Consider the following 144,179-nt stretch of genomic DNA (forward strand, 5'->3'; position numbering starts at 1 on the left):
CACCCCCCTCGCTATGTAAGGGTGGCCTAACAGCAGCCATATTGTAAGTGTATGTTGTCCTTAGGGAGAGTTAACAGTTCTGTACAGTAGGAAATAATAGGTTATGCTGTGGTTGTAATTTTGCCATTACTACATGTTCCTCATGGCAGCGCCTTGTTTTCAATGCCTTTTGTTTGATATAAGCTTACTTATAAGACTAATGAACAGAACTGAAAAAAGAAAATTACCCCCATAGAATTGGGGACTACTTCAGTTTTTGAAATTCAAACAAGTTTCACAAAACTATTCCCAAACCTGGGCAAGTTCGCTCATCAACATTCACACTACAGCAATAAAAATCAAACAAGTTCTAACCCTTCCCCAATTTATTTTAAAGTAAACCTGTCAAAAACCTTAATAATTTAGACAAAATATGTGATGACAAAAATGCATAAACAGTGGGTACTTTCAGTGAAAATCACTTTTTAAAGCTACAGTGCCAAGTACTTCTTTATCATACATCACAGGACACAGAGCAGCTCTATTTATCTTCACAGGGTTATTCGCCACATACAGATGCAGATGATTGGGCACTGAAAAAAAGACAGCAAGACCTCTCCTATGTAACTTCTCTGATACAGGTAGTACCTCTGTTTTTATCACCAGTATCTGAAGGAAATGGTCACTACCAAAGCTCTCTGCACAAATCTGCTACTAGTTTTTCAAAGGTTCAAGCAGGGATCAGGAAGTGTTATCTGGATCCATTCCTACAGCTGAATCACTCAGAGGAATAATACGTGGACCCTGCATTGGTTAAAGAGTTGAAAGGTATCAGAGCTGGCAGGTCTTTCTTGCAGGGAGCTGTTTGTGGTACTTTACCATAATAAGGTAGTTCTTCGGCCTCAACCATTGTTCTTGCCCTTCAATCTCAACCAGGACATTGTTTTGCCTTCAATTTTTTTTAGGCCTCAGTCACCGGAGGACAAGGCCCTCCACACTTTGGATGTGGTTTGGGCTGTCATGAATGGCCACATCAGAGTACAGATCTCAGTCTAATATAGAACTTGTGGGTGAAATTAAAGGTTGTTCACGCATGATTTGCTGTTAACCTGGCAAGGCTTGAGCAATTTTTTTTAAAAAAATTGCGAAAGCTTGCAATATCCAGATGTGCAAAGCTGAAACCTTTTCATACAGACCTAAAGTATAACTAAAAGCCCCATCAGATTTTTCTATTTTTTTTTTGCTGTCTGTTAGGGAAATCCACTTTCTCTAAATGTCCTGATCATCAATCTCATCAGGAATTAAAGTAAGGGAAAATCCAACATTTTGATTTGCCACAAGAACAGGCATTAAAAGGAAATCTTCCAATGGAACACCTGTCTTTGTGACAACTGTATAAGAGGGGATTACCCTTACAATGGAAAGGCATCCTCTCACTTCCTTTTGAGTCTACAGGACTGAAAGTGATGGGGAATTTCCCTAATGAGACGCAGATGGCCAAATCAATGTGGGCTGATTGTAATGGATATTTGTTTGAAATTAAAAGCCATTGAAATGTAAATTTACAATTGAAAACTGTTGGAATAATTTTACTGTTATCTGGTAAACCAGGAGTGGATGGATGATCTGTGACTGGTCATCAATATGTATGTGCATGGTGTTGATATTTGTAACCCTATTTAAATCTACTGTTATGCAGTATTCAATGACAAATAAGCATGAACCTTTCCCAAGGATAAATACTTTTTATAAGCACTGTTTTAGTAGATATAAAAGTAAACAGCTGAATATAAATCTTTACTTTTCGCCTAATATGTTAAGCTATGACCTGTTCCCTCTCCCTCTGGTCCTTTATGATGGTCCGACTCAGTGGATGGGGTGGGGTATATCCTTCCATTCTTTCCTTTCTGCACAGAATTGAAAAGACATGCCACAGGAAAGTTAACACAAATGCATGGTGGTAAGCACCACCCAGTGACATATATTTCCACTCCACTTGATGCAGTCATTAGGAGTACTCCCACTTGTTTTAGAGAACAGCTTGGGCTCTACTTTTAGACAAAGTGCCACACATCATGTTGCCCCATCCAATAACTATATTGGTCCCACATTAAGTACATCAGATTTTAGTGGAATGTGGAAAATTAAGATAAAACATTCTCGTATGGCTAGGTTGACATAATAAAAAGCTTAATTACTTACACCCACCACATTTAACTATAAAAAAGTGCAATGTGCTAAACCCAGCAGTCTTCAGGAGACTGATGAAAGAAATTGATTGGTACCCTTAATAAATGTCACAGTTATGGTTTTTGTGACAATTTTTATAGGGCAGATCCCTATCATGGTCATGATAGCCATGAATTGGAGAAGAATCAGAAATCACAACTCCAGTGAAAGAGGCCCCTGTAGAGGGACTAGATGTGTTAGATCTCTTTGTGGAGAGGTCTAGGGACCACACTGAGGATGAAGTGTGCCACTTCTTCTATGCAGTAAGTACAGAGACTGACATAATAGTGAAGGAAACCTTACCTGCAAGTGTGTCAGATAAAGAAGCTGAGCTTTATGCTCTAGAGCGGGGATATGCAATTAGCGGACCTCCAGCTGTTGCAGAACTACGATTCCCATGAGGCATAGCAAGACTCTGACAGCCACAAGCATGACACCCAGCATGATGGGACTTGTAGTTTTGCAACAGCTGGAGGCACGCTAATTGCATATCCCTGCTCTAGAGGCTGCCTGCAAGCATCTTACGAGTGTAAGAGATAATGTCTAGCAGGTATGTCTTCGGTATAGCGCATGATTTTGTGCCGATTTGATAAACTAGAAATCTCCCGACTAGCTCTGACAAAATGAATAAACACATTACGCTGATTATTTGAGGCCAACCATAAAGAGTAACGAGGAAAGATATAAGGGACCTTTTTTCAGGTTTTGCTGAATACTAAGTCTGCTGTCAAACTAAGGAAAGGCCTCTTGGATCCACACCAGCCATTACAAGAAGCTTCACTGAGATGATGTTGAGAGGCGTCCACTTGAGAGAAACTGAGCCCAATGGAAGGTTTTACTTACTATAATCTTTGCAGTAGCTATAGTTATGCACATCACTGTCGCCTGTGTGTATGAGAGTTGTGATTGCTTGTGGAAGTGTAAAAGGAACAGTAACCATTCTCCTAATCATAGAAGAGGAAAGCGATCTCTCACTCTTATGAAAGTCTCGACAGATGATGAGTTAGAAATAAACACAAAAAGATAGCAGAAAAAGCTAATGCAACCGATTGCTGGGTGTGCTCTAACCCTCCTCTGAGTCTGAAAGATCCAGCATTTTAACATGCTTTAGTCTAAGGCCTCGTACATACGACTGAGTTTCTCGGCAAAAAACAGCAAGAAACTTGCTGGGAGATATTTTTTTGCCAAGGAAACCGGTCGTGTGTACATTTTCGTCGAGGAAACTGCCGAGGAACTCGAAGAGCCAAAAATAAAGCATGTTCTCTATTTCCTTGACGGGAATGGAGAAAATTGGCTTGTCGAGTTCCTCGACGGCTTCAATAGGGACTCGACGAGCAAAACGATGTGTTTCGCCCGTCGAGTTTCTCGGTCGTGTGTACGAGGCCTAACTCTTGTTTTCTCCTTTTTCTCTTCTTATTTTGATATGTGGTTTTGCTTAAGCTACATAATGTGGATAAGGGTGACCCAAAGATATTTTTTTATATGATTTTGAGTCTTAGCACACTTGTTATGGAATGATGATTTCTCAATCTAATTGCATATTTAATGAGTTGTTAATACCCTAACAACTACTGCCTAAATGGATTATTAATGATCATAGAAATAAACATTGCTTCTCAGAAATAAAGACTCATGTGGGTTTACCAGCTATATGCCATATTTGGGTGCACATTAAACCTTCTGCTCTAGGATAAGTGCGGTATTGAATTCAAACCTATCTTCAACACGTTCATGTATTCATTTTAGCGTATTTACAGAACAAATAATTGCTTTATTCATTAAAATACAAAACATTAAATACATTTCTATGCTTAAACCATATGTCTTAAGAGACCACAGGGCTTGTTTAATAAAACATCAGTGCAAAAAGATCTGAGGTACAGTAATTCCATGTAACCAATATCAGCTTTGAGGAACTTATTATGGTTAAACTAACAAAGGCTGATTGGATACATCACCGTGTTGTACTACATATGATTTCATTACAAATATTGTGTAAACCATTACCAAATTTGCAATATACATTGCTATGTAAACCCTGTTTTGATCCCTTGCAATAAATATTGTTGCTTGTGAAAAGCAATGATTACCAAGTCTAGAGTCTGCCTGTGACAGACTCCTTTATGATTCCTCCCTTATGATTCTTAGACTTTCAGGCTCCAAAGAACATCTTCAAGGTACATGTATAAATGATGAAATCTTTGGTCAGATGATTTCCCTAAAAGATAGATTAAAATGATAAATACGTCAAGAAAATTTAGATTGGGACAAGTCTTTAAAGCACCTTGTGCCTGTATAATAAAATGGTTAATCAACCAAGTCTGAGTTTACGTTTTTTTACAATAAGGAGGAAAGTGGGAGTCTGCTTAGTGCCATTAGTTATCACATTCGTTATGGCAACTGGAGGTGGACATTTTTTGCATGGTAATTACATAATAAAGGAAATATTCAATTAAAATGCATGGGTATGCACACACATAGGCATTTAAAGGCAGTGGCGTTTAGAGGCAGAAAAAAAACACAACCAGCGCGTCCAGGAACCGCAGCGTTTTGGTGGAAAAAATGCTTAACACGTGTAAATACCTGGAAAAGCATTAACACTAGGGACATTTGGCACATCAGCGTTAATTCATTTTAATGGCCTAAATGTTTCTAAATGCGTTACACACATTTTCAAGCGTCAATTGTTTTTTTTCTGCCCAAATGCTGCTGCCAGGTGTGTTGGAGAGATGGCCAAAAGTTAAGTGTGCATGAGATCAGATATTTTGGAAAAAATTGAAACTTTTGGACTTCACTTAAGAAAACATAATGTTACATCTTAAATAACCTAAGAGTGAAGAACCTGCTGTAAGTCATTTCCATATGTTTCTGACCAACGCAGAATAATTTCAAAGCTGCTACATGGCCACTGGATGACACACTCTACAGGTCATAATGAGATGGGGAATATCAGAACATTTGGTTAGGAAAGAAGTTCTGTAAAGTAAACCTGTCACGATAAACATTTAAATGCTGCCATAGCCAACTTGTTTTAAATGGGGCCTCACTACATACTGAGCCATTGCCATAAAACAAATCCCAACCTAAACTGGTGATTAAAATGTAAACTTCCCATTAATGCATAGGGTTTTTATCTGCATATAACATTACTATTTTGGGTGAAAAAAATATATCTTTGTTGTCATTAGACAAGCGCATGACGAAAAAATGTGTTATGTTTCGTTTTGATTTGTTAATCTAGTTATTTAGTTTAGTTAAATTCGGTTGATTCGTTCAATTTGTTTTCGGAATTTGTATTCAGAATTTAAAATTTTTCTTCAAAGTTACCTATTTTTCTCGATTCGAAACAATCAAATAGATACATTTTTGAATAGGTCGAAATGAAAATGTTACATTGTTTTTCATTTGAATGCAGAAAAGTGAACAAACACAAGAAAAATCTTAATCAAATGATTACAATGACTCTTTAAATCACCTTTGGCTTAACAAAAACAGCATTATTTCGAAATGGTACTCTAATAACACACACATTCTTTGATTTCAGCATATGTGTAGTGAGAATTTGGCTGTTCAATGTAAAATTCGATGAGAATTTCAGTCCGAATTTCGTGATGTTATTCGAAGCATTCGGTAAAAATTGTTTATATTGTAATTCGAGTATTTGGATATATCCGAATCTCTGAATAACTAAAAATTTGTCTGAATATTAATTCGGAACTAAACGAACTGCACATGTCTAGTTGTCATGGATGAAAAAGACTGCTCTCAAGCTGCTCACATAACTAAACAAAAAATGCTGGGGAATTCATAAAAGGAATCTGGTGTCAAAAGTAACAGTGCTTACACCAGATTCATGTACCTGTCACAGATGATTACGTGAATCTGTCACGCCCACTCGCTGTCTGCCAGTCAGTCCGGCACTTACCCCCATCTAGGTGGTAGGTGGCGGGCGGCAGGCATTGGGCAGGGGCTCCTGTGTCCTCTCCTCCATCACGGCGGCTTCAACCGTGTGTCTCCTCCCCTCCTTCTAGGCGTCCAATAGGATCACCTGTCCTTTCATCCAATCGGGTGACGGGTCTCAAGACCCTCTTCCCGATTGGCCAGGAGGAGTCTCAAGACCCTCTTCCTGATTGGCCAGGAGGAGGATCAGTGGTACAATATGCAGCGTTAATAGTGAGACAATGTGTTCAAAGGTAAAGAACAGTATATGTCAAACAACTCAATTATGAATAAATGAGTGGTGTAAATCAATGCATCACAACAAGTTAAACTGAAAAACATATATCTCAATCACAAGTGAGATTACATCTGGGAAGTCTGATGACTTCAAAACGTGAAACACACTCCCCTTAATCAAAGAGGAGTGATTCAATTGGGTGCAAATATATATAAAGTGACAGTTATCACACACAGATAAATATATAAGTCCCATATATGATTGGAAATGTCTCTATAACACTGAAAGGTGATTTCCAAAGTGCAATAGTGCAAACGAAGAAGAAAGGACATCCATCATGGTATCACATCGGTGAAAACGTCAGATACAAGGATAGTGATCCCGCCACCATTGGATAAGGGTCAGTACTCTTACCGTAATATGTGGACTCACACACTGGTAGGTGGTGAGTATAAAATCGCAAAACGGCAAGAGTGTCAGGGTCTTCACTTCCTCAGATGCCAGGCAGATAACCGGTATTATTCCTGATGACCGCTGAATCGAGCACGCACCCTGCGTGAAAGGTTGGAAGATATCCTGCTTCCAGCAGCAATTCCCTCCGTGGGGAAAAGGAGGTTGTGAGTGGATACCTCAGATGGACAAAAAGAAAAAGAAAAAAAGAAGCCTCCACATGGCGTAGATCAGAGATGACCAAAGAATTTAATGGTAAAAAGTAAAAAAAAATGATAAAATACAAACATCTGGCAAATGAATGTAGCATGAGTGATCACAAAAAATGGTTATAGGCGCAGTAAACAGCAACAGATGTAAAGCACCCTATGCATTTCGTCCCATAGGACTTCTACAGTCGTCCACCTGTAGAAGTCCTATGGGACGAAATGCATAGGGTGCTACATTCATTTGCCAGATGTTTGTATTTTATCCATTTTTTTTTACCATTAAATTCTTTGGTCATCTCTGATCTACGCCATGTGGAGGCTTCTTTTTTCTTTTGGTTTTATTTTTTGTCCATCTGAGGTATCCACTCACAACCTCCTTTTCCCCACAGAGGACAATGCTACTGGAAGCGGGATATCTTCCAACCTTTCACGCAGGGTGTGTGCTCGATTCAGCAGTCATCAGGAATAATACCGGTTATCTGCCTGGATCAGCATCTGAGGAAGTGAAGACCCTGACACTCTTGCCGTTTTGCGATTTTGACTCACCACCTACCAGTGTGTGAGTCCACATATTACGGTAAGCGTACTGACCCTTATTCGATGGTGGCAGGATCACTATCCTTGTATCTGACGTTTTCACCTATGTGATATCACCTTTCAGGGTTTTAGAGACATTTCCATTCATATATGGGACTTATATATTTATTTGTGTGTGATAACTGTCACTTTATATATATTTGCACCCCATTTAATCACTCCTCTTTGATTAAGGGGAGTGTGTTTCACGTTTTGAAGTCATCAGACTTCTCTTATGTAATCTCACTTGTGATTGAGATATATGTTTTTAAGTTTAACTTGTTGTGATGCATTGATGTACACCACTCATTTATTGTGTAAAAAGGTACTACAGCGCTATTACTAAAACCATATAAAATACTAAAGATAAGCTGCAGACACGTGAGGTGCACAAAACCAAAGTGAATAAATAAGAAAATATTGTGTTGCGCTGATAATCAAGTAAAAAATTGCATACATATATATATATATATATATATATATATATATATATATATACCATATACATAAATAAGAACCCCCTACACCTCAAATCAGGGAGGTATATGTGCAAAAGATAAACAAAAACCACTAAAAAACTATAATGTGAAAAAGTTCTAATAGAACCAGCAAAAATAGTTCATGGAAAAAACACAGTTCAGTACATAGGCTAATAGGAGACAGGTGTGAGATCCACAGTCCTCTGGTGTGCAGCTGTCATTATAGCAAAAAAAAAAAAAATATATAAAACCTTTCCCTTCTGGACTCCTCGATTAAACACAGGATATCAGCCGCTCATAAGGAGAAAAGAAAGATATATGGTGCAAATAACGTAATAAAATGGGAAATTAACCCTGCAATACAATGATTGCACTCACGGAACCTCGATGGTAAAAAGGCTCAACTGCAATCAGTCATTGAACCCCGCTCAGTGCTACGATCTCCTCAGAAGGACGGATTCGACCGTCGATTGCGTCACTCGGCTTCTCCCCCACGCGTATCGTCAATAGCCACTTGACTTATTCATGGGTTGCCATGTGACCATGTCAGCAGTCTATTTATACAAGCTGACAATGGAGGCAAGAGCAGAGGGGTGGATCCTTCACATCATTGCCGGCTGACTGGTGCGCTTTAGCCACAACATTTTAATGTGATCTTTACAAGCAAATAAAATACATATATACGAGACCATTTGGAACAAATTAAATGTTAAAATACATTATAAAATTCATTTATGAAACCTTCATTATGAACAACTAATAGCCTATACACGTCACTGCCTCCAGTGGTGAGAAGAATAAATACACCTAATATTACTCAACCACTTTCAAAAATAAATAAAAGAAGGCATAGATAATCACCCCCCCCCCCTAGTGGGTGATAGTAATATTACAAGAATTACTATAGACATGACATACAATGGAAGGGGATAAAAATCCCCCATACTGGTGAATCTTCACCAAAAAAACCACATGATCAGCTGATCAATAGGTTATAATAATAAACCCAGTCCATAAGATTATTAAAAAATATTAATAACAATATATAATGATAAAAATATATTGATAAAAATATATATATTGATAACAAATATATAATATATATATATGGATAAAAAATATAATATAAAATGCCCCTAATTAGAAATCTGCGATGAAGCAATTGAGGTCAAACTCGATGTTAAGGCCAGGGTAGCCATCTCGTGAATCCACCGAGATTCACATTTACTCAGCTCCCTGACTTTGTGACTCCCCCTCCAGTGGGGTATATACTTGTCTATGGCCCAAAATTTTAAACCTCTTGGATCATTATTATGACATTGTTTGAAGTGTCGTGAGACATTATGTTCATCACAACCTTTTTCAATGTTTTGTACGTGCTCCCTAATCCTTTTCCACATGGGTCTCTTAGTGCGTCCCACATACTGCAAAGAGCACGGGCACTGGAGCACATACACCACCCCCTCAGTCCTGCACGTTATTAGCTCTTTTATTTTATAGTCTTTTTTGGTCACATTAGATGAAAAACTGGAACATTTTTGGCCATTTTGATTTGTCTTCCTACATGCAAAACAGCGTTTGCAAGGGAAAAAACCTTTTCCTTGCCAAAAAGTCAGAACCTCCTTTTTATTTGGGGGGTCTGGGACACTTTTTGCAACTAGATCCCTTAAAGTGGGAGCTCTTCGATACACAACTTTAGGTGCGACAGGCAATACATCCTGGAGCTGCCTATCAGCTTTTAAAATCGGCCAATGTTTCCTGAATATTGATTCTAGTTGCCTGTGTTGTACATTGAAATTTAGGATGATAGGTATTTCTTGTTCCACTTTTGCAAACTTTTTTTATCTGAAATCAGGTTCTCTCTTGATACATTCTTAACTTCCTCAATCTTTAGTTGAATAAAATCTTCACTGTAGCCCTTTTGTGTAAACTTAGAGCCTACAAATTTGGCCTGATCCATAAATGTATTATCATTCATACAGTTCCTTCTGATCCGCGTCAATTGCCCTTTTGGTACGTTGATCAGCCACGGGTCATAATGACAACTGTCTGTTGGGATGTAACTATTTCGGTCTACTGGCTTGAAGAACGTTTTGGTACTTATTTTCTGATTTTCCAAGGAGATTTCTAAATCCAAGAACTGGATAATCTTATCGCTTATAGTATAAGTGAGTTTTATATTTTTTCCATTCTTATTCAACTTTTCAAAAAATTGTTTCATAATTCATTATTCATAATTTCGTTGTTTGACATATACTGTTCTTTACCTTTGAACACATTGTCTCACTATTAGCGCTGAATTTTTTTTTTTACTTTTCTGTTACACAATTTCTATTTGTTTGTGCTAGCTGCTTTATACACTAGATATCGCGGTAATATCCTTCCATACACCATTCAGTGTTACAATACCCAACATTTATTCGCTATTGTAACACACCTGGGTGGGCTGGGTTCGCAGTGCTCTGCTCCCGAGGCTTCAAAATAGGGTGGGCTCGGGGAGCAGAGTACTCCAAACCTTTAATGGACTGGCTGCCCTTGGGCAAATGAGGAGTTAGGAGAGACACCAGTTTTGATTGTCCCTAATGTCTCCCCCAACCAGGCCTATGCATTGGATAATTCTTTAAACGTTTTCACACTTCCCTAAAATATTAGCCAATATTTGTAACAACCTGCCATTTTTGTTTGGGTACAGTGTAGCATGACTGAGTAATTGTCAACCAAAGTGTGAGAGCACCGAAAACTGAAAAATTGGTCTGGGCAGGAAGGGGGTAAAAGTGCCCTGTCTTTAAGTGGTTAATTAGCTTGCTTATCTGTGAACTGGTGGTAATTCTTTTAGGATCTGTTTCAGCCATAGTGACAGATTCTACTAGTGGCTGTAGTAAACTTTGCCTGAATCTGGGCATGTGTTGGTACTTGTGGCGAAACATTTACAAGGCTTTCAGAATTAGGCTTAGGCCAAATCCGCAGAGAAGTGACATTGCTGCTTTACTGAATTCCCCTGATGGTCTCTGGCTGCCAGAAGCATTGTGAGTGTTTCATTTCATATGAGTCTGCAGACTCTCCGTTTTTCAGTCACATGTGCCTGCCTGTTAGGCTTGAATTAATAAAAGAGGATCAGCAAACAATGTCAAGGAAGCAGGGCATGTATGTGTAAATGGCAAATTTGTCCACCCCAATGCACATATACAGGTGCATCTCAAAAAATTATATCATCAAAAGTTAATTTATTACAATAATTTAATTCAAAAAGTGAAGCTCATACACTATATTGTCAAAATTATTGCCTTTACACACAGATGAATTTTAATGGCATCCCAGTCTTAGTCTCTAGGGTTCAATATTGAGTTGGCCCACCCATTGCAGCTATAATAGCTTCAACTCTTCTGGGAAGGCTGTCCACAAGGTTTAGTAGTGTGTCTATGGGAATGTTTGACCATTCTTCCAGAAGCGCATTTGTGAGGTCAGGCACTGATGTGGATGAGAAGTCTGTCTCGCAGTCTCCGCTCTAATTCACCCCAAAGGTATTCTGTCTGGTTGAGGTCATGATCCTGTGCAGGCCAGTAAAATTCCTCCACCCCAAACTTGCTCATCCATGTCTTTATGGTCTTTACAAAAAAGGACATTAGACCACTGAGCAACAGTCCAGTCCATTTAATGCTTAGCCCAGGTAAGATGCTTCTGACGTTGTCTCGGGCTCAAGAGTGGCTTGACACAAGGAAGGCGACAGTTGTAGCCCATATCCTGCATACGTGTGTGGAGGCTCTTGAAGCACTGACACCAGACGTAGTCCACTCCTTGTGAATCTCCCCCAAATTCTTGAATGGCCTTTGCTTCACATTCCTCTCAAGACTGTGGTTATCCCTGTTGCTTGTGCACATTTTGCTTGTGCACATTTTTCCTTCCACTCAACTTTCCATTAGTATGCTTTGATACAGCCAGCTTCTTTAGCAATGACCTTTTGTGCTATACCCTCCACGTGGAGGGAGTCAATGACTGTCTTTTGGACAACTGTCAAGTCAGCAGTCTTCCCCATGATTGTGTAACCTACTGACCCAGACTGAGAGACCATTTAAAGGCTCAGGAAACCTTTACAAGGGGTTTGAGTTAATTAGCTGATTAGAATGTGACACCGTGGGGTTACAAAAGGGAAATAGACTGTGCAAGTGCAGTTGCTCCAGAGCTTAGTAAATGAGGTAAAGCTTTACTTTGCAAAGAATACCCAATCACGTGCAAGGAACATTTAAAAATTGCCTTTTTTGCTTGCATATGATTGGATGATGGAATTCCGCAGAGCTTTTCCTCCTTTACTAAACTCTGGAGCAACTGCTCTCGCAGAGTGCAATTGCACTTTGCAAAGTGCACAGTCTATTTTCCTTTAGTAAATCAACCCCCATGAGTCTACAATATTGAACTTTTTTACAATATTCTAATTTTCGGAGATACTGAGTTTTGGGTTTTCACTAGCTGTAAGTCCTAATCATCAAAATTAAAAGATATACATGCTTGAAATATATCACTCTGTGTGTAACGCATCTATATAATAAATGAGTTTCACTTTTTAAATTGAATAACTAAAATAAATTAACTTTTTGATGATATTCTATTTGTTTGAGATGCACCTGTATAACTACTACTAAATATAGTTAGACAGAAGGTTTTTAAAAACATGTATACCTATTGATAGAATTATTTTTATTGTACATTTTAATTAAATTTGCAGGTCTAAAACAAACTTTAAAAAAATAACTTTACTTGATCTCTTGTTGTCTGTAAAGTGTACAAGTCAGGTCAGTTTTTTTCTAAGTAGTAAGCAATGCAAAGATAAGGATGCCATCCCTTGAAAACAAGTTAGCAATGGCAGTTCTCATATTTATGTTTAAGAAGGGAATGATGTGTAGACAGACCCTTGTTAATAGTTTTAGGAATGCAAACATTACACTGGCCCTGTAAGCTATAAGCAGCTGGTGATAACTGACAGTAAATATTTCAGATGACAGTCACACTTTCCACTGACCAATCTTTAAACACTTACTGTACATTCTCACAATTGAGGTCTTCAGAATATAACAAAAATGATATTTACATTGACATGATTACAGTTCTTCATATCTAGTACAATAGAATAACCTTTATGCAGAGTAACACGTCAATCACTTAGTCAGCATACCGCTTCTTTAGGGAGAATATATAGATATGGAAGTGTTTGCTAAGCTGCTTTCCCTAAAAAGAAAAACAATAAGAATCATAACTACTGATGCACATAAATACTTTATTTGACTAGTATATTACTGTGTAATAAATAACTGTAGCCTTCTACCACAACAAACATCATGCTGTAGCTTTTTAGCATGTAGGAAGCTACAGTATATAGTATAAGGCCTCTGCATGTTATATACTGTATCAATTTTGTCCCAATCTCCACCTCAACCACAATTTTGACCTTTCTCTATATTTTCCTATGGTAACATAACATTTAATTTAATTTCTAAGCATTTAAAAAGCTCATTGTTTGTTATCTTTTAGGGCTCAAAAGCAGCATTACCATACATATATATTTATTATATATATATATTATCAATATTTATTATTATGTGAACAGAATGGGATCACTTGCATAATTCTAAATCACGTTTGGCATACATATTATAGTAATGCAGCTAAGTAAAGGTGGTCATTACAAACATTATGGCTCCTTATATTTTTGGTTAATCATACTTTCCTGGTGCCTTCCGTGGCAGCATACATATGGTTGGTTACTCCGCCCCTAACCAACCCACAGGACCAATTATAACTCTTTAAAAGAGTGACAACCCCCCCATACACCATTCTTATTCTATCCTCAAACCTGCAGGATCATGGATCACCTGGATTCAGCCCTTACTATGCCACTGTGTTGGCACAACCATTACAGGTTCATGATCTCCTGTATATGGAGTCCCATATCTTAGGCTGCTAAAGGCGCCGAAAAGTTCGGGGGGGCATTTTTCTGTGGATCTTTTCAGGGTCTGGAGTTCAGGTATTTTCCTCCATCTTTGACTGAAAAAAACTGCTCCAAGGTAAAGACAGCATATCACAAATTTTACAGTGCTATTTTTCACTGCTGAAGAATATAGCTTTTGGGATATTGAATTATTATGCCTCCCACAACTGCGTACAGGGCGAGTTTTGACTCAACTTTTTCAAATAATTTTTTTTTTGCAGGCTTCCGGTTAATTAAAGCTTCAGACTATCTCTGAGACTTACTTCTCTCTCTCTGTGTTCTGGGCAAGCGGCTGCCGCCCTAGTTTGGCAGATACTGGGGCTGTAGTACGGCCACAGTGCTCTAGGCTTTCTAGTCGGGATTGAGCTTGGCTTCGGCGGTCCGAGCGCCCGAACACTCAAGGCCGGGGGGTCCCCTTCCTGCCTCCCCTGCAGGATGGCTTCAGCGGCCCTCCGCGTTTAACTTATCCCCTCCTAGGACAGTGCTGTGTCGCGGGGATGTGACGTCATCAGGCGCATGCGCGGTAGCCTCAAGAAACCAATGGCGGCCATCTTGGTCCACTGGAAGCTGTCTGTATATAATGAAGCTAAATTACCCTCATTGTGGAGACAGCTTTCACTGCAAGAACACATCCTTCAGTTAGGGGAGACTCTTTCCTATTGTCCTTTCTTCCCTTCACACTCCATTATGAATCCAGCCCAAGGTAAATTATGCAGAGGCTCATGATTGTTCAGAAGGATAGGTTTGTGCTGTTTACGTAGGTTGAATATATTCATGAGCATATGATGGGTGTGTGGGAGTATATATACATATAGGTATATGTATATATATATATATACTTATATAAGGTATCCACGATACCATATGGATTTCAGCATTTGTTTTGTGCTTTTGCATAGGTGTGAACATATAGGTACATATCTTCCGTTAATCAGTTTAAAAAAAAAAACATATATATTAAAAATGTGGGAATATGTATGTGTATAAATGTATATATACATATATGTGTAGGTGTATATATGTATATAATAATTTTATTAAAACCCCCAAAAAAACAACAACGCACAATAGAAATTAAGAAGGTTAACCCCGTTGGTTTTCCTTTTTAACAGCCCTTCCCCGCAGTCCAGTATTACAAAAAGATCCTTAACATACCACTAGGTAAGTGGCTGCAACTGCCAGGTAAGTTCAAAATAAAAGAGCACTTGGGTACCCTATATGGAGGAAAAACAGAGTTAATGTCTTTTCCTTTCTTGCAGCCCACAGCATCAACCAAGCCGCAGAGAGGCGCAGGGTAAGAGGTCCAAAGCTCACGATGCCTCAAATAGTGGTCACTCTACTTCAGCCCACGCACCTCAGAGCCGCAGGTCTTCCCTGCATTCGGCTGGAAAATCTCCCTCTCCACATCACCCCGCCACCCCCAAAGGCAGAACTTGTTGGGTCTGCAGTGATGATACGCTTCCAAAAAAATTGGTCTGCAGTTGCTGTTTTCCGGGAGCAGCCAGAAATGAGGAAAAGGAGAAGGAAGAATACTCCCATCCACTTGCGGAGTCCCTGGAGTTAATCATCAAAATTATAATTTTTTTGAGCAGGGAAAACTAGAAGAGTTTAGTTGCTGCCACGAGATAAACGGTGCTTCAATCCAGGAAGTCTCTCTCCATTGGCACCTTTGGCAGAATTAGGAAGAAAGCTTTTATTCATGGTGTTTCAGGCCTGTAAAGTCTGGCTATCTTAAGATAGAGTTCTTGGCATTGGGAGATTCAGGCTTGAGCCTTTTTCAGATGGATCCGGAATTCATGGATAGAACGTTCCTCAAGAGCAATCCTTTTTTCAGGTCTCCAAATGGATTTGATACGTCTAAAGCGGGATCTGCCTTCGGTACTCGGTATACTCGCAGCTTTTCCTTTCACATGCACACAAGAATCTTCTCTGTGAGATGCTACACTAAAAACAATTTTTCTTTTTTTTCTTTTTCTCCATATTCCTAAACACAGTCTCCTCTGTCCAAAGGTTCTCAGAAACCCAAGCCTCAGGGGTTGAGGACTCCGATATTTTGATCTATTAAAACAAATTGGTCATCTGGCCGTCTTGCCAGTTCAGGTCCAGAGCTTCCTCTGTTAGCCATCTCAACCAGGAATTGGTAGTTCCAGATCTTTCAGTGCGTTCCAGCGACTCCTGACTGCCCGAACCAGATAAAGGAAAACTTTCTCAGGCATTTTTTGATCTGACATAAAACTACTAGGGATGCTACCGGCTTACCTTAAAGCAAAAAAAAAAAAAAAAAGGAAGGCTGTAGGCATCAAGGACAACTTCAGCAAGTTTGATGGTTCATCTTATCCAGAGAACATAGTGGGCTAGTGGTTCTCTGGTCCAAAGTCAAGAGATACGTGTGCGGGGAATAGCATCTACCTGGCCTACAGTAACGCAAAATCTCTCCAAACGCTCTGTCATTGGGAAAACTGGTCATTCTACACCGCATTTATGACCCAGTGGGGTCTACACTTACTCATAGTGGCATAGGGGGAAAGTCTTTTCAGCTGTCTACTCTTAATGGAGATTAAAATATTTTTTGCAGCAACCCTCCCTGTGAGCGAGTTATTAACCATATGTATGCTGCCCTGGAAGGCACGAGGAAAACGCAAAATTGAATACTTACCTTTCTGTAATTTTCCTTTCCTGGTGCCTGACCATGGCAGCATATGCCCTCCCTTTCTATAAATGTCTAGTTACAAGAATGGTGTATGGGGGGGTTGTCACTCTTTTATAGAGTTATAATTGGTCCTGTGGGTTGGTTAGGGGCGGAGTAACCAACCATATGTATGCTGCCATAGTCAGGCACCAGGAAAGGAAAATTACGGAAAGGTAAGTATTAATTTTTCCGTTGTTTTAGACACTACAGATGCATTATCAAGATATAATATTTATAAAACAAAATTTTGAGTACCAGCTTGTTTTTTTCCCCAAAAAAAGCTTTTCATGTTTCAGTGGAAGTTCTAGGCTTTAGAATTACCACAGTTTATTTGTCACTAAATGATGAATAATAATTAACACTAAAGTCGCTAACGTGTGTTTCTAACCAAATACATTTTTAAAAACATTTATTTTTTTATTTTTTTGGAGAAGGAATAGAATCACTATCTGTTTTTTTACTGCTGTCTGGGACTCATTCGGGGGCATTTTCCCTCACTTTTTTGTCCCAGCCAATATGGTTTAACTCATGGGTCTTCAAACTACAGCCCTCCAGTTGTTCAGGAACTACAATTCCCATCATGCCTAGTCATATCTGTGAATGTCAGTGTGTTACAATGCCTAATAGGATTTGTAGTTCTACAACAGCTGGAGGGCCGTAGTTTAAAGACCCATGGTTTAACCAGCCAGTAAGTAAGGAAAAATCGCCAATATGAACACAAGTAGAAATAACAAGCTTTCTAGCCTTCCCCGCTCTACTTAAAGTGGATCTAAGGGCTAAAGGGTTTTACCTTCAAAGCATCAGAATTTAATCTTCATTTTAAGCTTTGCTTTTTACTTATTAGAAGAGATGGAAAAATCTGGCTTCCCCATTACAGAGATACCAACTTAGCATGCCAAGTGTTGCTGTACTCTAGACAGAGCACTGACTAGCACTGAGCTCATTATTATAGTAATACCTACCAGAATGACTGTTAACACTGGGCTAGTGACATGAATAGTTTTTGGACCCAGGTAGTTGTAGCTTTTAACTAAGTTATACCTGGTGAATAACTGCCACAATGTAAATGGTATTCTTTGTCATTTTTATTTTCCACAGTTAAAAAATAATAATAATGAATGTAAAAATCAACGGCAAAAGAACACTCACCACACATACTCCATAATGTACATGTGCTACTGTAGCACCAACTGCAGCAGCAAAAAAGGTAGGTTCTTCCATTGTCCCAAGATACCCAGAGACAGTCAGTCCAACCACAAGAGCCAGCGGCCAAAGGAGCCAGTGGAAAACTTCTGATCTGGTGTTACTCATCTGACATATGATAACTCTGCACTGTCAGATAAAGATACCAATGTTAGTTCTTAGAAAGAGGTAGTAAAATACATGTATTTAAACAAAGACATTAGAAGGCAGTCAGACATACAGACCAAGACACTGTACCTCTGCCAGGTATCTAAATCCCCACATCACACGAGGATCTTTTTCCAGAAAAGGGTCCTTTTTTGTGTTAAATGCAAAAGACTTAAGGCTCGTACACACTATACGAAAATCGGATGGAAAAATGTGTGCGACGAGCTGTCTTCCGATTTTCGGATCGTTAGTACAGTGCTTTCGACAGCTGATTTTGCTTTTCCGTCAGACAAAAGCTGGATGTGCAGACTATAAAATATTTGTCGGACGTGAACTCAACGTTTCATTAGTACGGTTTTCATACCAAAAAAAATCTAAGAGCAAGACTACACATGCTCAGAAATGAAAGAATACATCCAAAACTATTCAACACATTGCGTCACTTCGACATTGTATTCTGTTGTACGAAAATGTTCGTATTGTAAGTAACCTCTTCACTTTCGACATGAGACTAGTATGCCACAAAAAAACGTACGTTTGGTCGTCCAAAAATCTAAGCGTGCGTACGAGGCTTTAGGCTTCATTAAGGCCCCTTTCAGACTGGGGCAGGAGCCGCAGTGGCGGTATAACGCTGCAAAAAATAGCGGCGCTATACCGCCGGAATTGCCGCGGGTATCAGCCGCTAGCAGTGCAGTATTAACCCCCGCTATAGAGGCGCATTGCGGGTGGTATTGCCGCGGTTTCCCATTGTTTTCAATGGGAAGGAGCGGTATACACGCCGCTCCTCTCACTGCTCCAAAGATGCTGCTGACAGGAGATTTTTTTGTCTCCCGCCAGCGCATCGCCTCAGTGTGAAAGCCCTCGGGCTTTCACATTGAGTCTGCAGTGAAGGAGTTTTTCAGGCGGGATAGCAGCGCTATTTTTAGCGCTGTACCGCCTGAAAAACTCCTCAATGTGAAAGGGGCCTTAGACTTGTGGTTGGTTGCGGGGTTGAGCCGCATTTTTGCCACCCACTGAACACCCCCCCATTAAGCATAGGCAGCGGACGGTGGTGTTTACATGTGTCCACAATCCTTTGCTTCATGCCTGCAACAAAGTTCACTTAACTTGTAGCGATCACTACACAAACAGTAAAAACTGTGGTATATATAAAATCTAACACAGTCTGCCATTAAGCATATACAGTAGAAAGCCCAGCATGCTTTGCAAAAAGAATGTCATTAATGTACTAATAACCAATACATTACAACTACTATAAAACAACTTTCAGTTTTCAGTGCTGTAACACTTTGAATGACAACTGCACGGTCATGCAACATTGTACCCAAATTAAATTTTTATAGACGTCATATGACGCCCGCCCAGGATAAGAGATCCCTCCTGCGGACGTCATTTGATGATGGCTGGGATGAGAAGTGGTTAACAACCAGTAAAGAGCGTCCTTAACAACCGGTGAGTCATCAGCTGTCAGAAGAATTCCCAGCTGACAACTGAATTATTTTTTCTTTTAAACTGTGTTTAAGCCCCCCCCATCCATGCCTTTTCTGGAATGCTGGGCTGCATGCTCGGAAAAAGGGTCTAGTATGGATTTTGGCGTGGGGTACCCGCATGCAGTTTATAATTTGTAGTTTATTTTTTTATATTCAGCTGTTAGCGGCGAATCCCACTGACAGCTGATGAATCATTGGTTGTTAAGGACATGGCAGCCACCTGCTCCCTAACAAACCCCAGGGCCGGACTGGCCTACCTGGATATTGGGAAATTTCCCGTAGGCTGCCCACCCTGGGACCGCTTTGAGCTAAGCCGTGCCTGTGGGCGGCTGCAGCGCTCCTCTCCCTTCTCCTGTCACACACACAGCAGGCACAGAGTTCAGTGTGAAATGTTTGGCTTTGCTGCTGTGTCAAAAGTCCCGTCCTCCTCCTAGACCAGCTCATGTGATAGACGCAGTGTTCTATCACACAAGCTGGTATAGGAGGAGGGCGGGACTTTTGTCCCGCCCTCCTGGAGAGCTGCTGTTTGGGCAGAAAACAAGCATCAAAACGCTCGTAAAATGCTCAAGTCTCTAGTATCTAGTTTCTATTGAAGTCTATGGGGCCAAAAACACTTGCAATCTGCCAAAAAGAAGCTTCAAGCAGAAAATTGATCAGGTGGGAATCGGGCCTAAACTGATAAACAGTAAAGGTTTTTGAAGTGTATCCTAGCAATATTTATTAATGTAATAGTTTTTGACCATTTCAAAATTTCACACAATTTTGAGGTTTGATATATTTGAGATATTTTTACTGAAAACAGTCTAATCTTTCATAGAACATTTTGAGTTTTTACCGTATTGCATGCACTAAAGTTAATCTAAATGTATTTTTCACTGAAAAAATGGATTTGAAAAGTAGTTGGGTAAACATGCACAAAAATTGCAGCTTCTATTTTATTAACATTCTTCATATTCAGAGAATATACTGTTTATTGTTTTGTTTAATTAGATTTGTAATGGAAAAAATGTGCATTTTAAGGTGTTGTAAGCCCTTGTGGTTTTCCACCTTAATGCATTCTATGCATTAAGGTGAAAAACCTTCTATAGTGCCCCCAGACCCCCCTTTTTACTCACGTCTTTCCAGCGCCAAGAACGAGCACACCAGCTCCAACCGTTGTCTCGGGTCATGATTGGATAGATTGATAGCAGCGCAGCCATTGGCTCCCGCTGCTGTCAATCAAATCCAATGACGCAGTAGCCGGGGGGTGGGGCTGAGTTCTGCTGTCTGTGTTAATAGACACAGCAGCAGGACATGGAAGTAAGGGACACTCGAGAAGAGGAGGAGCCAGGAGCGCTGCTAAGAGACCCCAGAAGAGGAGGATCAGGGCCACTCTGTGTATAACCAACTGCACAGAGGAGGTAAGTATGACATGTTCGTTATAAAAAAAAAAAAAGATTTAGTTATCCTTTAAGCATGTGTATAAAAAATCGAAAAGGTATCCTGGTAGAAAAAGGGTTGAAGCAATGTCCTGTTTCAGTTTCTTCTGAATACGTACCGTTACATTTGAGAAAAGCACGCCAACCATCCATAAAAACAGCCTTGGTTGTCTGTCCAGAATGTTACAAGGAGAAAATACAGCCCACACTGTGAGCAAAAGAAATAAAATAGAAGGGGAGAATAATGGTAATAGCCCTTCATATGCTGAGTTCTTTAGCAGAGTTTTCTGTTGATAACCCCTGAGTGTAAAAGAAAAAAATAATTGAACAGTACAATCAAATTCACTAATGTCATTCTTTCTGAATACAAATGTTATTTACAGCCAGCGGCATCGTTAAGGGGTGGCCATTGAGGCTAGAGCCCCAAATCTGGGACCCATAGCCCCGAGTACAGGGCCACCCCTACCGTGAGAGTATCACAGGCTGCCTGACACTGCGCTGTCCCGCACAGCCGGGGCATTCTCACTGAGTCCGCACTCAGAGCTTCACTGAAAGCCAGAGTCGGGAGGAACTTTTTCACACAATCTCCAGAGCGGGGGAGGCGGCAGGTGAGTGCAGACCATGGAGGAGGGGGGGGGGGACTCTGTACTACCCTAGCCTGTCCTCTGTATACGCCAGCCTGTCCTCTGTATACCCCAGCCTGTCCTCTGTATACCCCAGCCTCTCTCCTGTATTACCCAGCATGTCTTCTATATACCCCAGCATCTCTGTATACCCCAGCCTGTCCTCTGTATACTCCAGCCTCTCTTCTGCATACCACAGCCTGTCTTCTATATACCCCAGCCTCTCTTCTGTATAACCCAGCCTGTCTTCTATATATCCTAGCCTCTCTGTATACCTCAACCTCTCTTCTATATACTCTAGACTCTCCATATACCCCAGCATGTCTGTATACACTAGCCTGTGTGTATCCCCCAGCCTCTCTGTATACACTAGCCTGTCTTCTATATACCCCAGCCTGTCTGTATGTGACAATCCGCATCTAGTGGCAGGTTACATGACAAGCTGCATCTTGTGGCAGGTAACGTGACAACCTGGGGACCTCTATGAAAGGGGGGCTCTCTGGGGACCCTGATGTTATGATATATATATATATATACACACACACACATATATTTTATACATGTGTATGCCCGCCCAAGCATATGACTTTTACTTTGCTGCTATGGGCTCTAGCCCCAGATCTTTTGTAAACTTAGCAATGCCCCTGTTTACAGCCATCTAATTTCCTCGGATCTCCCATTCCTTTCCTGCAAATCAATTTATAGCTTAAAATACATTGAACATAACACATTTTATTTGCTCCTGGAGTATGAAAAAAATGCCAATATGATGTGCTACCTTTACTTAAAGCGGAGGTTCACCCTAAAAACAAGTTTCTACCATGCCATCCAGCATACTAGCGTGAGCTACAGTATGCTTTTATTTATTTATTTTTGCGCCGTACTCACAGTTTAATCCCTTAGTTAAGTTTCAGACTCCCTGCAGGGAGTAGGCGTTCCTATGCAGAGGGGAACATGATTGACAGCCGGCTATGGCGCGTCAAGATTCCCGAAAATAGCCGGAGTAGGACTCGGCTCTTCACGGCGCTATACGGCGCCTGCGCACAGACTAGGAGCTGACTGCGCAGGCGCCGTGAAGAGCCAAGTCCTATTTCGGCTATTTTCGGGAAGCGTGACGCGCCATAACTAAGTGATTAAACTAAGGGATTAAACTGTGAGTACGGCGCAAAAAAAAAAAATAAAGGCATACTGTAGCTCGCGCTAGTATGCTGGATGGCATGGTAGAAAATATTTATATTTTTTTTAGGGTGAACCCCCGCTTTAAGATACTCCCTGTTTCCAGTACTAGTTTTTTTTTTTTGTTTACAAAAGTTTTATTGTACAATTTGAGATGGATATAAACATAGACAATATATATGAAATCGTCTCAAGATGTGTAATAAAAAACAACACAAAAAACATAGTATGCAAATCTTACATGAGGCACAGTAACTTATTGAATCATTGATACAGAAAAAAAAGTTTGATCATATTGTAACTTGTGAGTGAGATAGGAATTGTTGTGGAATCGACCAGTACGACCATTTGTCGTCAAATGCATGCAAGGTATCATTAAGTGTGTGGTAGATTCTATCGGATAGTCTTAGCAGCTCCATCCTATCTAGTACCTGTGACCAATGCAAAGCATCTGTTTTCCAATTAAGGGCAATCATCCACTGTATGGAGCTGCAGAGGGAGTGAAACAGTCTGCCACATGGGGGAGGGACATCAGGAATATTAGCGTACAATAGGCAAATTTGGGGGGTGAGAGTGAATGTGTGTTTTGAGGAGCTTTCAAATCTGTGTGATGCATCTTTCCAAATTTGAGTCATATGGGGGCAGCTCCAGAAGATATGTAGTAATGTGCCCTCCAACTGGCAACCTCTGAAACAGTTTGGGGAGACTAAGGGATAATACGTGTGAATTTTGGCAGGTGTAAGGTACCATCTACAGAATAGTTTTAATGGGGTTTCTATGAAGGAGGCCGCTCTGTTGCTTTTACGGAGGTTCTCCGACATATCTTTCCAGGTGTCAGAAGTGAAGTTAAGTCCTATTTCAGCTTCCCAATGCAACATTGGCTGTGACTTGTCAGGGGTAGAGAGTTCATTAAGGTATTGATAAATTCTTGAAATCATCCCTTTATCTCTAGATGTGGAGAGACATATTCTCTCGAATAATGTGTTAGTAGGTTGGGTAGAGAGGGAGAAGTGTGTGGAAAAAAATTCTTTTATCTGAAGATATCTTTCATGCTCTGTAAGGGGAATACCATCTATCCTCTGAAGAGCCTCAAAGGGCCTGAATTCCCATTTATATTGTAAGGATCCTAGTGTGGTCTTATTGGAGTTTATCCAGCTTGAAAATGAGGATCTATCATTAAATGCTGGGGCTAATCTGGGATCCCCAAGGAATGAGGTGAGTGGCGAGATAGGGGAAGATAATATAAATATGTCCTTAATTTTAAGCCATAAATGAAGCATATGTGCCACTATCAAATTGAGTTTGCGTAGTTTTCTGTATAGGACGTTGTTGGACCATAATATACCCTGGAGATGGAAGGGGAGGATGGAGGATGTTTCAAATTTAATCCAGGGGATATCCTGAGAGGGAGAGAACCACTGTGATATTTGGGAAAGTCTGGCTGCTAAGAAGTACTTCCACAAATTAGGGAGGCCTAGCCCTCCATTGGGAAGGGTTCTATGTAGTAGAGCGTAGCTGTATCTGGGTTTTTTGTTTGCCCATATGAACTTGTTGATGAGCCTTTGGATGGATTCTAATTTGGATTTGGGAATGTTGATTGGAAGAGTACGGAAATAGTATAGGATTTTGGGGATAATGTTCATTTTGATTGCACAGATTCTGCCCAGGAAAGAAATATTGTAGGTGGACCAGGTACCAAGGAGGGAACTAACATGGTTGAAAAGGGGAATGTAATTAAGTTTGAATAAGTCATTGTAATTAGGAGTGACATTAACCCCCAAGTATTTCACTGAGCGTGAGTTCCACGAAAAAGGGAAGTTGGCTTGAAGTATATTAAGGGTGTTTTGTGGGATGTTAATGGGCAAGGCTGAGAATTTACTTAAGTTTATCTTGAGGCCCGAAATGTCGTGAAACATATTCAGTTCCCTCAGAAGGACCGGGATAGAAATATGAGGGTCTGTGATGTAAAGCAACGCATCGTCAGCGTAAAGACTAATTTTGTATTCTATATTCTCTTTGGAGTATCCTCTTATGTCAGGATTGGTTCTTATGGCTTGGGCAAGGGGTTCTATAGCCAGAGCAAAGAGGAGTGGTGATAGGGGGCAGCCCTGTCTAGTGCCTCTGCCTAGAGGGAAGAAATCCGAATTGTATCCCGGGATCCTAATACGGGTTTGGGGGGCTTGATAAAGAGCATTAAAGCCTTGGAGGAATTGGCCTGAGATTCCGAACCTGGGCAGGAGATTGTTCATGTATGTCCAGCTAACACTATCAAAAGCCTTATGTATGTCTAGGCTAAGTAGGCATGTTTGGCGGTAATGTAGGTTGGTATCCTGTATAATGTTCATCACTAGTCTGATGTTATCCGTTATCTGTCTATTAGGGATAAAGCCAGATTGGTCAATATGAATGAGTGGAGAGATCACCTTTGCGAGTCTCAGGCGAGTCTCAGGCGAGTCCTGTCAGCATCGCGCCGCCTCCAGTACTAGTTTTAAACCAGTACTGGTTTAGCCCTGCTGCTGGAAACAGGAATTATGTTTAGCAAAGATATAACATATTGGTAGAGGCTGCTAGAAACATTATAAATAAACATGTTTTTGTGAAAATGCACCCAAAGGGGAAAATTCTGCATTATGTCCTCCTCCCCTTCCATATTTAGCATTTTTTTGGGGGGGTACTTAATTTTGACAGATACCCATTCCCATTTCCAAGCGGAAGTCCTCCCCCCTCCCTTCCTGTGGTTTTCTGGGACACGTCACAGATCCCAGAAGACTGTGGGATCATTCACCAGGCACAGCATGGCTCGTGTATGCGCAGTGGGCAGCCACCTGTGAAGCCAAAAGCAGCATAGCCGGCTGCCCACAGTTAGGATGCCGATGCCGGGAACCCACAGGCTAGTGAAGAACTAGCCCTGGTGAGGACAGCGCTGGATCCCTGTCCTTTTATTAAAAGTCAGTAGCTACAGGATTTGTAGCTGTTGACTTTAATTTTTTCCTTTTTCTAGACTGAACAACTACTTTAATCACATGTTTAGAACTAACACAACTACATATAAATTACAGGCATATGCACTACTTGTATCCTAAAACATTGTAAATTCAGTTTTATCCTTAAAGTGTTTGTAAAGGCAGAATGTTTTTTATCTTAATGCATTCTATGCATTAAGATAAAAAGCCTTCTGTGTGCAGCAGCCCCCTGATACTTACCTGAGCCCATCTCTATCCAGCGATGTGCATGAGTGCCTCAGCCATCCGGAACTCTCCCTCCTGATTGGCTGAGACACAGCAGTGGCTCGATTGGCTCCCACTGCTATCAAAGATAGTTAGATAATCAGTAGAGAGAGGTGCGGGGCCAAACCGTGACTCTGTGTTTGAATGGATACGCGGAGCTGCGGTCTCGGCTCGGGTGCCCCCATAGCAAGCTGCTTGCTGTGGGGGCACTCAAAATGAGGAAGGGGCCACGAGCTCCAGCCAGGGACCCAAGAAGAGGATGATCTGGGCCGCTCTGTGCAAAACTACAGCACAAAAGCAGGTAAGTATAACATGTTTGTTATTTTCATTGAAAACAAAAACAAGACTTTATAATCACTGTAATAAATCAGGATGCTGACTGACAACATTTTCTTTGAATCATTGGAGCTATACTGCTATGGTTAGATGTGTCCTAAATCGGAACTCTAGGCAGATTTATAGGGGTTTTAAAGGTACAATTTGTTTTCCTAAATAGCTTCCTTTACCTTAGTGCAGTCTTCCTTCACTTACCTCATCCTTCCATTTTGCTTTTAAATGTCCTTATTTCTTCTGAGAAATCCTCACTTCCTGTTATTCTGTCTGTAACGCCACACAGTAATGCAAGGCTTTCTCCCTGGTGTGGAGTGTCGTGCTCGCCCCCTCCCTTGGACTACAGGAGAGTCAGGACGCTCTCTACGTTGCAGATAGAGAAAGGATTTGTGTGTTAGTGGGCGTCCTGACTCTCCTGTAGTCCAAGGGAGGGGGCAAGCATGACACTCCACACCAGGGAGAAAGCCTCGCATTACTGTGTGGAGTTACAGACAGAAGAACAGGAAGTGAGGATTTTTCAGAAGAAATAAGGACATTTAAAAGCAAAATCGAAGGATGAGGTAAGTGAAGGAGGACTGTACTACGGTAAAGGAAGCTATTTAGGAAAAATAGGCAGATTTTCTAATCTGCGGTGGATCTACTTCCCTTCCTAACTCCGTCTCTGGGCATTACAGTGCTACAAAAGCTGTTTAACTGCGCATGCGCGAGATCTTTGTTGTCATAACAACAGGGCGGGACATTCCTTCGTCGCCGCCCGTTTTTATTACAACAATACAAACTAACGGCGCTACGAGCGCAGTTGAACTACGCATGCGTGAGATAGAGAGGTGCATGCTGATTACCCAGCATGCACCTCTCTCCTGAAAACCAGGAACAGCTAGCGACTGGGCGTCACATGCCCTTAATTAAAATGGAAACAGCCACAATATCATGGGAGAAGATATTAAGTTTTTATATTATTACTAAATCGATCGGGAGCGGCTAATATATTTAATTGCTTGTATGCTATAGTAATGTGTGGATCATAAAAAAATTTTTTACCTTCCACTTAATCAGCTGCTAGCTTGAGATTCTGGAGCAGTAAGTTGTTATTTTGTTGTCAGTTCCAGTGGGCTCTTGCTGTTTTGTTTTTCAACCTGAATAGCTATGTAACTACATCTTTGAATACACAATACACAAGTTGCATTGCAAATGATAAACGTTAAATGTATAACTTACTTAACTATATTGTATAGAGCCTGAGGAAAGCTGATAAGTAAACTGCATCCTGCAAAAAAAATGCAATACAATTACAAAAATAGACACGTGGCATCAATGAGCAAATGATAAAATCAACCTTACAATTTGCAATCACTAAGAAAGGGGTAATTTTACGTTTTGTGGGTGGGGAGTTGCTTGGCACCATGTTACATGTTACACCCTAAATATGGGTGCACCGTGGTCCTAAAGGTGGACTAGAGTTAGCCTTTAAAATATTCAATCTAAAACCCTCCACCTCTTGGCAGGTAAAATATTTACTAAAGCAGTAGAGCATGTCCTTTTTCCTTGTAAAAATTTGCTTTGCAAAGAACATGTGCAAGGATATTTAAAAAAGAAGATTTTTGCTTGCACATGATTAAACAATAGAAGTCAGCAGTATTTCACCCTATTCGCTAAGGGAAAATTTCCTTGCACAGTGAGAATTTCCTTTCAAAGAAATTTGCCTTTAGTAGATCAACTCCATTGCATCTACACCATTAAATTTTGCCATGATTACAAGAAGGAGAAGTAGAAGTGACCACAACTTCACCTCATGCACTAAGCTAAGTGATTGTTCTTTTTGCAAAGGGAATGTTCACTTATCTTAGTGAATGAGGTGAAAGCGTGCTGACTTTAATCATCCAATCATGCACAAGCAAAAATCTTCTTTTGAAACGTAACTACTAAACAAAAAGTGGCTGATATTTAAAAGGCAATAATAGCCTCACCATAGGAGTTTTGTATGTTGCTTTTAAAGGGGTTGTAAAGGTTAATTTGCAATACAATTACAAAAATAGACACGTGGCATCAATGAGCAAATGATAAAATCAACCTTACAATTTGCAATCACTAAGAAAGGGGTAATTTTACAAATTTTAGAATATAATGTGAAATTTATTTACTCTGCCTCCGTAGATTATAATCTGATAACGATTAAGTCACACACATATGCATACAGCAGGGCCAATGTGATCGGAAGCCAATTCATTTATTGGTATGTTTTCGAATTTTAAAAATATGACAGAAAATGTGTACATACCTATCTGTCTTGATATTATCTTTCTTAAATTGACTCTAAAGGCAGAACATTTGTTACCTCAATGCATTCACTGCATTAGGGAACAAATCTTTCAGTGAAAGTATCGCCCTCTCACCCCCCCTCCCCTCCCATACTTACCTGCATCCTATCTTAATTCAGTGCTGTGCCTGTCTGCAAAAGCTTTGCCCAATCAGGGCGCAGTATAAGCTGGTTGGTAAGGAGCGGGGCCGGGATGCAGATGAGTCATCAGTTGTCAATGGGCTTCATTGCTGACAGCTGAGTACAAAAAAAAAAAGATTGCAGTAAAAAAAAAAAAAGCCTTCGGGGTCTGGTATGGATTTTGAAGGAAACCCCATGCCAAAATTAAACCCCCCCAAAAAAAACAGCGTGCCCCCCCCCCAAAATTCATACCAGATCCTTTTCTGGGCATGTAGCCTGGCAGGTCAGGAAAGGTGGAGACAAGCGAGCACCCCTCTCCTGAATCCATACCAGGCCACATGCCCTCAACATGGGTGGGGGTACATTGGGGCCTTTCTGCCCAAAGCACCTTGTCCCCATGTTGATGGGAACAAGGGCCTCATCCCCACAACCGTGACCGGTGATTGTCTGGGTTTGTGGGAAGGGAGCTTATTGGAATCTGGAAGCCCCCTTTGATAAGGGGGCCCCCAGATCCCGGACCTTCCTTATGTGCATGGGTATACCCATTCACCAAAAAAATTTATTGTCAATTACGCCGCACCTGAAAAAAAAGAAAAGCAAAAACACGCTCCTGCCGACATAAAGTCTAGCCGCCTACTGCAGGCTAAGCCGTTTGACATTTCTTATATAGGTAAGGGGCGGGGGGGGCCACCTGGCTATGACACCTGATGGCACTGCCCCTTCTAATGTCCCAGACAGGTGTATGCCATGGTGGTAGACAGGGCTTGTTGTTTATCCATTCGCAGATCTCTGTGAATGAATGATGCAGGTTTGTGAGCGGAGACCTACACAGTTACATCAATTTCAAAGCTGACAGCTACTGTGGAGGAAAAGAACCCCCACACTGTCAGAGGGAAACGTTTTGTGGGTGGGGAGCTGCTTGGCACCATGTTACATGTTACACCCTTAATATGGGTGCAACGTGGTCCTAAAGGTGGACTAGAGTTAGCCTTTAAAATATTGAATCTAGAATACACCCGTCATCATACTACACAGGCAGCTTGGAGATGCCTTCCTCGGAGAGCTACCGCCTACAGCAAATTCAACATTTTCTCCATTCTTTAGAGAACAATGGGTCCGACTTGACAACGCGCACCACCTTCGAGAGTAGGTGTATGCAGGACTCTGCTCTCCGGGGGGGGGGGGCATCTCTGTGCTCTATAAACAGTTGGCCGCACCTCTCACTAGGCTCCCATATCAAGTGGCATGGGAGAGGGACCTGAACATTAGCCCTGAGGCGGGGGATTGGCGTAGGTGGAGTACGAGAATCCACAAAGGCATCTTCAATGTGGCCTTGATAGAGGCGGGTTACAAGGTACAAGCCAGATGGTCCCTGATACCAGACCACCTTTCCAAAATGTCACCCGGTGCCTCGTCCTCCTGCTTCAGGGGTTGTGGACAGGTGGGTACACCACTCCATGTGTGGTGGACATGCCCCAAGGTGCGCCGTTTCTGGATTAGGGTCCACACGCTTATTCTTTCGATCAAAATGGTGAATATCATTAAAGACGCCTCAGTCGCCCTCCTACACAAACCAGTGGACAATATCCCCAGACATACCCAGACTTTGATATTTTTCCTTTTTTTAGCTGCTAAAATTGGAAAAGCCCCATTGTAGACATAACATTGTTGAAACGTAAATTAAATTGGATCATGTTAAATGAGAAAATAGTGAGCATTTTAAATGACAAACAACCCCTTTTCGAAAAAACTTGGTCTCTCCACTTACCTACAGGCCCCTGAGGCATAAAGATACCTTTTCAGATGATCGATCGAAGATTCCCGGATAGACACACCCTTCTCTCTTCTTTCTTCTCCTACTTCTTCTTTCTTCTACTTCTAGTGCCTTGCCCTCGCAAATTTTCTGAATCCCCCCCCCCCTTTTTTTTCTTGGTTAACCTGGACCTCTTCTGTAATGTTGTGGGCTATAGGCTCCCCTATCGGGGACAACTAGGTTTAATAAACGTTGAAAGTATTTTACTTGTTATGATTTCAAGCTGCCCAGATTCTCTCGCTGTGAGATTGCTCGAACCGGATTCCTACGCAATGACCTAGTTATCCTAACTATCTGTAAAATGTGTTGCCTATTGGAAAGTCTTTATTTTTGAATATTGTTGGGTTCCGAGGTACTTCAATATTTCGATATTGGTCACTGATTGGCCTCCAGCATCAGATATATTATGTAGAGGGGCCGCAATTCAGGACCTATCCCATGAGTTGGGTCCTTATTTGTTTTATATTTAGCATAGCATTCATTTGTTGCATTGCTTCCATGCTTGGATGCTTGCTCTTTTGTTAACCAGTATCATTTCACTATTTTTTTTACTTTACTATGTTTTGTCTGTTTATTTTTTTTTCTTTATTTTTTTTTCTCTTTACGACTTAATACGTGCAGAGCATGCGAGGATTGTTCGCTGCTCTCTTTGATGGCACTTATACTTTTTACTTGAAAGACTAATAAAAACAATTAAAACAGAAAATATTGAATCTAAAACCCTCCACCTCTTGGCAGGTAAAATATTTACTAAAGCAGTAAAGCATGTCCTTTTTCATTGTAAAAATTTCCTTGCACAGTGAGAATTTCCTTTCAAAGAAATTTGCCTTTAGTAGATCAACCCCATTGCATCTACACCATTAAATGTTGCCATGATTACAAGAAGGAGAAGTAGAAGTGATCACAACTTCACCTTATGCGCTAAGCTAAGTGATTGTTCTTTTTGCAAGGGAATGTTCACTTATCTTAGTGAATGAGGTGAAAGCGTGCTGACTTTAATCATCCAATCATTCGCAAGCAAAAATCTTTTGAAACGTAACTACTAAACAAAAAGTGGCTGATATTTAAAAGGCAATAATAGCCTCACCATAGGAGTTTTGTATGTTGTTTTTAAAGGGGTTGTAAAGGTTAATTTTTCATTTTCTAAATAGGTTTCTTTAAGCTAGTGCAAGTTTTTTTCTTTGTCTGAATTTCTCACTTCCTGTTCCTCCTCAGTAAGCTTGCCCCCATCATCCGAGCCGTTCTGGCTGGAGGTAAGTCAGCATGCTTGCCCCCTCTCTTTGGACTACATTCCTGCAGAGAGACATAGCGTCTCCCTGCAGGGATGTAGTCCCAAGGGAGGGGGCGAGCACGCTGAATAACCCCCAGCCAGAAAGGCTTGGATGATGGGGGAAAGCTTACTGAGGAGGAACAGGAAGTGAGAAATTCAGACAAAGAAAAAAAATATTTAGAAGGGAAATCAAAGGAAAAGGTAAGTGAACCAACAATGCACTAGCTTAACCACTTGCCGACCGCGCACCGCCGAAATACATCCACAAGGTGGCTCTCCTAGGCGAGAGCACGTAATATGTATGAACCGAGGATCAGTGTTTCCCCTAGTGAGGCCACCCCCCCCCCACAGTAAGAACACACCCAGGCATACTTAACCCCTTCCCCGCCCCCTAGTGTTAACCCCTTCACTGCCAGTGGCATTTTTATAGTAATCCAATGCATTTTTATAGCACTGATCGCTATAAAAATGCCAATGGTCCCAAAAATGTGTCAAAAATTTCCGAAGTGTCCGCCATAATGTCGCAATACCGAAAAAAAATCGCTGATCGCCGCCATTACTAGTAAAAAAAAATATTAATAAAAATGCCATAAAAATACCCCCTATTTTGTAAACGCTATAACTTTTGCGCAAACCAATCAATAAACGCTTATTGCGATTTTTTTTTTTACGAAAAATATGTAGAAGAATACGTATCGGCCTAAACTGAGGGAAAAAAAATTTTTTTTATATATTTTTGGGGGATATTTATTACAGCAAAAAGTAAAAAATATTCATTTTTTTCAAAATTGTCGTTCTATTTTTGTTTATAGCGCAAAAAATAAAAAACGCAGAGGTGATCAAATACCACCAAAAGAAAGCTCTATTTGTGGGGAAAAAAAGGACGCCAATTTTGTTTGGGAGCCACGTCGCACGACCGCGCAATTGTCTGTTAAAGCGACGCAGTCCCGAATCGCAAAAAGTACTCTGGTCTTTGGGCAGCAATTTGGTCCGGGGGGTAAGTGGTTAAAGAAACCTATTTAGAAAATAAAAAAATGAACCTTTACAACCCTTTTAATAATGGTGAGGCTACTTATGCCTTTTTAAAATCAACCACTTTTTGTTTAGTGGTAAAGTTTCAATAAATAATTGGATTTTAACTTATGTATTGACAGTTTCTTTGAGTGATAATTCACCTTAAAATCTCACAAACATTTTCACTTTTAGAGGATATGAAAGCTACTTATGAACAAAGGTTAAAACAGTACATGATCCCAAATTAAGTATGTCAGCTACTTGATATTATAACTAGAAAAAAAAAATGATACCTTTTTATCAACAGAATACATACCTACAAGGAATGTAATTAAGAGATCAGTCATGTGTAAATGTGGAATCACTGGTTTATGGAAGGCATCTACTCCAACTGCAGCAGTCAGAATATACACACCTGTCATCGACTGCAAGATAAAAAAGAAAATAGTAATTAAAAATCATTATTAAAATGTCATATATACAATTCTACTAAAAGAGGCATATATATATATATATATATATATATATATATATATATATGTAAATTATGAATCAAAATTTGGAATCTGGGTAGCAATTATGGCTATAACATTTTGGGTAGTTATTGCCGCATGGCTTGTGATTTTGCCACTCCTGTTGTCAAAATGCGGGCTTCATATGAAATTTATTATCATGGTACACAAGGTAAAAACTCACCAACTGGCTGATATCATATGACCATGGAAGAAAGAGCATCCCTGTGTTGTATTTTTCCCAGTGTGATAGCATAAAGGTGAAGAGTACAACACTGGTGACTAAATACATCCTCATGGGTGTTAATCCTGCTTCTCCTGAATTACTTCCAAATATTGAGAACAAAGATAGTGGAAAGATAGACGCTGTCCAGCTGTCAAGCCCATGGTCAAATAGCTCCCCCAATGGGTTGCTGGACTGAGTCCTTCTGGCATGCTTCCCATCAATTGAATCTGCAAACAATAAGTGACATTTTAGAAGATACAGAAAAAAGGGGTACAATTATTGAGATGTTCGTATTGTGACTTTGGGAGCGGCAAAATCTCCAGTACTCTATATAAATACTCAATGCTTTAAAATTCATTTAGTAAAAAACAACACCCGAATCTTGTTGTCAAGGTACATGCATCTAAGTTGTGTGTTATCTCCAAAGGTTTGTATGTCGCCTCAGGGCTGCTGGTACGGGGGTAGCACATTCTCTCTTGAATGCGGCCCAGGCCCCATAAGTTCAACAGGGGGGCCCAGAGCAGCAGGAGTTGCAGTTATTGGAACCAATCTCCCGGTGGCCCTCCCTGTGTTTAAAAATGCTTCAGTTTATGAACGAACAGGGATCCTCTGCATAGGGTGCTTCCTGTCAATTCACTCTGCAGAGTTGGGTTGAGGAATCTGTATCCTCAATCTCATTCTCTGTCTCAAAAGTGAGGAGTTGTATGTCTGTTAAGACCCCTGATTTTTCACCAACCCCCAAAGAGCTGTTCAAAAAATTAAAAAAAAAAAAAATGTAAAGAATAATGCAAAAAAATAATAAAGGCCTTATTCTCACAGGTAATCTGGTTGCATGAATGAGTGGTTTGTTGATGCGGCTGTAGCCACCTGTTAGGCTTGGTTAATTTTTCCTGTCAGCTAGGCTGTACAGGGCCCCATGATTTCTAACAGCAATTCTGTGTCGAGTGAACAATTCCACAGAGATGGAAGATTCTCCCACATGACTCTGCTGCTGGCAATGTGTGACATCATTTTAGAAGAAAATAGAATCGCGCTAAAACTATCTCATAATTGAATGAATACTGAATAAATGTGTAATCCACCAGTGTTCAACAAATAAGTGAATCATAAACAAATCATAAATAATGAGACACCAAAAAGTCCACAAGTGATCATAAAATGTATGAAGTCCATCAAATAACAATGTAACATCCACCAGTGCATGAATCAGTGAAGTCTGTCCAAATGTGCAATGGTTTCTCCGAACGCTATTAGAAAAAACATGCTAAATCCACCACCAAATTAGAAGAAATCACTTCTTACCAAATAACCGTGATCCCCGTTACAGAGGATCAGGGAGAGTGTGTAGTAAAAGCACAGCTTGATTCCAATATGCAGCAAGCACGCTTAAAGCTCTTCAGATCGCCTCATAGTCAATCAGACCGGTGGGTGGGTGTATGTAGTACATTTAAAACATAAATGCTCCAAATAGTGTAAAACGTTTTATTTATTTTAAATCAAACAAAATATCACACTTACAATGGTAGCATCAATAAAAGCCTGAAGTCTGATGTGTCGGCCGGCGCACAATCAAACAAACTCGTCCTTCTGGGCAAACAAACTGTAACACGAGGTGACATCAGAGCGTCGCTCCGCCCTACGTGTTTCGTAAGAGATTACGTCGTCCAGGGGCACGTAATCTCTTACGAAACGCGTAGGGTTGACTTTTTGATGTCTCATTATTTCTATGATTTTTTTATGATTCACTTATTTGTTGAACACTGGTGGATTACACATTTATTCAGTATTCATTAAATTATGACTCATAGGTTTAGCGCGATTCTATTCACTTCTAATATATTTTTACTGTGTTAATAATATACAGGAGAATTGCAGCTTCCGACATTATTTGGAGAATAATTTTTGTAACTTTATTTGTACACAATTTTTCATAGCGCAGTTTTTTCCCTTTTTTTCTATTTACGATGTGTGACATCACCCTAAGGTTGCACTGCTGTTGTTTACAGAGTAATATTTTGCAGTCTGCTAGGCAAATGCAAACATTGATTGTAAAAGAACAAGGGCCTTAGTATGGGTAAGGCATATAAGCCTTTTTTTCTAGTAGACAGTGATAGGCAACTGCATACTTGCCAACAGTCCCGATTTTCCCAGGAAATTGGCTTTGTCCTGGTGTCTGTCATATATTACCAGTCACAGCCGATAGAGATCTGGGGTTGCTACCATTTTTATGAAGAGAAGCTCTCCTTGAGGCCAAGGTGTGGAAGAAACAAGAGCCAGAGCCCAGGTTGTGGGCCAGGCCATGGGGTGGGGGGTTGACAGCAGCTCCATTTCTATTGGCAGCCGCTTTCATTTTCACCCGGGTTCCGCCTCTTGTTTGTTCCCCTTGGCCTCCACGAGAGCTGCTCTTTGCATCTCTGGTAACAAGTGAGCTGCATCTCTGGTGACAAGTCAGCTGCATCTCTGGTCACAAGTAAGCTTCATCTCTGGTCACAAGCAAGCTGCATCTCTGATGCCAAGTGAGCTACATCTCTAGTGACAAGTAAGCTGCATCTCTGGTGACAAGTGAGTGCTGCATCTCTGGTGACAAGTAAGCTGCATCTCTGGTGACAAGTGGGTGCTGGTTACAAGTAAGCTGCATCTCTGGTGACAAGTAAGCTGCATCTCTGGTCACAAGCAAGCTGCATCTCTGGTGCCAAGTGAGTTGCATCTCTGGTGCTAAGTAAGCTGCATCTCTGGTAACAAGTGAGAGCTGCATCTCTGATGATAAGTAAGATGCATCTCTGTTGACAAATAAGATGCATCTCTGGTTACAAGTGAGCTGCATCTCTGGTGACAAGTAAGCTGCATCTCTGGTGACAAGTGAGTGCTGCATCTCTGGTGACAAATAAGCTGCATCTCTGGTGGTAAGTGCGCTGCATCTCTGGTGACAAGTAAGCTGAATCTCTGGTGACAAGTGAGTGCTGCATCTCTGGTGACAAATAAGCTACATCTCTGGTGGTAAGTGAGTGCTGCATCTCTGGAGACAATTGAGCGCTGCATCTCTGGTGACAAGTGAGCGCTGCATTTCTGGTGACAAGTAAGCTGCATCTCTGGTGACAAGTGAGTGCTGCATCTCTGGTGACAAATAAGCTGCATCTCTGGTGGTAAGTGAGCTGCATCTCTGGTGACAAGTAAGCTGAATCTCTGGTGACAAGTGAGTGCTGCATCTCTGGTGACAAATAAGCTACATCTCTGGTGGTAAGTGAGTGCTGCATCTCTGGAGACAATTGAGCGCTGCATCTCTGGTGACAAGTGAGCGCTGCATTTCTGGTGACAAGTAGCAAGCTGCATCTGGTGGCAAGTGACTGCTGCATCTCTGGTGACAAGTAAGCTGCATCTGGTGACATGTGATTGCTGCATCTCTGGTGATAAGTGAGCGCTGCATCTCTGGTGAAAAGTGAGTCGTGCATCTCTGGTGAAAAGTGAGTGCTGCATCTCCAGTGGCAAGTAGCAAGCTGCATCTTTCTTTCTCACTCTCTTTCTTTTTTTCCGTCCTTATCCCTCCATTCCTCTTTCATCCCAGACTCTAACCACACCCATTTAAGCCACGCCCAATATTTACTTTAAACCACATCCACATTCTGCCGTGGCACACTTCGCCCCTGCTATGTCATGCCTACAGTGAATGCCCCGCCCCTAATTATAATAAAACTCCAGCTACAGATGAAAAAGTGTCCCTATAAATTGTTTTACAATGTTGGTAACTATGTAACTGTAAGGCTTTAGGGCTTGAAGCTTTCCAGTTTTTAATGCAAGACAATTGCTGTAATGTCTGAATAGAATTAGCAGATTCTTGATTGAATTAAAACAAATTAAATCTGAAAAAGCACTATTCATTTTGAAGCTCTGGCTCATTAGTACTGTACAGAATAAAACCCTGGTTAATAACACACTGTAATATCTTAAAAGCACATTTCCACTTTTGCAAACTGGGATAACACATACTTTATGATGTGTTACATGTCCCCATTAACATAGCATAACTTAAAAAAATATTCCAAAGTTGCTGATAATATTTTGCTCCTACACTACCCTGAGTGCCCATCAAATATATAGCTTGCCTGCATTAAATGGTAACTCCCACACCAAAATAAATCCTTGTAAGTACAGTATATGAAAGAGGTGGTACTCTAGTATATGATCATATATACCAGAGATATGCAATTAGTGGACCTCCAGCTGTTGCAAAACTACAAGTCCCATCATGCTTCTGTGTCTGGATGTCATGCTTTTGGCTGTCAGAGTTATTCCTATGCCCTCACAGCTGGAGGTCCGCTAATTGCATATCCCAGATATATACTATAAAAATGTGCATAATTATTGTATTCACTTGCTATTCGGGACAGAAAGAGCTAGGAGAAATCTTTTTTACCCCATATTTCTTTAGCTCCTCCTTATAACCCAGAATTTACTGCTGGCCCTCCTCCATGTAAAGTTCACTGGTGGTAAAATAAAGGCCTCCTACGGTATAAATAGGGGATTTTTTTTCCATGGTAATGACCTATATACTCTGAAACACTAGCAAAACAAATTACAATTACCCTCAAATGAACAGGACTCTCCTGTTCTGATTGGCTGAGACACAGCAGCGGTGCCATTGGCTCCCACTGCTGTCAAACTCAGTTCAGGAGAGAGAAGGCAGGGTCAAACCGCAGCTTTGTGTCTGAATGAATACACAGAGCTGCAGCTCAGCTCAAGTGCCACCACACCAAGCTGCTTGCTGTGGGGGCCCTCAACAGAAGGGAGGGCCCAGAAGCTCTGGCCAGGGACCCACGAAGAAGAGGATCGATCTGGGCTGCTCTGTGCAAAACTCCTGCACAGAGCAGGTAAATATAACATGTTTGCTATTTTAATTGAAATAAATACAAGACTTTACAATCACTTAAAGATCTTCTGTAAAACCAGAGTCTCAACCCTTGGTCGCATCTCTATCATATATAATCTATTAATGGATCTAAATAATAAACTCCCATATATGCAAGATTGGGAACAAGATTGTGGCATCACCTTAGAGTTATTGGACTGGTAAGAATTAGCTGTCGACTTATCCAACATATCTATTACCACTTTCCTAATACAATACAATCTGGTACCTACTAGGGTAGCGAAAAAGCATCCACAAGAGTCCTTCGATGGCTTCAGATGTTGTGGCCACACAGACACCATATTCCATATATGGTAGCAGTGTCTGAAAGTAACCAGGTTCTGAATCAGGATCTTCAATCTCATTTGGTTGGTGACGGTAATAAAGGTTCCCAGATAACTGGAAATTAATCTTTCCAGAAACTTGATAGTGATATCCCGAAAAACACCAGAAGACTGCTCTCTTACATGGTTCTGGCAGCATTGGTAGCAATTGCAAGATGCTGTACCAATCAGTGGTGGTACCCGACTTTGTAAAACAAAACTGAACTCGATTATGTTTAATGACCAACTTACATGCACCCTCCTAAATAATTAGACCAAGTTCGACTAGATGTAGGATCCTTGGATTCGATACATGTTGGTGGATTGATAAGGCATTGGGAGCATCCTCTCTACTAGTTTGAAATTTCATTTTTTTACTTTTACCATTTTCTTTCCTTCAGCCTAATACCTCTCTCTTTCATTCCTTCATTTATTTCTGTGCCTATATGTAACTCTGACAATCTATTGTAATGTTTCGGGGTTGCTTTGCTTAGTATAGAGCTTACCAGTGAGTGAAAACCACGCCAGTTGTGCCGTTTAAGGGCTTGTCGGCCCACTTTTATTGTAGAGAAAGAAAAGAAAATGTCCAACAAAACACACAATTGTCCACACAGGGGTATTCACTATCAATGCAAAAATAAAGAACAGTTCAGCCTCCTGGCTTACTTTAGCAGCACTGCTTCTCAGGTTTTGTGCCTGTGTCCTCCTGACTGTGTAACAGTGTCCTTGGTTTCAGGTACAAATGTCGTACCTCTCTTAGCACTCTCTTTTGCAGCCTCCCTGCTGCTCCAGGGATTGGGCCCTCTGTCTGCTCAGATTGCACCATGCAGCCCTCTGGCTTCTCCCTTGCACATCAGTAGGACTCTTTGCAAGAGAGGAGCCCAGAACCCAGTGTCCTGGTTATTACCAAATCCTGGTCCCAGGACTGGAGATTTCCTTCCACCCAGATCCAGGCTCCAAGTCCCAAACTGGATTTTACAAACCACAGAGGAAACTGACAAAACAGATTCCTCCACATTAAACAATCACCCTGGAGACCCTCAACCGGTCTGGTTGAAAATCCTGGGTGACATCACAGATAACTGCACTGTCACACTATGCATTTTTACTATGTTGCAAAGCTCAAACATCTAAGAAAGTGGGGATGTCATTGTAGAGTGAAATGGGCTTGAAATCACTGTAGTTGGGCACTTTGAAGTATAAAAAATGTGCATAAAAAAATAACAAATCAATATCCAGTGCACATAAATGTCTAAGGCATACAAATAAATACATATATCCAATATATATAAACATCCAGTACACAAATGAATCCTCAGTGATGCAAACAATTAATTTTCTAAAATTCTCCACCATCAGTCTTCAGTGATGCACTTCACCTAAAACCGCAAAATCTTTGTGCATTCTACACTGTGGCCACACTGCAAACAATGACCCAGGTGTGCTCTCACCTTAATGAATGGGAACTACTAATTTTCAGGTCCAAACAGCACTCTTTTCCACCAGGGGTTAGTCATAATTAACCCATTCCTTACTACAACGTCATGTCCATTGTGTAAGTGAAATAATTTAGTAAAACCACCTTGTGTATTAAATAGGTTGAGGCCAAAGCTGAGATACTGTAGCCCACAGGGAGCCTTCAATCACTTTTAGTTTGAGCACAATCTATGTATGCACTTTGATTTAGGGGTTGTCTCACTCAGCTTGTGAGCTGCTGGTGCAAGCCATACTGTCCAGATGTTTCTAAGAGCTTTCTCAAGTGTGACTGCAAAGGTGAAAATACCCTTTAAAATAGAACTGAATTCAAAAAGTGAAGATTTGCTATGTTATAGAAGAGATTTAGAACTGTTAATTGCGCATAAATAGTATACTGAAATATCAAAGTTTTGCCTTAAATTAGTCCTAGTATGTGAGGTATCATCCTAGGCTACAGTATATCTGACTGCTAGGCCTCATACACACGACCGTTTTCCTCGACAGAATCCATCAAGAAACTTGGTGGCAGAGCTTTTTTGCCGAGGAAAACGGTCGTGTGTATGTTGTTTGTCGAGAAAACTGTCGTGGAACTCGATGAGAAAAAAAGAGAACAAGTTCTCTTTTTCTTCGCCGGGAGTTTCAATTTCCTCGTCGTGTTTCCCGTCGGGCTGGTTTACGTCGAGAAACACGTTCGTGTGTATGCTTAGAAACCCGCGCATGCTCAGAATAAAATATGAGATGGGAGTGTGCCTTTGGTAAAAGTAGGGTTTGTAATGGAGATAGCACATTCGTCACGCTGTAACAGACTGAAAAGCGCGAATCGTCTCTCACCAAACTTTTACTTAACACGCAGTACCATGAGATTAGCAAAAGCAGCCCCAAGGGTGGCGCCAGTGGAATCAAACTTCCCCCTTTATAGTGCCATTGTACGTGTTGCACGTCACCGCGTTTGAGAACAACAATATTTTGTCTTGACAGTGTGTACGCAAAGAAAGCTTGTCAAGATTCTCGACAAGCCTAACAAGGAACTCGTCGAGGAAAACGATGTTTAATTCACGACGAGTTACTCGGTCGTGTGTACGAGGCCCTAGTCTCATGAAATTGAGAGCAAGAAATGGTGATTTCACTATTGTGCTCCTCACTTCTCTCCTTGCTGGAGCCTCTAACATGAGGAAGCAAAACCCTGACTCTACCAAGATGATTGCCTCCACAGACAAACAGTGCAAAACAAGGCATGCAATGGGGAGAGATCAGCTGCAGGGAGACCACAGGCAATTATGTTGACTAGTCCTTTGCCCGTTGATTGAGCACAGCTTCCAGAGTTCTGATACTCTTTAAAGGGGTTGTAAAGGTACATGTTTTTTCACCTTAATGCATTCTATGCATTAAGGTGAAAAAACATCTGAGCATTAGCGCCCCCCCCCCCCCGGGGCCCCCGTTTACTTGACTGAACCCTTTGAAATTCCTGTGCCATGAACGTGCTGGCTTCTTGGTCGGCTCATTGATTGATTGATTGAAAGCAGCGCAGCCAATAGTTTGCACTGCTGTGAATTATATCCAATGATACAGCATCCTGGGGCGGGGCTGAGTGATACAGTGAGCGGCTATAACCGACGGCTGTATCACGGGAGCGTGCCCACAAGAACTTACCACCATGTGAAAGATCTCACATGAAGGTGGAAAGTTCTTGCAGGGGGGAGCCGAGACAGCCGCCGAGGGACCCCAGAAGACCATGTTCGGGGCCACATGTTTGTTATTTAAAAAAAAAAAATCACTTTAGTGTTGCTTTAAGACACATGGCGGTGGATGCCTGTGGCTGGATCTTCTCCTCCAGGATCTACCACAGGATGATTAAAGCTGTCCTATTGTGAACACTACTTTCACTATGTTTTAAGCTTACTAATTTTTGTTTTAGATATCACAATGGTGTCTTTGTTGGTGTTGATTGACTCTATTGAAGACATATGTATTGACTTAACAATTCAATATACCTAGACTCAGCCGTGTTCCATCTGACCCACTGCCTATATACCACTTGTGATCTTGCTAAAGTTCATTCTTCATTTACTGGAAACAGCAATTTTGTTTCCACAGGATTCCTCATATGTCCCCATGCTCGCCCAGGGATGTTTTTGACCTTGATGCCTCTTTAGTTTGCCAGTTCAGCCTTTAAGTGTTTAATTCTCCTGTTCTCCCATTTTACTCTCCTGAAGAAGCGGGGAACCCACAAAACATGTTGAGAGTTTGATCTTTAATGCTCATATGGTGACTGGAGATTTTTATCATTCTCAACAGAGGTGGTGTGACCACTTAGAATGAAACTAATATGCAATACTAAATGTTTTAAAAAAAATGTAAGTTAACTGTATGTAAAATAAACTTTACTGATTTTTAACAATGTTGTTGTAATGTCTTGTGACGGTACCAGGAAAATCCTACTTGCACCCCCCCCCTTTTTTATAGACTTTAATAGTATTCAGGATGTTGGTACCTTACCTTTCTATATATAGACAAACCTGAGCAGTTATTGTTTAACACTGAACTAATTTATAGGTTCTACAGTTTAAGTGATGTCTATAGCAACTGTTAAAGTGTCATTAAACCCAGACTATGAAAAACTCTCATTACATGCTATATAAGTGTATACTCACAAAGCCACTAAAGCATTTGTTTTTGTGTAGAGCGAAATATACCTGGTTGATCCTGTCTTCAACTGTCCCTCCCATAATTGCTATGTCTCCACTTCAGGTTGAGGTTGTATAGACCAGCTGGTGTCCTCTACAGAGCATGCACACATTTCAGTTCCCTTCTAAGGTCTCTATTTTCTATTTTTTCTGTACAGTACCATAGTGGTAAATGACACTCCCCTCCCTCTCTTCACCATGTCCTCATATTGCTTAACACTATGGGGACGCAATATAGTATGCTGATTGATTATATTTACTAAGAAACTCCCAAAAGTTTTTATATAAATCAGTATGCATTAAGGTGAAAAAACTTCTCACACTGACTGGCCCCCCAGCCCTCCTGTTTTACTCACCTGTGCCCTTCAATCCCTCGGCGGAGACGCACTCTTCCTCTCTGCCCGGGGGGTTCTCGGCTCTTGATTGGATAGATTGATAGCAGTGCAGCCATTGGCTCCCGCTGCTGTCAATCAAATCCAATGACGCGGGCGCCGGGGGTGGGGCCAAGTCCAGAATTCTGGAAGATACAAATGCTGGACTTGGGAGCACACCCGCAAAGTAACCCCCCGGGAGACCGCTTCTCCCAGGGGTTTACCAATATGGGGAGGAGCCGTGAGAGCCTCCGGGGGACCACAGAAGTCAGTGATCGGGGCCACACTGTGAAAAATTTGTAGTTTTTCACAGTGTTTGTAGTATGACATGTTTGTTATTTAAAAAAACTAAAAAAACAAGGGTTTACAAACCCTTTAAATATATCAAATATAATTGCTAATGCCTGCAAATTAAAAAAAAAAACAACAACAAAAGAGACTTGGTTACAGGTATCGTTTCAATAAAGTGAAATCTAGTGTCAGCCATCTCTGGCTCTGCCTACACCATATGAATGCTAATAATAATAAAATACACATCTGATGTTCAATAAATTTATTGAGATCTGTAAAGCAGTTATTTAACAATTGTATTCTCATTTTACTTGCTCTTCTGAAACTGTTTTTTTTGTTTTGTTATGTGAATAGCACAGCCCCAATCTCGGCTGGCCGGACACAGACTCACAGTGTAGAGAGCATACATAGAAGCCCCTCCCAAAGATCTTTCCCTGCAGATGACAAAGAACAAAGCCCCTCCCAAGGATCTTTCCCTGCAGATGATAAAGAACAAAGACCCTCCCAAAGATCTTTCCCTGCAGATGACAAAGAACAAAGCCCCTCCCAAAGATCTTTCCCTGCAGATGACAAAGAACAGAGAAAGATCGTGTGATCACACAACAGAGATGCAGGAATGAGGCACATAGAGAATTAGAAAACAAAACAGTAACATGGTATATATCATTTATGTGAATGAATTATGCCAATTAACAATTCTCTGTTTAGCACCACTTTAGTTGTTATAGAGGGGATCTCCATATTTTATAAATGAGTGCCATAGTTTGGCTTACTACATTGTATGTTATGCTTTTAAACAGTCCATCACTTAAATGTAAATTTTATATTATATAAAACTCCAGAGTGGTAATAGCCGCAAGAATGTTATTTCTTAGGGTGGAGTGGAACAAGCACACTGCATCTTCCTTGCCCACTAGTCAGCATTTGCCATACCCCATTGTGGTAACTTTGTGCACTGAAAATAATGAACATTTGTCACAAAGTAACATAAAATAATTTTGTAGTCATCTATACATTCATTTGCTGCTCAATGGGACAGTCCTGGAATAGCACAAGCAACAACAGTATGTATGGCTCTACAGCTCAGATGTCAGGTTAAAAAAAAAATGGCAGTTTTAAACCATTATTTAGCACGGGTATAATAAAGGCACATCAATGTTTGTGTCTACGTGTGTGCCTTCATGGAGGATAGGTATGGATTTCCAGGATCACTAAGCACCAAAAATGTATGAAACATATGCAAAATAACGCTTTTATATATAATTAACTATCACTATCATACCTAATGCATAAGCCAAAAAGTTGCCCAAAGCTGCAGAGATCCAAATCCAGTTTGGAATATGCTGGATGCCAATACCTGGAAATCAGAAACATGAACAATCAAGCTTAAAATAATACATTTATGAAACAAAATGCATATCCTCACAAAAGTTTTGTGTTCTTCCCCTATTGTAACACTTCACATTGTGATTGTACTGCATAATCCTTTTTTACAAACTTTCACTTGCAAGCCAATCCAATTTTATTTTAGCAAGAACCAACCACTTACTGATTAGGCCTGCTGAACATTAATGAGTTCTCACCCTTTTACGTTATTGTCTTTGAACTTTCCCATGTGTTTTTCTCTTAAAGAGGAAATATATGTTGTAGGGTCAGTTTTTTTTTTCCAATTCTTTGTTCTAGAGAACATACAGTAAAGTAATAAGACACAAAAAAATACAGTTTAATACAGTACACGTTAATTAATGAGTCAGTGCACAGTTGTTAAACAGAGAAGATAAAAAAGTCAGTTTAATATTAAATCGTTTTTTGTCAGACCCGGTTCACACTTGGGCGGCACGACTTTGGGGGCGACTCGGCAAGGCGACCTGAAGACGACTTCAGAGGCGACTTGCAAAATGACTTCTGTATAGAAGTCAATGCAAGTAGCCCTGAGTTGCCCCCAAAGTCGTACAAGAACCTTTTTCTAAGTCGGAGCGACTTGCGTCGCTCCTATTAGAACGGTTCTATTGAAAAGCTGAGTCGCCTGACGAGACGCCCCAGTGTGAACCGGTTATGGTTTAGAGATTTTTAATTTGTTAAAAAATGTTAATGTTTTATGCATTTTTACAATTAGTATTATATACAATTCATACAGGGCCAACAGTTTGCGCAGTGCTTTCCAAAATAAAAAATAGCAGTGCAATTACAATTCAAGTCAAGATGAGAGGGATAGGAGGGCACTGCTCGTGGAAGCTTACAACCTAAAGGAAAAGGTAAATGATACAACAGGTTGTAACTATTTGGGGATGAGTTGTTAGCTAGGTGGGATACAATATGAAAATCGTTTCATTAGTACGAAAGATATCATTAGAGCAAGACTACACATGCTCAGAAACAAAAGACTACGCACAAAACTATTCAACACATTTAGTAATTTCTGACGTTGTATTCTGCAGTGTTGCCAACTGCCAGTATTTTTACTGGCAGTCAGTAAAAAATGGGCACTTTTCTCCTGCCAGTAAATGCCAGTAAGGCCCCGTACACACGTCCGAGGAACTCGACGTGCCAAACACATCGAGTTCCTCGTCGAGTTCAGTGTTGAAGCTGCCGAGGATCTCGGCGGGGCGACTTTCCTCATTGAACAACGAGGAAATAGAGAACATGTTCTCTATTTGGCCCGACGAGTTCCTCATCGGCTTCCTCGCTGAAAAGTGTACAAACGACCGAGTTTCTCGGTAGAATCCAGCTCCGATCGAGTTTCTGGCTGAATTCTGCCGAGAAACTCGGTCGTGTGTACGGGGCCTGAGAGGAAAATGTTGCCAGTAAAAAATATAACTGTGATGCGCGGCTCGGAACTGTGCATATGCAGCTCGGGTCTGGAGCCGGCTGAGACCATCCAAGTGCCTACTACACTGTGTTTGGGCAGTGCCGGTAGGGGTGGGTATGGTGGAGGTGGTGTTTAACCACTTAAGGACCAGCTCACGACTATATACGTCCTGTTTTTAAAGATGGATATCTTGGTAACGGCAGCAGCTGCTGCCACAACCGAGATATTCATCTTTTTTTTGAGCGGTCCTGTAAACGATAACGGTGGTCTCCGCAGTGGATTCACCACGAGATCAACGTTATCGGCGGCGGGAGAGGGCCCCCCATCCTGCCACTCTCCTGCGCCCTCCGCCGCTTACCGGAGCCGTCGGTAGCGGCAGGGGCAATCAAGTGCTGTCCCCTGCTCGGCTGGGATACGAGTGAGGGCAAGATTATTATTTGCATTTAAGTCTAAATATGAGATCTGAGGATTTTTTGACCCCAGATCTCATATTTAAGAGGACCTGTCATGCTTTTTTTCTATTACAAGGGTTGTTTACATTCCTTGTAAAAGGAATAAAAGTGTTTTTTTTTCGGTGTAAAAATAATAAAATAAATAAATAAGAATAAGAATACAATAACATTTTTTTTAAAGCACCCCGTCCTGACGAGCTCGCGTGCAGAAGCGAACGCATACGTGAGTAGCGCCCGCATATGAAAATGGTGTTCAAACCACACAAGTGAGGAATCCCCGCGATCGTTAGAGCGAGAGCAATAATTCTAGCTCTAGACCTTCTCTGTAGCTCAAAATATGCAACCTATAGCATTTTTTAAACGTCGCCTATGGAGATTTTTAAGGGTAAAAGTTTGACGCCATTCCACGAGCGGGCGCAATTTTGAAGCGTGACATGTTGGGTATCATTTTACTCGGCGTAACATTATTTTTCACAATATATAAAAAAATTGGGCTAACTTTACTGTTGTCTTATTTTTTAATTAAAAAAAAAGTGCGCTTGTAAGACCGCTGCGCAAATATGGTGTGACAAAAAATATTGCAATGACCGCCATTTTATTCTCTAGGGTGTTAGAAAAAATATATATAATGTTTGGGGGTTTTAAGTAATTTTTTAGCAAAAAAACTGTTTTAGTCTAGTAAACGCCAAATCTGAAAAACAGGTCCTTAAGTGGTTAAGCATATTGTGTGATCTCATGGTGCAAGGGAGACAAGCGGAGCAGCCGGAGTCTGGTGTGTGGGTCTGCAAGACGGGAGTAAGGCAAGCTAGGGGCGGGACTGTCAGTGTTGTTTGGACTGGAGGGGACTAAAGGGACCACCTGACATAGAGAGAGACTGTCACTGTGACTCAGGAGGGGACGTGTCGTGTTGGTGAGGTGTCTTCATCATCTGTGCTCCTGCACACTAATGTCAATGTCATTGTAAGAGTCAATTTCATGAGTGAATCGTCCATTCTAATGTATTGCCCTCCTGAGTTCTGTCCCCTAGCTAGTTACTTACTATATTGAAAATAAAATAAGAAATATGCTTTTTGCCTTAATGTCTACCTTAAATCACATTGCTAATTGCATATTGTACTTATTTGTAGCCTAAATATTGTAATTTTCACTTAAAACTGAAATTTTGTAACTTTTGGAACTGCCAGTAAAAACTTGGCGGTGCCATTAAATTTTGTTGGTTGTGTCAGTAAATTTCAATCTGGTAGGTTGGCAACACTGGTACTCTGTCGTAGGAACATTTTCACATTGTTTCGCATTTTCACTGTCAACATGAGACTAGTATGCCACAAAAAAACGGAAGTTCGGTTGTCTGAAAATATAAGGCCTCCTACAGACGAGAGGATATCCGCTGGAAACGGGCCGCCGGACCGTTTCCAGCGGATAAATCCTCTAGCGGATTTGGATCTGATGGCTGTACACACCATCAGATCGAAATCCCCGCGGAATACATCCGCGGTGACGTGGCCGCGTCGTCGCGGCGACGATGACGCGGCGACGTGCGCGACCCTGGAAGGTAAATACTTCCACGCATGCGTCGAATCATTACGACGCATGCGAGGGATGGGAGCGGACGACCGGATCAGTCCGCTGGACTGGATTCCAGCGGATATATTTCTTAGCATGCTAAGAAATTTTTATCCGCTGGGAATCCGTTGGCTGGATTTTTATCTGCCTGAAAATGTCCGCTAGGTCGCACACACGACCGGATCTATCTGCTGGAACTGATCCGCGGGATCGATCCGGTCGTGTGTACGGGGCCTAAGCATGTGTACTAGGCTTTACCTGAAGAGATGAGTTTTCAGGGATTGCCTAAAAGGCAGACAGAGTAGGAGAGGTAAAGGTTTCAGTAAAAAGTTCTAGAGGAAGGAGTGCTTTGGGGAAGTCCAGGAGGTGAGCATGGGAAAAGGTGACAAGAGATCTAGAGAGCAGGAGGTCTTAGATGGAGCAAAAAGGATAGTTTGATTAATATTTCAAGATAAGGTTTGTGATGCAACTGGGGATAGAGTTGTGGGTGGCTTTGAAGTTTTTTTTATTGAATTTAATATTTTGGGTTGTCTAGTAGTAAGTGAAGAGATTGGCAGGGAGGGGTGGCAGATCCTGAGTGGTTGGTAAGGTGGATGAGTCTGGCAGCAGCATTAGACTGAAGGGTGGATAGCCTGTGTAAACCATACAGTGCTCGTATTGCGAAACGCTCATTAACAGCGTTACTCGCAATCCGAGGTTCCACTGTACTTCCTTCATTCACATGTGTGTGTAAATGTTTTCTAAAAAGAAGGAAAATCAGAACATCCCTGGGTGATTGAGAAGATGATAAAACATTAAATATTTAAAAACAATACATTTTCAAAAATATTAATATGCAATAATTACACTTTTTATTTCTAACTTAAATACTATATAGAAAATATACTGTATACAAAATCATTATGCATTCCCTTGAAATTACATTTGTATGCTTTTTTGCATTATTCTCATATTATTTTTAGCTGAGTGCACGCTCTGTGTTTTGGCTGCAATGATGTAATAGGCACGGAAGTAGAACAACAGCAAAAAAACAAAGTTAATTCAGCTGTTTATTTCTGCAAATAGCCTGAAATAGCCAGGCTGTAAAATGACGCATAAAGTTAAAGAAAAATAATACTACTAACTACACACAGAAACAGGGAGTCACAACTGGAACATTGTTGTACTGTATATCCAGTATAAGTGTTTACAGAGCTAACCACAGACTAAATATCTACATCATAGGCTGACATTTTCTACCTCATTGTCATACCAAGAAAGAACTTATAATGGTTCCAGACAGCTGCAAACCAGAATTTGAAAGTACTTTCTATACTATATGATCAGCAGCCAAGGCCAGGCTGGAAATCAGACCGGACATATGAAGCACACAAAAACATATTTGTGTATATGACCAAACATAGCTAGCCCAGATACAGCAATTATTTTATAAGTTTGCAACGGAGCTGGGATTAGAATGTGCACCAGTACATAATGTGTACAGATTTACAGGATAACTGTACTTTTAGTATTGTATCCTGTAAATGTCCTATCTCCAAACCAGAAGCTACTCAGAGATATATACATACCTCCAGTGGCATAACTAGAGACTTCGGGGCCCCGATGCAAGAAATCATGAAGGCGCCCCCTCCAAAGTGACATGACAGTCAGGTGGACCCCTCACACTGGCAGGCGGCGGTCGGGCATCTCACACGAGCGGGTGAAGGCCCCCCCAGACTTGGCTGAATTACAGGGCCCAGTCGAAATGACGACTGCTGCGACACTGATAATTCCGCCACTGGTTAAAGGTGTGCTACGTACATAGTCCGGGGTGTGCTACGTACAGAGTCCGGGGTGTGCTACGTACAGAGTCCGGGGTGTGCTACGTACAGAGTCCGGGGTGTGCTACGTACAGAGTCCGGGGTGTGTTTAACAATCAGCAGATAAAGATACTCCAAAATTCTAGTGTTGGCACCTCAATCATCCCGGCACCATGGTTGTTATGGTGTCAGGATGATTGAAGCACATTATTTCTATTATCACATGGTAATATAGAATGAAATTATTCAACTCACCATAATGCAGAATCAGTGGGAGCCCTGATGTCACTGTCCCCAGACAGCGAGTGCTTCCTTACATCTCAGGAGTCCCCAGCCAGCGGAGTGCTTCCTTACATCTCAGGTGTCACTGTCCCCAGCCAGTGGAGTGCTTCCTAACATCTCAGGTGTCACTGTCCCCAGCCAGCGGAGTGCTTCCTTACATCTCAGGTGTCACTGTCCCCAGCCAGCGGAGTGCTTCTATACATCTCAGGTGTCCCCAGCGGAGTGCTTTCTTACATCTCAGGTGTCCCCAGCGCACAGGGGAGAGAGGCGGAGGGCACAGGGGGAGAGGCGGAGGGCGCAGGGGGAGACCGTAGAGCATGTAGGGAGGTGGAGAGCACAGGGGGAGGTAACAAGCACAAGGGGAGAGGTGGAGGGCACTGTGGGGCAGCCTAGAGCATGGGGGGAGGTGGAGAGCACATGGGGGGGGCTGGATAGCACTGGGGGAGAAGTGGAGGGCACAGGGGGCAGTGGAGAGCATGGGGGAGGTGGAGAGCACTGGGGGGGGGGTAGAGAGCACTGTGGGGGCAGCAGAGATAAGCAGATTAGGAGGAGCGGTGGGGTGGCTGCATATAGAAGAATCATTCTCTCCATCTTCTTCCCACAGTACCTGAATGCCTGCGAGAGGGAGAGGAGCAGAAGCAGGCATTCAGAGACCATGGGAGGACGATGGAGAGAATTATTCTTCTTTATGCAGCCACCCCACCGCTCCTCCTATTCAGGTTACAGGGGGCTGCAGTTTCTCTCTGATCCCATCGGCAGACCAGGTGGTGGGCACCGCAGCTCTATTACAGCAGGCAGGGCTCCCTTCTCGTTGTGGTCTTCAGGAAAATGGCGGCCGGCGGAGACATTATCTCCGCCGGCCGCGGACCTCTAGTGGCGGCACGGGGCCCCAAGTTAATACTCCCTTGTGCTCTCCTCGGTGGCCTGTGTAGTCTGCGTATAGGGCGGATCGGCCCTGCCCGGAACGAACAGCACGCCAGCGGCGGTTGGGCCCCCCCGTACTTGGCGGAATTACAGGGCCCAGTCGCAACGGCGACTGCTGCGACACTGATAATTCCGCCACTGCATACCTCTCCTTACTCCTCCAAGATCTTCTCAATACCTCTTCACAGAAAGTCTCATGGCCATTGGAATGGATGTTTTCCTTTACATTATGGACAGTGCTTGCTGTTTCAATAGCTAGAGACTAGGTATTTGGTCATGTGTATCAGCATGTATACAGTATGTCTGTGTGGAGGAGGGGGTTTCCATTGGTGTTAAAAAATAGAACATGTTTTACATTTTTCCTATGGATAAAAATCCGATAGAAAAATCTGATCATCTGTGTGGAACTCCATCGGAGAAAAATCCACGCATGCTCAGAATCAAGTCGACGCATGCTCAGAAGCATTGAACTTCTTTTTTTTCGGCTCGTCGTAGTGTTTTACGTCACCGCGTTTTGGCACGGTCGGAATTTAGTCTGATAGTGTGTATGCAAGCCTGATGAAAGTCAGCTTCATCGAACATCCGCCAAAAAAATCCATCTGATTATATTCCATCAGATATCCGATCGTGTGTACAGGGCTTTAATTTTAGTGAAAGGATCACTTTAGACTTATGTAAATATAATTTATTATACATTTTTAAATGGCCCCTTGGTATTAATTTCACTTCATCTAGTTAAAATAATGTTTTTCTGAATTTTAAATATCTCTCTAATGCTTAACCTAAAGGAATAGATATCTAAAAATATAAGCACAAAAGTAGTAAGAAGAAAAGCATTTTTGCAAAGACTATTTATAATGTGTGAGAGATAATATTACCTGACGCTGTATAATCCCAATCATAAAAAGATAATAAAATATAATTAAATAATATCATCAAAAATCCAGAAAAAGTTAATATATTTGGAGCAATCCAAAGAGGCACTATCTAAAAAAAAAGAAAGTTGAAAACAATTATATGCATATTATTATATTTCTTAGTAGTTCTATCCCTAAAGAAAATAATATTCTATAAGAAAACTTAACTTTAACCCCCTCTTACATTTTCCCCTGGAAAAACTGGCAAATACATTGCCTTGAAAAAGTATGTATACCCCTTGAAATTTTCAACATGTTGTCATGTTACAACCAAAAACATGAATATATTTTATTGGGATTTTATAGACCAAAAATTATTAATGGTTTTAATTTTTTTTTTACAAATAAATATTTGAAAAGTGTGGCGTGCATTTGTATTCCCAAATCAATACTTTGTCGAACTACCTTTCGCTGCAATTACAGCTGCAAGTCTTTTTGGGGATGTCTCTATCAGCTTTGCACATCTGGAGAGTGACATTTTTGCTGATTTGTCTTTGCAAAATAGCTCAAGCTCTGTCAGATTGGAGGGAGAGCATCTGTGAACAGCAATTTTCAAGTCTTGCCACAGATTCTCAATTGCATTTAGGTCTGGACTTTTACTGGTCCATTCTAACACATGAATATGCTTTGATCTAAACCATCTATTGTAGCTCTGGCTGTATGTTTAGAGTCGTTGTCCTGCTGGAAGGTGAACCTCCACCCCAATCTCCAGTGTTTTGCAGACTCTAACAGATTTTTTTAAGATTGCCCTGTATTTGGCTCCATCCATCTTCCCATCAACTCTGACCAGCTTCCCTGTCCCTGCTGAAGAAAAGCATCCCCACAACATGATGTCACCACCATGTTTCAGAGTGGGGATGGTGTGTTCAGGGTGATGCTCAGTGTTAGGCCCCATACACACGATAGAATCCATCCGCAGATAAATCCCAGCAAATGGGTTTCTGCGGATAGATCCTATGGTGTGTACCCGCCAGCGGATCTGTTTCCGCGGAGAAATCTCCTCTGGGATGGATTCCAGCAGATCGGATATTTGCTGACATGCACAACAAATCCATCTGCTGGAATCGTCTGTACAGACTTACCGGATCCATCCGTCCAAAGGGATTCCGCGCACGCGTCGTAATGATTTGACGCATGCGTGGAATTCCTTATATGACAGCGTCGCGCCGTCGCCGCGTCATAATCGCGGCGACGGCGCGACACGTCATCGCCAGAGGATTTCCGCGCGGATTTCAATGCGATGGTGTGTACACTCCATCGCATAGAAATCTGCGGAAATCTTTGAGAGGATTTATCCGTGGAAACGGTCCGCTGGACCGTATCCGCGGATAAATTCTCTCGTGTGTATGGGGCCTTAGTTTTCCGCAACACATAGCGTTTTGCTTTTAGGCCAAAAAGTTTAATTTTGCTCTCATCTGAACAGAGCACCTTTTACCACATGTTTGCTGAGTCCCCCACATGGCTTCTTGCAAACATGATTTCATATGGCTTTCTTTCAACAATGGTTTTCTTTTTGCCACTCTTCTATAAAGGCCAGATTTGTGGAGTGCATGACTAATAGTTGTCCTGTGGACAGATTCTCCCTCCTGAGCTGTGGATTTCTACAGTTCCTCCAGAGTTACCATGGGCCTCTTGGCTGCTTCTCTGATTAATGCTCTCCTTGCCCGGCCTGTTTGTTTAGGTGGATGGCCATGTCTTGGTTAGGGATGAGCCGAACACCCCCCCCCCCCCCATTCAGTGAGGTGGCTACTTTGAAGAACCTAGAATATGAAATATATTTTCAGTTGTTTCACACTTTTTTGTTATGTATAATTCCACATGTGTTAATTCATAGTTTTGATGCTTCAGTGTGAATCTACAATTTTCATAGTCATGAAAATAAAGAAAACTCTTTGAATGAGAAGGTGTGTCCAAACTTTTGGTCTGTACTGTATATATATATATATATATATATATATATATATATATATATATATATATATATATATATATATACTGTATAATGTGTGTGAGTGAGTGAGAAACTTATATAGCGCAAACAAATGCGAACTTAATCGCCTCAAGGCGTGTGTAAGTAAAATAAAATAAAAATCACAAAAATGTATGCAACAACAAAAACACCATGCATTTTTTGAGAATCGTGAGAGAATCGTGATCTTCATTCTAAGCAAAAGAATCGTGATTCTCATTTTTCCCAGAATCGTGCAGCTCTACTGCCTTTAGGAATTAATATGAGAAACACCAGCAAATCTATTGACGTAGCTTTAGGTGCACACTGTACAGAGGACGCAGACAGTACACCACGTGAAAATACTGCAGCTAGCACAATCACCTGCCTGCCTGTCAGTATATTAGGAAGAGCGCATCTATCTAAACTCAATACAGTGTATACATATATATACAACACCTAGGATGCATATATATCCTCTACACACTGTAACTCTAACTGACTAGCCTGCCTGCTCTGTCTAACTCCAAAAAATTACACTCTCTCTCTCTCTGTCTCTCTCTGTAAACCACCAACACTGTAAAACACCAACTGTACACAAGGCCGACTTCAAGGCAGCATTATATAGTGTGGGGCGTGTACAAAACCCCCTGAGCCATAATTGGCCAAAGCCACCCTGGCTTTGGCCAATTATGGCTCTCCGTTTTTTGCGCGCTGTGATTGGCTAAGCATGCGGGTCATAGTGCAAGCTTGGTCAATCATCAGCCAGCAATGCACTGCGATGCCGCAGTGAATTATGGGCCGTGACACGCCACTCGAATTTGGCGCGAACGGCCCAAAAGGTTCGTAATTCCACGGATGATCGAACATACGATGTTCGAGTCGAACGTGAGTTCGACTCGAATACGAAGCTCATCCCTAGTCTTGGTAGGTTGGTAGTCTTGGTAGGTTTGCAGTTGTGCCACACTCTTTCTATTTTCAGATGATGGATTTTACAGTGCTAGCCCTGCTTTAAACTTCTCCACAACTTTATCCCTGAAATATCTGGTGTGTAAATAGAGTCCACTCTATTTACTAATTAGGTGACTTCTGAAGGCAATTGGTTCCACTAGATTTTAGTTAGGGGTATCAGAGTAAAGGGTGCTGAATACAAATGCACGCCACGCTTTTCAGATATATATTTGTAAACAAAATTGAAAACCATTTATCATTTTCCTTCGACTTCATAATTATTCGCCACTTTGTGTTGGTCTATCACATAAAATCCCAATTCTCATCTACAGCTAATTGCATTGACTAATAAATGGGAGTGTTTTGAGTCTCTTTTTGTATATATGTTGGTGCTGGTTTTGTGGGTAACTATGCTGTGAACAAGGCTCTTTGCTGAAACACGTTGGCAGTTACTCTGTACTTTGTGATTATCGAATAAAGAATGTGGATGGATTCCAGAGTGCGAGTTCTTTCCATATATCCACATTCCGAGTTTGTGACGAGTGGAAGGTTATCTGAACATGGCACCTGGAGAGAATGTATCCAACACACATATTTGGAGGTTTTCACCTGCCATGCTGGAAGCATAGTATGATGGCCAGCGATGGGAAATAGGAGACCTGAAGATAGTAGTATACTTCTTTGTTACCCAACATTAATGTCCTGCACTGAAAAGTGGGATGTAAGGAGGGGAACGACAGGACCACCAGTATTCGGGGGAGATATTGTGACTTACATTCTCTGCCTATTTGACAGTGACACCTGTCATGGGTGTCAGATCCATCCGGTTAATAGGATATTTGCCTAGACTGGTGGAGGACGGCACTTTTCCTTTTTTCACTGAATTGCAATTTCACTGTGTACTGGATTGGAGAATCGTTTTGTGGCGGTTCATGGACTTTACCATCATATTTTATTATTATATTTTTTAAGTTTATTTATACTAATTTGGTATACATTCTTATGTTTATATGAGTAATTTATATCACGTGATTTGGTTTTATTGAGCGCGGTATGAAATGTATTCATTTTAATTTCACAGTTAGAGCGGTGCTATCATTTGTGTACATTTGATAGGCTGCATTAATGGGCACTGATAGGCTGCACTTATAGGCACTAATAAGGCAGCACTGATGGGCTTTGATAGGTGGCACTGATGGGCACTGATCAGGAGACACTGATGAGGTTGCACTGAAAGGGGGGACTGAAGGGCACTGATAGGCAGCACTAAAGAGCACTGATACTGTAGGTGGCACTGATAGGCGGCACTGATAGGTGGCACTGTCGTGCACTGGTAGGTGGCACTGATAGGCAGCACTGATAAGTGGCACTGATGATGGGGCACTGATGGGCACTGATAGGTGGCACTGGTGGGCACTGGTTATCAGCACTGTGTGGAACTGATGTTCCTTTTACAGAAGCCGGTAATCAGCTTGTTGTTTTCTCCTCACGCTGTTAGCATGAGGTAATAAAAAGCAGATTACCACCTTCTGTTTACATCATGTGATCAGCTGTCATGGAGGCTTCAGGACAGGGCACATGTCATTCTGGCCTAGGCAAGAATTGTGATGTGGGCGGGGGGCAGGACTAACACACCCCTGGAGTAGCACACCCTGGTAGGCATTGTGCTTCCCCAGAGACAGGGTGGGCTGATATTTCACCTCTGAGCGTAGTTCTGAGGCAATAATGTGAAATATGAATCGATGATCGCCAGTAACTTTTAGGTGAACAAAAAGGAAGTTCAATACATATGACACCAAGGGAAAGAGAACAACAGAAAGGGCGCCAGGTGAGTATAAAGTAGTTTATTCCATATTCACATAAAAGTATCCTGTGTACAGCATGCACGGCTAGTGTAGTGTGCAGATGAAACAGGCAGTGATCTCATGTGAAGTGGAGGATGGTTGCAGGGCACAAGCTCAGACTGCTGCAGGAAACGCAACGTGCATATAGAATAAAATACTTGTTGTCTTTTACTCGTACTCACCTGGCGCTCTTTCTATTGTTCTGTTTTTTTCTCTGGAAGGAATCCCATTCCCTATTGAGGAGCCCGTGTGTGTAATTTACCTGCCTACCACTGTATTTGTTCATTGGATTATCCTATCTCCATTAGACATGTGCACACTGAAAAATTTTGTTTTGGAATTTTGTTCTCGTCTGAAAAATAAATGTAGCGCTGACATTCTTGTATATTGATGTGTGTTTGCATACTTTAATACAACGTCTATGGACATTGCTATGTTCAAGTATTTGGAGCCATCTAGTGACCAAATACTGGTAATGCAGAGAGATGTTTTGTTTAGTATTTTGGTTGCCTTGGAGACGAGGAGAGACCCAAATACTGGTAATGCAGAGAGATGTTTTGGTTGAGGATTTTGGTTGCCTTGGAGACGAGGGGAGACAAGAGGGTAAACAAAAGCCTTCTGGAGGCTGATGCCGAGCTGCTGGGGAGAAAAAGGCTGAGCTCGGAGAGCTAGAGGACAGTGGCCGGATTGCAGAGACAGAGAGACACTCATCCGAGCATCAGAGAACCGGATCCATCCAGCGGAGCTGAACAGAGCTGACGGAGAAGCAAGTTGCAGTCACAGGACCCCGAACAAAAGTTACTACCCGGAGCTCCGATCCAGTGGGTGAGCGGGTCACGACCCACAGTTTGCTAAGTTTACACACAGACTCATATACAGGCCTCACTGGGATTTATAGTTCCACAGAGGAGCAGAGGAACTGAAACTGAGAAGGCTTGAGGCCTATCTAATTTGACATTTCAAGCGATTTTAAAATAGTTGTTGCAGTTACACCAGGAGCATTTTCACTTCAATTTGACTCATCAAAACTGTGGATTACAAATCACTTTAGCTAGCGAAGAAAAGAAGATAAAAGACCAAGTACTTTAAGTGAGATCTCACGCATAGCTAATAAAGTAGGGGGAGCTCCCAGGTATAAAATGTTTATGTATATTGTTTTCAAAAAGCTTATGTTTAAATCAATTGTGCTGTCGTCTTACGTTGGGATGACAGCACAATTACTGTAATCACTTATTTGCATATTTCACAGTAAAATATATCTCTGGTTAAGTATCCAGTTGTTGTGGCGTACTGTTTTTCTCACTCCAAATGCAGTCAGTGGATCCTGGGGTTATAATACAGGTATTTTGTATTGTCTTACATTGTATTGTATTGCATTGCATCACAGCTGTGCCAAGGGGATTGAGCCAAGTATGTGGAGGGGTTTATTAGTAGAGTGCAGGCCCAAATTAAACCAGCAGCTCCTTCGGGGGTCAGTGCTACACGTGGGGGCTCGTCCGGGATTCCTGTCACTCTACAAGCAAGCCCGCCCCTTCACGCTATCATGGACCCCATCAAAGTAGTCCAATGGTGCAAAGCAGAAGGGACACGCTCAGAAGCGAGCGTGGTCATTGAACTTCCAGGGAGCGACTGGGGAAAGAAACAAATTAAAGAGTTGGTACAAGCATTGTCCCCGGACATAAAGGCTTACGTGGTCGCAGTGAAACCCGATCCTGGGACCGACTGCACCTATGCACTGATAGAGTGGGAACGGGATGTCCCTGAAAACTTCCACGGTGCCAGTATAAAATTGTCCGAAAAGACAGAGTTCCACCTGACACACCCCAGCAAACATGAAGGGCGCTCTCCCAGTCAAAAGCAGTTAGAACCTTTAGACAGGAAAGCAGAGGCTGCTGTTAAATCACTGGCAGAACGACAGCTGGCTGATCTGAAGCGACAGTACTGTAACATACAGGAGAGGTTTCAGGAGACCTCCAGTATGATAGCTGAACGCATTAATGGGTTACGTGTCGTTTTGGAGGACCAGAAAGATGGCCAGATAACGCCCAACACTGGGAAGGTACTGAAGAAACGCACCCAGGGCCGCTTGCAGGAAGTAACCACCAGGAAGGATTTCCACATTGACGGCCAGATAGGAGAAAGAGGGCAGAAGGACAAACTGTCCTACACCAGCCTCCTACACCAAATAGAGTTGGGGCTACAGAAAGGATATCTGGAATCGGAAATTAGAGAGGCTGTAATCCATGCCATCAGCCCAGGTTCAAGTGTTAGGGGCATGTTGGAGAGGAAGAGTGGATTGACCTTGAACCAGCTAAAGAGGATACTGAAAAGCTATTATGAGGAGGAAGATGCCACTGAGCTGTTTCATCGACTGATAAATATGACACAGGATAATAGAGAGACTCCTCAGAACTTCCTATTTCGGGCCATTGAGCTCAAGGACCGCCTGCTGTTCACATCAAAGGAAGAAGGAAATGGAGAACATTTTGGAGCCGAGCTAGTTAAGAGGAAATTTAGGAGATCTGTGACTACGGGATTGAGGAGTGACTATATCAAGCTACAACTGAAGCAGTATTTGGAAGATCCCTCAACTCCGGATGAGGTCCTCATTGAGAAAGTGAATGAAGCGGATAAAATGGAGATTGAGAGGGACCAAAAACAGGGGAAACTTCAACCTCCTAGCTCCACAAGTGCTAAAATACAGCAGATAGGTGTCCCCTCAGACACTCAGGAACTTAATGTATTGGCAACAAGCGTTGAACAGGGATCATGGCTTTCACCTATTCACCACCTACCCGTAGGTCAGACTGAACTGGAGAAGCTGTTCCAAACCCAGAAAGAAATACTGGAGATGATGACCATGTTGATGATTCGTCTGGTGAAACCCCAGACAGAATAAGTCCTGCCACTCAAGGCTCCAGAGACTCCTACCATTAATCATCCTATGAAACAAACACAGACAGTATGCTTCAAATGTGGAGGAGTAGGACATCTCAGGCGAGTGTGCCCAAGCCCAGTAACTGAAACAAAATCCAAACAACTGGGGGAAAAACTTCAGAGGGCCCCAGTGAAGGAGTCAACTGGGCGCCCGGTTGCAATAGCGAACTCCCCACCGACACATATACCCCTGACCACTGAGGTCACCAAAAAGCCAGGAGGGAAAAGAGAGAGACCCCCAAAACCAAAGGCGAAGGTACAAGCCACCAGGCAGGTCAAAGGTACTGCAATCAGTGGATTTCCCCCCAAGCTAGTGGGACCCTCCCCAATTGTTCCCATCCAAGTAGAGGAGATTTATACGAAAGCCCTGCTGGACACTGGAGCCCAAGTAACCTTGCTCTACAGGGATTTCTATGACAGACATCTCAAGCACCTGCCGTTACAGAAATTGGAGGAACTAGAGATATGGGGATTAGGCACCCAGAACTTCCCATATGATGGTTACCTGCCGGTCAGACTCACCTTCGACCCAAGTACAGCAGGAGAGGCTGAGACTTTCGACACCTTGGCCATAGTGTGCCCTCGTCCCCCAGGGGCTGACAAAAATTCCCTCATCATTGGGACGAACACTGACTTGGTGAGGAGGCTACTTGCACCGCTTGTGCTGCAGAAGGGGACCCTCCCCACTAAAATACATCCAATGTTGGCCCAGACATACCGAGACCTTAGACAGGAGGAAGAAGCTCCTGAAGAGGGAGTGGGGAAAATCTGGCTCCTGGATAGGGAAAAGAGGTTAGTCCAGCCAGGTGAAGTAGTCTGCCTGAGAGCCTCCGTCAAGTTAAGCTGGAAAAAAACAGGTCCTTTCATTGTCCTTGAAAATACAAGCCAGGGAGAAAAAAAGGGGTTAGAACTTATCCCTGAAGTATTGCCCACCAGGGCATTGAAGAGGACTCACGGCAAAGTTCCAGTCAGTGTCCGCAACACAGCAGCTGTGCCAGTTAGGGTGCCAGCCAGACTATTGTTAGGACAGGTCAGCCCAGCAACTCCAGTCGCAGCATGTGGTTCGACGGAAGGACCAGCAGCAGAAATCCCTGTAGAAGAATTCTGCCCAAAGAATACGCCTCTTACTCCTGCATGGAGAGAAAGAGCTAAAGCCCAACTTCTGAGATGGAGGGCAGCTTTCTCAAAAAGTGAATTTGATGTGGGTTTGGCAAAGAGTGCCACCCACCGAATTCGACTGGAGGAAGACAAGCCGTTTCGTGAAAGGGTTAGGCGAATCCCATTGGGAGATCTGGAAGATTTGAGGGAACAACTGGCTGAACTCAAGAGGACTGGCATTATCCGGGAGTCCAGGAGTCCTTATGCCTCCCCAATAGTGGTGGTCAGGAAGAAGAACGGGTCCCTACGCCTATGTATCGATTACAGGACCCTGAACCGGAGGACCATTCCTGACCAGTACACCACACCTCGGATAGAGGATGCTCTGCAGAGCCTGTCGGGAGCAAAGTGGTTCAGTGTGCTGGACTTAAAGAGTGGGTATTATCAGATCCCCATGTGCCCTGAAGACAAAGAGAAGACCGCTTTTATCACCCCAGTCGGATTCTTTGAGTTCAACCGAATGCCACAAGGCCTGTCTGGGGCCCCAGCAACGTTCCAGAGGTTGATGGAAAAAACAGTGGGTGACATGAACCTACTTGAAGTACTAGTTTACCTGGATGACGTCATAGTATTTGGAAGAACGTTGGAAGAGCACGAAGAACGCCTGGAGAAGGTCCTGAAGAGACTTCATGATGAAGGTCTGAAGCTCTCTATGGAAAAATGCCAGTTCTACCAGCCCTCAGTGAATTACCTGGGACACATTGTGTCTGAAGAGGGAGTGGCAACCGATCCCAAGAAGTTAGAAGCTGTCACTTCTTGGCCAAGGCCCACCAACGTGACTGAACTCAGGTCATTCTTAGGCTTCTGTTCGTACTACAGAAGGTTCGTGGAGGGGTTCGCTAAAATAGCCCACCCACTCACTGAGCTCCTGAAGAAACAGGAAGAAGTTAGTGTAAGCCCAGATCAGTCAAGGAAGCCAAAAGAAGGGCCCAGAAGGAAGAAAGAGTCCATCCAGGACCAGTGGACTCCAGGATGTGAGGAAGCCTTCAGACAATTGAAGTGGAGCCTTACCACTGCTCCGGTTTTGGCCTATGCAGACCCTGCCAAACCATACGAGTTGCATGTGGATGCCAGCCATGACGGACTGGGAGGAGTGCTCTATCAAGAGCATGAAGGGCATCTGCAGCCGATTGCCTATGTGAGCAGAAGTTTGATTCCTGCCGAAAGAAACTATCCGACTCACAAGCTTGAATTTCTGGCTCTGAAGTGGGCAGTGGTAGACAAGTTGAAGGATTACCTTTATGGGGCTGAATTCGTGGTAAAGACGGACAACAACCCCCTCACATACCTGCTCACCACTGCAAAGCTGGACGCCACCGGTCACAGGTGGCTAGCTGCTCTCTCGGCATTTACCTTCAGCCTGAAGTACAGACCAGGGGTTGGTAATCGAGATGCGGATGCTCTATCAAGAAGGCCTCATGACCCCCGAAATCCATCAGAAGACTGGACTCAACTTACTCCAGAGGGGGTAAGAGCCCTTTGTGAAGGGACAAGTCTACATGGTAGAGGTGGCGCCAGAGCTGAAGAAGTGGGAGTATCCTCAGCGGGAGTACCCAGGTGCTATTGCAACGTCTCCCAGGTTGTACAAGAGGGTCTCCCCAAGCTATCCAGAAAGGATCTCAGGAGAGATCAGGAGGAAGATCCACTGTGTGGGCTGGTGCTGAAGGCATTGGAACATCAACAGTCTGATGTGCTGCAGAAGAGCCCAGTACTCTTATTTACTCTCCATTTTTAGTCACTGAGAGGAGGGATGACGACATTTGTCAAAAAGGAATGGATACCCCGAAAGTGCAAAGAGCAAAGAGAGACATTCGCCCACCACGCAGACTGACTTATGATACATTGGGCGAATGCTCTGAAGCATCTCAGTTTGTCAGCAAAAGAAACCTTGAACTGTCTGGTCCCTCTACTTTTGATTCAGTAAGGGACAACCCCACCTCACCCCTTGGCACATCTGTACCAGACACAGTAGTATCAGCTGTGAGTGCACAGGATAGCTCCCCATCATATGACAATTGGTGGGAAGCTCCTCTGTCTGTATTGTATAACCGTATAGAGGCTAAAATGCAGAATAGAGTTAGCAATTTGAACCTCTTTGGAGGACCAAAGAGATAAAGTAGGGGGAGTGTGTAGCGCTGACATTCTTGTATATTGATGTGTGTTTGCATACTTTAATACAACGTCTATGGACATTGCTATGTTCAAGTATTTGGAGCCATCTAGTGACCAAATACTGGTAATGCAGAGAGATGTTTTGTTTAGTATTTTGGTTGCCTTGGAGACGAGGAGAGACCCAAATACTGGTAATGCAGAGAGATGTTTTGGTTGAGGATTTTGGTTGCCTTGGAGACGAGGGGAGACAAGAGTGTAAACAAAAGCCTTCTGGAGGCTGATGCCGAGCTGCTGGGGAGAAAAAGGCTGAGCTCGGAGAGCTAGAGAAGTGGCCGGATTGCAGAGACCGAGAGACACTCATCCGAGCATCAGAGAACCGGATCCATCCAGCGGAGCTGAACAGAGCTGACGGAGAAGCAAGTTGCAGTCACAGGACCCCGAACAAAAGTTACTACCCGGAGCTCCAATCCAGTGGGTGAGCGGGTCACGACCCACAGTTTGCTAAGTTTACACACAGACTCATATACAGGCCTCACTGGGATTTATAGTTCCACAGAGGAGCAGAGGAACTGAAACTGAGAAGGCTTGAGGCCTATCTAATTTGACATTTCAAGCGATTTTAAAATAGTTGTTGCAGTTACACCAGGAGCATTTTCACTTCAATTTGACTCATCAAAACTGTGGATTACAAATCACTTTAGCTAGCGAAGAAAAGAAGATAAAAGACCAAGTACTTTAAGTGAGATCTCACGCATAGCTAATAAAGTAGGGGGAGCTCCCAGGTATAAAATGTTTATGTATATTGTTTTCAAAAAGCTTATGTTTAAATCAATTGTGCTGTCGTCTTACGTTGGGATGACAGCACAATTACTGTAATCACTTATTTGCATATTTCACAGTAAAATATATCTCTGGTTAAGTATCCAGTTGTTGTGGCGTACTGTTTTTCTCACTCCAAATGCAGTCAGTGGATCCTGGGGTTATAATACAGGTATTTTGTATTGTCTTACATTGTATTGTATTGCATTGCATCACAGCTGTGCCAAGGGGATTGAGCCAAGTATGTGGAGGGGTTTATTAGTAGAGTGCAGGCCCAAATTAAACCAGCAGCTCCTTCGGGGGTCAGTGCTACATAAATGTATTTAGTTACTCCCAAAATTAGTTTTTATTTATTTTGTTTTTCGTTGGAAATTGCATTCGTCCGAAAATCCGAACAAATTAAGGTTGAATCTGTCATTGAAGGCTTATGGTGTCTGTCGAATGTTCAAAGAAGATTCGACGGAGCAGCAAAACTGTACAGCGATGCAATCATACTTTTCCGGTCGAATGTTCCGCCTACAAGCTATAGTAGAATTCTAATGTTGTATGACTAGTAATAATTATATTTATTAATTATTATTACTCCTACATAGGAGACTTAGGAGACTTAAAATGCAATGTTATAGTTAGGACTGCAGTATACAGAGAGCCTTGACGGGGCCTGCAGCTTACACATGCATTTGCAAATACGTGCAAATAAACATCTGTTTTTAACGCACACTGTTGGACAGGTAAATTTGGTTGGTTGCTGATTGGTCGGTAATTTGAGCCTGGATATTCTATGTGTTTTGTATGTATATGCGCCCTTTCCAGATCTCCTTATTATATAGACCAGTCATAGGTAGGGGCAGTGACTTTTGTTTGTTGTATTTATGTCATTGTGGTCAGGCAGCACACTGGCACCTTTGCTTCCATGTACTGAGTGTGCATTGTGCTCCTGCCCCTTTAATGAGGGCTGGGCTACCTCCAGTCACCTGTCCCTTATCTATCCATCAGCAGTCATGTGCTCCTACTTAGTAGACTTAAAATGCAATGTTATAGTTAGGACTGCAGTATACAGAGAGCCTTGATGGGGCCTGCAGCTTACACATGCATTTTCAAATGCGTGCAACTAAACCTCTGTTTTTAACGCACACTGTTAGACAGGTGAATTTGGTTGGTTGCTGATTGGTCGGTAAGTTTGAGCCTGGATATTCTATGTTTTTTGTAGAATAATCTTGGACTAATAGAGTTAAGGTTAGGCACATTCGACCAACGAAAATGAAAATAAAGCATTTGTTTATGTCGGATCTTTCATTTTTTTTATTCCATGCGTTCGTTTTTGTTTGTTAAAACGATAACAAAAATACCTGAAATTCGGACGAAAATACATTCGGACGAAAACGAATGCACATGTCTAATCTCCATTGCTTCCCAGCCTTGTACAGACTGCATGGACATTATTATTATGTGAATCCATCTTTTGTCAGCGAGCGCTGACTCACGTACTAAGTCTTTAGTTTGTGTATTGTTTTTGGTTTGTTATTACTATGTTTTTATCTAGATTTAAATAAAACTACTACACTATTGGATGTCATTCTTGTTTGACCTAGTTGGAGTATGTCAGAAAGTGCCATTGGATGTAGGTTGCTGCATTGATTCCCAAGGGATTCTTATCTATCCATTATTTCTGGTTAGTGTTGAATTCACTAAAAAGTTGGTGGCTGATCATTTGAACACTTTGAGAGGAACACATGTGTTAATGGCAATGGGTTGTTGATTTCACCTTTCACCAATTAGGATCACTGTGGGACCAATTTGTTCCTTTGGACTTTTTTCTTCTGTTTATTATCATAAATGGATGTTTTGCACTTTATTTAACATTGGCTCTACACTGACAGATCTGACTTATATAATTATATACAATCTTGTGATTAAAATCCCTCTGTGGACTATTTGCTCAGCAACTTTCTTTCTTTAGGAGAGTCAATCAGCACCAACTGGGACTCCATTCTGCCTCCAGACAGGGTCAGCTTTCATACCTAGACACACTCAGGGCTCTTTTGCATCAGATCACCTCAAATATTTATACTCTTTCCCATGATGCACTACTAGCAAACAAACTTCTATAAATTTGCTGGAAAAGGATATGAATACTCATAACGCAAGCCCACTGTATACTCTCACACTAATGCCAGAGGTGACAGTGCCACCTATTGGCAGAAGGGAGAACTGACAGCTTGGATGAGTTTAGGAGAAGGCTGAACAATAAATCGGCATTGCATTAGATGCAGACTTAAAGGGGAGTTCCAGCTGTTATTTATGTTTATTAAAAGTCAGCAGCTACAAAAAGTGTAGCTGCTGGCTTTTAATAAACATACACTTACCTGTTCCACGGTCCAGCGAAGCGACGCCTGGAGCTTCGCTCCTCTCCCCCCCTTCTCCCCCGGCGCCTCCATTGTAACTGTGGGCACCCGGCCGTGACAGCTTTCAGCTTCACGGCCGGGCACTCACTGGGCATACAGGGAGGGTCCGCTATAGGCGATATGACGTATCACCTTAGCGGTCCCTGGGCGGAAGGAGGAAGTGGGACAGGAAGTCCCACTCCTACTGAAGCCCCCACTCCCCCCCCCCCAAAAAAAAATGGCATGCCAAATGTGGCATGTAAGGGGGCGAGGAGTGGATTAAGCGGAAGTTCCCCTTTTAGGTGGAACTCCGCTTTAATTAAAAGATACACCCCTTATGATACGGTAGATACATAAAGCAAACAAAACAAACAGGACTATAACCACACTTACTAATACCTAGTTAAAACAACAAGTGCAGTTTAGAGCATACAATGTCTTTGGAGATAACAAGGCCCCATAAAAGGGAAAAGAGAAACAATGACCACATACAGGAAATAGATTATTTAAGCCTCTCTTTACCTCAACCCATTTTTCATGACTTCCGCATGGGTTTATCTGATGACCAAAGGAAGAAGCAGAATATTTAACAATGTACCTCTATGTGTTGCAGCAGCATCCTATATTACACAATAAGATTCCCTCAATGTGTAGAATATAAGAACAAATAAACTCTCATTGGCTGCCATGGGCAGCTAAGTCTTTGTACTGGACATTTTGATGGGCAATTATGCTCTCTAATATTTAAAACTTTTTCATGAACAGTATTTTATCAAGCCATGTCATAAATCAGCCATGTATTCAATAAAATAATAATCTTACCTGTACAATTTTGTTCCACACATGTTGCATTACATATACAGATAAAGGGTTTGTGTCCACTGCACTATACTGAAAAGGAGAAAAATAATTCACATTGTTACATTATAACTTAAAAGTATGGCTGTGTGTGTGTGTACAGTACTGCGTAAACGTTTTAGACATATGTGAAGAAAAAAATGTAAAGTAAGAATGATTTAAAAATGTATATTTCAATTGTTAATTTTTTTATCAATTTACAAAATGCAAAGTGAACAAACAGAAGAAAAATCCAAGTCAAATCAATATTTGGTGGGATTACCCTTTGGCCTAAAACAGCATCAGTTCATACACTTGCACAAAGTCAGGTATTTTGTAGGGTTAGGCCGCGTACACACGGTCGGTCCAAACCGATGAAAACGACCAGTCCAGTTTCATCGGTCCAAACCGACCGTGTGTACGACCCACCGGTCTGTTGTCCTTCGGACAAAAATTAGAGAACTTGCTTTAAAATCGAACAGATGGACCGCTGCCCGATAGGTCCAAACCGATGGTTAGTACACAAAAGCATCGGTTCAAAACCCGCGCATGCTCAGAATCAAGTTGACGCATGCTTGGAAGTATTGAACTTCGTTTTTTTCAGCACGTTGTGTGTTTTACGTCACCGCGTTCTGACCCGATCAGATTTTGAACTGATGGTGTGTACGCACATCAGACCATCAGGCCACTTCTGCGGTGAACCGATGAAAATGGTCCGTCGGACCATTCTCATCGGATGGACCGACCGTGTGTGCGCGGCCTTAGAGTCAGGTTATAATTAATCAATTATACCAAGCAGGAGCTAATGATTATCAATTTCATATGTAGGTTGAAACACAGTCATTAAAGGGGTTGTAAAGGTTAGTTTTTTATTTTCTAAATAGGTTATTTTAAGCTAGTGCATTGTTGGTTCACTTACCTTTTCCTTCAATTTCCCTTCTAAATGTTTTTTTTCTTTGTTTTCTTTGTCTGAATTTCTCACTTCCTGTTCCTCCTCAGTAAAGGTGTTCAGTAAGCTGTTCTAAATTACTTTCCACCGCTCGGATGATGGTAGAAAGCTTACTGAGGAGAAACAGGAAGTGAGAAATTCAAACAAAGAAACAAAACATTTAGAAGGGAAATCGAAGGAAAGGGTAAGTGAACCAACAATGCACTAGCTTAAAGGAACCAATTTAGAAAATAAAAGACGAACCTTTACAACCCCTTTAACTGAATCAGAAACAGCAGCATAGGGAGCTTACAGTATAACTCGGTGAGGAACAGTCAAACTCTGCTACTAAGGTGAGGTTGTGGAAAACAGTTTCATGTCACAAGTCATGAACATTGGCAAGCCTAGATCGGCTCTTCTCTTCGCTTGGCGCAGCGTATCTAAGATACACTACGCCGCTGTAACTTATTTTTTTTTTCAAATCCACAAAGAATGCGCGCCGTAAGTTACGGCGGCGTAGTGTATCTTTGGCGGCGTAATGGCACGGCATTCAAATATCTGTGATGGGGGCGTGTTTTATGTAAATACGTCGTGACCCGACGTAAACAACGTTTTTTTTTAACTGCGCATGCGCCATCCGTGGGGGGATCCCAGTGCGCATGCTCGAAATGAAACCGGAACAAGCCAATGTTTAAGACGGTGACGTCATTCTACGCAAATCCCTATTCGCGAACGACTTACTCAAACTACGTAAAAAATTCAAAATGCGAGGCGGGAACGACGGCCATACTGAACATTGAGTACGCCTCATAATAGCAGGTTTAACTTTACGCCGGAAAAAGCCAAACGCAAATGACGTAAAAAAATGCGCCAGCGGACGTACGTTCGTGGATCGCCGTAACTAGCTAATTTGCATACTCAACGCGGAATTCGACGGAAACGCCACCTAGCGGCCGCCAAAATATTGCACCTAAGATCCGACGGCGTACTAAGACGTACGCCTGTCGGATCCATCCGAGATGCCGTTGTATCTTGTTTTGTGGATACAAAACAAAGATACGACGCGCAAAATTTGAAATTACGCTGCGTATCAATAGATACGCCGGCGTAATTGTTCTGTGGATCTGGCCCACAGGGTAGTTATACTGTATTGGCAAGAGTTTTTCCCAGGCAAAGATTTCAAAGCAGATGAGATTACAAGATGTGTAGTTCAAGCTCTTTTGAAGAAGCACAAAGACACTGACAATGTTGAGAACCATAGATGCAGTGCTCCGCCAAGGAAACTTAATGCAGCATATGAAAGACACATCATGCTTAATTCCCTTCAACATCAGAAGATGTCCAGCAGTACCATCTGCACAAAATTAGCAAAAACCAATGGGACCCAGGTATACCCATCTACTACAAAAAGCCATACCTCTGATGTGGAAACAAGGCTAAGCGACTTAACTATGCATTAAAATATAGGAACTTGAGTGCAGAAAAATGTGAGCAGGTGTTCTGAACTAATGAGTCAAAATTTGTATATGAGGAGGAGGGCCGCTCACTTCCCTCCCCCCTTTCCTGGCCTGCCAGGCTGCATGCTCGGATAAAGGCCCGGGATTCCTTGCTGACAGCAGAATGTAAAAAAAACAAATGCCGGTTTAAAAAAGAAAAAAACAGTGTGGCCCCTCCCCAATCCATACAAGGCCCTTGGGGTCTGGTATGGATTTTAAGGAGAACCCCATGCCAAAATGTAAAAAAAATTGCGTGGGTCCCCTCCAAAACACATATCAGGCCTTTAACCGAGCATGCAGCCTGGCAGGCCAGGAAAGGGGGGAGGGAAGTGAGCAGCCCTCCTCCTGAACTATGCCAGACCCCATGCCCTCAACATGAGGGATTGCTTTGGGGCAGGCAGGGCTCTACCACCCAAAGCACCTTGTCCCCATGTTGAAGGGGACACGGGCCTCTTCCTCACAACCCTGGCCTGGTGGGGGGGGTGACTTACTGGAATCTGGAAGCCCCCTTTAACAAGATCCCATCTCCCCCATGAGAGTGAGTAGGGGTACAACTGTTTTTGACAAGTCCTTTATTTAAATAAATAAATGTCCCCGAAGTAGATACAACATCAACCACGATGCCCACCGCTACCGCCGGGGAGAAAAAGTTCTGCTCCTGGTGTCTGACAGCTCCGCCATCTGACAGTTCCTAAATAATGAGCAGAGCCACCCGATGATGTCATTAGGCTACCACTCCCCCTTATGATGTCATTGATCCAGCATGCCCAGTCAATGGTGTCACAAGGGGGCCCTTGGTTACCGTATTTATCGCGGTATAACGCGCTCCCGCGTATACCGCGCACCCCCAAAGTTGACCCAAATCCTGTGGAAAAAAATGTTTTTTTGTACTTACAGTTTTGGTGTCTTGCGCGGCGTCCATCGGCAGCCTCGTCGGGTCCGGCTTTCGTCTGCGGCTTCGGGTGTCCTCTTCGGCGGGTCCGGCGTCCTTCTGCGGCTTCGGGTGTTCTTCTGCGGCTTCGGGTGTCCTTCTGCGGCGGGTCCGGTGTCCTCTTCGGCGGGTCCGGTGTCCTCTTCGGCGGGTCCGGCGTTCTTCTGCGGCGTCCTCCCCTATTGTCGGCAATGCTCGGCTACCCGCGCTGACGTCCTGTACGTCCAGGACGTGAGCGCGGAAGGAGCTGAGACTGCTCGACTATACCCGAGTGTACTGCGCTCGGTATATGTCGGCGCAGTATTCAAAACTCGGCGCGGGTATCGGCGTATACCGCGCACCCACGTTTCCCCATAGACTCCCATGTTAAACGGTCCATCTTTGGAAGGTATGAAGGTAAAAAAAATTCTGTGAGACGGTGGAGCTGTCAGACTGCGGGAGCCTTCATCAGGATGCAGAGGTTTTTTGTTTGTTTATTCAGGTCAGCGGTAGCAGCAGGCATCGTGATTGACCCTGTAACTTTGTGGGCCTTTATTTTTTGTTTTTTAATAAAGAAATTGTCAAAAACTGTTGTGTTTTATTACTCATTCACATAACGACAGGATCTGGACCCCCCCAGTTAAAAGGGGTTTTCAGATTCCGATTAGTCAACCCCTGCACCCCCATAAACTCTGGGTCAGGGTTGTGGGGAATAGGCACTTATCCCCATCAACACGGGGGGGGGGACAAGGTGCTTGCGGGGGCAGAGCCTGCCCCAAAGCACCCCTCCCTGTTAAGGGCATGTGGCCTGGTGTGGTTCAGGAGGGGGAGCCCTTGCTCTTCCTCCTCCCCTTTTTTGGCCTGCATGCTCGGATAAGTGTCTGGTATGGATTTTGGGTTTGTATACACTTTTAAAGCTGTAAAAAAATATGGTAAGAGGTACCATCTGCTCTCCATACCAGAGATATGAAACAATAGTGTTATCTGCAACAATATTGAATGTTTGTCTTGTGATTCTGGGACTGTGAGGTTTACTATTAACTGACAGACGTACCAGGAGGTGCTGCAAGACTCAATGCGATAAAAGGCAATAAAGTATACTAGCAGAACAAGTGTCCTTGTCATTAGCCAGATGAAAAGTGTCCACCCACTGCATTCCCAAAGAGTTCTGTCTATTGATTCAAGTAGGTTATAGTGTTATGAGATAAGAAATAGGTATATAAGGTCAATATATGTGACTGGCTATGTCTTGTTTTCTGCATGAGGACCAATATGCTTTTTAAAACTTTATTCATTAATTTAGCAAAAAATGCAGTTTCAATCAAAACTGTGGTCAAACAACCTAAAAAAGTGAATATAATCTTTCACTTGCAGTCTACATTAAACAAGCTGTTTAGCAGCTTTTCTAGCAGACACAATCATATTTGAGGCCCTGTGTATAACAGAATATTACTTTTTGCGCATGACATCATACTGTGATACTTTAATGTGTAATTTAAAGTGTAATTAAGATCATTAAGCTGTAAATAAGATCACATTACAGTAAAGAAGTGCAATGTTTTGGAGCCGTGCAGGACCCGTTTATCAAGATCATCACCCTCCAGTAAATTATTGCGCCCGGGGGCTCCTGCCTCTTTCGCCTAACCCTTGTCCCGGCTCTAGTGATTGTAAACCCTATTTTATACTTACCTGTTATTCAAAATCATTGGCACCTTCCTTCACCAAGTGCCCACCATAGCAAACCACTTTGTGTAGGCTCACTCCCGCTGTGTCCATTGACACACAGAACGCACCTCTGATCCTCCTCATTGACTGTAATTGACAGCAACAGGAGCCAAATGCTGTTTTTGAGCCTATGAGGAAAGAGAGGGGATAGCGACCACTGCCGTGCACATTGCTGGATCGAGATTGGGCTTACTCAGAAGGTCTTTTTTACCTTAATGCAGAGAATGCATTAAAGTGGAACTCCATGCAAAAACTAAAATCCCTGCATCTATAGCCACCAACATTCTAACACTATCTAGCTCATAAAAGAAAAAATCTGTATATATACCTATTCTACAGGTGATTCGACCCGATCTCAAGTGGCAGAAGCTCCATTGAGTACACGTCTGACAACAGCTGTGAAATGAATGGGAAGTGAGGTCACCCATAGAGTTACTATGGGGCTTCAGTTGATGGACATGTCCTCTGCACCCACCCACACAGCGAAGCCACGGCTGACAGCTCAGCATGCGATCAGAGATCCGGTCGGATCGCCTTTAGAAAAGGTATGTATACTGATCTTTTCTTTAAAGGGCTAGAAAGGTTAGTGTTAGAATGTTGGTGGCTATAGATGCAGGGATTTTAGTTTTTTTCATGAACTTCCCCTTTAAGGTTAAAAAAAAAACCTTCAGCCTTTAGAGCCACTATAATAAGTGTAGCTGATTTATATTTATCAAAATGCAATGCAGGGAAATGTTCTGTAATCACATGCATTCCAGTGTGCACCGGCCCTTAGGGGCATACAATGATACAATCAAGGAGTTGGTCCTGTGCATCACCAAACTTCTGCGCGACACTTTTACGGCATGAGGTAGGGACAACATTATAAAAGGCATGCAAACAACATTGCCAGTGTAATGTGATAACAACAGTTGTGGTCATGTGCATAGCTCCCAACTGTCCCTAAGTTTAATATACTGTCCCTGATTTGGAACAATGTCCCTCTGTCCCTCTTTCCTCCTCATTTGTCCTTTATTTTGGTTTGATCTATATAGTTGTATATACTATGCACTATCTATCTTTCAAAAAGTGTTACCCAGTGCTAAATCTTTCATGCCTTTGCAAAATGTCTGCATTTCAAAATTCCAAAAGCCAATATAAAGGAATAGTAGTGGTAAAAAAGCACTTGTGGGTTTAACCAATAGTTTATTTTGTACAATTCCAATTTAAGGGGGTGTGGCAGGGGTGTGTGTCCTATGTCCACATACGTTTGCTAATAGGTGTCCCTCATTCCCGTCCCACAAAGTTAGGAGGTATGCATGTACACTGCACACTACAAATCCCATAGTCCCTTGTTCATCATGGGAGAGAGCAAGAGAGCGTGCTCTGTTCCTACAAACAGTGGAATCGTGGAAAAAAAAAGCCCACCTTTTAAATGAAAGTCAGACCGCAGCAGCAAAGAAAAGGAATTTGAAGATTTGGAGAAGGTTGAGAGCATTAGAATGTACTTTTTGAGTTAAGAAAACATACTTGAATAGATTTTTCTCTTTTTAAACCAGAGGTTGGTGTCACTGTAAGTAATTTTCAGGGGTCCCTTTAAAATAAGCCAAAAACATGCATGTGTTTTGTACTAAGAGGAAAGTGCGACTGTTTTGGCCATGTATGTGTGCTGAACTGCCACTAAAAAAGAATAGCATTGTTGTACTGCCCATGTGGACTGTGTTACAACTCTAAGGCCCCATACACACGAGAGAATATATCCGCGGATACGGTCCAGCGGACCGTTTCCACGGATAAATCCTCTCAAAGATTTCCGCAGATTTCTATGCGATGGAGTGTACACACCATCGCATTGAAATCCGCGCGGAAATCCTCTGGCGATGACGTGTTTATCTGCGGATGGATTCTATCGTGTGTATGGGGCCTAAGGCCCCGTACACACCATAGAATCCATCCGCTGAAAAATCTCAGCGGATCGGTTTCAGCGGATAGATTCTATGGTGTGTACAATCCAGCGGATCTGTTTCCGCGGATTTTAATCCCCTGGGATAGATTTCAAGCGGATATAAATTTGAAGACATGCCTTCAAATCTATCCGCTTGAATCCATCCCAACGGATTGATCCGCTGGTCTGTACAGACTCACCGGATCAATCCGTCCGAAGGGATCCCCCGCATGCGTCGTAATGATTCGACGCATGCGTGGAATTCCTTATATGACAGCGTCGCGCTCGTCGCCACGTCATCATTGCGGCGACGGCGCGACACGTCATCGCGAGGGGATTTCGGCGCGGATTTCGATCCTATGGTGAGTACACTCCATCGGATCCAAATCCGCTGAAATCCTCGAGAGGATTTATCCGCGTGAAACGGTCCGCTGGACCGTATCCGCGGATAAATCCTCTCGTGTGTACTAGGCCTAAGAAAATAAGTTACCAGCTTATCTCCATACTGTATGACAGTCATTGTGACATTACAGCCAGGAGCCATTAGACAGATTTCTCAGCTCAACATTACCTGTAAAGATTGCTGGGTTTTTTAATTTTTTGCATTCAACACCCAGCAATCTCTGCAGGTACTATCCGCTGCCACTCTGCACAGTGACTCCCCTAGTGTGCTGTCAGAAAGCCCTGCATGCAGAGTTGGTTCACAACAGCTAGCAAGCTGTAACCAGCCCACAGCCTGTAGGTTGAGGACCACTGTTCTAACTGAACATTATCTATGTTATATATTTCGATACTCTATTTTCATATCTTATTATGTTGATTTTTTTTTTTCTAGGTAGGCATTAATGTGAATGTAGTTACTTATTAGAAGAGGAGAAAAAGGGGAGGGTGAGTGGGGTAACTTTTCTCAGCAGCTGTTAACCTTTACAGCACCAGAACACAACTTCTCAGGATAATAGTGGCTCTAGAGCAGCTCTAGGAGCAGCTGCATTCAGTTATCCGGATACACACAATTTTCTGTATCTTGCAACTTTAATGGCAGAAGAGAAGCAATTGTAGCTGTTTTTTCCAGCTAGGGATGGTTGACTATTGAATGCATAAACTCCTAAAGGGGACAGTAACCGAGCACTCCAATGCAAGGTCCTGGGCCCCAACTAGCTGGCCAGCAGGAGATGGAGAGCAAGTGTTTTACTCATTACTTACCATTGCTGTGTAGATCTCCTACAGGTCCTTTCATTAGTTAGGGTTACCCAAAGAAGGTGATAGAAAGAGATACATTGGACATTAATTGTTCACTATCTGATTAGTAAACTGTTCAGCTGTTGCATTATCACTATTTAATTCTGTTTGTGCAGTTTATTCTTCTAACACTGTGGGGTACCTTCCAACTGCTACCCAATTAAGTACAATATTTTTCTGATTGATTTACCATTGCCCAGGTTTTTTTTTCATATTCTCTTGTGGCAATACACTTTACTACTATTTAAACAGTTTGGTGTAATTCTTCTGGCGCATTTGTATTACTGTGTCTTGGAGATATTCATATACTGTATATACATTATCTCACAAAAGTGAGTACACCCCTCACATTTTTGTAAATATTTTATTATATCTTTTCATGTGACAACACTGAAGAAATGACTAAAGCTACGTTTCAGGGTCTTAGAAATCTTCTTAAAGCATAGGCCATCTTTATGTTGGGCAACAATTATTTTTTTCAGATCCTCAGAGAGGACTGTTATACAAGCTGTACACTCACTACTTTCCATTTTAGCAACGTGTCATTTCTTCAGTGTTGTTACAGGAAAAGGTATAATAAAATATTTACAAAAATGTGAGGGAAGTACTCACTTTAGTGAGATACTGTACATACACAGGTATCTGCAACCAACTCCTCATCCCAGCCAAGTGCATCAAAGAGTACTGAGCTGTTCATATAGTCATGGGGCACAAAATCAGAGGGCCCAAACTATTAAGCAACTATTTTGGGGTAAGCACTACATATACACAATGTATGAGTTTGGTGCTGTATTCCCCCAAAAAATATACCTTAAGTTAAACTTCAGCTTTAAAGTGGAAGCAAACCTCCATTTCCAACTTGTACATATAGGCAAGCCTATAATAAGGCTTACCTATAGGTACTTTAAATATCTCCTAAACGTGCACCGTTTAGGAGATATCTACTATATACATAACCGATGGCATCATCGGTGCATGTGCTCTGAAGGAACGGCCACCTGATCCATTCCTTCAGAGTCCTGTGCCATAAATGGCGGCTCTCCCAGGCAATACACGGAAGTGATGTCATTTCGGCTGTGGCCAGTCACAGAGCCACAGCACGCAGATTCAGAGGACAGGTGAAGATGTGACATCGAATCGCTACAATGCTTCGTTTTAGGTAAGTTTCACATAATGTCCTAGTATCCAATGCATTTTAGCACATTATGCTTTTACCTTGCAGGTAAGGAAAAAAACATAAATCACCCAGCAGTTTACAACTGCTTTAAAGGTGACCTATACACAAATATGTAAATCTTATAAACGTTGAAAATGTTAATCAGGCCTAAATAGCACCCTTAAAAAATTTCAATTTTTTTTAAATTCTGCTAAAAAAACTGTGTGCACTTCTTATGCTCTGAGGGTCTTAGATGTACTATGGGGCTGATTTACCAAGCCTTTACTCCATGACTCATGGAGTAAAAGCAGGAGTAGCAGCCGTTTTGCCATTTACTAAAGAAATACGCTGCTAGTGCAGTGTATTTCCCTAGTTACTAATGTGCTCCGTGCGCCCAGGAGAGGGTGCATTGTGCACCAGTACAGACCTGGCACACGGCACATTGAACTGTAAATTGCGGGGGTTTGGGCGGGAGTTTATTAGGGGGGGAGGTGGGGGGATGCAGGGGAAGTGAAGTGACATGTGTTTTGAAGTGTTTGGCGGGCCGAATTGAAAGGGAAAGTGTTTTTTTGAAAACAGATCCCCGTACGCTTGCACAGTGCGCCTGAACCTCGGGAGGTTCATTTGCATACTGGGCATGCGCAGAGAGAAAAGTCAGGGATTCCCGTGCGCCTTGTCAGTACGCCGTGAAAATCTTGGTAAATACCAAGCGGCGTACCCGTGAATGCGCTGCGTGACGCGGCGCACGGGAATCTCCGAGCTGTTTTCAGCCCTGAAGGGGAACTCCGCGCCAAATTTCAAACTTGAAATCGGCGCGGGTCCCCCTCCAGGGCTACATTAGGCTCTTAGGCTTGGTCCGGAACGTGAGGGGTTAAACCCGCGCCGATTCGGCGCGGGGGGTCCCCCCCAGATCCAAACCAAGCCCTCATCCCAAGCATGCAGTCTGGCCCGGACAGGAATGGGGGCGGGGACGAGCGAGCGCCCCCCCCCCCTCCTGAGCCGTACCAGACCGCATGCCCTCAACATGGGGGAGTGTGTGCTGTGGGGGAGGGGGGAACTGCCCCCCCACCCCACAGCACTCTTGCCCCCATGTCGATAGGGACAAGAGCCTCTTCCCGACAACCCTTGCCATTGGTTGTCGGGGTATGCGGGCGGGGCTAATCGGAATCTGCGAGCTCCCTTTAACCACTTCCCGACCACCGCATGTACATATACGTCCACAATATGGCACGTACAGGCACATGGGCGTATAGGTACGTCCTCGCCTATTAGCGGGTGGGGGGTCCGATCGGGACCCCCCCCGCTACATGCGGCGGTCGGGTCCGCTCGGGGAGCGATCCGGGACCACGGCGCGGCTATTTGTTTATAGCCGCTCCGTCGCGATCGCTCCCCGGAGCTGAAGAACGAGGAGAGCCGTGTGTAAACACGGCTTCCCCGTCCTTCACTATGGCGGCGCATCGATCGCGTCATTCCCTTTATAGGGAAGACACGATCGATGACGTCATTCCTACAGCCACACCCCCAAACAGTTGTAAACACATACTAGGTGCACCCTAACTCCTACAGCGCCACCTGTGGTTAACTCCCAAACTGCAACTGTCATTTTCACAATAAAGAATGCAATTTAAATGCATTTTTTGCTGTGAAAATGACAATGGTCCCAAAAATGTGTCAAAATTGTCCGAAGTGTCCGCCATAATGTCGCAGTCACGAAAAAAATTGCTGATCGCCGCCATTAGTAGTAAAAAAAAAATAAAAAATAAAAATGCAATAAAACTATCCCCTATTTTGTAAACACTATAAATTTTGCGCAAACCAATCGATAAACGCTTATTGCGATTTTTTTTACTAAAAATAGGTAGAAGAATACGTATCGGCCTAAACTGAGGAAAAAAAATGTTTTTATATATGTTTTTGGGGGATATTTATTACAGCAAAAAGTAAAAAATATTGCTTTTTTTTCAAAATTGTCGCTCTATTTTTGTTTATAGCGCAAAAACTAAAAACCGCAGATGTGATCAAATACCACCAAAAGAAAGCTCTATTTGTGGGGAAAAAAGGACGCCAATTTTGTTTGGGAGCCACGTCGCACGACCGCGCAATTGTCTGTTAAAGCGACGCAGTCCCGAACTGTAAAAACACCTTGGGTCTTTAGGCTGCATATTGGTCCGGGGCTTAAGTGGTTAATAAGGGGGCCCCCAGATGCCGGCCCCCCACCCTATGTGAATGAGTATGGGGTACATCGTACCTCTACCCATTCACATGGGGGAAATGTAAAGTAAAATAAAACACCACACAGAATAAAATATTTTATTGATCTGCTCCGGAGCCCCCCCTTTCTTCTTTAGCTCTCTTAGAAGGGGGGGTTTCTTCTCTCCCGATCTTCCGCCGGGACCCTGGGCTTCGGTGATTTCTGCCGGGGGAGGGCGCCATCCCTCGGTCCTCTCCGGAGCCTTCCGCCGGATGCCCCCACCCCATTTAAGCTTTTTTTCATTAGGGAGGGGCATCCGGACTTCGGGGTCTTCTGCCGGGGGATGGCGCCTATCCCCCGGTCTTTCCGGTGCCTTCCGCCAGGGTTCCGGTCTTCCTGGTCTTCTGCCGGGGGTGCGCCAACTCCCCGGTCTTTTCTCTGCTCCATCTTCTGCCTGGCTCCCCCGCGGAGCCAGGGCTTTCTTCCGTCTTCTTTCTTCTCTCTTCCTTCTTCTGCCTGTCTCCTCCGGGAGCCCAGGGCTTGTCTCCGCTGTCTTCTTCCTTCTCTTCCATTGGATGTTGACACGACGAGGTTCCGCGCTGACATGCCGTGTCAGCGGCGGGCATGGACTTATATAGGGTAATGCCACCATGTGACCTCAACCCATGTGACATCACATTCCCTGGGCATGATGGGAATGTGATGTCACATGGGTTGAGGTCACATGGTGGCATTGCCCTATATAAGTCCATGCCCACTGCTCAGACGGCATTCCAGCGCCGGACCTCGTCGTGTCAACATCGAATGGATGAGAAGGGAGAAGACAGCGGAGACAAGCCCTGGGCTCCGCGGAGGAGACAGGCAGAAGCGGAAGGCATCGCAGAAGCCCGCGGGTGTCGCCCCCCGGCGGAAGACACCGTACAAGCCCGGGACCCTCCCCCAAAGGCAGGAGCCTCACTGGTGAAGGGGGTCCCGGTGAATTACGTCGCTGAAGACGGGGGTGGGGTGCCAGTGCACCCCCCCCCGCAGAAACCGTCGTGGAAGCCCGGGACCCTCCCCCAAAGGCAGGAGCCTCACTGGTGAAGGGGGTCCCGGTGAATTACGTCGCTGAAGACGGGGGTGGGGTGCCAGTGCACCCCCCCCCCGCAGAAACCGTCGTGGAAGCCCGGGACCCTCCCCCAAAGGCAGGAGCCTCACTGGTGAAGGGGGTTCCGGCAGAAGATGGCGAAGCCCGGGCCTAATGGGGTGGTGGTGGGGGGCCCCGGCAGAAGACCCCCGGCTGACTAATAAATTAATTTTTAAATGTGTGTGGTGTATTATTTTTTCCCATTTTTTTCCCCAGGTGAATGGGTAGGGGTACAATGTACCCCATACTCATTCACATAGGGTGGGGGGCCGGAATCTGGGGACCCCTTTATTAAAGGGGTCTCTCAGATTCTGATAAGCCCTCCGCCCGCATACCCCGACAACCAACGCCCAGGGTTGTCGGGAAGAGGCTCTTGTCCCTATCGACATGGGGACAAGAGTGCTTTGGGGTGGGGGGGCCCACAGCACACACTCCCCCATGTTGAGGGCATGTGGTCTGGTATGGCTCAGGAGGGAGGGGGGCGCTCGCTCGTCCCCACCCCCATTCCTGTCTGACCAGTGGCATTTTTAGAGTAAGCAATGCATTTTTACAGCACTGATCGCTAGAAAAATGCCAATGGTTCCAAAAAAGTGTTCGATGTGTCCGCCATAATGTCGCAGTATGATCGCCCCAATAACTAGTTAAAACAAAAAAAATATATATTTTGTAGACGCTATAACTTTTGCCAAAACCAAACACTAAACGCTATTTGCGATTTTTTGGAACCAAAAAGATGTAGAATACGTATCGGCCTAAACTGAGGGTTTTTTTATTTTTTAGAATATATATTTTTGGGGATATTTATTATAGCAAAAAGTAAAAATAATTTTTACATATGTGGGCGGGACTTACGCAAGTCCCGCCCACATATATAAACATCGTTCAAACCACACATGTGAGGTATTGACGCGTGCGTTAGAGCGAGAGCAATACTTTTACCACTAGACCTTCTTTGTAACTATAAACTGGTAACCTGGAAAAAAAAGAAAAAGGTCGCCTATGGGGATATTCACGGAATTCATTTTGGCCCCATTGCAGGAGTGTTTCCAATAGTAAAGCGTGACATGTAAGGTATCTATTTACTCAGTGTAACATCATCTTTCACATTATCCCCAAAAATTGGGCTCACTTTTGTGTTTTGTTAATTTTTAACCACTTGAGCCCGGACCATATTTCTGGTCAATGACCGGGCAAGTTTTTGTGATTCGGCACGGCGTCGCTTTAACTGACAATTGCGCAGTCGTGCGACGTGGCTCCCAAACAAAATTGGCAACCTTTTTTTTCCCACAAATAGATTATTAAATGTGCGTGTTTACTTCTGTCTTTAACACCTCCCCTTCAGGCTGGAAAGCATCAGATCAGGGGAAACAAAAACAAAAAAAGCTCTCATTCCATTGCAGCTTGGTTCCTACATGTGTGATGAACTGAGCATGCTCAAACACTTAGAAAAAAAATATCCTTTCTTTTTAAAAGGTGAAAAACACTCCTTGGATGCTCATAGAGCGTGGTTTGGGTTAATTGCAGGTGTGCCCAATTACAAGCTCACCCAAACTAGAGACTGCAATTTGTTCATGTGATTTCAATTGCTTCATTACTAGCACTGTTATAAAAAGCTTGGATCGATCAGTCCTCAGCTGCCCTCAGAAGGGGCAGGCTGGCATACATGCTGTTGCTAAACACAAATGTGGTTTGTTGCATGGGTTTTGTTTTATTTTGCCAATGGTTTTGGTTTATTTTTAAATGATGTTCACTTTGATGTATTTGTCTATGTGGCCTTATTTTATGAAAAATGTGTGAAGCTATGGTTATTTAGAATTTTGAAATGTATTTTTGTTTGTGTTTGTTTGTTTGTCTTTTTTTGCTTTCCTTGTTTTGTTGACCAATAAAAATTACTTTAAAATTGTTAAGTTTGTCTTTTGTTACTTTTTCATGCTACATATGTTGACAGCTGCAGCTGAAATCGGTTTGGGCCTAACAAATTATGTGTGTCTAAGCTTCTTTCCTGGTGTGTAATCATGAAATGTTTGCCATGTTTATTCTCCATGACTTTAAAGACAAAACTGGTAATTATTTTCTTTTTTCTGCAGTGGTCCTCAGCCCTCAAGTACCCCCGACAGGACATGTTTTGTGGATTTCTCTTATCAAGAATTGCTGTCCAGACTGTATTTTAAAGCACATGTGCAAGATGAAGGAAAACCTGCAAACATGGCCTGTGGGGGGTGGGGGGGTTTGCTATTGGTGGACAGGCTTGACGTGCTGATTTACAGCACTGTGCTTAAATCTAGCGCAAGGCAATCCTATTCAAATTGTGGGTGTTTGAGGGAAGCCAAGTGAGTGTTAGAACCCCTGCTTTGTGTTTTTTTATTTTTGGGTTGAGCTTTGTGTCCCTTTTCTTAAAATTGGCTTCACTTCCTGTCACACAGCTGAACAGGAAGTGAGGTTAAAACCCTACCAGTGTCATTTCTTGGGGACACAGGTCAATCTAACTAGTGTCCCCATTAAGCAAATTGCACTCCAGCACTGCTGTGTACACCCCAAATCATGGGTCTTCAAACTACGGCCCTCCAGTTGTTCAGGAACTACAATTCCCATCATGCCTAGTCATGTCTGTGAATGTCAGTGCATTACAAGGCCTCATGGGATGTGTAGTTCTACAACAGCTGGAGGGCCGTAGTTTGAGGATCCCTGCCCCAAATGATTATTTAGTTTGGGGTTTAGTAAAGGCAAAGCCACTCTGCAGTACAAGCATAGTTGCTGAAAATCAGAGAGGAAGCACTGATGGTTTTAACATCCAATCCTGTAGAAGCAAAGTTGTTTTGTTTTCTTCCTTGCTTTGCACTTGTAGGAGTGGATTTGCCTTTAGTAAATGGACCCCAAAGTCCAAGATCCCTAATAATTTGGGGTGTACACAGCAAAATGCTAGAGTGCAATTTACATAATGGGAAACTATTTAGATTGATCTCTGTGTCCCCAAGAAAAGATATTAGTAAGGTTTTACCCTCACTTCCTGTTTGGCTATGTGACAGGAAGTGAATGAATTAGAAAGGGTGAAGACACCTCACAAATGTTGTCACTATCAGGGGTGCAGACATCCCCAAAAAAATGAGCAGATAATACTTATTTGCAAATTAATAATTTTTTAGTTAACATTGGGTGGGGTGCTCTAACACACACATTCCTACATATTAGCAACGCTGTATCCTGGCCTATTGGCATGGTTATATTTTCTTAGGGCTCTCAATAAAACTCTAAGAAATTTGTGCTTAAACTAGAACCAGGGGCGGACTGACAACTCATGGGGCCCCTGGGCAATAGAAGATTATGGGGCCCCTCTGGCTTACAGATGACCACCACGCCAGGAGGTAGTGCAGAGGCGGGCAGCTAAAATCTTGGGATATTCACATTAAAAGCATGTCATTTTCGGACATATCAGGGACAGATCTAAAAAAAACACAGATTTTTACATACTGTCCCTGGTTTTACTGAGCCTGGCAACCCGAATGGGGCCCCCTAGTGGCATGGGGCCCTCGGGCAGTGCCCGAGTGACTCAATGGTCAGTCCGCCCCTGACAAGAACTATAATCAACAAGTTTTATTTTCTTTAATTTTGGATAGAGTGAGGGAGGGTTATAGGCCCTGTCAGTTTATTTTGTATTATCTGTGTCCAATTGGGGAGATTTGCCTTCACTTCCTGCCCCATAGCCAAACAGGAAGTGAGAAAAAAACTATGCAAATTAACCACTTCCCGCCCAGCCTATGGCCGATTTACGTCCGGGAAGTGGTTACACAATCCTGACAGGACGTCCTGCAGGATTTCATGCCGCGCGCGCCTGTGGGGGCACGCAGCGCGGCGATCGGTGATGCGGGGTGTCAGTCTGACACCCTGCATCTCCGATCTCGGTAAAGAGTCTCTCACGGAGACGGAGACTCTTTACCACGTGATCAGCCGTGTCCAATCACGGCTGATCACGATGTAAACAGGAAGAGCCATCGATGGCTCTTCCTCACTCGCGTCTGACAGACGCGAGTATAGGAGAGCCGATCGGCGGCTCTCCTGACAGGGGCGTTCGCGCTGATTGTTTATCAGCGCAGCCCCCCCTCGGATCACCACACTGGACCACCAGGGATGCTCACCCTGGACCACCAGGGTGTGCAAAAAAAAAAAATATAGAAAAGAAAAACAAAAAGCATTAAAAAAAAAGAAAAAAGATGCCAATCAGTGCCCACAAATGGGCACTGACTGGCAACCTGGGAAAATCAGTGCCACCCCACAGTGTCCATCAGTGCCACCCCACAGTGTCCATCAGTGCCACCCCACAGTGCCCATCCATGCACAGTGCCCACCTATCAGTGCCCACCTGTGCCACCCATAAGTATCCATCAGTGCCACCCATAAGTGCCGCCCATGAGTGCCCATCTGTGCCGCCCATGAGTGCCCATCAGTGCTGCCTATGAGTGCCCATCAGTGCCGCATAGCAGCGCCGCCAATCAATGCCACCTCATCTGTGCCCGTCAGTACTACCTCATCGATGTCCATCAGTGCCATCTCATCGGTGCCCATCAGTGCCGCCATATCAGTGCCCGTAATTGAAAGAGAAAAACTTATTTACAAAAAAATTAACCTAAAAAAATAAAAACGTTTTTTTGTTTCAAAATTTGCAGTCTTTTTTTAGTTGTTTTGCGCAAAAAAAAAATCGCAGAGGTGATCAAATAACAACAAAAGAAAGCTCTATTTGTGGGGGAAAAAGGACGCCAATTTTGTTTGGGTACAGTGTTGTATGACCGCGCAATTGCCATTCAAAGTGCGACAGTGTTGAAAGCTGAAAATTGGCTTGGGCGGGAAGGTGCGTAAGTGCCTGGTATGGAAGTGGTTAAGGGAATCCAGTGCCCCCCCAGAACTAGTGTGTGGGTCCCCTGAAAATTACTGGGCGGGTCATACAAAAACAGGGTGTGACCTTGACAGGAAGGGGTGGGTCATTTTTCTATTAGGAGGTGCAGATATGTAGTCAGGCCTAGGGCAGAACAAAACCTAAATATACTACTGCATATTAGGGCTTATTTAGACCGGATCCGATTTACAGCGTGTTTTTATATTGTGGGAGGAAACCCACGCAGGCACAGGGAGAACATGCAAACTCTATGCAGATGCTGTCACGGGCGGGATTCGAACCAACGACTCTTTTGCTGCTAGGTCAAAGTGCTATACACTACACCACTGTGCTGAACGAACATGATTGCAGCTGAAAGCATGAGAACTTTTATTTTTTTTTTCAATACCATGCTTTCCAGCCTTATTGACCCCGCCTCTCTCCATAAAGAGGACCTGTCACACACTAGTCCTATTACAAGGGATGTTTACATTCCTTGTAATAGGAAGAAAAGTGATCCAAAATCAAAAAAAGTGTCAAAAAAGTGCAAGAATAAAAATATGAGGTAAAAAAAAAAAAAAATAAATAAAATAACGCCCCTGTCCCTAGAAGCTCGCACTCAGAAGCAAATATGCATGTAAGTCCCGCCCACATATGTAAACACCATTAAAACCACACATGTGAGGTATTGACGCGTGCGTTAGAGCGAGAGCAATAATTCTAGCCCTAGACCTCCTCTGTAACTCTGAACTGGTCACCTGTAAAAAAAAAAACAAGCATCGCCTATGGATATTTTTATGTCCCGAAGTTTGGCGCCATTCCATGAGTGTGTACAATATTAAAGCGTGACAAGTTAGGTATCTATTTACTCGGTGTAACATCATCTTTAACATTATCCATAAAAATTGGGCTAACTTTACTTTTTTTATTTTTTTTAATTCATGAACCGTGTTTTTTTTTTTGGGCCAAAAAAAAGGCGTTGGAAAAATTATTGCGCAAATACCGTTGGAAATCAAATAAAAAATGACCGCTAACTTTATTCCCTAGGGTGTCTGCTAAAAAATTATATATAATGTTTGGGGGTCCTGATTAATTTCCCAGGAACAAAATATAATTTTTACATGAAGGAGAGAAGTGCCAGAATAGGCGCGGTATGGAAGTGGTTAAAGTGAAATAATAAAAGTGAAATATTCCTTTAAATTTCATACAGGGGGGGAGGGGGGGGTACACGCATGTTTCCCGTGCTTAGAACTGTCCCTGTACAAGATGTCATTTCTGAAGTGAAACAAAAAAAAGGAAGTTTAAAGTACTCATGGCTATAAAGAATACAGTCATTGCTCATTAAAAAAAAAAAAAAAAAGGGGGTCCCTCCAAATTAAATTACCAGGCCCTTCAGGTCTGGAATGGATATTAAGGGGAACCCCGCCGTAAAAACCCCCCCAAAAAATGGCGTGGGGTCCCCCCAAATATCCATACCAGACCCTTCAGTTCTGGTGTGGATTTTAAGGGGAACTCCACCCCAAATTGAAAAAAAAAATGGCGTGGTGTCCCCCTAAAAATCCACACCAGACCCTTATCCGAGCACGTTGACCTGGCCGGCCGCAGAAAAGAGGGGGGGACAGAGTGCGGCCCCCCCCCTCTCCTGAACCGCACCAGGCCACATGCCCTCAACATGGGGAGGATGTCCCCATGTTGATGGGGACAAGGGCCTCATCCCCACAACCCTTGCCCGGTGGTTGTGGGGGTCTGCGGGCGGGGGGCTTATCAGAATCTGGAAGACCCCTTTAACAAAGGGGACCCCCAGATCCTGGCCCCCCCCCCTATGTGAAATGGTAATGGGGTACATTGTACCTCTACCATTTCACCCCAAAAAAAATGTCAAAGTGTTAAAAATGACAGTAGCCGGTTTTTGACAAATCTTTTAATAAAATCTTATTTTCTTCTTTCCTTCGGGTTTCTTCCGCTGCTTCTTTCTTGGGTCTTCTCGTCCACATCTTGCCCGATGTGTTCTTCTATCTTCTCCGTCCGTCCTTCAGCCTTCTGGTCCCGCATCTTGCCCGTTGTCTTGTCCTGTCTTCTTCTCCGTCCGTCCGCCAGCCTCCTTGTCCGCATCTTGTGTCTTCTCCGTGCTTCTTCTCGGTCCGCCAGCCTTCTCGTCCCCGGACCCAGCGTTTGAATTTGATTTGGCCGCCGTGTTCTCGCTCCTGGGACCCGCCCCCCTCTGACGCCACAAGTAAACTTATATGAAAGTCCGCGTGTGGCATATGTGCGTCAGAGGGGGCGGGGTCACATGAGTGTGACACGGCGGGAACTTCTTCTCCAGGCGGCGCGATTGAAATTGAATTCCCCCGCTGTGTGACGCTCTGTGACCCCGCCCCCCTCTGACGCACATGACCTTCTAAGGAGTTTACTTGTGGCGTCAGAGGGGGGCGGGTCCCAGGAGCGGGAACACGGCGGCCAAATCAAATTCAAACGCTGGGTCCGGGGACGAGAAGGCTGGCGGACCGAGAAGAAGCACGGAGAAGACACAAGATGCGGACGAGGAGGCTGGCGGACGGACGGAGAAGAAAACAGGAGAAGACACCGGGCAAGATGCGGGACCAGAAGGCTGAAGGACGGACGGAGAAGATAGAAGAACACGTCGGGCAAGATGTGGACGAGAAGACCCAAAAAAGAAGCAGCGGAAGAAACCCGAAGGAAAGAAGAAAAGAAGATTTTATTAAAAGATTTGTCAAAAACCGGCTACTGTCATTTTTAACACTTTGACATTTTTTTTGGGGTGAAATGGTAGAGGTACAATGTACCCCATTACCATTTCACATAGGGGGGGGCAGGATCTGGGGGTCCCCTTTGTTAAAGGGGTCTTCCAGATTCTGATAAGCCCCCCGCCCGCAGACCCCCACAACCACCGGGCAAGGGTTGTGGGGATGAGGCCCTTGTCCCCATCAACATGGGGACATCCTCCCCATGTTGAGGGCATGTGGCCTGGTGCGGTTCAGGAGAGGGGGGGGGCCGCACTCTGTCCCCCCCTCTTTTCTGCGGCCGGCCAGGTCAACGTGCTCGGATAAGGGTCTGGTGTGGATTTTTAGGGGTACTCCACGCCATTTTTTTTTCAATTTGGGGTGGAGTTCCCCTTAAAATCCACACCAGACCTGAAGGGCCTGGAATGGATATTTGCCGGGAACCGCACGTCTTTTTTTTTTTGGTTTTTACGGCGGGGTTCCCCTTAATATCCATTCCAGACCTGAAGGGCCTGGTAATTTAATTTGGGGGAACCCCTACACATTTTTTTTGTTTGTTTTATGAATGAATCCCTTTAGAATTGTCAGAGCCGACAATTCATTATAGCCGCGTGTGAATTTTTAAATGACTTTTTTCCTTCTGAATGTCATTTTGTGCAGGGGGAGTTCTAAGTGCGGGAAAAATGCGCTATTTCACATGCTGACATTACACCCCCCCTAGGTACGAAATTTAAAGGAATATTTCACTTTTATTGTTTCACTTTAAGAATTATTAATTTCACTGCTCCCGAAAAAACGGCCGTTTTAAAAAATAAAAAAAGCATTGATACATGTTCCCTGGGACAGGACTGAGGTCCCCAAACACTTTTTAGGACAAAACTTGCAGATTAGCCTTTAAAATGAACACTTTTGATTTCTCCCATAGACTTCTATAGGGAGTTTGGCGCGGCTTTACATATTACTTTCAATGCACCGGCTGCTACGCTGGTTCATGCGCCCAATTAAGCCTCCACCCGGAGTACTAATTAACGCATGAACCAGCGCAGCGCACAGAGCATAGTAAATCAGGCCCAATGTCTATAGTGTGAAAGGAAGCTGTAGCTGAGGACCTGCAGATAATCATCTTCCTGCTCATTCATTCTGTGGATCTAGCTTTCCTACACCTCTCCTGTTACTTCTTAATCATTACACCAACTAGCATCAGATCACCACACACACTGGAGGTTTCCCCAAAACATGTTGTATAACTTTCAATAATACATTTACAAATTTTGGGCCTGTATTGTGACTCTTAAATTCAATTGATTGGCACATAATTGTTAAGTGGAAGAAAAATGATAAGTGGTTTTCCTTTTTTTTTTACAAATAAATATCTGAAAAGTGTGGCATACATTTGTATTCAGCCCCCTTTACTCTGATACCCCAAACTAAAATCTAGTGGAACCAATTCAGAAGTCACCTAATTAGTAAATAGAGCTTACCTGTGTGTTATTTAATTTCAGTATAAATACAGCTGTTCTGTGAAGCCCTCAAAGGTTTGTTAAAGAACCTTAGTGAACAAAAAGCATCATGAAGGCCAAGAGACACCAGACAGGTCAGGGATAAAGTTGTGGAGAAGTTTAAAGCAGGGTTAGGTTCTTAAAAATTATCCCAAGCTTTGAACATCTCACAGAGCACTGTTCAATCCATCATCCGAAAATGGAAGAGTATGGCACAACTGCAAACTTACTAAGGCATGTCCATCCACCTAAACTGACAGGCTGGGCAAGGAGAGCATTAATCAGAGAAGTAGCAAAGTAGGGAACATGGTAACTCTGAAGGAGCTACAATGATCCACAGCTCAGGTGGAAGAATCTGACTATTAGTTTTGCACTCCACAAATCTGGCCTTTATGGAAGAGTGGCAAGAAGAAGGCCACTGTTGAAAGGAAGCCATAAGAAGTCCTGTTTGCAGGGGGCGTGGCTTAGCGCGGGAGCCGAATGGACGTGTACGCCCGGAGCTAGGAATGCCAAATCCCATGTGTAAACGGAGCGAGATGGAACTTCTACCTTTTGTCCCTCAGTTCTTTACCTGACTGTGCATAATTGAACTTGTCCCCCAGTTACACGTTGCAGCGAAATGCTGTCTGTGGAGATCTCGTACCCTCCCAACCGGTTATACTCTCTATAAGAGAACTGTGTTTTGTTTGTTTTGGCTTCTTCTTCAAGCTATGTTTTTTTTTTACTTTTTTAAGCCTCTATCCTTCTTCTTTTGGATGCCTACGACCGCAAAATAACTTTTATGTCCTCGCTAGATGCAGGGATGATAAGCCTGTCATGAGCTATCTTGAGCAGAATACACAGGCTCGTTTTTCTAACTGTAAGTGCTGTATTAGCCTCTTGACATGGTTACTGTGTCTCCAGCTGATTACAGAATATATGAGATCTGCACCACTGGCAGTGGCAGTCTGGATTGTCCCACTGAGGTCCTATTTCTTTATACAATTCATCATCTTACCTTGCTACTATGCCAATTAATATCCTTACCATTAATACTAAGGGGCTCAACCACCCCGTGAAATGGAAGTCTATGTGGAAGGAGGCGCTTATGTACCATAGCGATATTCTCTGTGCACAAGAAACACATTTTTGAAATAAAAAGTGCTCCCATAGGAAATTCCCTCATGTGTTCACGGCCAATGTGATTCTAAAACCAAGGGAGTCCTGATTGCTATATGAGACTCAGTCGCGTTTACTTTACACAAACAAGTTCAGGACCCCCTTGGCAGGTCCTTATTTTGATCTGCGACCTGGATAATACTTCCTACATGATTGTTAACGTTTACTCTCCTAACAAGAACCAGGTACATTTTTTCAAAAAATTGATGAAAAGAGTGAAAAACCACCAAAGAGGTCGACTTGTGATGTGTGGAGACTTTAACGTCACCCCTGACCCAGCGATACACTCTACCACCAAAACTACCAGATATCATCCTGCTTTGATGACATCAATCCACAAACATTCTATGTATGATGCCTGGCGATGTTTACATGCTGGTGAGAGGGACTTTACATTCTTTTCTCCACCACATCGGGTGTATACAAGGATTGATCTGTTTTTGATAGGCCATCACGTTCTGCTGCAAACAAAAAAGGTGACCATAAACAACATTACTTGGTCTGACCACGCGTCTGTGGTCCTATCCATTACCAACTCTGTCTCCTCTCGGCCAAGCCCTATCTGGAGGTTTAACACCTTTTTTGCAGCAGCAGAATGAAACAAAGGAAAGGCTCCGTAATCATATAGCGGACTTTTTTGCCAATAATGCAGGTTCTGTAAAAAGTTATTTTATGTTGTGGAACGCCCACAAGGCATTTCTACTAAGTATTTTCAGCCAATTTGGAGCAAGGTTTAAGAGGCAGAGGCAGCAAAAGCTCACTGAACTGACAGATCAAATTTTTTATTTGGAAACACAAAATAAGCAAAAGCCGACCCCGGCCCTCTTCCACCAATTAACATCACTTAGATCGGATCTTAGACTTTTTCTGCTAGACAGTTTTGAAAAAGACACCAAAAGACTCAAAATGACTTATTACGCTACTGGAAACAAGGCAGGGAAATTGCTAGCCAACATTCTTAGAGGTCTTAGGTCTTAGGTATAAGCTTAAAATCCCATATGTAATCCACCCTAAAACTACACAAAAAGAATACCACCCACAAAAGATTGCTGATGCCTTCAGCTACTATTATGGCACTATGTATAATTTCTAGAGAAATTGGGCTAGATTCAGAAAGAATTTACACCGGCGTATCTATAGATACGCCGCGTAAATTCAAAGCTGCGCCGGAGTATCTTCTTTCTGTATTCATAAAGCAAGATACGCTGAAATTAGGCTAAGATCCGACTGGCGTAAGTCTCTTACACCGTCGTATCTTAGTTGCATATTTACGCTCACCGATAGGTGGCGCATCGTCGATTTCATCGTATAATATGCAAATGAGCTGGATACGCCGATTCAGAAACGTACGTGCGCCCGGCGGATTTTTTTACGCCGTTTGCTTAAGGCTTTTTCCGGCGTAACATTACTCCTGCAATTGAGAATCTGTGGCAAGACTTGAAAATTGTGGTTCATGGACGCTCTCCATCCAATCTTATAAAGCTTGAGTTATTTTGTAAAGAAGAATGGGCAAAAATGGCACTCTCTAGATGTGCAAAGCTGGTAAAGACATCCCTTAAAAGACTTGCAGCTGTAATTGCAAAATTATTGACTCAGGCGGGCTGAATACAAATGCAAGCCACACTTATCAAATATTTATTTGTAAAATAATTGAAAAGCATTCATCATTTTTCTTCCACTTCACAATTATGTTACTTTGTGTTGGTCTATCACATAAAATTCCACTTAAAATACATTTACGTTTTTGGTTGTAACATGACAACATTTGGAAAATGTCAAGGGGTATGAATAATTTTTCAAGGCACTGTGGCCCAGATTCACAAAGACTTACGACGGCGTATCTCCAGATACGCCGTCGTAAGTCCGAATAAGCACCGTCGTGTGTATGCGCCTGATTCATAGAATCAGTTACGCATACATTCTGCCAAGATACGAGCGGCGTAAGTCTCCTACGCCGTCGTATCTTGGGTGCATATTTACGCTGGCCGCTAGGTGGCGCTTCCGTTGATTTCCACGTTGAATATGCAAATGAGCTAAATATGCCGATTCACGAACGTACGTGCGCCCGTCGCATTTAGTTACGTCGTTTACGTAAGGCATACGCCGGCGTAAAGATAAAGCATGTCTCTAGGTGGCGCAGCCCATGCAAAGTATGGACGTCGGAACAAGCGTATCTTTTTACGTCGTTTGCGTAAGTCGTACGCGAATAGGGCTGTGCGTAAGCTACATTCACATCGTAGGCAGTGTTCGACGTATCTTAGGCATTCTATCCGACGCATGCACACTGGGATACGTCCACGGACCGCGCATGCGCCGTTCGTTCGAAACGTCAATCACGTCGGGTCACGATTCATTAGCATAAAACATGCCCACCTCTTCACAATTTAAATTAGGCGCGCTTACGCTGGCACATTTACGCTACGCTGCCGTAACTTAGGACGCAAGTGCTTTGTGAATACAGCACTTGCCTCTCTAAGTTGCGGCGGCGTAGCGTAAATACGATACGCTACGCCCACCCACACTTACGCCGCCCTATGTGAATCTAGGCCTGTATGTTTAAGTGTACATTTTATGCTTGAAAATAAAGCTTGACTAAACCTTAAAAAAAAATAGGTTAACATGTCTCAGGCTGGGTTCACATCTCCGTGCAGAGCGACTCACAGCAGGGGTCCGTTGCATCCCTGTTCACTTTTTGGCTGAATTTGGACCTGAAACAGACCAGAAGATGCACAGGACTCCTGTGTAATTCGCTCCACAGCTGTCCCAGAGCTGTGTGGACTGGCTCCATTTAGAGACGGTCACAGTCTCCTGACATGCGAATTGGATGTGGTAAAATGGTTTATCTCGACCCTTTAGGGGCAGTTAAAATTTAGCAGACTGGATCAAAAATAAAGGAAAGCTGCAATATTTAAAATATTCGCATTTGGGTTTGGTACTGCTTGGAATTTATATTTCTGCAAATCTTTCATGGTCAACAAAGGTGAAGATGCCTATATTTTCGGAGATTGCTCAAGAAACTGCAGCTGTTTTTTAAACCTATATTTTCAGTTAAATAAACACTAAAACTAGTTGCTGTGCACAGAAACACAATGTAATCCACATTATTTGTAACATTTTAAATAGAATACTATGTAAAGTTTAACATGTTTTGCATGTTTTAAATGTATTGCATTTACCTTTTTTATTTACTATTTGCTGTCACAATGGGGCTAACAAAAGTGTAGGAAGGTTATAGTTCCTCTTTATGGAGACATCTTAGGTCTATTAAAGTACTGATGTCTCCCCTGCACTTCTTCCAAATGAATTGAGTACTGCGACAATCAGCGACAATCATAGGGTCCCATGCAGCCTTCCTGATGAAGCCCCACCACCCCCGCTTCAACCCCCAACCCCCCTTCCCAGGGTGCAGCGGAACAGCGCCCCTGGCTTTATCTGCCTATGATCCTTTGCCAGGACAAGGTCACCTAGAGCCCAGAGTGAACATGCCAAATTGCACCTTCCCCCCAAGATGTATGTGTCAGCAAAAATCCCCTCTCCCTATTTCTATAAATATAATAAATTCAGCGTGGGTCATTGTGTCCCTTCACCAATTCAAATGGACAGCCACTCACCAGATAGTATTGTCTTTCTTCAAAGAAAGATTGTCAAAAAACGTTTTAAACTATTTTTATTCAGTATAGATGTTTCTCTCATGCTATGAGATCTTCTCCTTTCTTATAGCAGGGGTCAGGAACCTTTTTTTCCACTTAAGGGCCAGATTCAATGTGTGTAAATGCATAGAGGGCCACATTCACCTGCTAATAAATCAAGGTAGAAATCTGGACCCCTTTACATTACACACCCCCCCGCGCCTTTGGACCCCTTTACATTACACAGCCCCGCACCTTTGGACCCCTTTACATTATTGATTGATTGATTTTAATATTTCTTTACAGCGCCACATACACCCTGAAGGGTGTGTCTAAGCGCTGGAAGGAGGTCCGCTGGTCTGTTCTGGACCAAAAAGCAATCCAAGAGAAAAAAGAAAAAAGACTTCGTAGACGAACTGATGGCTCGTGTACATAAAAGAAAGAGAAACCATATAAAATATCAACAATAAAAACAAACGGTAGCAAGGGGGTTTGGAGTGAGGGGGACATAGGGTGAGGGGAGGAGGGGCCAGGTCAGTTTAATAGGCGTGGTCATAATCAACTTGCCCCAAAGAGGAAGGTTTTCAGAGCCTTTCTGAAGGTAATAAGAACAGTGGACTTCCTCAAAGGCAACGGGAGAAGGTTCCAAAGCGAGGCGGCTCTGGCTCTGAAGGATCGGCCACCGAACGAAATCAACCTTACTAGAGGGATGACAGCAAAGTCCTGATCGGCCGATCTCAGTGCCCTGGGGGGGTGGTAATGTATGGCCATGTTATTAATGAACAGTGGGCCATGTTGTTTGAAGGCCCTGAACATAACACACAAAGCCTTGAATTCGATCCTCCTTGCGCATGGGAGCCAATGAAGTAGTCTGAGAACGGGTGATATATGGTCCCATCTTGAGGTCCCCGTAATCAACCTAGCTGCCTGGTTCTGCACCAGCTGCAGCTTGGAGAGCCATTTAATAGGGAGTCCAAGGTATACCACATTGCAAAAGTCAAGACGTGAGATGACTAAGGCCTGTACTAGTGTATTTCTGTGTGTTTGGGAGAGCAGATGTTTTACCCGTCGCAACATCCGAAGATAGTAAAGGGCATTCTTGGTACAGTTCCTCACCTGTGGAATCCATGACACAGCCCCTGTACCTCTGGCCCCCTTTACATTACACAGCCAACCTCTGAATGTTACACAGCCCCCCCCCCCCCCCCCCCGCACATCACACAGCCCTCCTACATCATATTGCTTCTCTTTTGATAAAGATCAGCAAAAAAAGTGCTCCGAGTTGCTGTAATCCTAGAAAGCTGTTTCTCAGGCAGGCAGATCAACTCCTCCTCTCACTCCACAGTATTCACATGACAGATCATGGGAAAATAAAACAATACATGGTATAGAACTACTAGACCAGGTTTTTATACATTAAAAAGCCGATATATTCACAATATATATCTTGTAAAGCAGATCACAAAGGCTGAAAAGGGACAATACAATATAGGCAAGTGTTACTGCACTGTGTAGCTCACTGTTTGTTATATTACTGTCACCCCTGTGTGGGAATCAGAGATACTATATCTTTTGAGGTTTCTCTGATTCACTGAAATTTTCTATTTGCACACTGCAATATACTTGGGCTTTTCTCAAGTATATGAAAGCAAAGCTCATTTGATTATAACCTATCAAGAGACTGGTTTTGTGCTGAAGTGCATATCTGCCACTTCATTATTAAAAGCAATGGTGTCTCTTCTTGGTCTGGGGGGTTCCTAGCTAGTATTAGCCTAGGCAATGGCAAACAGCTCAGTGTAGTGACAGTATAAGCTTTCTGATGACCATTTAGATACGTAGTGGTCCGATAGCACTGATAGCCTATTGTCAGGTTAGGTACCAAGAGATAGACTAGATAGGCCTGATTTGCCTTGCAGGTGGCGTTTTCCAGACTTCTTCACCATCGGTGTGTTCATCTGTACAAGCCCCAGAAAGCCACCACTCCACAGATGCATCAGGGTTTGTCCTCTCAAGCCAGATTGTGTTACGCCTTGCAAGCTACTGTAGAAACCAGACTTCTGTGTTTACAAGTGATTGTGGTGAGCAGGCATCAAAGAGTCTGAGCCAAAGGTGGTGGAACTGAGTTCCCCCAAGTTCCCCCTGAAAAAAAGCCCTAGTTGTATGTAATAACATTACGTTATCATATATAAAGTTACACTAATCACCTGCTGGTATGTCTGCATATCTTTACTTTTAGAAATCTATGCTGGGTATATTAGTACTACTGCTATCAGTTATTTTGAGTGAGTTACTAGTTATTGTCCTAGAAAGGGATCATCTCTACATACGCTGGAGCCCTGTTCTAGGTGGAGGCACTGCCAATTATATAGTCATAGTCCATTCCTTCTTTAGCGAAGGCTCTGACTTATTTGTTTACCTGCAGGTTACCGGCATAGCCTGTGTTGAGAGGGCAATTTCAAATGACCACTCCCCCCCCCCCTATAATAGGGCTACACATGCAAGTGCCATACAATTCAGTGTAGATTCCACATCCAGGTGTCCTCCACCACTTCAATTTGACAGCCACTCATCTTCTAATATTGCTTCTCTTTAGAAAAAGATCAGCAAAAAAGTGCTCTGAATTCCTCTGATCCTAAACATCAGCTTGCTTTGTTCAATGATTTAATTACATTTTTTTTTTCAATTCCTTTAATATTATTATGGCAAAGTTTCTCAAATACAACAAGTCACCTCATTTTCGTAAAAAAAAGGATATATTCAGTTGGCATACACCAAGAACAGAAAACAAGCAAGACTTAAAGGATCACTAAAGGAAACATTTTTTTTTGCTGAAATGACTGTTTACAGGGTATAGAGACATAAAAGTTAACTGATTCCTTTTAAAAATGATTAAAAATAGATTAAATTCAATCATATTAAGTGCCTTTAGTTTCACTTTCGTTTTTAAACTGGTTTCATGTTTCTGTGAAGTAAAGAGACCCACAGAACAAAAACAAACAAATCCAGGGCAGTGTTTTGTTTTTAAAATGAATCCGATTGGTTCTGAGGAGTTTTAGACACACAGCTTGGACCACAGTGAAAAGCTGCCATGAGATTTTTCATACGGAGCCAGACAAGCAGGAAATGTGGAGATCACAGCAGAATTTCAGCAACTTCAAAGCAAAAACGAACAATGAGGACATGAAACCACTACTGCAGTAAGGTAAAGGAAGCTATTTAGCTAAAAAAAATTCCTTTAGTGACCCTTTAAGAGATCGTTTGTTGACAATTTAAAAGTTACTTTGCTTATACGGTAGCACTTATAAACATTGAAACCAAGGGGCCTAAAGGGCCCATAGAAACATATACCATGCTAACCAGGGGAGGGCTGGCAGCCTTAGGAGCTGACACAGGCACGGCTGCACAGTGGGAGGTGAGCAGCGGCCGTGATCTGTGTTAACAGAGCTCCAGCAGGCATATTCCTGCTCTGCAAAAACAGCATTTGGTAGTGGCGGCCTGTGGCTGTGCATAGTGTCACCAGCCCGGGGGGAGATTTCCACCCTGCCCCCCCTGCCAGCCCTCCCCTTATGCTAACCAAACAGTTTCATCAATTTAGGGAGTAAATCTAATGGATATCACGTAATATACATAATCTGAAAGTCCACAAATTTCTATGATCACTATAGATTTATAACTGCCGTAACAACGGCTGAGGTGCAGAAAAGTAGTACAGACAAAGAAAGAAAGAAAGAAAGAAAGAAAGAAAGAAAGAGGAGAGGGTGGGAAATAAAAAAAAGGGGGGGGAAGGGTCGTACTCCTGAATGTTAACAGAAGCCCCGGCACATTGCTCTGTGCTGCTGGTAAATTAATTCAATTGGGCTTTGGAGCGGGCCACCTCCTGCAGGTACGCATCTGTGCATGTGAAATGTCTCCAGGGCCTCCACTTGTCTCGGAATTGTTCTTCCGTATTCTGGAGAGTAGCAGTCAATTCTTACATTCTGAGAATATAATTGACTTTGGAGTACCACTGGTTGGTGGTTGAGGCTGCCTCCACTACGCAGGTACACACGCCCTCGCTGCATTGAGGAGCTACATTATGAGTGTCTTCTTGTATTTCCGAAAAGGTCTCTCTGTCAGGTGTAGGAGACATGCGGCTGGGTTACATTTCAACTCTACTGAGGTCAAGTTTTTAATAGTTGTTGTTACCTCCTCCCAAAAATGTCTCAGAATGGGGCAGGACCAAAAGATGTGGAAAATCGTACCACCTTCCACGTTGCACTGCCAGCACTTATCAGGAGAAGCCCTATCCATTTTGTGAAGTATATAGGGAACTCTATACCATTGGGATAACATTTTGTACCCGATTTCCTGGTATTGGTTCGCCATGGAGGACTTATGTGCCAAAATTTGTTTTTTTTCACCTGCCGTGGTGTAATCTAAATCCCGAAGTCCACTTCCCAATGGCGAACAAATGTCAGGGCCGGATCATCAGTCTGAGTTGTCAAGTAGCTATATAACAGAGATAGCGTGTGTCGAGAAGGTTCCCCCACACTGCATAATGATTCAAAGGGGGTGATATCACGTGGGATATATGGTGCCTTCTGCAGAGACTGCAAAAAATGTCTGAGTTGGTTGGTGCTTAGACTATCCAGTGGTGGATCTGAGAGCCTAGAAATGGCTGTCAGTGAGGGGAGCCTCCCCGTGACCATACATCAACTAAGCGATATTTCCCTGATAGAGTCAGCCATCTCATCCTTCTGCTGGTAAGTCCTGCTAAAACTTAAAGGGTCACTAAAGGAAACATTTTTTTTTGCTGAAATTACTGTTTATTGGGTATAGAGACATAAAAGTTAACTGATTGCTTTTAAAAATGATTAAAAATTGAATTTAATCTATCATATAATGTGCCTCTAGTTTCACTTTCGGTTTTAAAGGACATACATGAAGTTCCGGGTGAGAGGTGAGTCGGGAAGACTCACAGAACAAAAACAAACAAATCCAGTGTTTTGTTTTTAAAATGAATCTGATTGGTTCTGAGGAGTTTTAGACACACAGTAATGACAGCTTAGACCACCGTGAAAATCTCCCAGTATGATGGTTATAAGGAAACAGGCAACCAGGAAGTGTGGAGATCACAGCAGAATTACAGCTACTTCAAAGCAAAAACGAACAATGAGGACATGAAACCAGTACTGCAGTAAGGTAAAGGAAGCTATTTAGCTAAAAAAAAAATTCCTTTAGTGACCCTTTAAGTGTTGTTTATTAAAAAGGAAATATAATCAAAAACATCCTATAAGGATCACACAGCATGTAAAGTAGTCTGCAGGTCCTACTGGGATCAGTCCCATCTGCTGTTAGCAGTGCTTCTAAAGCCTGCTACAGTACATGTCAGTCTTCCAGGTCTCTGCCAATCAGAACAAATTAAGTTCAAAAGAATTACAACTTTTGCAGGGTTTGTTGGTGGTGTGCTATAGTAATGACATAAAAATATACAGCTAAATATAGAAACATTTATTATAATTTTTTTGCCATTTTGAGCCAGTTTTCCTTTAATAATAAAACAAAATTATGAGATAGCTAATAATTTTAACCATCAATTTAAAAGCCCAACCTGTCCAGAAAAAAACAGGGTATAATCCATCTGGATACACTAATGCCTCGTTTCCACTGAGCGGATCGGTTCGGTACGGTTCGGTACGGTACGCTATTTTGGGTGTTTCCATTCTGAAAGCGTGCCATAAAACCGAACCGTACCGCACCATTCAGGGTCCTGCTTCTCATGTGGGTCCATAGAAAATGGAACGGTACGGTTAGGGCGGAGCTACTGGCGTCACACAGTACTTTCCACTGATTGGTGGTCAGAAAACATCAATGCTGAAGTCAAAGCAAAGCGCCAAACAATCACCACGTCGCCTTATTAGTCCATATAAAGGAGAAGGATGCCAGCAAACAACAGCAGGGTCTGGTTATCTGAGGAACTATCTACGTTCTTAGCAATTATCGGTGATGGCGTTATTCAGAGTGAGCTTGATGGATCAGTGAGAAATGAAAAGGTCTATAAAGATATTTCTCAGCGGATGGCAGCCGAGGGATTTGAACGGACGTCGGGCCAGTGTAGGGCAAAGCTTAAAAAGCTTAAAGCACAATATAAAAAAATTAAGGACGCCAACAGCCGTAGTGGAAACTGTCCAACTGCTTGGAGGTGGTACGACGCCATGGACGCCATTTACGGTCATCGGCCAGCAAACCAAGGCAGGGAGGGAGGTCTGGACTCTGCAACTGTAATTCTCGAATCCATGGTAGACCCCTTTGGTAAGTTTTTTTTTTTTAAACTTGGCATAGGATATCGCTCTGCTTACCATTTAAAATATAATATCTAACCATATGTTTATTTTCAGAAACAGTTGATGGACTCTCCACTGATGCATCAAACTTATCAGAAGATGGACCTTCAATGTCTTTCAGCAGCAACAGCAGCAGTATTTCCTCAAGCCAACCACAGAGTAGCCAACCACAGAGTAGCCAACTACAGAGTACTCCCAATGCACCAAGGCACAATGGTAAGACATGATGATAATAAAGTAATTTTTAACTGTGCATTTTCTTAAACTAAAACAGCAGTGGGGCAGATGTGCAGGAGGTACAGTGTTGGAATAGATGAGAAGGGGGGGACCAGCTGTGGGGGAGATGTGCAGGAGGTACAGTGTTGGAATAGATAAGAAGGGGGAGATCAGCTGTGGGGGAGATGTGCAGGAGGTACAGTGTTGGAATAGATAAGAAGGGGGAGATCAGCTGTGGGGGAGATGTGCAGGAGGTATAGTGGTGGAATAGATAAGAAGGGGGAGATCAGCTGTGGGGGAGATGTGCAGGAGGTGCAGTGGTGGAAGAGATGAGAAGGGGGGGATTAGCAGGAGGTACAGTGGTGGAAGAGATGAGAAGGGGGGGATTAGCAGGAGGTACAGTGGTGGAAGAGATGAGAAGGGGGGGATTAGCAGGAGGTACAGTGGTGGAAGAGATGAGAAGGGGGGGGATCAGCAGGAGGTACAGTGGTGGAAGAGATGAGAAGGGGGGGATCAGCAGGAGGTACAGTGGTGGAAGAGATGAGAAGGGGGTTCAGCAGTGGGCAGATGAGCAGTGCTGTGTATTGGTGTAGCAGATGAGCAGGGGGAACAGAGGTGTGGCAGTGAATCAGTGTGGTACAGTCTAGTGGGGCAGATGAGAAAGGAGCTTACAGTATTGGTTTGGCAGATGTTACCAAAAGCAATATTTAGGTCTTTTGTATATTACAGGTGAAAGGAGAAGGTTACAGTTGGATCTGCGCACAGTCATGGAGGATATGCGGGCAGCAGAAGAAAGGCAGCTGGAAAGAATGGATAACCTTTCTGAGAGGCGGTTTCAAGCACTACGTCAGGATGCACAGGAAGCTATGCGCCAGGAGGCAGAAATTGCCCGGCAGCAGATGGAGCAGTTGGCTACCTTCAACCAGGCCTTCCTCGGTGTCCTTGGTCAGCTTGTTCAAGTGATTGGAGCCAATCGTCAACCCAGGTCACCACCCAGACAGTAGTGCCTTTCATGCAGCACAGGACCTGTACCCATGTTTACGTTTAAAAATATATAATTAGAGTGGGTTTTAAAGGTTAGATTTTTTTTTTTTTTTGAATAGGCTCCTTTGAGCCATCAGCGATCACACAAGATTGGACACATTTGCTCCTTGCTGCACATGGCTTTCTTTGTGCTGCTGCTCTGATTCCCTTCTGCCTCCTTTGCGTTATCACCCCCCTTGGACGGTGGAGCCTGGATTTCAACAAAGGGCACCCCCGATCGCTTAATTTCTTCTCATTTTTGCATTGTAGATGTAATTGCGAATATACTTGGCATTTTTGGTTTACCTTTTCCTTTAATTTCCTTTTTAGATGTTTTTTTTCTTGGTCTGAATTTCTCACTTCCTGTTCCTTCTCAGTAAACCTGACAACATCATCTGAGCTGTGTTTAGTCAGTCAGCACAGCTTATTGAACAGCTTACTGAGGAGGAACAGGAAGTGAGAAATTCATACAAAGAAAACAAAAAAAAAACATTTATTGGAAGTGAAATTGAAGAAAAAAACAACAATGCACTAGCTTAGGGATATGCAATTAGTGGATATCCAACTGTTTCAGAACTACAATTCCCATGTGGCATAGCAAGACTCTGACAGTCACAAGCATGACACCCAGAGGCAAAAGCATGATGGGACTTGTAGTTCTGCAAAACAGCTGGATTTCCGCTAATTGCGTATCCCTGCACTAGCTTAATAAAAAACAAACCTTTACAAGCTCTTTATTGTAAACAATGTTTCTACATTATCAAAATTTTGCCTTTACAAAATATGTAGGAAGATGATTTTTTGTGTGGAATAAAAAACAAGAACGACTTCTCTGAGTATGTCTGATTTTATTTAGCATATAGCAAAAAGTAATTAAAGATTTTAATTATTCACGGTAACAACGTTAACGTTAAGGTGCCTCATCAGAGCCTGACGTATTTCACTGCACTCTTCTTCCATATCCTGTGCTGCTATTACTGGTACTGGCTCTTCTGGAGATGTATTCCAATCCTGGTCAAAGTCTTCTCCATGACTTTCACAAAGATTGTGAAGAGCACAGCACGTTAGGACCATGGATTTGGTAAGTTGAATGTCACTGTCATTCCTCTTCATAAGACACCTCCATCTACCCTTAAGTCTTCCAAACGCATTTTCCACTACAACACGTGCCCTGGATGTTTTCTTGTTGTAGATTTGCTGCTCTGTTGTTAGGCGCCCATTGTCAGGAAATGGTTTCAGGAGCCAATTTTGTAAAGGATAGGCAGAGTCCCCAAGCACATAATAGCCAACATTCACCCCACAAATGTTCTTAGTGCTAACAGGGTACAGGCCTCCCTGGCCAACCCAATCCCAAAATGTTGACAATCGGAGAACCCGAGCATCATGCAAACTCCCAGGCTTTCCTACATTCACATTCCAGAATAGTCCCTTGCCATCCACTACTCCCTGGAGGATGATGGAATGCCAGCCTTTTCGGTTGAAGTAGTCAGTGTGGTATTCTTGTGGTGCCATTATTGGTATGTGTGAGCCATCAATAGCACCAACACACTGTGGAAGGCCCCACCTGTTCTCAAAGTACTCAGCCATGTCTTTGAGCTTTTCCCTGTTAGGAAAATGAACAATTTCAGGAGCTAGCAATGTGCACACAGACTTACAGAAGTCCTGCACACACCGGCACACTGATGATTTGCTGACACCAAAAAGATGACCTATACTCCTGTATTCACTGTTGGTAGCCAGCTTCCACAGTGCAATGGCAATTCTTTTCCTTACAGGCAAACAGGCTCTGAAGTTGGTGCTTTTCTTTTCCATCACTGGACGTAGCTTGGCACAAAGGAATAAGAAGGTTTCCTCTGACATCCTTAAATTCTGCACCCACTGTCTGTGTGTGAATCCTGGGACGGTCACATTCCACCACTCATTGGCACGAGGGAAAGCCCAAATCACTGGTCGGCGGTGCTGCTTTGCCAAAAGGAGAAGCATCTGTAAAAAATGCAGTGTGTCAGTGTGTATAGGTCAGTGTGTGTGGGTCAGTGTGTGTTTCAGTGTGTCAGTGTGTGTGTAGGTCAGTGTATGTGTGTGTATAGGTCAGTGTGAGTGTGTCAGTGTGTATAGGTCAGTGTGTGTGGGTCAGTGTGTGTGTCAGTGTGTGTATAGGTCAGGGTGTGTGGGTCAGTGAGTGTGTCAGTGTGTGTATAGGTCAGTGTGTGTGTGTGTGTGTGTGTCAGTGTGTGTGTGTAGGTCAGTGTGTGTGTCAGTGTGTGTATAGGTCAGTGTGTGTTTCAGTGTGTGTGTGTGTGTCAGTGTGTGTGTGTAGGTCAGTGTGTGTGTGTGTGTATAGGTCAGTGTGAGTGTGTCAGTGTGTGTATAGGTCAGTGTGTGTGGGTCAGTGTGTGTGTCAGTGTGTGTATAGGTCAGGGTGTGTGGGTCAGTGAGTGTGTCAGTGTGTGTATAGGTCAGTGTGTGTGTGTGTGTGTGTGTGTCAGTGTGTGTGTGTAGGTCAGTGTGTGTGTGTCAGTGTGTGTGTAGGTCAGTGTGTGTTTCAGTGTGTCAGTGTATGTGTGTGTGTGTGTTTCAGGTAAGTCAGTCAGTTGTGCTTACCCTATAGCGCTGCCGTCTTTGTCTTAGCAGCACAAATGTATACTTCTCCTCCCGGCTACACATCCAAGCTAAAAGTTTTCTTCTCTTTTCGGCTGTGTTTCTCATTGCCGCTCGCAACCTTCTCTCATACAGTGCGGTATGAATTTTGCCTATAAAGAACCAAAAGGCTAGCAGAGAAAAGACGAGCTGCTGAATGACCTCCATTGTTGTTGTTGTTGTTTGGCTGACGCTGAGTGACGCTGCATCACGTTTCTCGTCGCACTAGTGTGACATCATGAGAGGCATTTTTTCTAAAACCTGTATGGCCCTGGCGGTCCGATTTGCAGTGGAAACGCTCACCAGAATAGACCGGACCATTCAAACCCGTTCCATTCTAAACGACCCGAACCGATCCACTCAGTGGAAACGAGGCATTAGTGGTTGTGATGATATGTACAGTTGTGGAAAATTGTGTTTGGTGTTGAAATGGTTAAATAGAAAGTGCTACAATACATACATAAACATAACATACTGTATAGCACCAACAACTAGCTAAATATACAGTCTTGGGAGAATCCCAAAAGCAATAAACATTTACTAGAATAAAATAAATGCAAAATATTGCCATATTTATACAGGTAGATGTATGACTAAATGTTCATACAGCCCATGGCATCACTAGAAGGCAGATAGCCCCAAAAATAAGTCATAAGTCTAAATCTTCTGCTTAAGAATAAGAAGGCAGAATTTAAATGTATCCAGCTATTTAAACTATTCTAGTAGTCAATGCTACATAAAATTAAAATCATTAAGAAACTTTTTCTATTGCCATATAAAAATTATGTGCAAATTTCACCATAATTGTATTTATTAAAGTGAATTTAATGCCAAATGAACCTACACCTATAATAAAGTGGAACTTTACTTCAGCCTCGGACCATTTCGCTACCCAAAGACCAGAGCACTTTTTGCAATTCAGGACTCTGTCGCTTTAACTGACAATTGCGCGGCCATGCGACGTGGCTCCCAAACAAAATTAAAGTCCTTCTTTGCCCACAAAGAGAGCTTTCTTTTGGTGGTATTTGATCACCTCTGCCGTTTTTATTTTTTGCTCAATAAACAAAAGTAGAGTGACAATTTTGAAAATTCAAGAAATGTCAGTTTAGGTGGACTGCCATGTCTTGATAGGTTTACAGTTGTGCCATACTCTTTCCATTTCCGGATGATGGATTGAACATTGTTCTGTGAGATGTTCAAAGCTTGGGATATTTTTTTATAACCTAACCCTGCTTTAAACTTCTCCATAACTCCTGACCTGTCTGGTATGTCTCTTGGCCTTCATTATGCTGTTTGTTCACTAAGGTTCTCTAACAATTCTCTGAGGGCTTCACAGAACAGCTGTATTTATACTGAGATTAATTTACACAGGTGGACTCTATTTACTAATTAGGTGACTTCTGAAGGCAATTAGTTCCACTAGATTTTAATTAGGGGTATCAGAGTTAGGGCACTTTTACATGGACGAGTCCGTGTAGGGCTCCGCTTTGTCAGCGGGGATCGCTCCGTCAATCCCCACTGAGCAGGCAGATGACAGGTCTGTCTCTTCACACTGTGCACGGACTGACCTGTTAGAGCGCCGCTCTCCCCTATGGGGGATTGGATGAAGACGGACCGTAGAGTCCGTTGTCATCCGATCCAGTCCGCCAGACGGATGGAAAATAGGGTTTCCATCCGTCACACTTTAGCAGATCGGAGCGGAGCAGATTTGCCGCTGACATGCGTGGCTCCATAGACCTGCACGGAATGTTCGTTCAGGTTCGCCTAAAAAACTGACAGGCAGACCTGAACGGTCCGCTCGTGTGAAAGGGGCCTAAAGGGGGCTGAATACAAATGCATGCCACACTAAAAAAAATGTTGAAAACCATTTATCATTTTCCTTCCACTTCACAATTATGTGCCACTTTATGTTGGTCTATTACATAAAATCCATTTACGTTTTGATTGTAACATGACAAAATGTGGAAAATGTCAAGGGGTATGAATACTTTTTAAAGGCACTGTACATCTATATCCACAATATTTTAGGTGCCAAAATTAGGTGCCCCCTTTGGTGAATATTACTATATGCCACTGATGTAAAGCCACCTACTGTATATCTGATTTTTTCTTAATTAGCCCTACATGGAATGTTATAATCTTTAGAAAAGCACATTCATTGTCTTTCTCATCTGTTGAAAGTGACTCAATGTTTAGAAGGTTTCTATACTACAAAACAACCCATCACATAATCATGTTCACTTACATCTTTTCTTTCAGTTCACTGTCATCATGCAACAGAATCCAACTGCTAAGCTTGTGAAGTAGGCCAACGGAAGAAATAAGATCTAAATTTGGTGAATTAATCATAAGCAGCCTTTCACCTAGACTGTATGAAGTGCAAATAATTGTTATATACTAATGTGATAACATTTTATCAGCCGAAACACTGTTCTGAAACTGAAATTGATCCCAGAGCTCGAAACCCACACTTAGAAAATTGTAAAATTAAAGCTGAACTTCAAGATAATAGCTAAATACACAGAATTACATATAAGAGAGCTGTTTTACTTGCCAAATGATTCATATTTCTGATCATCCAGGTCTGAGATTTACAAAGATCTGTCACACAGAACAGCCTTGCCTGACAGTTGGGGATCTGATCATCTGACCTCTGTTTGCTGCAGCTTCAGTTTCACTTACAGATCTCTTCCCCACCCCCAACATGTGATGTGGCTGTGAAAGTAGAAGCAGCACACTGATGAGCTCATCTCTTTATCACTTTGCTCATTCCTCCTATGAGCACGCTCTTTGCACTGCAGCTCACTGACTGGCTCCTTGTTCTGCTTCTCCCTCCCCTTCTCTATGCTCTGTTGTATAAACCAGTGGTTCTCAACCTCAGTCCTCAAGTTGTGAGGTTTATCTTTACTTTTCACAGCTGCTTTATATCAATATCAATGACATGGTATTGATAGGAGCTATTTTATCCAAGGAAAGTTCCCAAAACATGGCCCCTTGGCGGTACTTGAGGACTGAGGTTGAGAACCACTGGTATTAACAACTGCAAGTTGAAATTAGGTACTTGAGTTGCTTACATTTGCAAAAACACATTCTATGATATATTATTGAATAGTACTAATAATAATAATAACTACTTCAAATTATGTCTGTTATACCAGGATGGATTTCAGCTTTAAGATAATCCTGTCACAATTGTTTAAACGTTAAATGTATCCATGCTGGTCGGTAAGTAGGCTTGGTTTTTCCCTGGGCATTACCCAGGTTTTGTTGTTATCTGCTTTAGCCTTCCAATCAGGGCTCAAGTCCTGCGGGAACTCGTGGGAACGGAGTTTCTGCACTTTTTTCACAGCGGGAACGCAGTTCCCTTTGCAGGACTAGAGCAGCCGAGCCGCCCGAGCCAATCCTTCACTAAGCGGCGATGCCCAGCTCGAGTCACTGTCAGGGGCAGGCGAACCTTAGTAATCCTTTATGTTACTGGCCGCTTCCTGTAGACATTGCGGTATCGAGGAAGTGACGGAATACCCGCACACTACCCGATGAATCCATATACAGGAAGTGGCCAGTAACATAAATGATTACTATGGTACAGTGGATCGGAAAAAAAAAACATGCTGTTTAGTAATTATGCATATGAGCGTATAATTTTTTTTTTGGTGGGGGAGTGGATCTTGGGTGGGAGTTCCCACACTTTTTTCCCCAGGACTTGACCCCTGCTTCCAATGCTACTTACTGCTATGGCCAGCTATAGATGGGGCGGTGGACACGTTTATGTTTTACCTGTGGTGCTTGTATTGGCCCAGCAGGGCACCAACACCTTTGCAGCCATTGTGCTACATGTTGGGTGTGCCAAAATAGAATCCTAAAATATTAACTCTTGTGGAAGCCGTGGATAGATCACTTTCTCCCCTCAGATTTTGACAAATTTGTATTGTTCCCTTGAGCCCCCCAAAAATATGACATCAGAGCCACTCTAAAATAGATCTTTAACAGCATCCTAAGCCCCCCTCCCCCCCAGGACCTTTCTCTTCCCTCCGACCTCCCGTCCATATCTCTGTATTTTCTGTTTAACTGCTCTATACCACCCCCAACCCCTGACGTTTCAGACCTATTTTCCCCCCTCTCTCTCTCTCTCTCTTTCTAGTTTCCATACCTTCTCTTTTCACCTGTCAGAAATCATACTCACTAGCCCCCTGATTTGGGCTAACCCATCCTAAGAAAGGAGATCTGTTCTGATCCCAAATACATCTGATGCTCCAGGAGTCAGAGCATTAAGATATGCATAATATCCCTTCCCGTCACCATCCTCCTCTACCCCATGGTGCGCTGGCAGGACGGTAAAAAAAGTCCTGCTAGCAGCTTCTTTGAAGCGGTGACGGAGCTGTGTGTATACCTCTCCTCCACCGCTCCTGCCCATTGAAATAAATGGGCAGCGCGGCTGAACTGCCGGCAAAGCGCCGCTGCAGCGGCACTTTGCGAGTGGTTTTAACCCTTTTTCGGCTGTTAGCGGGGGTTAAAAGCATCCTGCTAGCGGCCAAATGCCTCTGCAAAAATGAAAGTAAAGCGCGGTAATGACGGTAAAAATAGCTGCGCTTTACCGCCGCCGCCCCACGTGTTACCGGCCCACCGGACAAATGCCTGGTCTGCCCTATGGCCAGTCCAGGCCATGCCTGGTGTCAGGCATATACAAGAAATCCCATGTGTATAAACTCAGATGCCATCTATATTAAATGGAAGGATGTCCATGACTGGAAACCAATTCATAAGCCATGGTATAAGTATAACAGACACATACTTATCAGTCGATAATGTCCTCTGTCGGTAGAAATATCCCAACAGGGGCCTAAACCAGGTGACTGCCACCGTCTTATGGACATTTGTTCATTCATTATCTGTTTACATTATGTACCTGCATTAGGGGCAATGCATAATACCAGGTGTTAATGGGTGTTGGTTGTTTTAACTTTATACTTGGCCAATCTTTTTAGCTATTTGTATGTCGGGCTGTATGTGAACAAAAAAGGGGTATTTCTATAAAGGAGCTTGTGAACATGCAAACTGATAACTGTCCACAGAACAGCTATTTTTTAGCACTTGTCGAAACAGATATAATAAAATGCATTCCATTGTATATTTAAAGCCAGCCATATATGGAGTGATTTTCTTTCAATCAATCGAAAATCAGTTGATTTCCCCATCATCACAGTTAGTGTTGATAGGGGAATTCCTCCCGCTGAGCCATTGTGTTCTGCTGGCTTAGCCATAGTGAGCAAATAAGGGAAATTGTGAGTTAGAGTTTACAAACACCTGAAGCAAAAAACTAATATCAACATGAATAGGAATCCAGGGATAAAGGCTATGCAAATCTTGACATTAAAAATACTTGTCATTATCATGAAAGACCCCATGCCTACAGCTATTCCTTACTCAAAACTGATATAATTTACAAATTAATCTTGTTAAAAAAAAATCTATGAGAACAAGCCATACAGAAAATGTCCCCGAACACAAATAAATTAATTCATTCTAACTATTTTCTTTAGGGCCAAGTCACACCAGTGGTGCACATTTTGCTTGCTATAGCACAATCCCACTGGTGTATGATGTGTAGGAGTGGTACAATACACTGGCAAAACGCATTGAACTATTATGTTGTTTTTTTTTTAATGCACTAAAATGTCACAAAATAGCATGTTCTTAATATCTATGCACTGCAGCGCACTGTGATGAGTTTTAGTGTGTTGCAACCTGCTTGCGTAAAAATGCAGACTGAGTTGGACAGCGCTGCTCAGTGCAGCCCAATGCCCATGATATAATTGGTTTCTGCCACAATGCCTAATGGCAATATTAAATCCTGCATTTTAGTTTACCTACAATGTGTAACTTTCGTTTTAGGCTGTTTTCTACTGTAATACGTGATAATAAAATAATTTAAAACTGTCCAGCATGCGGACTGTATGAATACAAAATTAAACAAACTAAACAATTCTAATTACAATTACTTACCAACTAAAAGCATGCAAGATAATTTATGGTTATCATTTAGAATGGTATTAAGCCTTAACATAATAATGACTTGATAGCATGAATGGCAAAATATTTCCTGTAATACTTCAATAAAATATATCTTAAAAAAACTGTAATCCTGTGGGTTACCTTGTACTTGTCAAAGCCGGCAAGTTGATCTGAGTTGATATACTGGTAGTTAAACATGATGTTTATTCACAGAGTTTTCAAATGACTCTTGTGTTTCTACACAATTCCTGTCTTCTGATTGTTCCCCTCTGGGCAGCAGCACAACGCAGGTCTTCCTGTAGCTTAGCAGTCTGTTCAGTAAGAAGAGTTAGTGTACGTGTGTTTGCCAGCCTGTGTACTGCTATCTTATCTGTGAAGAGCACAGTGCTTGATGTCACAACCCAGGAAGGAAGGTATTCCATGTATCACCTTGCTTTAGCTGCCAATGACCAGAAAAATGCATGAAGCTCTTGATCTTTTCTAGAGACATATTTTTTATACAATCATATGTTTTTTGGCTAACCATACTCACCTCACTCAAAGTCCCAGGGCAAACCCTGTGTATATACACAGATATATAAAAGATTTCTTGATCTTTTCATTAAAAATGTTTTCCTACCTGTTTTTTTTTCTTAATTATATTTAGTGTAGCGCCCCCTTACTTTCAGTATGGGCAGTACGCTAAAGTTAGTGGGGAATGGGAGAGTTACCTTGCTCCCAATTACTATTTGTTCAACTTGTGGGACTTCTGTCATTCCAGAAATGTCCACTGGGTCAGTCTGTGGTCCAGGGATGCAATATCATCCCTGGCCAGCAGTTGGTGCCAGAGGGGTTCTGGCAGAGTAAGTTTCTCCAGCAGCCAATCAGAAGAGTTTTTACCTCGCGGGGCGTGCTGGAGAGGAGTATATCTGTGACAGGTGTCATGTGTTCTAAAATCTTCGCGGGGTCCCGGTTTCAGATGTGGCATCCACCTTCAGGGTGTGCACATCCATGGACCCCGCCGGCGTGGCCCACCTGGCCATGATTGCAGACTACTTGGGACCTCACCCGGAGGTACCAGGGGACCCCAGCGACTTACTGGGTTCCCTATTCTACTGAAAGGATCCCAGGCTGGGTGCCGTTCGATTGGGGAGTCGGTTTGAGGGGGACCCGGAGGCAGGTCTTCCAACAGAGCCTGAACAAACCAATTGGGGATCCGGTGACCAGAGTACTGACAGGTATGTTTGCTGTCATCTGGTGACCGATGCAGAAATCTACTGGGAGGATTCGCTCCATCTATCTATTTAGCTCAGTTACTGTAATTGGCCTGTGGCAGAGGCCCTAGAGCCAGGTCTGTGAGAGAGGCCTGTTCCTCCCAGAAATCCTAAGTGGCGTCTCGGCTGCCAGGCCTGTAAATAGAGGTCTGTCCGGGGGCACTTTACCCACTCAGTTGGAGTGGCGACGAGTTACAAATTGGTACTACACAGAGCAGTACTGACTGCTCTATTTAATATCCAGGCCTGATACTGCAAGGTTCTTCCTCTCTCTCTATTCATCAACTTTGCCCTTCCCAATTGATGTTGATGTTGGCCGTGTTGGCCTGGAAAATAAAGCATTGGAAAAAACTCTTTATTCACTGTCTGGACCTTCGCTCACTATTTGTCTCTACAATTGCACCCCTAGACAACGCCAGGGTAACTTAAATAGGCCGATCCCAAATCAATCAGCGGCTCCTTCGGGGGTAGCGCTACATTCGTTTTTTGTTTTTGTTTTTTTTACAGTAGTTTACAAAGAAGAGAAAAAGTACCTCTCGATGATACAGCAGTATTAGTATAATCAGACTACATTGTGGTCAGTAACATCCTACTGGAAGAGAAGCGTTGTCATGCAAGTCAGAAACTTCCGCTTCTCCATTACAGAGAGGGTAGAGGTTGTGTAGTCCTAGGATATAGCTAGAAACAATGTACAGTAACTGATAAGAGTGCTGCAGAGACAGGCACAGAAAGCTGACAAGATTCCTGGCAACATTTTTTTTAAAAAAGATATAACAAAATACTTTCAATGTTATATGTAACAGACCAAAGGGATGTTATGCCCTGTACACACGATCGGTTCGTCTGATGAAAAACGGATTGGATTTTTCATCAGATATCCGATGGAGCTGACTTTCATCAGTCTTCCCTACACACCATCGGTTAAAAATCCGATTGTGTCCAACGCGGTGACGTAAAACACAACGACGTGCTGAGAAAAATGAAGTTCAAGGCTTCCGAGCATGCGTCGACTTGATTCCGAGCATGCGTGGATTTTTGACCGATGGATTTCCTCACAGACGATCGGTCTTTTCTACCGTTTTTTTAATCATACGAAAATTTTAAAACAGGTTCTATTTTTTTTCACCGATGGGAAAAAAACTGATGGGGCCCACACACGATCGGTTCGTCCGATAAAAACGGTCCATCAGTCCGTTTTCATCAGACGAACCGATCGTGTGTACAGGGCATAAGAGTTTACATTTCTTTAAAAAAAAACAAAAGTTAAAGAATGTAAAAAGCATGATAGTGGGGTAGTCAGTGTAGGTTCTTGGTGCGCCCACACTGTGGTCTTTGGTCTTGGCACAGGGCAATCCTATGGACCAGGCTCAGGACCATGTGAAATTGCAAGGCTTTGCTCACATGTAGTAATGAGGACTCTGGATATGTGCCCGATGGTGAAACTTTATAGTGGAACTGGTCATGTACATTAAGAAACTGCAGAGGGAATGGGGAATTGGCTCTTCTTGAACTGCTTGAAGGGGGCTACGGCATACATATCACAACACCATAGTGAGGTTCTGTACTGGAACCAGCGGCTGACAGTGGCAGTAGGGTCCAACTTTTGGGCTTCTGTTTTTGCTGCAGTGCACTCGATAAAAGTGCTCTGTAGTTGTGACTACAAGTATAATGGTTCAGCATTGTTTACAAAAGAAGTGAGGTCACTTTACTTTCTGTGAATCTGGGTATTGGAGAAGAGCTAATGGAGCTTCGATCTGTCTTTCAGATTGGGGAGCTAAATATAAAATAAAAAGTAAATAATAACTTGAATTACATACATATTCCCTCCGTACATTAATTTCAGATAGTGATGCTTTGGATAACATTTGTGTGTATTGTATGATAGTAAAAAAAAAGCTAACATACCAGCACAATATAATTCAGTATTTTGGTGACTGCAAGCTCATGAAATGTTTCCATCATAATAATTGTGTCTCCACAAACCAGAATTGTTATTGGGCCATAATGCTTCACAGATATCACTTAAAAAAATCTATATATATTTTTTGCTCAGAATACCTACTTAACCTATGGACTTTAGCCTAGAAACACCAAAGTGCTGTTATCTGAAAAAAGATGACTCATGGTTATATTACTAGATAATGTCACTAATCAAATAAATTCCAAGTGGAAATCCATTTATCTTTCAATGGAGATAGTAATAAATATTCTTGTGTCATATGTACATGTGTAGCCAGGGGAGCTGGCACAAACATCCCTCTGGGGTAGACAACCTAAAGACAAACTTTTCAGTTGTTAGAGTGGGACAACAAGTCCCAGCATGTTTAGAAGCTATGCTCCATTGACTTCCAATGCTAAGTCTGGGCTGGCTTGTCTCAGACTGGAGAGAGGCCGAGTTGCTCAACCAAGGATTGTGGGAGATTTGGTCATTGCCCCCTATTAGGAGGAAACTACAAACCCCAAGCTTGGCGGCATATGGAGGAGTGGAGGAAATTAAGTATGCTGCCCGGGAAGGTCTAGGGTCTTTTGGTGCCAGACCAGGGTAGCGAGTGGGCACCCAGGGCAGGCGCCGAATAGAGCCGAGCCGACCCGAGCTTCCTTCGGGAAGTCGTGACGCGCTGTGTGCACTGTCGTTTAGCATGCCAATTGATTGGCATGTCAATAGGAACGCCCACTCCTGCGGGATTCCCTATCCGGAAGCCGCGGTGAATTCCACGGCTAAACGATATCTACGGGAAAAATAAAATAAAGGTCAGTGTCATTTTATATGCAGCACGGTGCTGGATGTAGTGTTAGAAATTTTTTATAGGGTGAACCTCCACTTTAAGGCAGCAGAGGGTTTATTGTCTGTTCTTGGCTAACCTTACGTTTCTCTAGGTGACTCGGTTACAGTTAAAACATATTGTTAAAATCTGGGCCCAGTTACAGTTATTAAAAAAGAATTCATACCCTTTGAAATGTTCCACATTTTGTCATGTTACAACAAAAAACGTAAATGTATTTTATTGGGATTTTATGTGATCGACCAACACAAAGTGGCACATAATTGTGAAGTGGAACAAAAATGATGAATGGTTTTCCAAATGATTTACAAATGAATATCTGAAAAGTTTGGCGTGCATTTGTATTCAGCCCCCTTTTACTCTGAGTCCACCTGTGTGTAATTTAACTTCAGTAAAAATACAACTGTTTTGTGAAGCCCTCAGAGGTTTGTTAGAGAACCTTAGTGAAGGCCAAGGAACACACCAGACATTACAGGGATAAAGTTGTGGAGAAGATTACAGCGGGGTTAGGTTATAGAAAGTCATCCCAAGCTTTAAACATCTCATGGAGCACTGTTTTAACCATCATACAAAAATGGAAAGAGTATGGCACAACTGCAAACCTACCAAGACATGGCTGTCCACCTTAAGAGATGCAGCCAAGAGCCCCATGGTAACTCTGGAGGAGTTGCAGCGATCCACAGCTCAGGTGGGAGAATCTGTCCACAGGACAACTATTAGTCGTGCACTCCACAAATCTTTGTAGAAGAGTGGCAAGAAAAGCCATAAAAAACCCTGTTTGCAGTTTGCGAGAAGCCATGTGGGGGACACAGCAAATAAGTGCAAGAAGGTGCTCTGGTCAGATGAGACCAACATTGAACTTTTTGGCCTTATTCTATTTCTTCTACGCACTCCATCATGGCAGTGAGCTTTCACCCCCGAATCAAATTTTGCTCATACAACGTAAATTGTCTTAATATTGCATCCAAACGGGGACCAATCCTCTATCAGATGCATAAACCAGAGGTTAATGTGCTTCTATTGCAAGAGATGCACTTTCAATCTGATTCCACCCCTTCCTGCTCCAACAGATACTTCAACAGGTTGATTCATAGTACGTATCCCTCACAGAAGGCCAGAGGGGTCTCTATCGCCTCCCACAAAACATTCCCTATAGAAATACTAGATCATATGTCTGATCCACTGAGAAGGTATGTTTTTGTGAAATTCTCATTGTGGGGTACTAAATTTACGGTAGACAACAATTACCTACCAAACGTTGACCAAATCCCATCAGCTTTGCGGTACCTTAAGATCTTAGCCAGTTTCACGGAGGGTAAGCTCATCCTGGGTGGGGACTTCAGTAACCCACTAGACCCCCTCTTGGACTCTTCAACGTCGTGATCTTTGATATATTTCCCTAAATTACGGACACTGAAGCGTGCCATCTGTAATTTACATCTCATTGATGTGTGGAGGTTATTGTATCCTACATCTCATGACTATACTAATTTCTGCCACGCACATATGTCCTATAGTCGCATAGACTACTTTCTAGTGGATCATAGTTGCTTAGACTGGTCCCCTGAATGTGAGATTGACTTCATGGTCTAAACCACTGCCCCATTTTTCTGACCTTTCTGGTCCCCTCCACTCTGGTAAAGAAATGGACATGGCATTTAAATGACTCCTTATTGTTGAACTCAGACTGCGTCACACGGGTCTCAGACACCATGTCTCACTTTTTCACAGACCACGCTGAGGACACTAGCCCCTGTGCTTCCAATGGGAGGCACTAAAGGCTGTCTTGCGAGGCAGATTTATTCAAATTGGGCCCCATTTGAAGAGAGAATGCTCAGCTGTCATAGTGGCTGCAATTCAAAAGCTTAGGAATTTGAAGACCATACACAAACGCTCCCCTACCGTCAAAACTCTCACTGAGGTTTATTTAGCCCGGTCACAACTTAGGGACCTGTATGAGGTGTCCACACGTAAATATACAGATAAGCTCACTCTGCACTAATATAAATTTCGAGACAAATGTGGTAGACCATTGGCTTGCTCCTTGCACACAAAAACACCATCAACATTTATTTCTCATGTTCGGGACATGTCGGGTAACTTTGTTTCTGCACCTTCCCAGATAGCTCAGACGTTTACGGACTTTCAATCTCTATACAATATCTCTGTTACTGAACCCTCTATATCTCCCTCAGAGACAGAGGAGAGTAAGACATTGTATGTTGAGAGGACAGCATTACCCACCTTGGATGAGGATACTATTAGAGATCTTGAAGAGCCTAATATGCAGATGAGGTTGCCAAAGCCATAGCGGCCACCCCATCTGGCAAGAGCCCAGGTCTGGAGGGATTCACTCCTACTTACTTCATACCAGAGCGGAAAAAACCTTTGATAGCCTCCTCTTATTTTATGCAAGAAAGGCCATCATCTTAATTGGGAAGAAACAAGCACCCCTCCACTTCCTCCTGGAAAAAAATATTCACAAATAACTTACCATTATACAAGGACACTTATGCAAATAGGGGATGCCCTACCAAATATGATAAAGTATGGACCAAGTGGCTTGCTGACCCTACTACGGCCTCTTAAAGATGTCATTAAAGTATAGCCTATAGTTGCATTGCTAACATTTTTGGTGATTCTGTGCACATATGGAAGATGTGAGTCAGTTACTTTACATGCTTTGTTACTGCCATCTGTGGTGAAGGTTGCATGGTCAAACTACTGTTTTTCTGATAAAATCCCTACTTATACCATGAATACTGCATTTGCTGCCTTTAAACCCCTTTGTGGGTAACTTGATATCTACGGATGTACTGTTTTATGTTGTATTGTCTTTTTCTTTTGGTTGAAAACCTTAATAAAAAGATTTTTTTTAAAGTGTTAATTCCTTATCAGAAGGTTCAGTATTCAGTATTCCCTCTGCAAACACTTGAGGCTCATATCTCCCTCATCCCAAAACCAGACAAGGACCTGTCTGAATGTGCGAATTATCTCGCTGATAGGAGTTGATCTGAAAGTGTTTGCCAAGGTTTTGGCTGATAGATTGCAGCCCCTATTACCCTTTTTTTTTTTTTTTTTATTCTTTATTCAAAGATTTTTTCAGTTATAACAAAACGTATAAACAATATAAACAGTATCAACAATATTAAGAGAAGGAATAAACTTATGTTACATTAAAAAACAAATCTAGCCACCAGACCAGACTAGAAAAAGTAGATACAAACAGCAATTAGGACCTGCAGAATATCAAATTAACACTTCATAGGCTTAGGAATATAAACCCAAAAACAAAAGAAATAAAAAATGTGCCTAGTTAAGAATATTAGGTACATTCCCTTCCTATTTCTGCCTGAATTTTTCCTTAATTTTACCTTCCTGTCTCTTGGTTAAAACAAAAAAATAATAATAACAAAAGAAAGACTCTCCGACTGCCCCATCCCCTCAGGGTCACGAGAGAGAGAGAGAGAGAGAGAGAGAGAGAGAGAGAGAGAGAGAGAGAGAAAAATGTTATTATTATCTTTTGCCCAATTTGATACATTTAGATCGGGTTGGTTTTGTGAGTGGATATGAAGCTAGGCATAATGGGCCAAATCCTCAAAAGGGATACGCAGGCGGAACTGCTGTTCAGCCTGCGTATCCCTGTGCCTATCTTTGGAACTGATCCTCAGAAGCAGTTTTCCAAAGATAGGCAGAAGATCCGACATCTGTAAGAGACTTACACTGTCGGATCTTAGGATGCAGTACCGCATCCGCCGCTGGGGGCATTTCGAGTCGAAATGCCGCTTCGCGTATGCAAATGAGGACTTACGGAGATCCACAAAGCTTTTCAGCTTTGTGTTTTCTGCGTAAGTTTACGTTTGTATACGTAAAATTAGTTCTGCTTTTACAAAGTGTAAACTAGTTACACCTTGTAAAAACAGGCCTTTTTTTCGATCGCGCGATTTTTTTTAAAATTTGATTTTTTTTTTTTGGCGCGTAACTTTTTTTTTACCCGACGCAACTTTATTGTCCCGTCGCAATCCACAAAGCCCGACATAACGTAATTTTGCGTGCTGCCCGTCGGGAAAATGACGTCACGAGCATGCGCAGTACGGCCGGCGCCTCATTTAAATTGTCATCGCCCCCTGGAGAAGAGGACCGCCTTGCGCTGGGAGAATTTAAGTTACACGGCCTGAAATTTCTAGGTAAGTGCTTTGTGGATCGGGCACTTAGGTAGAAATTTTAAGGCAGTGTAACTTAAATGGGAAAAGATAAGTTAGGCAGGATTTTTGAGGATTTGGCCCAATATCCCTAAAACCCTTCTTTTAGCTGACTATGCCTGCATGCATGATATCCCCCTTTGTGGCCTGACCATTGATGCTGAGAAAGCATTCGACCGAGTCAACTGGCACTTTCTTAAACTACCTCTGCAGCAGATAGGACTAGGTCCCCAATGCTATTCAAAAAATGTCCCTTTACTCCTCACTGTCTGCCAGAATCCAAATAAATGGTTTGTTATCCCCCGCATTCCATATCCATAATGGGACGAGACAGGATTGTCCTTTGTCCCCCTCCTCTACGTCCTCACTATGGAACACTTAGCTGTCGCCCTGCACAATAACACCATTATTAAGGATTTTACGATAGGTCCTGTTCATACTAAACTCCCCCTCTTTGCAGATGACCTGCTGATGTTTGTGACCAAACCCCACTTGTCCTCGCCCTCAATTATACAGGAGTTTAAGGAATTTGGGACAATGAGAAACCATAAAGTAAACCACAGTAAGTCAGAAATCCTCAATATCTCATTATCTGGGGCGGCTATACAACACCTTTCATCCTCCTCTCCTTTCAAGACAGGCTCCACGTCTATTCAATATTTAGGAATCAACATCCCAGCAGAAGCATCTCGGCTCTTCCCTGCAAATTTCACGTCCCTTCTCCTCAAAATAAAGGCGGATTTATACTCCTACGCTACCAATCAGCATTTGTGGTTGGGAAAGGTGAACACTTTGAAAATGGATGTCCTCCCCCGATTCTTATATTTATTCCAAACCAATGCCATCCCTATCTACATACTGACCTCATACTTTAGGAAGCTTCATCGGCTGATCTCCAGTTTTATGTGGGGAGTGGCACATCCCAGGATAAAATATGAATCCCTTTCTTTCCCGAAAGCAGGAGGGGAGCTGGAGTTCCAGATGCTTCATGGGAATGAGAATTGCGATATTCTATTTCACGTGTAGTTTGGCAAAAATGCTTTTGACACACAAGCTTTCTTTAGCAACCAAAACCCAAGAGAAAGGGTTTAAGTTAGTAACCAGATGTTACAGATGCCCTGCAACTATAATGCAGGGCATTATATCGGTCACTTGCTGGAGATGTCGGGCTCTAGGGGTACCTTCCCCCCGCATATGCGATTTTTGACCTGTATTGCAAGCTGACCGCGACAACCCTCCAACCTTAACCAGAGATAGCCCTCCTCTCCATGATTCCAGGCCCTCTAAAATCATTAAAAAAAATATGTAATCCTTCACTTCCTTGCTGTGGCTAGAACAGTGATCCCCGGACACTGGAAATCAACGGACATGCCCTCCCTTGGGGATTGGGCTATTGAAGTATATCGTATTAGAGACCTGGAACGTCTGTTGTCCCAGGAAAATGATAAAGAGGAACAGTTTTCCATCATGTGAACTACTTGGTCCATGTTTCGGTATTCTTCAGAGTTGATGCCGTGGGCAGAGGGCGGAGCAGGTACCTCTACCTCCTTGCCTAGATGGAGTGTCTCCCTTCTTTCTCTTTCGCTTTGATGCTATCTCCCTGTATTTTAGTGTGGTTACGTAAGTCGTACGTGAATGGGGCTAAGCGTAGGTTACATTCACGTCGTAGGCATTGAGCCGTCGTATCTTAGGGCGTAAATTCGAAGTGATTCTGAGCATGCGCGCGCATGCGCTGTTCGTACGGCCATTAATTTACATGGGGTCACGATTCATTATAATACAACACGCCCACTACCTGCCTACTTTGAATTAGGCGGGCTTACGCTGGCCTATTTACGTTACGCTGGCGTAAATATGGGAGCGAGTGCTTTGTGAATACTCAGCTTGCCTCTCAATGTTACGTCGGCGTATCGCATATGAGATGCGCTACATCCGGCACAAAGATGCGCCGAGCTACGTGAATCCCGGCCACTATGTCTGGTTGATAAATCTGTGCTATGCGCCTGATTAGAGGCATTGTTATACTGTTGCTCTGGTAGGATTTTTATACAGCTGGTCTGTATATGGTTAAATGAGTAAAGCAGGGTTATAACCCTTGTCAGTTTTTTTTTTTGCCATCTGTGCCTCATTAGGGAGATTTCCCCTCACTTCCTGTCCTATAGCCAAAACAGGATGTGGGAGGATATCCCTCCAAAGTGAATCTGCGGTTGTCGCCAGAACAATTGCCCCGATTGGAAGATTTCCCCTCTAGTCCTATTCTGTTGACAAACAAAATGTGGGATATTCTTTCACTTTCAGTTTAGATGATAACAGTAAAAGGACAAATATAGAAGGTGAATCTCCCTAACAGGGGCACAGACAGCAAGAAAAGTCTCAGGCAATATCTGCTAGGGCAATTTGGCCCAGTGCAAATTGCACTGGCAGGAATCTTCTGATTTCTGCTGTAAGCAGCTAGCTGTGGCCACTGTGCCAGTTTACTACAATAAAAGGTCCCTGGCGATCACAGCTATTTGCTGCTGTCCACACAGCCAGTGAACACTGCAGGCAATCGCTGGTCGTTCTAGGGTGACCACATTTCCAAACTACCATTCAGGGACACCCCCCTTCTCAAAAATCAGCTTGTGCTGTAATGAAGCACAGCACAGTGATTGGACACAAGAGGCAGGATTTATGATTTCTCCAATCACAAGTAGGGGGCGGGGACTGTGCTGCTCTAGGCATTCCCGGCCAGGACAAGTACTGTCAGTGAGTAAAGCGGTGATGTGGCGGCCTTTTTTGGGGGCATTCGTTTGGCTTGGGGGGTGGCTGTGTTGTCCTGGAATGAAGGTGCCCGGGACAGACCTGCAAAATGCGGGACTGTCCCGGGCAATCCGGGACACGTGGTCACCCTCGGTTGTTCGAATAGCTGCAAATAGCTGTGGCTGCCGGTTGGTGGTTGCAGCTAAATGCTCAGAGTAGCAGCAGGAATCAAAAGATTCCAGTAGATTCCGGTAGCTGCACTTCGCACTGGTCCCCTGGGAATGCTGCCTTACTTGTGTTCTAATCCATCTCCATTTTATTCAAAGATAAAAAAAAAAAAATGAGTTATACGGTACTTTAAAAGAACACCTATATTTCACCTCTTTAACATTTGACTATGCATGCTAAAGAACTTATTTTAACATTATGCTTTTCTCACACACGGCCCGAATATAATTTTTTCCCATGGTCCCACTTTGTATAAAACTGGCCCTAGAGATACTAATGAATAATTGTTACTTTTTTTGAATATCCCAGCATATTAGGTCATATAGCATTTGCCTGTAGTAAATAGTGCATGAATATGTCTCCATCTAGTGGTAAACTTGGAATAGTTTCTAATACACATTAGAATGTGTATTTTACGTTATGGATATTGTAACATAGAGACATTGGTAATCTAAAAGACCTGAGGCACAACTGGGCTGAGACTGAAATATCATAGGTCTTGTAGAATACATTGGTGGACTTTCTTGTGAAAAAAAAGAATACATTGGTGGACGATTGACCTTTTGCTGCTGCAGCAGGGAGCTCAGAACAGCAGTTTTTTATTCATGGCAAAAAGGAGATATGTTGTTTCTCATAATATTAATGTGTTTGGTAATGCTGGTGTGTTCTATTGATACATGTGAAGTGCAAATTTTAACAATACATATACTTTAAAGTTGAATTCATATATAATATTTCATTTTCTTTTAATTGTACTGTATATTTACAATTAATAAGTAACAAGTGAACATCGCTCTAGGCAATTAACCCATGGTAATACCCATCCTGCTGATGAAGAACAGGTACTGGCTCTGCATGTAATGAAGGATTGAATAAAAAAGCTGGATGACTACACTCCGTTATAAAATGTTTATTGAAGACAGTAAAATCCAATGATTACAAAGACATCGCAGGCACAGGGACAAAAAAATACTGACGCGTTTCACACCCCAGGTGGGTTTTTAATCACAGCTACCAGAAGTCGTCCATATATGGGGGTGGAAAAAATCAATCAGAAAGCTGTGTAAAAGATCACCCACATGGACACGTCAGTCCAAATTTTCAAAACGTATAGGAAGCACCAGGAGTCATGCATGTGTATGGGATGTTCAATCTAAATTAGGCAAAAAAAATCCCAATGCAGACATACCAGGTTTCCTATACAGCGTTTCTCTGAAAGAGGCATCGGCAGGGAAAAGCCTCCTTTCCCTGCCGATGCTTCTTACGGAGAAACGCTGAGTGGTGGAGCATTAGGACCTGACGTCACCACGAACCAGCTGACAGGCTTGAGCCGCGGCTGAGAAGTATCGTTTTAATTGTTTGCTACTTTTTGTGTCTAAAGATGTCAGTAGACCAGCAATTGGAATAAAAACTTTTGTTTTAAATCTACTGCACTATGAAGCCTTCCTTTTTCCTCTTTTAAATATCCTGCATGAGCTAATTCAGTCCTGGAAAAAATGATTTCATGGAGATCACCACAGCACCTGGAACTGAAAAGTGGAGAAGAGGATCGGGTTGGATAAGTGAGCTGATCGCTCCGTGACCAGATTGATCCCTCCTGTATGTGCCTATATGATCTCCGTAATAGAGATCCTACAGTTCTGGTAAGCAGCCTGTGTGGCTACTTTTATTATTGCGTATTATTATCTGGCTGCCGTGTGAAAAACAGTATTATCACCTGCGTTTTTTACCTAAGGATCCATCCATCATCCATCCACAGTGAATGTCATTTGCTATGGTTGTTTAATTCAGTCAGTTTGTTTCAGTTTTTGTTTTACATTAATTCTTGGGAAGGATTTATATGATACATTCCCAGTGCTTTCAATTTTATTATGCGAAGGACGCACATTTGGTATATGTGAAGGATCCACATCTGATATATTTGGTTGCAGTTTGTTTTTTGGGTTGCGCAATTTTTTGCACATTTTTATGAGCTGAATATTCAGGCTCTTTGTTTTAGTTGCAGCACCATCAGATATTTATCATTCATTGTTTTGTTTTATTTTTTGTTTATTTATTTTTGAATATTCATATATATATACGTTGATATATACACATTTTTGTCATGGGATTAGTGCGGATTTATCACTTTTAACAAATATCCAAAATGTAACTACAGTACCTCACAAAAGTGGGTACACCCCTCACATTTTTGTAAATATTTTATGATATATTTTCATGTGACAACACTGAAGTAATTACACTTTGCTACAATGTAATGTAGTGAGTTTACAGCTTGTATAACAGTGTCAATTTGCTGTCCCCTCAAAATAACTCAACACACAGCCATTAATGTCTAAACCACTGGGTAACAGAAATGAGTACACCCCTAAGTGAAAATGTCCAAATTGGGACCAATTAGGCATTTTCTCTCCCTGGTGTCATGTGACTCGTTAGTGTTACAAGGTCTCAGATGTGAATGGGGAGCAGGTGTGTTAAATTTGGTGTTATGGCTCTCACTCTCTCATACTGGTCACCGGAAGTTTCAACATGACACCTCATGGCAAAGAACTCTCTGAGGATCCGAAAGAAATAATTGTTGCTCTACATAAAAATGTAGTTACATAGTTAGTCAGGTTTAAAAAAGACACAAGTCCATCTGGTTCAACCATAAAAATCTTTATCTTATCAGTCATTAGTATATGGTTTTCCATTACATTCACTAGTGTTGAACATATAGTTTTCTCCGGTGACCTTGTGTTACGTAGAACAAATACAAAAATAAGATCGCTGTATTGTAATGTTTTTATTGACACACACACACACACACACACACACATATATATATATATATATATATATATATATATATATATATATATTTCTGCATTGGGATTTTTTTTTGCCTAATTTAGATTGAACATCCCATACACATGCATGACTCCAGGTGCTTCCTATACGTTTCGGAATTTGGACTGACGTGCCCATGTGGGTGGTCTTTTACACAAAGCTTTCTGATTGTTTTTTTTCTACCCCCATATATATGGACAGTCAGTCCACTTTCTGGTAGCTATGATTAAGCACCCCATAGTGGTGTGAAACGCCTCAGCCTTTTTTTGTCCCTGTAACTGTTGGATTTTACTGTCTTCAATAAAGATGTTATAACTGAGTGCAGCCATCCAGCTTTTTTCTGCAATTCTTCAGTACTGTATATTTACCTTAATTTCATGGAAATTAGGGCTGCGGAAATTAACGATTAATTCCTTGATTAATCGTAAACATTTTTGATTGATAACAATTATTTTATTCGGTACTCACCTCTCTGCCGGCTTCCGGGTCTTCAGGGAGTCCGTCCATAGGAAAGGCCATGACTTTGGCCTAGCACCAGGCGGCGGCCTAGTAGCGGCACGCTGACGTCATCATCACCCGCCTGCTTGTGTCATCTGCAGAGAGGTCTGCCTGCCGTTGTTTCTATTCTAGTAAGAGCAGACAATTCATATATATACAGTGGGGGAGATGTGGGGAGATGTGGACATTACAGTGGGGGGGAGATGTGAATATTACAGTGGGGGACATGTGCATATTACAGTGAGGGAGATGTGGATATTACAGTGGGGGAAGATGTGGACATTACAGTGGGGGGAGATGTGGATATTACGGTGGGGGAGATGTGGATATTACAGTGGGGGGAGATGTGAATATTACTGTGGGGGAGATGTGGATATTACAGGGGGGGAGATGTGGATATTACAGTGGGGGGAGATGTGAATATTACAGTGGGGGAGATGTGGATATTACAGTGGGGTAGATGTGGATATTACAGTGGGGATATGTGAATATTACAGTGGGGAGATGTGAATATTACAGTGGGGAGATGTGAATATTACAATGGGGGGAGATGTGAATATTACAGTGGGGGAGATGTGGATATTACAGTGGGGGGTGATGTGGATATTACAGTGGGGGAAGATGTGGATATTACAGTGGGGGGGAGATGTGGATAATACAGTGGGGGAAGATGTGAATATTACAGTGGGGGGGAGATGTGGACATTACAGTGAGGGAAGATGTGAATATTACAGTGGGGGGAAATGTGGACATTACAGTGGGGGGAAATGTGGACATTACAGTGGGGGGAGATGTGAATCTTACAGTGGGGGGAGATGTGAATATTACAGTGGGGGAGATATGAATATTACAGTGGGGGAGATGTGAATATTACGGTGGGGGAGATGTGGATATTACGGTGTGGGAGATGTGGATATTACAGTGAGGGGAGATGTGGACATTACAGTGGGGGAGATGTGGATATTAAAGTGGGGGAGATGTGGACATTACAGTGGGGGAAATGTGGAAATTTGAATAAAAGAAAGGGCTGGGACAGCCGCACTCCAAAAACTTGTTCCTTTAATAAAAATGGGTCACAAAATAACATGCCACGGCCAAAATCAGAACAAAATCTGACGCGTTTCGCACTGTATCTCAGTGCTTATTCATGAGCTATGAATAAGCACTGAGATACAGTGCGAAACGTGTCAGCTTTTTTGTTCTGATTTTGGTCGTGGCATGTTATTTGGAGTGCGGCTGTCCCAGCCCTTTCTTTTATTCAAATTTGCATTCTGATTGCATCGCCTGCACCCTTGGTTCAGATCCCAGGAGACTGATTCTCTGGTTCTCTTGAACGGTTACTTTTTTTCTCTTATCTTATGGGGGAGATGTGGACATTACAGTGGGGGAGATGTGGATATTACAGTGGGGAAGATGACGACATTACAGTTATAATGAATCAAAATTAGTCGATTAATCAAAAATCGATTAGACGAACGCGAAAATTTTATTCAGTAACAGCCCTAATGGAAATACATTTTTATTGATTTGTTTTTTGGATGCGTGGGAAAGGGTTGGAAACTATCTCAAGTTATTATGGTTTCTATTTTTTTAGTTCTTTTTCCTTTCCGCTTCCTGTCCTGGAAACATTACAGGAAGTGAAAAGAAATGTCCATGATGCAATGTGAGGGGAAATCTCACCTTTGACAGTTGTAACCAGAGTAGGTGCTCCTACTGGTTGATTTCCAGTTACCTCTTGTTGTATCAACAACTGCCAAATTTGGGATGTTGCCTTACTGCTCCAGTGACAATTCCTACAGTGCAAGGAATGGTAAACAGAAAATGTTATCAAACACTTAGGCTGCATTCACACTTAGGCGTTTTGTCGCCTGTAGCGCGACGCTATTGCAGCCTGCAATACGCTGGAGGGGTGATTTTACATTGTCGGCTATGGAGATGGTTCACATCTCCACGCCGAACGCCGAAACGCCTGAAGCTCAAAACAAGTCCCGGACCTTTTTTTCAGGCAGCTTTCGGCGTTCGGCATAGCCGACAATGTTGATCACCCCTCCGGCGTATGTTACCGCGGCATATTTTACCTCGTTTTTTATCGCGGGACAAAACGCCGCAATTTGTCGCGGCAAATCGCGGGAAAATACGCCGCGTTCAGGTGTGAATGCAGCCTTACTGTTATTTTCATTTCCTGGCACCAACAATAATTACATTTTCCAATGTGTATCCCAGAGGCGTAACTAGAAACTTCAGGGCCCCGGTGCAAGAAATCATGAGGCCCCCCCCCCCCCCCCCCCCCCCCGAAAAGCATGATTTTGATACTTCATTTCATTTTTTTTTTTTTTACACTGTACAACAAAGTAAAACATTTATTGATCATTGGTGGAGAGCACACAGAGTTACCAGCCTAACTAGTGTACTGACCATGCTGTGCGCTCCTGCCTAGTGTGGTAAGTTTTTAATAGGAAAGCAGAGGGACTGGCCATATCACCAGGGATTTCACATAAATGAAGCAATACATTTGTTGCTGATCCTATGAAGCAATCATAGGATCAATTAAATCTGACCTGGGGAATGGGATCAGTAACAGTCCTGGTAGGGAGGAGGAATGGGACCAGTGGAAGTGCTAGTGTAGAGGAGGGGTGGCAAAAATGGTACTTGAGGGGGGGTGGCTGTGATGGCAGTGGTTGTGCTATCCGCTCCCACCACCACCACCTGTGCCTCTTACTGATCCCATCCCCCCACCACTGATCTCATCCCTACCCCCCATCACCTCTGTTGTAGAAGTAATGGGGGGGGGGATAGGGATGAGATCAGTGGTGGTGGGGGGGGGGGTAGGGATAAGATTAGTGGTGGTGGGGGGGATGGGATCAGTAAGGAAGTAAGGAGGCACAGGTGGTGGTGAGAGAGGATGGCACCACCACCCTCAAGTACCACCACAGCCACCCCCCCCTTTAAGTACCACTTCTGCCACCACCCCTCAAGTATCACCACTACCACCCCCCTCAAGTACCAGCAGTGGTACTTGAGGGAGGTGGCAGCGGTGGTGCCATCCTCTCTCACCACCACCTGTGCCTCTTACTGATCCCATCCCATCCCCCCACCACTGATCTCATCCCTATCCCCCCATCCCCTCTGTTGTAGAAGTAATAGGGGGGGGGGGGATAGGGATGAGATCAGTGGTGGGGGGATGGGATCAGTAAGAGGCACAGTGGTGAAGGTTGGCATTGATTGCTCAGCTCTGTCACTTGATTGACTTACCATCAAATTACAGTTACAGACCCCCCAGCAGTACATACCCCCCTCAGTTACAGACCCCCCCAGCAGTACAGACCCCCTCCCCCTCAGTTACAGACACTGCAGCAGTACAGACACCCCCCCATCAGTTACAGACCCCCCTCAGTTACAGACACCCCCCCCCATCAGTTACACACCCCCCTCAGTTACAGACACCCCCCTCAGTTACAGAGACCCCCCTCAGTACAGTACACACACCCCCTCATTTACAGACACCCCCTCAGTACAGTACAGACACCGCAGCAGTACAGACCCCCCTCAATACAGACACCCCCCCCCATCAGTTACAGACCCCCCTCATTACAGTACAGACACCCCCTCATTTACAGACACCCCCTCATTTACAGACACCCCCTCATTTACAGACACCCCCTCAGTACAGGACAGACACCCCCTCAGTACAGGACAGACACCCCCACAGTACAGACACCCCCTCAGTACAGTACAGACACCCCCTTAGTACAGTACAGACACCCCCCTCAGTTACAGAGACCCCCCTCAGTACAGTACACACACCCCCTCATTTACAGACACCCCCTCAGTACAGTACAGACACCGCAGCAGTACAGACCCCCCTCAATACAGACACCCCCCCCATCAGTTACAGACCCCCCTCATTACAGTACAGACACCCCCTCATTTACAGACACCCCCTCATTTACAGACACCCCCTCATTTACAGACACCCCCTCAGTACAGGACAGACACCCCCTCAGTACAGGACAGACACCCCCACAGTACAGACACCCCCTCAGTACAGGACAGACACCCCCTCAGTACAGGACAGACACCCCCACAGTACAGACACCCCCTCAGTACAGTACAGACACCCCCTCAGTACAGGACAGACACCCCCACAGTACAGACACCCCCTCAGTACAGTACAGACACCCCCTTAGTACAGTACAGACACCCCCCTCAGTTACAGACACCCCCTTAGTACAGTACAGACACCCCCCTCAGTTACAGACCCCCCCTTGGTGCAAACCTCTCCTAGTGCAGACCCCAGTAGTACAGACGCCCCCCCCCCCCTTAACTCACAGACCTTGGAATAGAAGCAGTTGATTCATTGATACACACAGCGGTGTGTCCCTCGAGCGCGGGCTCCTCCTCCTCTGTGGATGTAAACAGAGGAGGGGGCGGCGGGTTCCTTCCCGCTCCGCTGAGGGACACAGCCGCGGCACGAGCCGTGAGGCACACAGGGCAGCGGTGTCACTCCCTGGCGGGTGTTACCCACCCCATCCCCCGCACCTACCTTCGCTGCACATTACACAGTCAGCAGGCATCTTGGAGCTCAGTGTGAAAAGCTTGGCCAGCGTGTGAGAAAGGTCCCGCCCACCTCCTAGATCAGCTCATGTGCGTCTATCACACAAGCTGATCTAGGAGGAGGGCGGGACCTTTCTCACACGCTGGCCAAGCTTTTCACACACTGACTTCAGAGACAAACAGCGGAGATGCCTGCTGACTGTGTCCCTCATACGGGCGGGTGGCGGGCCCCCCAGACTTGGCGGAACTACAGGGCCCAGTCGCGGCTGCGACTGTTGCGACCATGAAAATTCCGCCACTGGTGTATCCTATGGCCAGATTGCCACTCTGTCCTGTTCTAGCTGTACTTCCAGTGCCTGTGGATATGTGTGCCTCAGTTATCATACATTGAAGGGCTAGTGTCATTTATAGACTAGGGTGACCAGACATCCCCGTTTTCAGGGGACAGTCCCCGGATTGAGGACACTGTCACCAGACCAAGTCTGTCCCCGGTTTTGTCCCTGGATTGGATTTGAAAAGGGGCTGGGGCAATTTCAAAGACAGTCAGTGCAGAATAAAAAAAATTATGGATTACACACTCCCGCTCTGCCGCTCCTACTAGTTTAGGGTCGTCTATTTTTTTCCCATTATCTGTGCCCCTTTTTGATGATCATGTGCTGGTCAGAGCCGAGGGACTATTTCTTCAGTTTCGGGTGCATGCCCATTCAGCTCCGCTCGCATGTTCTTCTGCCTTGGCTCAGGTCCCGGCCAGCCGTCTGCCTGTTTATATCCTTGCCTTCCCTGGTGGAGTGATCTTACTCCGCCCCCCACCCAGTAGTAGCCAGGGGGCCCGGAGAGTAAGACTTGACAAGCTGTGAGGTGGGCGGTGACGGGCAGAGAGTTGCTGATTGCCGCCATTACTAGTGAAAAAATTAAATATGTCCCCGGATTTCATTTTAAAAATCTGGTCACCTTATTATAGACCCATGGGATACACCTCAAGATATTAACTATTGTTTATTTAACTATTGAAGTTCTACAGTCCTGATAAAAGTCCTGATAAAGATGCTAAACACAATATCTTGCTATACGTCTGTTTGCTGCACATATGAGCGCTGTGGCTCTCATAGGCCCCATACACACGGGAGGATTTATCCGCGGATACGCTCCAGCGGACCGTTTCCACGGATAAATCCTCTCGAGGATTTCCGCGGATTTCTATGCGATGGCGTGTACACACCATCGCATTGAAATCCGCGCCGAAATCCTCTGGCGATGAAGTGTCGCGCCGTCGCCGCGATTATGACGCGGCAACGTGCGCGACGCTGTCATATAAGGAATTCCACGCATGCGTCGAATCATTACGACGCATGCGGGGGATCCCTTTGGACGGATGGATCCGGTGAGTCTATACAGACCAGCGGATCCATCCGTTGGGATGGATTCCAGCAGATGGATTTGTTTGGCATGTCAGCAAATATTCGATCTGCTGGAATCCATCCCAGGGGAGAAATATCCGCGGAAACAGATCCGCTGGAGTGTACACACCATAGGATCTATCCGCTGAAACCCATTTGCTGGGATTTTTCAGCGGATGGATTCTATCGTGTGTACGGGGCCTTACACTGAAGGCCTGGTGTCATCAGGAGAAATTAGTTTTCTGTACACAATCAAAATAAAAAAAACCTATGTCTGGAATTAGGTTTTAATTAAATAATAATTCTCATAAGGAGCTGTCCCAGTGTATGTACGGTATATGGAAATTGGAGGGTCCGATCAGGTCCGCCTGAAAAACTGATCGAAAAAATGTCTGCTAGTGTGAAGGGAGCCATATTTGGAATGTTTTTCTTGCTGGGGGAGCATGTACCAAGTTTTGACAGATACCCACTCCCCACTTACACGCCGACTGGTGTTTTTCTGCAGTGGATAACACAGGACAGTGCTAGGACACACAAACAATAATTGTGTTCTATGTGTCACTGGTGTAATGTTTAGTGCAAGTGACATGTCTGCACCACATTCCACCACACAACAGCGCAATACACTGCAGAGACATGAATGAAGAGTCACAATGAACTGTGCATCACACAGCCAGTCATGGTGCTGACACTGACACTAACCCCATACTGAATGCTCCATATTACTGTACTGTCTACTAGAACCTTCCTTGGGAATATCAGTGAGTGTTCTTATCAGAAGCAGAGTGAGAGGAGTTCATTATTGGCAATGGACCTTGAACAAGTATTGGTGCCACAGCGTCAACATTACACTTTCAGTGTGTGAGAAATACTTATACTTCACGGTTCCAGCAGGAAATGTATTGCAGACTGCTAGAACGTGCACTGTACACTTTCACGTTTTTTTATTACAATGTCATTGCCAGGCAGAGGACAACAGAGCTTGCTGGCAACCAGCCCCATCACTAAGTTCTCACAAGTGGTTCACTTTCGTTTAAACATGTAGCATGCGCTGTTATGCCCTCTCACTACCACGCATGCGTAGACGCTCCTGTCCTTCTATTGGCGAGTTTCCCGGCCACTGCTGGCCAATCAGGAGAGGAATAACAGCATGGGCGCCAGACACCAACAAGAAGTGCTCTCAGGGTGATCAGCGAGTGCGGAGGGCGAGCGGCTCTGTACGGCAGAGGTGCCCTATTCACAGCGACTGGAGTCCGCTCAGCCCGCCATGCCACAGGGGAAGGTAACCCACCTCGGCCGCCACTTCCGTAGACGTGTCTAAACTTCTGTATAGAGAGAGGCACACTCCTCATCCCTATCCCGTGTATAGAGAGAGGCACACTCCTCATCCCTATCCCGTGTATAGAGAGAGGCACACTCCTCATCCCTATCCCATGTATAGAGAGAGGCACACTCCTCATCCCTATCCCGTGTATAGAGAGAGGCACACTCCTCATCCCTATCCCGTGTATAGAGAGAGAGGCACACTCCTCATCCCTATCCCGTGTATAGAGAGAGAGAGAGGCACACTCCTCATCCCTATCCCGTGTATAGAGAGAGAGAGAGGCTCACTCCTCATCCCCTATCCCGTGTATAGAGAGAGAGGCACACTCCTCATCCCTATCCCGTGTATAGAGAGAGAGGCACACTCCTCATCCCTATCCCGTGTATAGAGAGAGGCTCACTCCTCATCCCTATCCCGTGTATAGAGAGAGGCTCACTCCTCATCCCTATCCCGTGTATAGAGAGAGAGGCTCACTCCTCATCCCTATCCCGTGTATAGAGAGAGGCTCACTCCTCATCCCTATCCCGTGTATAGAGAGAGAGGCACACTCCTCATCCCTATCCCGTGTATAGAGAGAGAGGCTCACTCCTCATCCCCTATCCCGTGTATAGAGAGAGAGGCACACTCCTCATCCCTATCCCGTGTATAGAGAGAGAGGCACACTCCTCATCCCTATCCCGTGTATAGAGAGAGAGGCACACTCCTCATCCCTATCCCGTGTATAGAGAGAGAGGCACACTCCTCATCCCTATCCCGTGTATAGAGAGAGAGGCACACTCCTCATCCCTATCCCGTGTATAGAGAGAGGCACACTCCTCATCCCTATCCCGTGTATAGAGAGAGAGGCACACTCCTCATCCCTATCCCGTGTATAGAGAGAGAGAGAGGCACACTCCTCATCCCTATCCCGTGTATAGAGAGAGAGAGAGGCTCACTCCTCATCCCCTATCCCGTGTATAGAGAGAGAGGCACACTCCTCATCCCTATCCCGTGTATAGAGAGAGGCTCACTCCTCATCCCTATCCCGTGTATAGAGAGAGAGGCACACTCCTCATCCCTATCCCGTGTATAGAGAGAGAGGCTCACTCCTCATCCCCTATCCCGTGTATAGAGAGAGAGGCTCACTCCTCATCCCTATCCCGTGTATAGAGAGAGAGGCACACTCCTCATCCCTATCCCGTGTATAGAGAGAGGCACACTCCTCATCCCTATCCCGTGTATAGAGAGAGAGGCTCACTCCTCATCCCCTATCCCGTGTATAGAGAGAGAGGCTCACTCCTCAACCCTATCCCGTGTATAGAGAGAGGCACACTCCTCATCCCCTATCCCGTGTATAGAGAGAGGCACACTCCTCATCCCTATCCCGTGTATAGAGAGAGAGGCACACTCCTCATCCCTATCCCGTGTATAGAGAGAGAGGCACACTCCTCATCCCTATCCCGTGTATAGAGAGAGAGGCTCACTCCTCATCCCTATCCCGTGTATAGAGAGAGAGGCTCACTCCTCATCCCCTATCCCGTGTATAGAGAGAGAGGCTCCCTCCTCATCCCTATCCCGTGTATAGAGAGAGAGGCACACTCCTCATCCCTATCCCGTGTATAGAGAGAGAGGCACACTCCTCATCCCTATCCCGTGTATAGAGAGAGGCACACTCCTCATCCCCTATCCTGTGTATAGAGAGAGAGGCACACTCCTCATCCCTATCCCGTGTATAGAGAGAGGCACACTCCTCATCCCCTATCCTGTGTATAGAGAGAGAGGCACACTCCTCATCCCTATCCCGTGTATAGAGAGAGGCACACTCCTCATCCCCTATCCTGTGTATAGAGAGAGAGGCACACTCCTCATCCCTATCCCGTGTATAGAGAGAGGCACACTCCTCATCCCCTATCCTGTGTATAGAGAGAGAGGCACACTCCTCATCCCTATCCCGTGTATAGAGAGAGGCACACTCCTCATCCCTATCCCGTGTATAGAGAGAGGCACACTCCTCATCCCTATCCCGTGTATAGAGAGAGAGGCTCACTCCTCATCCCTATCCCGTGTATAGAGAGAGAGGCACACTCCTCATCCCTATCCCGTGTATAGAGAGAGAGGCTCACTCCTCATCCCTATCCCGTGTATAGAGAGAGAGGCTCACTCCTCATCCCTATCCCGTGTATAGAGAGAGGCTCACTCCTCATCCCTATCCCGTGTATAGAGAGAGGCTCACTCCTCATCCCCTATCCCGTGTATAGAGAGAGACACACTCCTCATCCCTATCCTGTGTATAGAGAGAGAGGCACACTCCTCATCCCTATCCCGTGTATAGAGAGAGAGGCTCACTCCTCATCCCTATCCCGTGTATAGAGAGAGGCACACTCCTCATCCCTATCCCGTGTATAGAGAGAGAGGCACACTCCTCATCCCTATCCCGTGTATAGAGAGAGAGGCTCACTCCTCATCCCTATCCCGTGTATAGAGAGAGAGGCTCACTCCTCATCCCTATCCCGTGTATAGAGAGAGAGGCACACTCCTCATCCCTATCCCGTGTATAGAGAGAGAGGCACACTCCTCCTCCCCTATCCCGTGTATAGAGAGAGAGGCTCACTCCTCATCCCTATCCCGTGTATAGAGAGAGAGGCACACTCCTCATCCCTATCCCGTGTATAGAGAGAGGCACACTCCTCATCCCTATCCCGTGTATAGAGAGAGAGGCTCACTCCTCATCCCCTATCCCGTGTATAGAGAGAGAGGCTCACTCCTCATCCCTATCCCGTGTATAGAGAGAGGCACACTCCTCATCCCCTATCCCGTGTATAGAGAGAGGCACACTCCTCATCCCTATCCCGTGTATAGAGAGAGAGGCACACTCCTCATCCCTATCCCGTGTATAGAGAGAGAGGCACACTCCTCATCCCTATCCCGTGTATAGAGAGAGAGGCTCACTCCTCATCCCTATCCCGTGTATAGAGAGAGAGGCTCACTCCTCATCCCCTATCCCGTGTATAGAGAGAGAGGCTCACTCCTCACCCCTATCCCGTGTATAGAGAGAGAGGCACACTCCTCATCCCTATCCCGTGTATAGAGAGAGAGGCACACTCCTCATCCCTATCCCGTGTATAGAGAGAGGCACACTCCTCATCCCCTATCCTGTGTATAGAGAGAGAGGCACACTCCTCATCCCTATCCCGTGTATAGAGAGAGGCACACTCCTCATCCCCTATCCTGTGTATAGAGAGAGAGGCACACTCCTCATCCCTATCCCGTGTATAGAGAGAGGCACACTCCTCATCCCCTATCCTGTGTATAGAGAGAGAGGCACACTCCTCATCCCTATCCCGTGTATAGAGAGAGGCACACTCCTCATCCCCTATCCTGTGTATAGAGAGAGAGGCACACTCCTCATCCCTATCCCGTGTATAGAGAGAGGCACACTCCTCATCCCTATCCCGTGTATAGAGAGAGGCACACTCCTCATCCCTATCCCGTGTATAGAGAGAGACACACTCCTCATCCCTATCCTGTGTATAGAGAGAGAGGCACACTCCTCATCCCTATCCCGTGTATAGAGAGAGAGGCTCACTCCTCATCCCTATCCCGTGTATAGAGAGAGGCGCACTCCTCCTCCCTATCCCGTGTATAGAGAGAGAGGCACACTCCTCATCCCTATCCCGTGTATAGAGAGAGAGGCTCACTCCTCATCCCTATCCCGTGTATAGAGAGAGAGGCTCACTCCTCATCCCTATCCCGTGTATAGAGAGAGGCACACTCCTCATCCCTATCCCGTGTATAGAGAGAGAGGCTCACTCCTCATCCCCTATCCCGTGTATAGAGAGAGAGGCTCACTCCTCATCCCTATCCCGTGTATAGAGAGAGAGGCACACTCCTCATCCCTATCCCGTGTATAGAGAGAGAGGCACACTCCTCATCCCTATCCCGTGTATAGAGAGAGGCACACTCCTCATCCCCTATCCTGTGTATAGAGAGAGAGGCACACTCCTCATCCCTATCCCGTGTATAGAGAGAGGCACACTCCTCATCCCCTATCCTGTGTATAGAGAGAGAGGCACACTGCTCATCCCTATCCCGTGTATAGAGAGAGGCACACTGCTCATCCCTATCCCGTGTATAGAGAGAGGCTCACTCCTCATCCCTATCCCGTGTATAGAGAGAGAGGCTCACTCCTCATCCCTATCCCGTGTATAGAGAGAGAGGCTCACTCCTCATCCCCTATCCCGTGTATAGAGAGAGAGGCTCACTCCTCATCCCTATCCCGTGTATAGAGAGAGAGGCACACTCCTCATCCCTATCCCGTGTATAGAGAGAGGCACACTCCTCATCCCTATCCCGTGTATAGAGAGAGAGGCACACTCCTCATCCCTATCCCGTGTATAGAGAGAGAGAGAGGCACACTCCTCATCCCTATCCCGTGTATAGAGAGAGAGGCTCACTCCTCATCCCCTATCCCGTGTATAGAGAGAGAGGCACACTCCTCATCCCTATCCCGTGTATAGAGAGAGGCTCACTCCTCATCCCTATCCCGTGTATAGAGAGAGAGGCACACTCCTCATCCCTATCCCGTGTATAGAGAGAGAGGCTCACTCCTCATCCCCTATCCCGTGTATAGAGAGAGAGGCTCCCTCCTCATCCCTATCCCGTGTATAGAGAGAGAGGCACACTCCTCATCCCTATCCCGTGTATAGAGAGAGGCACACTCCTCATCCCTATCCCGTGTATAGAGAGAGAGGCTCACTCCTCATCCCCTATCCCGTGTATAGAGAGAGAGGCTCACTCCTCAACCCTATCCCGTGTATAGAGAGAGGCACACTCCTCATCCCCTATCCCGTGTATAGAGAGAGGCACACTCCTCATCCCTATCCCGTGTATAGAGAGAGAGGCACACTCCTCATCCCTATCCCGTGTATAGAGAGAGAGGCACACTCCTCATCCCTATCCCGTGTATAGAGAGAGAGGCTCACTCCTCATCCCTATCCCGTGTATAGAGAGAGAGGCTCACTCCTCATCCCCTATCCCGTGTATAGAGAGAGAGGCTCACTCCTCATCCCTATCCCGTGTATAGAGAGAGAGGCACACTCCTCATCCCTATCCCGTGTATAGAGAGAGAGGCACACTCCTCATCCCTATCCCGTGTATAGAGAGAGGCACACTCCTCATCCCCTATCCCGTGTATAGAGAGAGAGGCACACTCCTCATCCCTATCCCGTGTATAGAGAGAGGCACACTCCTCATCCCCTATCCTGTGTATAGAGAGAGAGGCACACTCCTCATCCCTATCCCGTGTATAGAGAGAGGCACACTCCTCATCCCCTATCCTGTGTATAGAGAGAGAGGCACACTCCTCATCCCTATCCCGTGTATAGAGAGAGGCACACTCCTCATCCCCTATCCTGTGTATAGAGAGAGAGGCACACTCCTCATCCCTATCCCGTGTATAGAGAGAGGCACACTCCTCATCCCTATCCCGTGTATAGAGAGAGGCACACTCCTCATCCCTATCCCGTGTATAGAGAGAGAGGCTCACTCCTCATCCCTATCCCGTGTATAGAGAGAGAGGCTCACTCCTCATCCCTATCCCGTGTATAGAGAGAGAGGCTCACTCCTCATCCCTATCCCGTGTATAGAGAGAGAGGCTCACTCCTCATCCCTATCCCGTGTATAGAGAGAGGCTCACTCCTCATCCCTATCCCTTGTATAGAGAGAGGCACACTCCTCATCCCCTATCCCGTGTATAGAGAGAGACACACTCCTCATCCCTATCCTGTGTATAGAGAGAGAGGCACACTCCTCATCCCTATCCCGTGTATAGAGAGAGAGGCTCACTCCTCATCCCTATCCCGTATATAGAGAGAGGCACACTCCTCATCCCTATCCCGTGTATAGAGAGAGAGGCACACTCCTCATCCCTATCCCGTGTATAGAGAGAGAGGCTCACTCCTCATCCCTATCCCGTGTATAGAGAGAGAGGCTCACTCCTCATCCCTATCCCGTGTATAGAGAGAGGCACACTCCTCATCCCTATCCCGTGTATAGAGAGAGAGGCTCACTCCTCATCCCCTATCCCGTGTATATAGAGAGAGGCTCACTCCTCATCCCTATCCCGTGTATAGAGAGAGAGGCACACTCCTCATCCCTATCCCGTGTATAGAGAGAGAGGCACACTCCTCATCCCTATCCCGTGTATAGAGAGAGGCACACTCCTCATCCCCTATCCTGTGTATAGAGAGAGAGGCACACTCCTCATCCCTATCCCGTGTATAGAGAGAGGCACACTCCTCATCCCCTATCCTGTGTATAGAGAGAGAGGCACACTCCTCATCCCTATCCCGTGTATAGAGAGAGGCACACTCCTCATCCCCTATCCTGTGTATAGAGAGAGAGGCACACTCCTCATCCCTATCCCGTGTATAGAGAGAGGCACACTCCTCATCCCCTATCCTGTGTATAGAGAGAGAGGCACACTCCTCATCCCTATCCCGTGTATAGAGAGAGGCACACTGCTCATCCCTATCCCGTGTATAGAGAGAGGCACACTGCTCATCCCTATCCCGTGTATAGAGAGAGGCTCACTCCTCATCCCTATCCCGTGTATAGAGAGAGAGGCTCACTCCTCATCCCTATCCCGTGTATAGAGAGAGAGGCTCACTCCTCATCCCCTATCCCGTGTATAGAGAGAGAGGCTCACTCCTCATCCCTATCCCGTGTATAGAGAGAGAGGCACACTCCTCATCCCTATCCCGTGTATAGAGAGAGGCACACTCCTCATCCCTATCCCGTGTATAGAGAGAGAGGCACACTCCTCATCCCTATCCCGTGTATAGAGAGAGAGAGAGGCACACTCCTCATCCCTATCCCGTGTATAGAGAGAGAGAGAGGCTCACTCCTCATCCCCTATCCCGTGTATAGAGAGAGAGGCACACTCCTCATCCCTATCCCGTGTATAGAGAGAGGCTCACTCCTCATCCCTATCCCGTGTATAGAGAGAGAGGCACACTCCTCATCCCTATCCCGTGTATAGAGAGAGAGGCTCACTCCTCATCCCCTATCCCGTGTATAGAGAGAGAGGCTCACTCCTCATCCCTATCCCGTGTATAGAGAGAGAGGCACACTCCTCATCCCTATCCCGTGTATAGAGAGAGGCACACTCCTCATCCCTATCCCGTGTATAGAGAGAGAGGCTCACTCCTCATCCCCTATCCCGTGTATAGAGAGAGAGGCTCACTCCTCAACCCTATCCCGTGTATAGAGAGAGGCACACTCCTCATCCCCTATCCCGTGTATAGAGAGAGGCACACTCCTCATCCCTATCCCGTGTATAGAGAGAGAGGCACACTCCTCATCCCTATCCCGTGTATAGAGAGAGAGGCACACTCCTCATCCCTATCCCGTGTATAGAGAGAGAGGCACACTCCTCATCCCTATCCCGTGTATAGAGAGAGAGGCTCACTCCTCATCCCCTATCCCGTGTATAGAGAGAGAGGCTCACTCCTCATCCCCTATCCCGTGTATAGAGAGAGAGGCTCACTCCTCATCCCTATCCCGTGTATAGAGAGAGAGGCACACTCCTCATCCCTATCCCGTGTATAGAGAGAGAGGCACACTCCTCATCCCTATCCCGTGTATAGAGAGAGGCACACTCCTCATCCCCTATCCTGTGTATAGAGAGAGAGGCACACTCCTCATCCCCTATCCTGTGTATAGAGAGAGAGGCACACTCCTCATCCCTATCCCGTGTATAGAGAGAGGCACACTCCTCATCCCCTATCCTGTGTATAGAGAGAGAGGCACACTCCTCATCCCTATCCCGTGTATAGAGAGAGGCACACTCCTCATCCCCTATCCTGTGTATAGAGAGAGAGGCACACTCCTCATCCCTATCCCGTGGATAGAGAGAGGCACACTCCTCATCCCCTATCCTGTGTATAGAGAGAGAGGCACACTCCTCATCCCTATCCCGTGTATAGAGAGAGGCACACTCCTCATCCCTATCCCGTGTATAGAGAGAGGCACACTCCTCATCCCTATCCCGTGTATAGAGAGAGAGGCTCACTCCTCATCCCTATCCCGTGTATAGAGAGAGAGGCACACTCCTCATCCCTATCCCGTGTATAGAGAGAGAGGCTCACTCCTCATCCCTATCCCGTGTATAGAGAGAGAGGCTCACTCCTCATCCCTATCCCGTGTATAGAGAGAGGCTCACTCCTCATCCCTATCCCTTGTATAGAGAGAGGCACACTCCTCATCCCCTATCCCGTGTATAGAGAGAGACACACTCCTCATCCCTATCCTGTGTATAGAGAGAGAGGCACACTCCTCATCCCTATCCCGTGTATAGAGAGAGAGGCTCACTCCTCATCCCTATCCCGTGTATAGAGAGAGGCACACTCCTCATCCCTATCCCGTGTATAGAGAGAGAGGCACACTCCTCATCCCTATCCCGTGTATAGAGAGAGAGGCTCACTCCTCATCCCTATCCCGTGTATAGAGAGAGAGGCTCACTCCTCATCCCTATCCCGTGTATAGAGAGAGAGGCACACTCCTCATCCCTATCCCGTGTATAGAGAGAGAGGCTCACTCCTCATCCCCTATCCCGTGTATAGAGAGAGAGGCTCACTCCTCATCCCTATCCCGTGTATAGAGAGAGAGGCACACTCCTCATCCCTATCCCGTGTATAGAGAGAGGCACACTCCTCATCCCTATCCCGTGTATAGAGAGAGAGGCTCACTCCTCATCCCCTATCCCGTGTATAGAGAGAGAGGCTCACTCCTCATCCCTATCCCGTGTATAGAGAGAGGCACACTCCTCATCCCCTATCCCGTGTATAGAGAGAGGCACACTCCTCATCCCTATCCCGTGTATAGAGAGAGGCACACTCCTCATCCCTATCCCGTGTATAGAGAGAGAGGCACACTCCTCATCCCTATCCCGTGTATAGAGAGAGAGGCACACTCCTCATCCCTATCCCGTGTATAGAGAGAGAGGCTCACTCCTCATCCCTATCCCGTGTATAGAGAGAGAGGCTCACTCCTCATCCCCTATCCCGTGTATAGAGAGAGAGGCTCACTCCTCATCCCTATCCCGTGTATAGAGAGAGAGGCACACTCCTCATCCCTATCCCGTGTATAGAGAGAGAGGCACACTCCTCATCCCTATCCTGTGTATAGAGAGAGGCACACTCCTCATCCCCTATCCTGTGTATAGAGAGAGAGGCACACTCCTCATCCCTATCCCGTGTATAGAGAGAGAGGCTCACTCCTCATCCCTATCCCGTGTATAGAGAGAGAGGCACACTCCTCATCCCTATCCCGTGTATAGAGAGAGGCACACTCCTCATCCCCTATCCTGTGTATAGAGAGAGAGGCACACTCCTCATCCCTATCCCGTGTATAGAGAGAGGCACACTCCTCATCCCTATCCCGTGTATAGAGAGAGGCACACTCCTCATCCCTATCCCGTGTATAGAGAGAGGCACACTCCTCATCCCTATCCCGTGTATAGAGAGAGAGGCTCACTCCTCATCCCTATCCCGTGTATAGAGAGAGAGGCACACTCCTCATCCCTATCCCGTGTATAGAGAGAGAGGCTCACTCCTCATCCCTATCCCGTGTATAGAGAGAGAGGCTCACTCCTCATCCCTATCCCGTGTATAGAGAGAGGCTCACTCCTCATCCCTATCCCTTGTATAGAGAGAGGCACACTCCTCATCCCCTATCCCGTGTATAGAGAGAGACACACTCCTCATCCCTATCCTGTGTATAGAGAGAGAGGCACACTCCTCATCCCTATCCCGTGTATAGAGAGAGAGGCTCACTCCTCATCCCTATCCCGTGTATAGAGAGAGGCACACTCCTCATCCCTATCCCGTGTATAGAGAGAGAGGCACACTCCTCACCCCTATCCCGTGTATAGAGAGAGAGGCTCACTCCTCATCCCTATCCCGTGTATAGAGAGAGAGGCTCACTCCTCATCCCTATCCCGTGTATAGAGAGAGAGGCTCACTCCTCATCCCTATCCCGTGTATAGAGAGAGGCACACTCCTCATCCCTATCCCGTGTATAGAGAGAGAGGCTCACTCCTCATCCCCTATCCCGTGTATAGAGAGAGAGGCTCACTCCTCATCCCTATCCCGTGTATAGAGAGAGAGGCACACTCCTCATCCCTATCCCGTGTATAGAGAGAGAGGCACACTCCTCATCCCTATCCTGTGTATAGAGAGAGGCACACTCCTCATCCCCTATCCTGTGTATAGAGAGAGAGGCACACTCCTCATCCCTATCCCGTGTATAGAGAGAGGCACACTCCTCATCCCCTATCCTGTGTATAGAGAGAGAGGCACACTCCTCATCCCTATCCCGTGTATAGAGAGAGGCACACTCCTCATCCCCTATCCTGTGTATAGAGAGAGAGGCACACTCCTCATCCCTATCCCGTGTATAGAGAGAGGCACACTCCTCATCCCCTATCCTGTGTATAGAGAGAGAGGCACACTCCTCATCCCTATCCCGTGTATAGAGAGAGGCACACTGCTCATCCCTATCCCGTGTATAGAGAGAGGCACACTGCTCATCCCTATCCCGTGTATAGAGAGAGGCTCACTCCTCATCCCTATCCCGTGTATAGAGAGAGAGGCTCACTCCTCATCCCTATCCCGTGTATAGAGAGAGAGGCTCACTCCTCATCCCTATCCCGTGTATAGAGAGAGAGGCTCACTCCTCATCCCTATCCCGTGTATAGAGAGAGAGGCTCACTCCTCATCCCCTATCCCGTGTATAGAGAGAGAGGCACACTCCTCATCCCTATCCCGTGTATAGAGAGAGAGGCACACTCCTCATCCCTATCCCGTGTATAGAGAGAGGCACACTCCTCATCCCCTATCCTGTGTATAGAGAGAGAGGCACACTCCTCATCCCTATCCCGTGTATAGAGAGAGGCACACTCCTCATCCCCTATCCTGTGTATAGAGAGAGAGGCACACTCCTCATCCCCTATCCTGTGTATAGAGAGAGGCACACTCCTCATCCCTATCCCGTGTATAGAGAGAGAGGCTCACTCCTCATCCCTATCCCGTGTATAGAGAGAGAGGCTCACTCCTCATCCCTATCCCGTGTATAGAGAGAGGCACACTCCTCATCCCTATCCCGTGTATAGAGAGAGGCTCACTCCTCATCCCTATCCTGTGTATAGAGAGAGGCACACTCCTCATCTCCTATCCCGTGTATAGAGAGAGGCTCACTCCTCATCCCTATCCCGTGTATAGAGAGAGGCACACTCCTCATCTCCTATCCCGTGTATAGAGAGAGAGGCTCACTCCTCATCCCTATCCCGTGTATAGAGAGAGGCTCACTCCTCATCCCCTATCCCGTGTATAGAGAGAGAGGCTCACTCCTCATCCCTATCCCGTGTATAGAGAGAGGCTCACTCCTCATCCCTATCCTGTGTATAGAGAGAGGCACACTCCTCATCCCTATCCTGTGTATAGAGAGAGGCACACTCCTCATCCCTATCCTGTGTATAGAGAGAGGCACACTCCTCATCCCTATCCCGTGTATAGAGAGAGAGGCACACTCCTCATCCCCTATCCCGTGTATAGAGAGAGAGGCACACTCCTCATCCCTATCCCGTGTATAGAGAGAGGCTCACTCCTCATCCCTATCCCGTGTATAGAGAGAGAGGCTCACTCCTCATCCCTATCCCGTGTATAGAGAGAGAGGCACACTCCTCATCTCCTATCCCGTGTATAGAGAGAGAGGCACACTCCTCATCTCCTATCCCGTGTATAGAGAGAGAGGCACACTCCTCATCCCTATCCTGTGTATAGAGAGAGGCACACTCCTCATCCCTATCCCGTGTATAGAGAGAGAGGCTCACTCCTCATCCCCTATCCCGTGTATAGAGAGAGAGGCTCACTCCTCATCCCCTATCCCGTGTATAGAGAGAGGCACACTCCTCATCCCTATCCCGTGTATAGAGAGAGGCACACTCCTCATCCCTATCCTGTGTATAGAGATAGAGGCTCACTCCTCATCCCCTATCCCGTGTATAGAGAGAGGCACACTCCTCATCCCTATCCTATGTATAGAGAGTGGCACACTCCTCATCCCTATCCCGTGTATAGAGAGAGGCTCACTCCTCA

The 144,179-nt window shown here is 44.0% G+C and overlaps 3 protein-coding genes across 5 annotated transcripts in view; 1 reads left to right on the forward strand and 2 right to left on the reverse strand.

Moving 5' to 3' along the window:
* Positions 1-3,958: 3,958 nt before the first annotated feature.
* LOC120940968 (ethanolaminephosphotransferase 1-like) lies at positions 3,959-18,248 on the reverse strand. Of its 3 annotated transcripts, none has more exons than XR_005749497.1 (3): positions 17,918-18,248; positions 13,183-13,319; positions 3,959-4,426 (listed from the first exon to the last, which is right to left on the reverse strand). XR_005749497.1 is itself a non-coding variant. In XM_040354166.1 (3 exons), the coding sequence occupies exons 1-3, from the start codon at positions 18,077-18,079 to the stop codon at positions 4,414-4,416; spliced, it is 228 nt and encodes a 75-aa protein (XP_040210100.1). In that variant the 5' UTR covers positions 18,080-18,121; the 3' UTR covers positions 3,959-4,413. The 3 variants fall into 3 exon arrangements, 1 of the variants encoding a protein (XP_040210100.1); XR_005749496.1 differs by having other exon boundaries at positions 13,227-13,319; positions 17,918-18,121; XM_040354166.1 differs by having other exon boundaries at positions 13,267-13,319; positions 17,918-18,121.
* Positions 18,249-21,046: 2,798 nt separating this feature from the next.
* Positions 21,047-110,623, reverse strand: LOC120941278 (ethanolaminephosphotransferase 1-like). The gene is made up of 8 exons (XM_040354599.1): positions 110,380-110,623; positions 67,424-67,492; positions 52,410-52,518; positions 44,985-45,059; positions 33,613-33,881; positions 33,233-33,341; positions 27,601-27,649; positions 21,047-21,326 (listed from the first exon to the last, which is right to left on the reverse strand). The coding sequence occupies exons 1-8, from the start codon at positions 110,434-110,436 to the stop codon at positions 21,047-21,049; spliced, it is 1,017 nt and encodes a 338-aa protein (XP_040210533.1). The 5' UTR covers positions 110,437-110,623.
* A 21,200-nt stretch (positions 110,624-131,823) lies between these two features.
* SPIDR (scaffold protein involved in DNA repair) overlaps positions 131,824-144,179 on the forward strand; it is a 761,161-nt gene continuing 748,805 nt past the window's right edge. The window contains exon 1 of the mRNA XM_040354167.1: positions 131,824-132,003. Coding sequence (XP_040210101.1) covers positions 131,989-132,003 — 15 coding nt within the window. The 5' untranslated portion in view covers positions 131,824-131,988. The remainder of the gene's footprint in view (positions 132,004-144,179) is intronic.

The sequence above is a fragment of the Rana temporaria genome, chromosome 5, assembly GCF_905171775.1.
Source record: "Rana temporaria chromosome 5, aRanTem1.1, whole genome shotgun sequence".
NCBI classification, from domain to species: domain Eukaryota; kingdom Metazoa; phylum Chordata; class Amphibia; order Anura; family Ranidae; genus Rana; species Rana temporaria.

Excerpts from the sequence above, each read along its gene's own strand:
- LOC120941278 (XM_040354599.1), bottom strand. The coding sequence starts at position 110,436 with ATGTTTAACTACCAGTATATCAACTCAGATCAACTTGCCGGCTTTGAC. Across the intron at positions 52,519-67,423 it reads TGTGGAACAAAATTGTACAG|ATAGTGCCTCTTTGGATTGC; the intron begins GTAAGATTATTA and ends CTTTTTTTTTAG. Across the intron at positions 27,650-33,232 it reads CTTAATTACATTCCTTGTAG|GATGCAGTTTACTTATCAGC; the intron begins GTATGTATTCTG and ends TTTTTTTTGCAG.
- LOC120940968 (XM_040354166.1), bottom strand. The coding sequence starts at position 18,079 with ATGAGTAACACCAGATCAGAAGTTTTCCACTGGCTCCTTTGGCCGCTG. Across the intron at positions 13,320-17,917 it reads TACATTATGGAGTATGTGTG|GGAAAGCAGCTTAGCAAACA; the intron begins GTGAGTGTTCTT and ends TTTTCTTTTTAG.